Source organism: Peromyscus californicus, unplaced genomic scaffold (assembly GCF_007827085.1).
Source record: "Peromyscus californicus insignis strain IS unplaced genomic scaffold, ASM782708v3 Scaffold_22__1_contigs__length_63687245, whole genome shotgun sequence".
In the NCBI taxonomy this organism is placed as follows: Eukaryota; Metazoa; Chordata; class Mammalia; order Rodentia; family Cricetidae; genus Peromyscus; species Peromyscus californicus.
In genome coordinates, this window is record NW_026294525.1 from 36,234,706 (window position 1) to 36,363,156 (window position 128,451).

Genomic DNA, 128,451 nt, shown 5'->3' on the forward strand with positions numbered 1-128,451 from the left:
CTTGGAATTCTAGGAGTTGTAGTTTTTTGTTTTGTTTTGTTTTGTTTTTGTTTGTTTGTTTTTAAGATTTATTTATTTCTTATGTATACAGCACGTATGACTGCAGGCCAGAAGAGGGCACCAGATCTCATTACAGATGGTTGTGAGCCACCATGTGGTTGCTGGGAATTGAACTCAGGACCTACTGGAAGAGCAGTCAGTGCTCTTAACCTTTGAGCCATCTCTCCAGCCCAGAGTTGTAGTTCTTAAACACAACAACAAAGCCTCATGGGAAAGTATGGTGGCTGATGAGTTTTGTCCATATAAACCCAGACTACACTTGTCTCAGGGCCACTCAGCTGGAAATGTTCAGGGAGTGATCTTAACCAAATTCCCTTTTGGTCGGTATATAAAACCTTAATAAAAACTTGCTTGCATTTGGCGAAAATGGTAGAACTGGTTTTTCTCCAGTGAATGTCAGGATTAACACTACATGGGAACGAATTTCCCATACAAAATGCAAATTCATGCATAAAGGGACTGGAGAGGTGCCTCAGTTGGTGAAATGCTTTTTGTGCAAGCCTTAGGCCTGAGCTGGGCTCCCCATGTAATAAGGCCAGGCAGAGCAGCATACACACATAAACTAAACACTGGGGAAGCAGAGTTGAGGGGGCCCTGGAAATTACTGGTCAGCCAGATAGCCTAGCTGAATTGTCAAGATCCAAGTTTGGTAAAATGGAAAGTAACAAGGAAAATGCAGGGTGTCCACCTCTCACCTCCACATGCATGCACATACATGCACAGTCATATACATGTGCCACATATGTATGCATGGCACACACAGATTCATTCATAAACTTTTTGGAAGAGAAATTATCTCCCTTATTATCTCTTGCCTATGAATTTCATGGACTATTACAGGATGACTGTCCTGACAAAATGTGATTTAAACGAACATGAACTTTGACACACAAAACCTAGTGCTGAAAAACATAGAGTAGAAAGCCTTTTGAAAGAAGAGGCATTAATATACACAACCTATAATCATCTCTCTGGAAACGCATCCTTATGCAAGAAAACCAAGAGGATTTTCTCATTCACTATTTGGTGTGATCTAGAAGTCAGTTGTTTTCCCTTAGGACCACTCTTTGTCAACACAACAGAGGAGAAATAACTCAGAATAATCTCAATAAGTACTCATTCAGTATTTGTTTTTAGTCATCACTTCTTTGGAAGGGGACAACATATTTATATTCACAATTTTACTTTAGAAATACTGTTTCTATTAAGTGTTAAGTGTAACAGGGTAACAATTAAGTGGTTAGTGTCACTCGTACATGTACATGGTGGGAGCTGTCTTAATGAGTTATTTCTGTCATTCTTACTTCAGAGAGAATTCATATAGGGTTTGATAACAGAATTTGAAAGGATAATTTTTAGTTCAAAATGGTGACTTAATGTTTCAAGTTAAGTTGGACGACTGAACTTATTGTTTATATAAATTCTGTTCGAATTCTAAATGGCTATAGAACTTTCAAGAGAATTGAAAGATTCAGTAACCTCTGGAAGATCTGATGTTGACGAGATTAAAGTTGGTGAATAGGAGTCACCTGGATCACTAGCCCACTGGGACAGTTTTCAGGAGGTCCTGAAAGCACAATAAAGTCCCACTGAGAAAGAATCATAGGTAAGCCGGATTAAACCAGAGTAGAAGGTGAGTGAAGCAGGGAAGAGGAACTTTCCATCCTGTGTTGCCCACACCTTAGGGAACATGTGGAGCCTGGCCATCACTCCCATGATGCACTTGGTCCAGACAGCACAGCAGGGACTGAATCCAGCATCAAGCATTGGACTGAAAAGCAAATTGTTCCAATTAGGGTCATAGAGAATATTACATAAATACACAGATTACATAGGATGTGATAAGAACACTACTATTCATCATTTTTTCTAAAGTTTTAACCAAAAAAGGAAAAAGAATGAAAGGAGAAAAGAGGAAAGAAAGGAATGTAATAGAAAGAAGATAAGATATAGAGAGTATGACCATAAAAAGATAATCAAATTTGTAAGTTACAAATAATAAGACAATTTATACCCCCAAATCCAAGAGAACCAAATAAACCACTGTCAGCATGTATAAGAGAGTTGAGAAAGGCAATATATTCCTGGAGAAAAAAGTAGGAAAAAATCAAAGTTCTCCACAATTTGAGAAAAACAGAAATAAGACCAAAAAAAGAAATGTAAAATTAACAAGGCATCTGGCAAGGCAAAGACAATCCTCATCTCTCCAGCAAATAGAGTCCTACTATCAAGTTATGGTACACAGCCAACAGCAGTGGCAATAGACTTCACCTTTTGTGGGCTACTGGGCTTCTCCATGCAATAATTCATAAGCAAATAACTAATCCTGACACTGAGCTTTTCATTCAACAGCCTAATGGCTTCTCTTTCCTACTCGCACAGGGTGCCTTTGTTGAAATCATTGCTGTTGTCATATGTTTTTACAAATCTGTAAGAATCTAAGAAGTTTTCATTGCAACACCCATATAATGGAATCCATCTGCAGGGAGTACAGAGGATCTATAAAGACTCATCACTGCTCATTCCAAGAACCATCATCAAAGGGGACACTAAAGAAAACACTAATAACATCCAATACAGGATGGGAAGATTGCATCGCTAGTGTGAGTGATTTCCTAAAAGGATCAATGCTGGCTTCCTTAGTGTGGGTAAGAGGCACCACCTAAACTAACTTTGTGTAATTATGTGTCCTGCTTCCTATTCCTGAGGCACTTCCACTGGGGCTTGCCATGCATCTTTCTCCGCCTGACAGGCTCAATGGGGCTGACTCACTCCAATGGCTTGGCCAAGGTCCAAGGGGGAGTGAAGCCACACTCTTACCTCCTTCCTGCTCAGGCTGCTGAGCTCTGGGCCAGCACAGGAGCCACAGGCATTGCTAATGTCTCTTCTTCAGTCACACCTGGTTTCCATGAGACCCCTAGGCTAGGCAAACAATTCCTTCTCCAGCACATACTTCTCTACAGAAGAGAAATGTATACATATCACCCTAGAGCCACAGTTGGCTAGGCCTGAGATAAGCTTGGTCTTTCTCATCTGCATTGTTTTATCAATTATACCTTCTATGAACAGTTTTTCAGAGCTTAATTCTTCTAGAAGCTCACTAGCACAACATTTGGCCTTTGGTCAATCTTCACCCTCAGGAACTCTGCTATACACAAATCTTGTGAAGTTTCCTTTTGATTGACATAGGCATACCACTTCATCTTTCCTTTATCACCTCTAGAAACACTTAGCACTTTACAAACTGGGTTTATGTAACAGACTTACTTTACATGCTGGCTTAAGTAATCAAATCCTCCAGAGCAATTCCTACCTTTTAAATATCATGCCCAACCACAGCATTAAGTCAAGCCATTGATGCTCCATAGCAATATTCATGTCCTCACTGAATTAGCATCTTTCTTAACTCTCCAATGAACACAGTTCTATCATGTCTGATGAACTGGGCATCAGACACTGTTTCTTGCTTGTCTGTTTTTCTTCTCTTGTCCCCCCGTCCCTCATATTTATAGGGACCCCTGTCTGTTATCATAATTGTGTCTAATGGTTGGCTTAAGCCAGTCCATGAGACTTTTGTCCTTTACATTGTCTCAGACTGTGTAGCATTTGCTAAAGATGGAATGAGCAGTTACACCACACCGTTTCTCCTTTTCTCCCTCATTCAGACTGATCCCATCTGCTCATAGTCCCATAGTGTCACAAGCCAGGCTGTCTTTTATTTCACGCTTGAAAGTCCTTCTCAGCTCAAGCAGTTCAGAGCCAATCTAGTCCCTGCCAACCCTAATTTCTTGTACTGAACCATTATGAAGGCCTCCATCTTCATACTGAATAATGATTGTCCTTTCCTCTGTATTAAAAGTTGAACTTCTTGTCACTTTTGACTTACCTCTTCTTTTTTTATGAATCAGTTCTCATGGATTTCAAGTTTTGGGATCCTCAAAGAAGCTTTTTAATACAGATATAACTTGTACTCATTAATCTTGGTCTCTTTGTCCAAGGAGATGGCAAGCTAGTACCTCCATTTTATGCTCTCCTTTGTAAAACAAAACATACCTGCCAAATCAGAGGCTAATGTGGAGGATGCTAGCCATATATTCCCTTTCCTTTGTGGTTTCCCCCTCACATAAAATAAGCAAGTTTCCACTGAGCAGCTATGTTGGCCTCAGAGGCATGCCTCAGGAGGAGGGACTGTGCAACTACATCTTCCCATTAGTGCTATTCTTAGGAACTGCAATGCATTCTACTCCTTTAACTGTTTCAGGTTGGCCACAGGCTCACGTGAAACACTCTTCTCAGCAAGAATCATGCCACTCTAACTCACACAGAAGATAGCCACCCTGTGATCATCATGCCCTTGTAAGATGCTTCACTTTCTGATGGCTTAGCTATAGTTACATGCTTTACTATCTACATACTCATTCAACTGCTACTATAGTAACAAGACATGTTACCACACACCATACAGAGGAAGACAGCTGTGTTAGATTCTCATGTGGATGCTCCACCCTCAGGCAGTTCTATCTCAGTTGCATAATCCACTACCCAAACTCAGGACCATGAAATTACCAGTGCCAAACTCATATTTGCTTCTGCCATGTTCCAAAGTGCCACCCCATCATGGATGATGACCTTTTAGAAGCTGCATCATGGAATCCCACCTTCAGTTAACCCTTTGCTTCTTACATACTTAAATACATCCCCAGATCACTTCTGTTTAAGAGATAGAAGGAGAAATAGATGAAATTAGAGATGAAGGTTTTCTACCCATTCTTCCTCCATCTGCTAGAGAATGTCTGTAGCTTCATTACCATTAACATATGCCTGGTTATCACTGTATTCTGTTCCAGCTGCTATGGCTTTTGGGTTAAGTTAACAAAAACTCCAAGATGGCATTATGGTATGACTGGAAGTAAAAAAAAAAAAAAGTACCAAACAACTGCCATGGCAATCATTCCTCAATAAAAGGAAAGAACATGACTGCATTGTGTTGAATAGTCTGTTAAACAGATGGATTCAGAGTGAAAATCACTGCCTGGCTAGGGCCATGTGGTTCCATGTAACCTATCCTATCTCAGAAACTTCCAGTGCTGACCTCTGCAATGAACAAGGTCACTGTCACTACACTGACCTAATCCTGACTCTCTACTAGGCTTTATTTTATTCTGAGGACCACCTATTTGTTTTACACAGCAAAGAATCACTTACTACGTAATTTATTGAAAACCTTGACACCTGATTCATTTCATGTTGCATCTGAGAGAAGACACATATTTCTGGAAGATAAGTTGTACTAAAATTTTTAAACAGTGCGGTTATTATAACATCACCACAAATAATACCATTTAAAAAATTGATTGGGATGATCCTTTAAACGCGTATAATTTTCTTGATGGATCTTCAAATATGTAACTATGTGACTGTAAGTATTTTTACATTTTATGATGCCTTTAAAGGTCTACAGTGAGAGAATTAAAACCTCAGATAAATAGAACTAAAAATACATAAAGCTAATATTCTTTAAATCATCACTAGATGGTACTGTATAACTGATTCAGTATAGTGTAATCTTTCTTTGGTTTGTTTTTCTAGGTTTCAGGCAAGTTCTACGTTTCTGTGTAACAGCCCTGGCTGTCCTGGTAAACACTTTGTAGACCAGATTGGCCTCAAATTCACCTGCCTCCACCTCCTGAGTGCTGAGTGTTATACTAGCTTCTTTTCTTTTTTATTTAAATAATTTTTTTTGAGAATTTGATTTCCATGTCTTCTTCTCCTCCCTCCAACTCCTTCCATGTCCCCACAAATGCTCCTCTCAATTCATGAATCCTCTTCTTTAATTAGTGTTGCTGTGCCTCTCTCTGAAGAAGAGCCCCCTTCTCTCCAAAGCTGTTAATTCCTATAGCTCTTCATCTAGGAATGGAGACTTATGGGATTTCCCTAGCCACACTGACATGTCAGTTGGTATTGTCATTGTTCAGGTCTGAGCTAGGCAACCATATTTTTGAGATTTCATGGGTTCAGCTTCTCCATCACATATAGAAGACACTGTGACAGAGTTGATCTTCTGGTCGTCTGGCTCTTCAAATGTTTCTACCTCTTCTTTGATGATGTTCCCTGAGCCTTGGGTATAGGGGTTGCATTTTTGATGTATCAGTAAGACTTGGGCACCCCTATTGTTTGTTGTTCTCTTCATTTTGACCAGTTGTGGGGTTCCATAATAGTTTCCATCTGCAGCCAAAAGAAGCTTCTTTGATGAGGGGTGAGAGTCACATTTATTCATGGGTACAATGATAAGCACTTAGAATACAGCTACAAATGGTTTAGGAAAGTGGTCATCGTAGGCTCTCCTCTGGGCCCATGGCCTCACCACTTACTCATAACATGCAAAAGTTTGTGCCAGAGCCTGAGAAATGGAATTTGTAGTGTGGCTTCACTCTTCCAGAATATTACATAACACATTTGAGAATATAACAATTGAATTGAAGTATACAAAGGGTTCCAGATAATCTTCCAGTTACACAGAAGGGTTCATAGGTATGGAACTGTCACAGGGCTACAACCAAGGACAAGCCTATACTATCCTCAAGAAACTTCTACCATAAGCTGAAAGACCAATCTTCATTCTACGGCTGGGAAGGAAGGAAGAAAGGAAGGAAGGAAGGGAGGAAGGAAGGAAGGAAGGAAAGAAAGAAGGAAGAAAGGAAGGAAAGGAAAGGAAAGAAGGAAGAAATGAAGGAGGAGAGAGAGAGAGAGAGAGAGAGAGAGAGAGAGAGAGAGAGAGAGAGAGAGAGAGAGAAAAGACTAGATTGAAAGTGGAGAGGGATTGTTGTCAACCAGCCAGAAATAAATGAATGGGCCAAAAATGCAGTTCCCTGGGGACAGTGTGGGTGCCAGCACTCCAGGATGCTTTCTAAGTAGGTGCCTCTCTAGAAGCTTCCCCTACAACCTGCATATAATCAGCACTCACTCCTTTCCTTTTTTGTGTGTTTGTTCAGAAACCAGTATCAGTTGCCCTCTGTAATATAAATTGACAGCAGGTGGTTGTTTAATCTTACTTAATCTCCTTTAAGCTTTTGAGACAACATTTTTTAAAAGGTGCAAACTATTCTTTAATATTTGGGGATGTCTTGCATTACTGATAAATGTTCTTGAGGAACAGGAAATGGTGGCGGGGAGAGTCTTCCTGAAAGTTCATAAAATGTTCTCCTTTTGGAATACATGTCTTTTACAACCCGAGAAAGGAACCCATTACGTGTTCCAGAGAATTAAATGAGGCATGAATTTTAGTTGTGTGACATAAAGACAAGCAGTGGAGTGACTCCCACTCCCTGTGGACATGGCTGACCCTGGCCATGGAACGAACGCTGGAAAGGACTCAGGGCGTGCCATGATATCTAAGTTTCTTTCTGATTTAAAGCACTGCCAAAGACTGGCATCTCTGTCACTGGATGCACAGTCAGAAACCCGTGTATTGTTCCATTCTTACTAGTTGTGCTCCTGTGTGAATCAGATTTTGGTCATTTGTTCCATCGTGTAGCAAATGCTGCCGTCACTCAACCTTCCCCCGCCATAACAGAAAGGAACAGTGTCTGGGAACTGTACCCATGTCAAAGCCTTCTACAAAAGTGGGTGTTTATGTGCCATTAGCAAAGATGGGATGTTAAACTGACTCCGTTAGGCTAGTTTTCTTGTTCTAGTCATAGGAGCTTTGTGAAAAACGAGAAAAGTGGCCGACACCAGCATGCTGCTTGCTAGAGCGGCTCCTTTGTTTTATTGTGTCCTTCCCTCTTCATATTTCAGAGGATATGTGAAACAAAAACAAACAAAAAAGCAAACAAAGCAAATAACAACAACAAAACCCTTTGCGCCTCTGTCTTTCCCACCTCTCCATCTCCTCTTCATTCGTCCTGTGTATCATGCAGTAGACCCTTTTGTCCAGACAGCTTTATTTGCAAGTGTTTATTGTGTCGTGTGTTGTTGGTCGGGTTCAAGGATTCTGGCGTCTGGTACACCATTAATATTTCAATAATGGACCCTCATAGAAACCCCTCTTGGATATCCTGCTGTTGCCCTGAGTCATGGAGATCCTGTGGCTATGTGTTCCAGTAGGTCACAGATGGAGTAGATTTTGGAGCATCCCAACTCAAAGCCCTGGATGTGTGCCTGGGTGGTAGCTAAGCTGGGTTAGGGCCGCTGGTAACACCCCCCTCAGATGAGGGAGGAATCAGCTCTCTCATGCTTCTGATGAGGGGTGGGGGTCAGCTCTCCTGTGAGGGGTGGGGCCAGCTTGGCATAGCTCTCACACTTCAACACATGGTTCAACACACGGTTTGAATAGGTTGCTGTGGTAACACAGGCAGCAGACATCAACACAGACCCCACTGCAGCAGGACCACAGACCCAGATATGACCAGCAGCAGCAGCTTGGGCTTAGATGTCACTATAGGCCCGGTGGCATGGCAGTACAGGCCTCTCAAATCAGCATAGGCTCAGCAGCAGCATGGTCCCCAGACTCCAACATGGCACCAGGTGGTGGCCCAGACCCTGGGGCAGTCACATAACCTTCAAAGGTAACAGGAGTTTTGAACATCAACACAGACCCCTGGCTTCGGTAGGGTCATGGATCCAGACATGGCCTCCAGCCACAGCTTGGGCCCAGGCATCATCATGGCCCTGCAGGGGCAGTGCAGTCCACTCTGATCTGTATGGCCTTGGTGGCAGTATAACCCTTGGGCACCAACATGGCCTCAGGTGACATCCCAGATCTGGTGCATCTGCACAGCCCTTGGGAGTAACAGGATACTGTGGAATAATCCTCTTGTACACTGTGAAGATTTGTTACTTCAATTGGTTTAATAAAATACTAATTGGCCAGTAGCCATCGGGGAAGTATAGGCAGGGCAACCAAACTAAGAATGCTGGGAAGAAAAAGGGCAGAGTCAGGAGTCACCAGCCAGATGCAGAGGAAGCAAGATGAGAATACTGTATTGAGAAAAGGTACCATGTCACATGGCTAAACATAGATAAGAATTATGAGTTAATTTAGGTATAAGAGCTAGTCAGTAATAAGCCTGAGCTACCGGCTGATCATTTATAATGAATATAAGCTTCTGTGTGGTAATTTGGGAAGCAATTGCTAGGTATTTGGGAGTTGCTATCAGGACAAAAACTCCGATTCTTTTACAACAGTAGCCATGGACATCAACACATACCCCAGCTGCAGTAGGGCTACAGACCCAGACATGGCCCTTGGGAGCAGCTTAGGCCCAGATGACAAGCAGGCCTCCCACATCAACCTGTTTCTCACTGCCTTCACCTCTCCAGCTCTGCCTCTCTCTATGGGACATGAACCCTTCTGCCCCTCTCTCTATCCTGTTCCCCACCATATATTTGCTCACCGTAATGGTACCGGACCTCTGTTGCTTCTCCTCCCCACCCAGGGCAGTTGGCCCCGGGTGGGTGCATAGGTGTCCTTCACCTGCCCAGTTCTAGCGGCCCAATTTTCTAATATTTTATAACGCAAAAGAGAAAGGCCAGCAACAGAACAAATGACAACAAAAGAAGCGAATTATCCAACTGAAGGAGATTAGCGTGCATGCACACCAACTCACTCCAAATACATGTAATATAGCTACTTCAGTGGTAGAGTTGGCGAATGAAGTTAAAATAACAAATAGATGAGCAATGTGTCAGCCTGGCATGACTGTGACCCAATAGGGAACATAATCACTCAAAAGGAAGAAATGTTTATTTGGTTTCCTTGCTGCAGGGGTGTCAATCCATGACACTTGGTCCTCCTGCTTTGTGTCTGTGGCACCATATTCCATCAAGATGGGAGCACATAGTAGAGGAGACTGCTCATATGATGGTGGCTGAAAAGCAGAGATAGGAGGGACCAGAATCCCAGGAGGCCCTTCAAAGGCATGCCCCAGTGGCCAGCTTCACTAGGCCCTGCCCCTAAATGCTCTACTACCCAAGAGCCATCATCCTGGTACCAAACTTTCAACATTTAGGTTTTGTGCCAGGCATTCAAAATTCAAACTATAGCAAGCAGTTATAATTTACACATGTATTCAGATATGGCGTAGAGTTAAAAATCAACCAATAGTGGGTGATACACTAACAGTTGCTGGTATTCCAAAGATTGACAAAGGCAAGGCAAAAGGATCACATGTTCAGGACCAGCCTGGGCACTATAGTGGCATTGTTTCAAAATAAGTAAAAATGAAAGTAAAAAGCTGGGGCTAGGGTAACTCAGGGATGGAGTGCTTACATAATGCAAGGCCCTAGATTCAAACAAAAAAAATTATGCAGTAATAGTTTCTATAATTGCTAATAAAAAATAGAAAATAAAATTTAAAATATGTACTGTGTTCATTTGAAAAAAGTAGACCAAAACCTAAAGAAATGTGTAAAACTCTAATGAGCTTTCATTTCAAATTAAATGACTGTTAAATTTAAAACTGAAACATTATTAAGGAATATTTTACAAAGCAAAATCAGTCTTATGAAAAAGTGATGTACTAGGAAGACATTAGCTTTTCTGCATAAACATAAAATTCAGATAACCATAGAAAATTTTGTGAAACTCGACAAACTAATTTTAAGGTTAGCTTGAAAGAAAAAAAATGGAAATAAATATATAGGAAAAATGTAAGTAAATAAGGAAAAATATGTTCTACTAGATGTTCACATGGTGCATAACTCATGTAATTGGTTTTTATAATTGGTAGCTGAAGAAGCAGAGGACTAGATTGCTGTACAGAGTTCATAGTGCAGTAGACTGTCTTATCCATATTAATGCTGGAGTTTAGAGTATTAGTGAATTCGTGTAACAGTTCAGAGCACACATTGTGGAGCTGAGTTCCTGGCTACAAATATGATCTGAACATTGATTGAATGTATCACATTGGAAAAATAATCTCATTTAGCCTAAACTTCTGCATGTATAAAATAGGGATAATAAAATTAACAACCTATTTGTAGAATTAAATTACTAATATTTCATTTAGACGACCTTTCTAAGCTAGATACAGAGCCTAGTAGCTGTAAATATGATGAATGAAAACTGTTTCTGCATATAAATTTGCATTTTATCTACCCATTAATCCAGACAGCAGAAAAAATTCATGACTAGAATATAGAAAGATAGATTGCCTAAAGTACAACAAATTGCTAAGAATCAATAAGGAAAATTGAATCTAGCAGAAAAATAAAAGAGGCAGAGAGGTTCTTCAGCACCCCCATGTGGTGGCACAAGCCCAGATGTACTAGAAGCTTGAGAAGGAAGAAGAGAGGAGGGGAGGGGAGGGGAGGGGAGGAAGGCAGGTGGTGGTTCACTTCTGTAATCTGAGCACTCATGTGGAAACAGGATGATGAGTTTGAAGATAGCCCATGCTGCATTGCAAGAGCCCATCCAAATAAATATTTAAATAAATGAACTAGAGACAGAAATCAGCATAGAGTACTTGCTTGATATGCCCATCCCAGCATCACCAACAAAATAATAGATAAATTAAAAGATGCCTACTATCACCAATAACTGGGGAGCTGTGTATCAAATACAGTTATATAGCAATTGAACCTAAAAGTGCTGGTAAAAAGAAAAGAAAAGGAAGACAGGTTCTTACCCACACTGTGAGGGAAATGAATTAAGGATGACATTGCTGGAAGTCAAAAGGCCACTAACTGGCCATGAACATGTGGGATCCCAAACTCAGATGTGGAGGTTGAACAGGAAGTTCCAGTACAACCTGAGGCACGCAGAAAACTCTAATTTGTAAAAGATTTCCTGGTCCCCATGCCCACATTATGCCCATAGGATGCTCTGGAAAGCATCGAAACTGCTGAGAATTTGGGGCGAGAGCTAGACCTGCTCACCACAGGGGTGCAAAAATGCTTTCCAGGCTCATGAGAGTGGCCTGCCTCAGATTATCATCTTGCCGGGCTAAGGACAGAACATGTCACTGATTTCATTATTCTGTAAGAACAGCTGGCCCACCAGGTCAGGATCGTCAGGCTAACTACATATTAGAGAGAATCCATATTCTGGTCCAAGCTGTTGTCTGTGCCCGTCTAGGCTCAGAAATTCTAGTTCACAAGTTGAAACTAGTTTTCACTCTTATCATCTCTCTCTCTCTCTCTTCCTCCCCTTTTCTCCCTTTCCTCTCCTCTTTCCTCTCTCTCCCCTTTTGTTTCTCTCTCCAGGAGAGAAAGGAAAAAAATGGCAAATTTTAATAAAACTAAAAGAGCTGTGCATCAATTGTTAATTCACTTCTGAATATTTATTCCACAGAAAACCAGGGATGATAAACATGTTTGCACCAAAATTGACATTGTGAATTGTAACGAAAGGTTATAAACTATATAAATATTGAAAATATACCGGAATATTCATGTTATGGTCTATCCAAGCACAGTTAAGGTATTTAAGGTATAAAGCTAACGAGGACCATGAGAGACCAGCTCCCACGATCGGCTCAGGGTAATAAAAGGCATGCCTCAGAGTAGCGAGGGATAGGAAACTTTTATCTGAGGGTAATTAGGGAAAAGTTTTAGTCTATCTATGACTAGTGAAATAAGAAAACACACATGCTTTCTGATGTTAACTTACTTTTTTACTTCATTTTAAAAATGATCTCTGTCTCTTTCTGTCTCCACATTGCTACATATCTCCACACTGCTGCATACAGCTACATATCTTTACTTTCATACATCTTTTCACATGGCTGCACATCTTTCTCTTACATTGTTTACTCACTCACTCTTTCACCCATTCATTCCCTCACACTTCTCTCATGCTTCTTCTTCATCTCTCACTCAGTACATTACACACACACACACACACACACACACACACACACACACACACACACACTCACATTCTGCAGCAGCTCTCACATAGCTCTACACGGCCATCTTTCTCCACACCGCCACAGCTGCTGCTCTACAGTCAAACTCTGGGCAATTATAAGTTACATTTTCAGGGCCCTACCCATTCTCAAAACACAAGGTAAGTCACATAGTTTCTCTTAGGCTAGTAATGTCACATTGACTCATGCGCATAGCTCTAAGTTGGTGAAGGGTCCCAGACATTAAACAACTAGCTGAACCTTGAGTGGTTAGGATAAGTGCAGGAAGAGAGCTACTTCAAGGACTATGTCTTGATGTAAACAGCCTGGCTTTGATTTAGCAGTAAACAATACCTGGGAATTGGTTTTGCGTATATTCTTTAGGGGCAGCTTAGTCTGTTTGGGACTAGTTCTAAAGTCTTTGCAAAATGTATAAAAGGCTGTCTTTGAGACTAAGAATACTGTTACTTTCCTGTGTCAGTGAAGAAGAATATTCTAGTAATATTTTTGTTCATCAGAATTATACAACTTAAACAGAAATCCACAGCTCAATGTGTGCCCAAAGATGTAAAACACACTACCAAAGGGCTGTGGGAAGCACCCCACAGCTGTTTTTATTAGGGAGGCATAACAGTGGCACCCGGGAAAGTTGCAGACAGAAAACAACTGGTTTCTACAGCCAGTGACCCCGCAGATTGGCCAGTGGGGCCCCCCATCAGGGAGTTATACATCTGGTGGGTCGACTTGTCAAATACTAGTTGTCACCTGCTGTATACTCCCATGGCCCATTCATAGCATGCTTAAGGTATTAAGCAAAGTAATATAACTCAAGAAAATATACCCAACTCAGTTTAGCTTGAATAAAGCATAAATCGGAATTAAACATATGGCATAATGACATGTTATTTTGAATACTATATATTTTCAATACAAATTCATGAGAAAATAAACATCCTAAACTCAACAATGGTCACTTTTGTGTTGTGAAATGAAGCAAAGAAAAGTCTGAAGGTCAATTTAAAATTTTTAGTATAAATGCTTCTGCATTTTAAAATAGTTTGATAATCACATATACAGGAATTACTTTAGTACATTATCATTAATGTCTCTAAACGTTTCCCTCCAAAAAAGAACTCAACTTCCCTTTTATCCACAGTGCATAATTTTGCTCCATTTTGTTTCAAATCCAAGGCATAGAAATGTGATTACGATATGTAGCATAATCCGTTTCTTACAGGCATGACTAAAAGATGCTTCATATCCACTCAGAAGTAATCTTGGTACCAATAAAATTATGACTTTTTAAAAGATTAATCTACCTATTAAGAACTTCCCATCAGGGCTGGTAAGATGGTTCAGTGGGTAAAGGTGCTTGCTACCAAGCCTGCCCACCTGAGATGGATCCCTGGGACCCACATGGTTGAAGGAGAGAATCTGCTCTTGCAAGCTGTCTTCTGACTTACACATGCATATCTCTCTCTGTGTCTCTGTCTGTCTGTCTGTCTGTCTCTCTTTCTCTCTCTCTCTCTCTCTCTCTCTCTCTCTCTCTCTCTCTCATGCACACACACATACACATACACAAAATAAATAAATAAATAAATATCACCAAAAAACAAACATACAACAGCAAAATCTTCAGTCTACCTCCTTTCCATTTGGACTTTGATATCTCAGGATGTGATGATTTTGGCCAGAACAACAATTCTGCTGAGACAGATTGGAGGCTCCACTACTCCAGAGCATCAGGGTGGGCATTAAGCATTATTAAAACACTGTTTAAATTATCATGGATGCTAATGATAGGTCCTTCTTGTAAGCACTCCTTCAAATGTTTGGTTTTCCTATAAATATGCAAAGATGTTGGGAAATAGGGTAATTGGACTCCCTCCGCGATGTCTGAGAGTTTCTACTTGGGTGACCTCATTGCTTTGAGCAGTCAGTCAAGCAGCTAGCCAGACTACCCTTGTGACACTACCTGATGTTTTGAATGCTCTAAGAAAGTCGTAAGGAAGCCACAGGACAACAACTGCTTGATGTTACAGCAATTCCAACTCTGCAAAGTGTGGCCCCAGCTACCATTACTTTTAATGAGAGCTGAATTTTGTCTTCACACGTCTTGGTGAAATTTCGATGATGCTGGTTTCCGTTACTTTTCTATTGTAATGACAAAATACCATGACTAAGCCAACCTATAAAAGAAAGCATTTCATTGGGGCCTGGTGGTTTCAAAGGGTTAGACAGAGTCCATGACAATGGGGCAAAGGCATTGCTGCAAGAACAGCTGTGTGCTCACATCTGGAGCCACAAGCAGGAGGCAGAGGAAGACTGGAAACAGTGCAAGTCTTTTGAAACCCCAAAGCCACCTCCAGTGACACAACTCCTCCAACCAGACCACACCTCCTAATCCTTCGTAAATAGTTCCACCAACTGGGGCAAAGTATTCTAACAGAGGAGCCTATGGGAGACATTCTCATTCAAAGTACCACAACTTTGCTATCATTTCTACCCAGAAGAGAAGACGGCCAGCCAGAAGGATTGACAGGACTAGTGCAAGATGGACAATGGTATGAATGCAATCCCTCATTTTTGTAAAGATCTGTTCTGATACAAACATCCTTTTACTGACTGTGTAAACAAGGCAGTTGAGCACACTTTGTAGGCATGTACTTCTTGTGCTGTCCCTGTGATGATAGAGCAAACTGTTCCTAGTACCCGAGACTTCCAGGAGATCTGGGATAGAGGTGCCAACTGCTGCTGCTAAGAGCTGTTTGCCACTGCTGCTGGCTGCTCTCAGAAGCCAAGGGTTAGTGAGGCCTGATGATGCAGGCTTGAATGCTAACACTTCGGATTGCATGTTCAAGGTCATCCTGGACTACAATGTTAAACTCTACGAAAGATGCAGAGCATGGTTTATAAAAAGGTGCTATGTATTCATGAAATTCATGTATCGGTACTGGAAGACATTCTGCCTGCCTATCCATGACACCTACCCCAGCAGAGCAAACAGATCCCAGACAACTGATGGCGATACTGCTACCAAAAGAAGTTAAACTTTAAATTTTGAGCTATGACATTTACCATTTCTACATTGCACAACTCTAAAAACCCAGACATAAAACTATCTTGCTATACATGCAACTGTACCTGAATGAATCAGTAGTTGGGATCAAATCTCTGGGATCTAGGGTGAAATTTTGAACTTCACGTTCGGTTTCCTTCCTTCTCCCTCATTCATTCATTTGTTTCTTCCTTCCTTTCTCCCCACTCTCACTTCCTATTCCCGCTCCATGTAAACAAAAGCTGTAGAAACCCAAAAGTCTATGTTCAGACAGTCCTGGCTGTCTCACCAAGTGACAGGTGAGACACTCGCCCTCTACCTGAAAGTATTTGGGGTCTGCCTATTTACCAGTATGCCCTGTGCACTCCCTGGGCCTGGAGTGGTTGCATTAAGTCAACCTCTCTGAATCTAAACCGATAGCCCAAGTCCATCTCATAATTCACTTATGTTGCCTGAGAGCACCAAGCTGTCTGTTTTATATGATATTATAAGCCTCATAAGTAGTGAGAATTCTGGGGTCTGTTGAATTTCCCATTAGGTCTGATCTTTCTCCGTAATGATATTGTGTGAACTGTTCCCATAACTTGCTTCAACTTAAGAGTTTTCAAAGTATACTGAGAGTAACATGGGAGCATGCCATACACAGTTGTCTTTCCTTCCACATGGTAAGTTCTGGTCAGTTTTCAATTATGCATTGTAGAGATGCTCATGTTTGGCCCTTGGTTGAGAAACAGAGCTACTTTTTATTTTTATTTTATTGTTAATTTTTGGCCATGAGCTGAAGTACCTGTCTCTTGTTTGGGCATCTCAATATTACTTTCCCTTTCTTTTGGTTTCAGACCTAACTTTGCTTTGGAAAACCATCAAGTTTCCATCTTATTTGTATTGACTGGTGAGATGCTTCTTACGAATGAGCTTGAGCTAAGCCTCATCACAGATCTAGGAGTGACATTTCTACAGCCCCACAATCTGTGCAAGAGATGTATGACTTAATGTTGAATGGTGAGAGCAGTGCTTGGGATTTTAGAGGAGGTACTAAGAAATTGAATACTTTATTCCCCAAGATTTGCTAACTCTGGTCACACAAGTAGTGCCTTTAAAATCATGAAACTTCCTGAGTTAGAAGCCAACACAAATGGAAGTATATTTTGGAGGGAAAAAATAAATAGGGATATGGCTGAGGACTGAAATTCAGCCAAGTCACTTGCACCTAAAGCTTGCTCTAACCCTGAAATACCTCATTGGCTCATTAATCATAAGTCAAAACTTGGTTATATTTTTCTTATTGTTTTCTGATTTAATTCCTATGTATATATCCTTAGTAATATATTGCTTAGTTTCCCATGTGGAAATCCTTACACGCTTAAATTCTTTAGCCATTTGTTTTGTGATTTATTCATTTTGCTTAGCACTATAATCACATTGTTTATAGATATTCATTTATTTCCACTGTTCTACTGTGTTATATTGGGTGAACATATTAAAATTTTATTATTCATTTAACTTTGAGGATTTTTATATTACAAGCACATATCTGGGTAAATATGAAAGGAAATTCTATCCTTGTGATTAAAGAGAGAGTACCAGATGTAGAAACTGGTAGTTTCAATATTTCTGTATAAACTATGCTGTTTATTAAAGTGATTGCATTAGTTTATAATTCTACCAGTTACACAAAACTTCTTCTTGCTCCATTTTCATGTCAGCATTAAGTTTGACCGTACTTTTTAAATCATTTTTGAAGAACAGTAGAGGAGATGGGGAAATGCACCCTCCTGGTCCTTTTCCACTTTTAAAGTTTTACCTTCCACATGAAGCCACAACCTAGTGTTAAATAAATTTTAGGACTTGTTTGAGAGTTGTTTTAAGCTAGGTTCTAACTCTGTAGTCTAGGGTGACCTGCTTTCCCAATGAAGTTCAGGCTAGTCTTGAACTCATGGCAATCCTCGTGCCTCAAGCTTACAAGTGTTGAGATTATAGATGTTCATCTCCACCCAGCTTATGACATTATACCATGAATAAATTTCTTTCATTTTCATAAATTTATCCCATTGACTTTAGCATCATTTCGTCTTATAACATTTAATATTGAGTATATGTATATATACATATATACATATATATGTCAAGTATACACATATATACACTTGGCATATCGATTTACAGTATGATCTTAGCTAGCTTGTGTCTAGGAAAGGAAACTTATGTCATTTTATTTCAAAATATGGCAACTATAAATGCAAATCCGGTACCAAAATTTCCTAGTAAAAGATGAAGTAATTCATGATGTTACTCTTCTTGGTCTGTTGTATTCATTTTAAAGCACATTAATTATTCATGGATGCCAAAAGCTGCAAGAGAAAGCAGAGAAGGTGAGACAAGGGTCATTAAAATACTTGCACAGTGAATCTGCCAGCTGTGAATTAGTAATCTACTTACAGCAGAGGAAAAGTTAATGGTGATCGTAAATATAATATATATATATACACACATATATATATATAATTTATAAAACAGATATTGGATTTGTTGACATCTTTCACTAAGATGAAGATAGGATTGAAAATGAGGTTGACTTGAAACTAGTAATTCATCCATATTTTGGCTACAATGAATGGTTAAATATAGTGCTGAACTGTCAAAGTTAATGTTTATAAACATTTACAGAAATAATGCATTATTTGGTTACGTAAGACCCAACTGCAAGCACAGACAAGAGCAAGAGCATGAGTAATTAAGGTGTTCATGGCAATGTAGCAGTTTGTTGTCTTAATTCAAGACATGCATTAAGCTAAAAGATTAAGTCATACTGTTTAAGTTGCATCACACATGAATCCAACGTGGTGCTGCATGACTGTAATTCAGAATTTGGAATCCTGAAGCAAGAAGCTCATGAGTCAGAGTCTAACCTGGACTACATAGTGAGATTCTTCTTAACAAACAAATATACAACAAAACAAGTAACAACAAAAATACAACATTTATCTAAGTGAGGTGGTATAGCCTATAATCCTGGCACTTGGGAGTGGGGAGGCAGGAGGATCAGGACTTCAAAGTCATTTTTGACTCTAAGTAAGTAACAACAAAAGTGAGATCTTTAAGTGTGGTGGCACAGTCTATAATCCCAGCACTTGGGAGGTGGAGGCAGGAGGATCAGGACTTCAACGTCATTCTTGACTGCATATCACATTTAAGGCCAGTATGAGTCACATGAGAACCTGTCTCAAAAAGAAAGTAAAAACAAGGACAAACTGTACATTTACTCAGAGAGACTGTAGAAGAGCCTTTATTGAGATGTCCAGAGTCATGCTGAATTCCATGCATAATACAATTTGAGTAGCCTACTTAGAAGTAGAGAGATGAATCACGGTGTCTACAGCCCAAGGGCATTGTGATTCATTATCATCTAAAGTATAGTCCAGAGAACAAATTTGATGTGTTACCTCATACACATACCAGTAAAGGTTAGGACAATGACACATTTCCCAGCTAAAGTACTCTTGGAAGAAAGAGACTAAATCCCAGCACAGCAGCCTTTTTCTAGTAGGACCCTTCTAAGGAACTTGCATATACTTACCAGCTTCCAGGTATCCCACTCTTCTCTGGAGAAACTTTTACCTTAAGATATTTACCATCTTGATGGAAGATCATAAAGCACTGTACGGTACAATGTGTGCTTCTGTCTGCATAGCATTAATTCTATAGAAATTTAGGAATGGACAACTTATCTAAAAAAAAAAACATAGTAGTATTAATGGTAAAAACAACAGCTAATATCTCTTGGCAACTTACAGTGCTGTCCACACTGTAGTCACCACTTATCAATAGTTATGACTACTGATTCCATGCACCGTGTTCCATGCACTGTGAAAAGAACTTCCTGAATCATTTCACCAAACTACAGCAAGAAAGATGCTGGCCATGCAGTTATGAAAACCTGGATTCAGCCAGCAGAATTCACATAAAAGTGCCGGGGAAGTGGAAAAGAGCTAGCTGGCCAGCTAGTCATGTTATGTCCATACTGCCCAGGTTTCAATGAGATTTCTTTCAAAAACTAATTGACCTAACCTCAACCTCTCCCCTCTCCCATGCACATGCACCCAAATACACACACACACACACACACACACACACACACACACACACACACACACACACACACAAATAGTATAGCAATATATGTGGTATATATTAATATATAACTAAAATGCATTTGTAAAAAATAACTAGAGGCTCAGAAAATGTAATTAAACAGCTATATTAGTCAGGATTCTCTAGAGGAACAGAATGAATATATTTTAAAGGGGAACTTATTCAACTGGCTTACAATCTAATCTGGAATGTCCAAAAATAGCTGTCTTTACACCAGAAAGGCTAAGACTCTGGTAGCGGTTCAGTTCACAAGGTTGAATGCTACAGCAGTCTCAACCTGGCATGCAAAGCCTGGGGCATTTTTAGAGATCCACTGGACTTCAGCCCATGTTGAAAGCCCAAAGAGGCTGCGTTCTAATCCCAGCAAAGGAGTGTTAACAATGCAGCACCAGTACTGATGCCCGTGGCCTTGGCAGTGACAGCAATGGCAACAACAGAGTAGATGAACGAATAGCTGAGATTGAAGGCAAGGAGGCAGAAAGCATAAAATTTTCCTCTTAGACCTCCTTTTATCTGGGCTGCTACCAGAAGGTGCTACCCGCATTCAGGGTGGGTCATCCTCCTTCAAATAACCTGATCAAGAAAATCCCTCAGAGGTGTGTCCCATGGCTCATCCATTAGTTGATCTCAGATCCAGCCCAGGTGACATCCAAGATCAGCTATCACAACAGACTAAATACATATTACAAAAAAAATTAAATTTGAGCCAAACTTTAAAACATGAGCAAAATTGGGACAACAAAGGAGGAAGTTGATGACCACAGGGAATGACAAGAAAGAGGATACAAAAGCAGGAAGAATCTGTGCGCTATGTCTAAAAGAAACAGTGGTCCATTCTCTTGACAATCTCTTCTTCCCCACCTCCCATGCTTAAATTTATATTAAAATCTTTTTTTAATGACTTCCAACTTTGCTATGAAATTTCTTTCTATACCATGCATCAAGACCTCCGCTTCACTGGGGTAGCCTGTCTCTGGAAAGATTGTGGATGGTCAATATGTAACTGCTCGTGTTGAACTGTATCCAATTCTCTTGCTAGCATTCTTCATAGGAATCCTGTCTTGAATTCTCTGACTCAGAACTACCCAAAGGATCTCACTCTTAACTTCAAAGGTAAAGATGATGAGCACAGGCATACTACAAAGATATCTCTTGGCATTTTGACAGAAGAACAATTTGCCATTATTGAAGTGGAATGCCTTGTACACATACTTAACAACTGGCCAATGTATTCTTCAATCTTCTAAGTTTGTAAAACAAAATTGTATCTGTGCCAGAGTCTGCAGTAAAAGTGAATGACTTGGTAAAATCATGGTTATCAGGCACATCGTGGTGGAAAAATGTTCTTGATGCTAACTTCAGGGTTGGGCAGACCAAATCTGCTATATCCTAGTTTATGCAGTTTGGTGTCTAAAGTAAGGCCATATTTTCTTTGAGATTGGCATCAAATAACACCCTCCAGTCTTGAAACTAAGACCTTCTCATGTTCCCCCTTAGGAGAGACCAAGGCTTCCATCTCTGGACAGATAAGGCATAAAGTTCTGTTTAACAGTGTTGAACCTTCAGATGTTGGGACTTCTACCAACATCACCAATCCTCAAAGGCTGGCAGGATTGAAAGACCAAGAAGATAAAGGGAGTCTGTGAAAGGAAAGGAAACTCTCACTTCTGGGATCATGTTTATGTCTCATAGGTTGAGTGTCAAGAACTTTGAGGCATTTAACAACATCAACAACATTGTGAAGATTGCCTGCCCAGAAACAGTATTCTACACCTCTCCTTGTAAAAAGACAGTTTAAAAAGGACATTAAAACAACTAATGAACCATGCTAAAATGAATTTTGCTGATGGCTAAATTGCACATGATCTTTGCATTTGCCCATATTTTTTTACTCATCTGTAAACTTGTGAGTTTTTGAGAAAAATCTCACAAGCAATATTCGGAGCTATGTTCACACTCAGAAATGGTTCCCTGACCACCTCCTGGTTTGTAAATAGTAAGAATTCCTTTGACTCCTTTAAAACTATTTTTGCCTCTTCAGCCTGTACACTTAAACAATGTATTCATAAACACATATCCAGGTGAAGATACTGAGGCAGGAGAATCTCTGTAAGTTGGTGGCCAGCCTGGCCTATAATGAGTTCTAATCAATCTAGAGTATAGTGTGAGACCCTGACAAAAACAAACAAACAAACAAACAAAAAAACCCAAGAAATTTATATTCTCATTTACTAAAGAAGGTCCTTTAAATAATGATAAGTATACAATAATAGTTTCTACTTAATTAAAAGATTGGACTGGGCCCTCTGCATGGTGAGACAGTTATGAAGCTTGATCTGCTTGGGTGGCCCCCTGGCAGTAGAATCAGAATCCATCCATGGTGCATAAGGGGGCATTTTGGAGCCCACTACCTATGATGGGACACCCAGTGAAGCCTTGAGACAGGAGAAAGGGCTTGGACTTGCCTCTACTGGATGTTCCTCCCCATGGGAGGCTTTGCCTTTTGGGGGGGGGAATTAGGGGGGAAGCAAGGGGGGGTGGAAGGAAGAGGGAGATCTTTGATTAGTGTTTAAAATGAATGAAAAATTTTCTTAATTAAAAAAAAGCCAACAAAACACTACTTGTCTCTTGTCTCTCTTGAAAATCCTACTCATTCCTTACATGTACATAGCTTTCTCTGTTCTCTTCTTTTTCTCTTTCCTTCTCTTCTTCTCTTTCCATATTCATAACAGTATTAAAATAGTTTTCTTAATAAACCCCAACTTTGTAGATGAATTTCTAAACAGCCTTGTTAAATAAGAAACACAGAGCCAAATAGCCATAGAGATCAGAGCAATAGCCACCAACTAACCTTAGCTCACCACCTTGCCGCAGCTTCCCAAGAGAGCTTCTTCTTGTCTAACCTGCACCTTTATTGATTTCCTGTTCTGCCTTCTCATTGGCTCTAAGCCCAGGCACATCACTTCCTCATCACTGTCTGTCTATACAGACCTCCAGGTCTCTATGTTTGGTATTGGGATTAAAGGCATATGTCACCACGCTTGGCTGTGTCCTTGAACACACAGAGATTCTGCCTGCCATGTAATCAGATTAAGGGCGTGTGCCACCACCCCCTGACTTCTGTTTATTGCTCGCTATGACCTCTGATCTCCAGGTAAACTTTATTTATTAACATACAAATAAAATATCACATTTCAGCACAAATAAAATATCACTGCACAACTTTGTATCATTAAAGGAAGAAACTAAATTTTAGTAGAATGGGAGCATTGCTGTAACCGACTAGGAAGTACTTTTTGGTACAGATAAGGTTGATGTACTTCCTTGAAATTCAGTTTGAATATAACTATCTCTGGTGACATAAAGACCAAAATTAATAAAATGGAAATTAGAAGTATTGAGTATATCATTTTATTGCTGTTTCTTGGTGTGTGTGTGTGTGTGTGTGTGTGTGTGTGTGTGTGTAGTGTGTTTTTAAAGATAAGGTTTCACACTGCCTCCCATGATTGACTAGAAATCATTATATAGCCCAGGCTAGCTTTGAAATAATGCCATTCCTTTTTCCTCAATGGAATTACATGTGTGAACTACCATACACAGCTTGAGCATCTATAACTTACAAGAAGTATTTGTAAAAGTCTAAACAGAATTGTGAATGGCTGGAGTTTGATGGCAATTATAAAAGAAAGAATAAAGGGTAAGTACTAAGCTTTTACAAGAATAGCTGCAGATTCAGCGCATTGTAGAATTAAGGGCTGGCATGCACAAGGCCCTAATGTTGATCCCCAGAACCACACACACCAAAAAAGTATTTTGCTTTGTTTTTTGGTTTTTTTTGGTTTTCGAGGCAGGGATTCTCCGTGTAGCTTTGCGCCTTTCCTGGAACTCACTTGGTAGCCCAGGCTGGCCTCGAACTCACAGAGATCCGCCTGGCTCTGCCTCCCGAGTGCTGGGATTAAAGACCAAAAAAGTGGATATTGAAACAAAGGAAAATAACAGTGTTCATTGAGAAAATATATAAAATAGTATCTTCATTAAGATGAAAGTAAATAAAGAATATTAGATTTTTTTCTGGACTAAAAGTAGAATAGAATGGTAGGACAGAAAATTTTCACATAGAATGTAAATTAATAGCTTTGCCCACAAACATAGATAGTTTATGCATAGGTAGACAGATTGAGCTGAGATGGGGATAAATCAGCCTTAGACATGTAGATTTCTAAGTTGTGATCATTTCAAGCAGGATGTTTGAGACAAATAAGAAGCATACTTGATAATGAAAGATGGAACTTTTGAGTTCTGATTATGAAGTTGAGAAAATCATTTAACTTCTCTGGGCTATAGGTATGCTACTGTGTTATACCTGAGGAAGGCAAACTTTTCTTTGGGGGGACTTGAGTTTACAAAGTGAAAAGGTTTGACCAACTAAGGGTAAAAAATAAAGCTAGTCAGTATTAACATACGTGGGCCTCATTAAAGTCACAAAAATTGAAGATTCGTATAGTAAACTATGTTTTTAAGGGTTTCAGAGTTAAAAGGTTAACTTTCTTCCCTAGACTGAAGATCCATTATCTTGCTGTGCTATAGAAAATATGATTCATTATTACAAGTAAACAATAAAAGGTCAGTCAGTAAGTCTGCTTCTGAAACAGCAAAAATAACGACAAAGCCTTCTGAACTCTGAAGAAATCTGCATTTGCTTAATTGAAGAAGTTTAATTTTTTCAAATACCTGGTTTTTTTTTGTGTGTGTGTATGAGTATTGCCTACATACATGTATGGGTGCCATGTGTGTAGTATGATCAGAAGAGGCCATCCAATCCCCTGCCACTGTATTTACAGCCAGTTGTGAACTGCCACATGATGTGGGCATCAGGAACTAAATTTTGGTCCTCTATGAGAACAGCAAGTGACCTCAACAACTCTGTCTTCTCTCAAGCCCCATGAAGAAGTGTAATTTTCACAAAGAAATAAGGGGATAACCAAAATACAATTCTATTTAAAACCTTTTTATGTAAAGGCATGTCAATATTGTTTCTATGCATCCTATATGGCTATGGTTTTCAACACTGAGACTGTACATGCCTAATGTACAAAACGAACCTTTTGGGCACATGAACTCTGATGTAAGCATTATTGATTTTATTAGACTTTAACCAAATACAAGTTACTGGTTGCATGGAAATAAATACTGAAATGGAGATGTCTAAGCTGATCACTAGTTTTCAGACAAGCAGAACTGTGTTTTGTGTCCCTAGATTATTTTTATATCAAGGTTTTATTTATAAAGATTGACCTAAGAGGTATTTTACCCATTATTGTAGTATTCATTAAGTGGGAAATGTGGATCTTGCCATCTCTTAAGAATGTTGCCGGCCGGTCGGTGGTAGCACACACCTTTGATCTCAACAATCCAGAGCCAGGTGAATCTCTATGAGTTCGTGGCCAACCTGGTCTACAGAGTGAGATCCAAGATAGGCACCAAAACTGCACAGAGAAACCCTGTCTCGTAAAAAAAAAAAAAAAAGAAAAAAAAAAAAGAATGTTGCAATTTAGAGGGCTGGGCCTGGTGCCCCACAAGTTCAATTCCAGTGCTCAGGAGGCAGATATGTTTGAGGCCAGCCTGGTGTACATAATGAGCTCCAGGCCACCCAGGAATATATACTGAGACCTGTCTCAAAAACAAAGAAAGACACACAAAAAAGAGTACTGCAATTTATATTGGGGTACATAATGAAGAAGTGTTTAACACAAACTCAAAATAACTTATGACTCTATTTTGCTATGCAAATCAACGATTGGACGTCTCATCATAGATATCACAGGATTTGCTTTTCCAGTTTCTCCATATTCAAGAATAAGAACAGTATCTCAGTTATCTCAACTTTCTCTAATACATTTAAGCCTTCTCGGCACAGGGACGATTTCTTGACTTTCTTTACATCGCCAGCACCTTGGACAGTACTGGCCACAAACCAGTTCATAGCATCTGTTTTACAGCCTGAAATGATTTCCTTGTGATACCATATTTGATGTCATTGGAGATATAAATTACCTAGGCCTAAATATGCTTTCATTTCACTGTGACAAACTGCTCCTGTGCAAATTACTCTCCAATCATTGTCATTTCACTCTTAAGACAGGATTTATACTTACAAAGTCTCCTGCTAAATTAACACTAGGCTAGACACGTTGTAAAATATCTAAGTCTTAGCTCGCACAAAACCACCACAACGATGTAAGAGAGGTTTAACGCCTAAAAATGTCCTTTTAATACAAGATTAATATATTCTTACCTGGAAGCTTGCAAGGGGATTTTTAGGGACAGGAAGGAGGCTCTGGAGCCTGCTCTCTAAAATAAAATTAGAAGGAAAAGGAGAAAATTTCCCTCAAATTTTAAGAATACTATTACTGTGGAACAATATGGATAAACGTAAATTTGAAACACATTTTTCTTAACTCCCTGGTCAGCTGATACTTTATAAATACATTCTTCCTGACTCCTATTACTCAAGTGCACAACAGTTAAAAAAAAAAATGTGGATCCCAGAAACTCCCAGTTTGTTTTCACTGAAGAAACTGGCCTTTGGTGAGGGGAGGGCGAACGTGCTCGGTGCTACTTCACCGTCATCAGCAAACATACTCGCTTTGCACTAAATTAAACCGTTCCTTCGTATCTTTGCAAGAACCCTTTGTTTGTGGGACGGCGGGTCTGACAACCATTGTCTATTCGCGGAAATGCCATCCCAGGACTCCGCCCGAGAGCTGGGGGTGGGGAAGAAGCGCGGAGAGATCGACTGAGAATTAAAGTGAGTGAACAAAGAGAACTCCCGGCAGCCAGCGTGCGCCAGCGCCTCTCAGCTGCATCAGGAGACTCCAGAGGGTCAAGCCGAGGGTGCAGGCTGCTCCAGCGGGCCTCCCAAGGAAAAGAGCTCAAGTAAATAATTGATGGAGATTGATCGGACCCGAGACAAAGCATTGCAGGAAACCAATACATCCGATTTTAAGCGGTTTCGGAGTCTTCTGCCAAGTCCAGGAAATGGGAGTGGAGCAAGGATTTTGATGAGCCAGGCTGACAATTCTCCATCTCGGGCGTGGCTCTGGCCTTTTTGTCTACTTGCCTCCCACCCGCTACCCCGGTTCCCCATCCTCACCTTCTCTCTCTTCTTTCAGTAACCACTCCGGTTACTTCTCACCTGTCCTCCCTCCAATCCCGCCCTCTTTCCAGCCCAGTCCGGTGAGGTCAGCTCATGAATACCCCTGCACTTCCTGGGGATCGTCTGGCACGGCTTGGTACCCGGGCATTGGCCTGATGCAGTTGCAGTTCCAGCCCAGCCAAGCATCGCCAGCTAGGAACCGGCTCCCAGAGTTCCGAGTCTTTGTGGTTACCGCCTTTGTTTGGAGAACCAGAGTGGGTGTGGATCCGGTGCAAGCAAGCCTGCTCAGCAAGAAAGTCAACACTATGAAGTTGAACTCTCCCTGAAAGATAAACCCTGAGGACTCCAAAATATCAGGAAGAAAGCAGTGTTGATTTGCATCAACTTCCTGGAAGCAGCGCCTCTGCAGAGAAGTGAGAACTTCTGGATTTCTAAAGAGAAAAGGATGAGAAACGGGGTGGGTCCTGGGACAGATAGGATTTGAGATGAAAAGGCTTGATTTGGTCCTTACTGAAATTGCTTGGATGGCGATTTCCACTGATGAAAGGCTTGGGATATAGGCTGCTAGCTAGATGCCTTAGATTGTGGAGTTAGTTCCTGAAACCCAAGTTTTCTCTGAGGTTAAAGTAGTCGGGGGGTGGGGGGGTCAGGCTTCAGTTCCTGGCTTCTCAGCTCCTGTGTGGTTCTGCTTAGTTAAATATAACTTTGTGTTGCCAGTGTAATTAAGTTGGATGGCCCACATTATTCTGACCCATGGTAAAGTAGGCCAGACATTCTAGCAGTGGGTAACTTTGTTTTCCCCTCTGAAGAAGTCTTTATCATTGCATTACACAGTGAGTTGAAAAAGAGATTCCAGAGGCAGAAAAGAAGGTGGAGAAGGGGTATTGGGGTATTATTTCTTTATGAAGGGAGAGATGATTACATCCTCAATTAAGATACAACAAAAAACAACAGCAATAATCTAAGTAAGATCCTGGGGAATCATCTCTCCTAAAAGGTGTGAGTGTGTGTAAGAGAAGTTTGTGTCTAGTCATGACCTTCTTGTGCTTTACAGATAAATAATGTTCTCCTGGAAAGGGGGCCAATTGAACTAGCTGACTGGGCCACTAGGAAGGAGAACTCACAGGGCAGTAACTTGCTGTTTTCCAGCTTAAAGGGGCATGCTTATTGTGGGAAGATAACACCATGTATCTTACCACCATAAAGGAAGATGAACAGCCTTCTGGGTGCAGACTATTTTGTTCCAAAAATTTGGCTCCATAGGAGTGAGTGAGCATTTTAACATTTAATTTTATCTGTATGAGTATTTTGCCTGCATGTATGTTTATGTACCGCATATGGACCTGGTGCACAGGGAGGCCAGAAGAGAGTGTCAGATCCTTGGAACTGCAGGTATAGTTGTGAGCTACCCTGTGAGTTCTGGGAATAGAACTTGGGTCCTCTGGAAGAGAAGCCAGTGCTACTAACTACTAAGCCCGTTCTCCAGGCCCGTGAGTGGGCATTTTAAAACTTCAACTTTAGTCTATTATGTACCACCTAAGGAGATGTTTAAGAATGAAACTGTTTTCTACGTTGCACTTACAACTCACTGCTTTATAAGTAGAGAACAAGTGAGTGTAGACAAATTCATCACTACAAACTTCAGAGCCTGTAGGTAGAGCTGCTCATCAAATTTTCCAACAAGTATTTTTAAGCTACAAAAATAGTCTCTTTGGGGTTGCCAATGACTGAATCTTATAGCTAATTCCTGATGTCACTTTTTTTCTTGAGACTGGGGTTGATGTATAGTCACTCTTTATGTCTTCTTTTGTGTTCTGTTCTTAAGAATGTTGGCTATAATTATCTAAAGACAGCATTAGGGGCTGGAGCTGAATGAGGAAAGTGTCATTTATCTACAGTAAATATTCTCTAGGATCTTACATCATAGCCGTGTTTCTTTAATTGACACCTGGGAATACTAATTAAAAAAGTTTTCTCCACTAAACTGTGTTTTAAACACAGATTTGATGCTGAAGAAAGCCGTTTGATATCTATCATATGTAAACATTTCCTTTGCCTTCAGAAGTCTCTTCCGGACCTTATCCCCCGCGCCCCTCATTTCCTTTCCCATTCATTTCTTGCTGAACCTATGTCTAACCCTTTCCAAAACCTGCTACCTAAGGAATTCAAGCTTCAGCTGCCTTTGACTGAGAGGTGGAAACAGCGCCACTTTGGGCAAAGTGAGAACTAACAGCCCTGCACTCTTCCTAGTCAATGGTCCCATTAAACGCTGGGTTTCCAAATCTCCTAATCCTCTGTAGCTTCTCTTGTCCAGCAAATTCACCTTTGACACTGCAACAGTGTGTAAACATACTGTATATTTCTCTTCTTTTATTCCCGTCCCAGCTTAGAAAGGAAGGTTGGTGGCAGAAAGGAGAGAAGAGGATGATCTAGAGATGGACCGTTCCATGTCGCATCCGGTAGGTTCTTCCTAGACTGCCATGAGTCAGCCACCGTCCGGGGGCGCTGCCCCAGCCGCAACCTCAGCTTCTGCTGCCGCCGCAGCCACGGAGGGTCGCCTGCACCCGGAGGGCAGCAGCAGAAAACAGCAGCGAGCTCAGTCACCTGCTAGACCTAGGGACAATTCTTTCCGACAGACCGCCGCGGCCACGCGGTCCCCGCTTGGGGTCGGCACTAAACTCAATTCCGTTCGGCAGCAGCAGCTGCAGCAGCAGCAGCAGCAGCAGCAGCAGCAGCAACAGCAGGGTACCAAGATAACCGGTCGCGGCGCCTCTGGGGCCGGCGCTAGAGGATGCGGAGGCGGGGCGGAGAAGGCGACGCCCGCGGTACCCAAAGGGGCTGCTCCCGGAGCTGTCCAGCCCGCGCCTGGTGCTGAAGGGCCCCCCGCGGCTATCCTGGCCGCTGTGAGCGGCAGGAGGCCCGGGCCGCCCGAGGACCCACCCCGGGAGATAGAGTCGGTGCCCTCGAAAGTCGGGGAACCCCCTCCGCTCGGGGGAGGAGGGGGAGGGGGCGGGGAAGGAGGAGGAGCCGGCGGCGGCCCGGGGGACCGGGAGGGGGGCGCTCCGCAGCCGCCACCGCCCAGGGCTTGGCGAGGGAAAGGCGTCCGCGCCTCGCAGAGGGGTAGCAGCGGCGGGGAGGGGGTCTCCCCTGCGCCATCCACCGCTGCTACAAGCAGAGCCCCCGGCCCGGGCGGCAGAAACTCTGGAAGCGGCGTCGCAGGGGGCGGCAGCGGAGGTGGAGGGAGCTACTGGAAGGAGGGATGTCTGCAGTCTGAGCTCATCCAGTTCCATCTCAAGAAGGAGCGGGCGGCGGCGGCGGCGGCGGCGGCGGCCGCGGCTCAGATGCACACGAAAAACGGTGGCGGTGGCAGCCGCAGCTCCCCGGTCGCCGGCGCCCCTGCCATCTGTGAGCCCCTTGTGGTCCCCTCCTCCTCCTCCTCCTCCTCCTCCTCCCCAATGGCCGCCGCCGCCGAGGGCCCCCAGCAGAGCGCAGAGAGCAGCGGCAGCGGCGGGGCCATGCAGGCGGCGGCTCCCCCATCGTCGCAGTCCCACCCGCCGCAGCTCCAGGAGCAGGAGGAGATGCAGGAGGAGATGGAGAAGCTGCGGGAAGAGAACGAGACTCTCAAGGTGAGGAGGAGAGGGGGGTGGGGACGGAAGGGGGGAGGGGAAGTGTGGGGCCTCTAAGGATTAGGGCGTGTCCCCGCAGGGTTGGAAGGCTGCTAACCTGTTAGGGCCACCGGGAGGGAGGGGAACTTGGAAGGTTGGGGAGGTCCATGGCCCGCTCCCAATTTGAAACGGAACCTAATATTCATATCGTTGTGTTCCATTTAAATGCAAACCCAGGCCTTCATTTCTCCAGTTACCACGATATGCCCCACTTTCTCACGGGCAGAGAGAGCTAGAGTTAACAGAATGAAAGAAGGCCTAATCTGGGCCTGGTTTTCTAGTTTCTGCTTTCAGCTCCCTGTCACTCCTGTCTGGTGGAGGAGGCAGTAAAACTAGGTATTGGGAGTAGGCATGGGATGTATGCGGTGCGTGTCGGAGGGGCTAGAGGCAAGGCTGACTGTGACCCATGGCCTGTCACCGTCTCAGAACGAGATCGATGAGCTGAGGACCGAGATGGACGAGATGAGAGATACTTTCTTCGAGGAGGACGCCTGTCAGCTGCAGGAAATGCGCCATGAGCTGGAGAGAGCCAACAAAAACTGCCGGATCCTGCAGTACCGCCTCCGCAAAGCCGAGCGCAAAAGGCTCCGTTACGCGCAGACGGGGGAAATTGATGGCGAGCTGTTGCGCAGCCTGGAGCAGGACCTCAAGGTCTGCCGCTGTGGGGGAAGGGGAGCCAGGGCGCGCCGGGGTCAGCGGGTGGAGACTTTAGTGAGGGCTCTTGGCGTTGAAAGGGCCTTCCCTGATGACTGGCAAAGGGCCTTAGATTCCTAGCGTTCACCGCAAAATGTCAGCATCCCAGAAGGGGAAGGAAATGTTCACTTTAGGGTGTGTGTGTGTGTGTGGGGGGGTGTCTCTCCTGGGAGTAACTCTTCCGGAAGTATTGGGAAGAGGGTTCCTCCCTCCTAGGCTGAAAAAAGGTCATTCATGGTAAAGCACTGACTTTGAATGGCCTCGACTCTAGTGATCTGGCTTCCAATGATGTATTCCCAGGGAAGGCCAGGTGGAATCAGATATTCATGAGCAGCAATGTGGGTTACTGTGGAGCATTGACATCCACAACAGGAAAGCATTGAGAAAATAGTAAGGTCTCTTTCGGAAAGTCTAGGTTTCCACTTAGGGCCCTTGCCTATCTACACTCACCAGTTCTGTAACTCCCAGTAACCCATTTGAAAAAGGGCCTTATAACAAGCTTGGCAGTTACTCCCTCCATCCAGTCTAAAGCAGGACTGGCTCTGTCCTGAGCCTCTACATTAAATGCTCTGTATCCCTTCAAAACTCTATAGTTTCCAAGATAATCTCAAAAGTTGGGGTGAAAATATATACTAGTATTAAAAAAAAAAAAGAATCTCAAGGACTGGAATGCTTGCTAATCTTAAATACTTGGAACTAGCTAAGAGTTATAAGGGAAATAAAAGCAAGTCCCACTACCCAGTAGTTAAAAATGTATTTTCCCCCCATTTCTCATTGGGGGCAATAGTGGAATCATATAGCTCATGGTTTTACTGTAAAATTAAAGCAGATATGTTAAATCTATACGTGAACATGAAAAAAGTACATATTGCTATGATGTAGTGAAGTTAAATGAATAAAGTCGAGCCAGCCATCTGGCTATTTGTTAGCTGTACAGCCTTGAACATCTTACCTGATATTTCTCCCTCTATAAAGCAGATACAATAATAGCATCTATCCTGTGGGATTGTTGTGAGGATTAAGTGATTGATATATGAATGGCTTCTAGATCAGGTATTGGGAACACTGCCACAAAGTATGTACTATGGACATGTTGTCTCTTGATGCCTTCAATAGGAATAAAACTATATTTTATTGCTGCAAACACATTATTTTAGGTTGCAAAGGATGTATCTGTGAGACTCCACCACGAACTGGAAAATGTGGAAGAAAAAAGGACAACAACAGAAGATGAAAATGAGAAGCTGAGGCAGCAGCTTATAGAAGTTGAAATTGCAAAGCAAGCCTTACAGAATGAACTGGAAAAAATGAAGGAGGTTAGTATCTGGTTATTTCATGATGGACTGTGTACGTTCAGCTCTTTAGAACAGAATCTCAGGCATTAACATAACCGCTAAAATTTTTCCTTCTGGATTGCAATTTGCCATCCTACTCAATATAGTAAGAACTAGAAGATTTCATACTAACAGGTGGAATAGCAAAGAAAATACTCTAACCTGAACTTCTGTTTTAACTTACAATGAGCTGCAAACTGATGTTTCTGTTGCTGTTGCTGGAATGTGTGTGAATTAAATACATCAAATAACACATGACACACACGTGATATCAAGAAGTGATGAAGTGATGCCTGAGTTAGTTGAGGAGAACAGATTTATGAGATTATTGCTGTGTTCATAGAAGAATAAGCTTCTAGAATGGGCAGGATTGCAAAGCCCATTCAATCCATTCCAACCATTACTTGAGTTTTCTCTATAACAAAGTTTCCAAAATTGTTTGATGCTCCAAGTATTATCCTGAAGACCTTCCATAGCAGCCAAGTCAATCCTATCAGAGCTCTGATGAAAGATTTTCTTTATTTCCAGTTGGGATCTACCGAGTTTTGTACCTCAAAATGGTTCATCTTAATTCTATCTTCTTAATTCAAAGTTCAAAATGGTTCATCTTTGAGGGTAGAAGATTCAAAGCTCTCTTTTTCATGTTCACTCTGGGAACATCCACTCTTCCGAAAGAATAATGATCATAGGAAACAACAGAAAGTCTATCAATGAGTAATTAAAGTCACGATAAACATTTTCACTGAACTAAAATGTTTTTAAAGCTAATTTGAGTTATTGGCAGTGTAATGTATGCAAACTATGAATGAAAATTGGCAAAAGCAGAAATGGCCTCCTGAAGAATTTTCTCTGCTTGGATATACAGACTTCCAAAGAAAAATCTTAATCTTTGCAAGTCCTGAGTATTGAGCCACTCATGTCTGCCATTAACAGAAAAAATATCAGCAGTGTGATTAAGAATCCATAAATGTAAGGACTCTGAAATGCTGTTTTAGGGGAGCAAATTATTCTTTGTGACCTTTTTGTCCATTTACACTAACCTTCAACACCTTTTCATTTTATTTTTTTAATATTTCACTCATTAACTAATTTTTTGAGACAGGATCTCTTTGTGTAGGTCTGGAATTTTCTACATAGTCTAGGATGCCCTCAGGCTGGAGGTATGCCTCTGTCTCTGCCTCCCTAGGTCTGAGATTACAGATGTTTGCCACTTACACTTTATCTAAACATCTTTTTAACATGGCAAAATAAGGAAAATACTATTGTTGAAATACGCTTCTTGGCCACTAGTCCGGAGTGCCTTTGTGTTACAGTAGAAAAATTCTAAGACTGAGAATCACATGATACGCCTTCACCAGTAACTAATGGAGTAACCGTGAAAAGCCTGTAACGTCTACTTTTCTCTATTTATTATAAACTGTAAGGGTTGTTTCAAATGATTTTCAGTGTCACCTCCTAGGATATATTTTATCCTGCAGTCCAGGACACTGACATTTAGCGACCAGCTCATATTTCCCCCGCTGAAGTTGTGAAGTCAAATAATACACAGTTGGTGTATGCATACATATGTATTATCTTCAGCAATAACGCACAGTCAAAGAGTTTCAAAATCTGTGTTTCTGGGGGAGGAGGGAATGAAGCAGGTAGCTGGATTAATTTGCAAGGACTGCTATCACAAAGTACTAGATACTTTACTTTCTCACAGTCCTGGAGGCCAGAGGTCCAAGAGCAAGATTATTTCAGCAGGTTTGGTCCCTTCTGAGGGCTGTGAGAAAAGGATCGGCCCTTCCTTATCTTGTTGATGGTCACCTTCATGTTCCCAAGGCAGGCTTCCTGTAGCCACCTGCTAAGAAACTTCTATCCACCCCGCACCCCTCCCCCGCACCGTGTGTGTGTGTGTGTGTGTGTGTGTGTGTGTGTGTGTGTGTGTGTGTGTAGGGTGGAGGTCAGCCTCAGGTGGTGTTTCTCAGGATCTGTCCACTTTGTTGAGACAGGGTTTCTCACTGGCACTTGTGGCTCAAGGATTAGTCTAGGCTGGCTGGCCAGGAAGCCCCGGGGATCCATCTATCTTTACCTCCTCAGTGGAAGGCTTACAAGCATGCACCATACACCCATCCTTTTTATGTGATGATAAGAATGTAACTCCAGTACTCGGGCATGCAAGGCAGGTACCTTACTATCTGGTGTATTTCTCCAACATCCAACACTTCCTGTTTCTAAGCATACAAGTCATATTAGACGAGGGTTCTCCCTAATGGCTTTACTTTCAACTGATTACCTTTGTAAAGAAATTATTGACAAATCATTTTCTCTTACTTGGGGATTATCTCCTAACTAGAGATTAGGATTCCAACGTAAGTCAGAAGAAAAATCACTTAATGGCTTAGTGTGGAAAAACGAGAAACTCCATTGTCATTCTCATGAGGCTTCTTCCTTGTTCATATATGACTTTGGTTTTTTTTTGGGAGGGGGAGGGTCCTGGACTTTGTTTACACCATTAAAATCATTCAAGCGAAAACAAACCTTACTTGATTACCAGAGATAAAAGAGAACCACTTTGTAATTTGATGTCATGTGGATATTTCTCAAGTAAATATTCAGAAACCCGTGTTTAAGAATGGCTTAAGCGCCAGGCGGTGGTGGCGCACGCCTTTAATCCCAGCACTCGGGAGGCAGAGCCAAGCGGATCTCTGTGAGTTCGAGGCCAGCCTGGGCTACCAAGTGAGTTCCAGGAGAGGCGCAAAGCTACACAGAGAAACCCTGTCTCGAAAAACCAAAAAAAAAAAAAAAGAATGGCTTAAGCTGAGGAATTGGGAGATGGCTAAGCGCATGAAATATTAACTGAGCAAGCATGAGAGCATGAGCTTAGATCCCCAGCATGCTTGCAAGAGCCAAGCAGGCCACTACCTGCATTGTGCATCAGTAACCCTCGTGGTGCGGAGGTAGAGTGTACAAAGTCAGGCAGATTCTAAAGGCCTCACTGGCCAGTAAACCCAGCTGATATGGTGTAATCCAGGTTCAGTAAAAGGCCATGTTACCTCCCTAAAAAAGATGGATAGTGATAGAAAAAGACACCCAGCACTAACCTCCAGTCTCCACATGCTCACACACAAACACGTACATAGGTACCCACAAAGAAAGAATGACATACGTGTTTCTGATTTTTCGTCCTGTGTCCTGAAAAGAGGAAAATGCTCATAGACCCACCCACTAGCCAGACCGATAGGCTCTCACCCATCGTAAAATAAAAATCACTTCTCGGTGATGCTTTCTTTCTTAAGGGCTCTGACTCTCGATTAGGTAAATGTGGGTACCGCACCAATAAGTGAGGGGCCTGAAATATAATTCACGTTCACCGAGGATTAGTGAAAACCCCAACTCAAAACTCTGATTAAATAAGACAACCATGGAAGTCTAGGGAAATGTAGCAGCATTTATGCAAGACAACAGCTTTCTGTGTTTATTGTGTGTGGGGACCATATATTTATGTTCATGTGTATGCATGGGCATGGAGGTTGGAGGTTAGCATCAGGTATTTCCCCTTATTGATCTACACCTTAGTTTTTGGTATAGTGTCTCTCACTGAATCTGGGTGGAGCTCTCCGTTTTGGCCAGACCGTCAGAGACAAGAGGTCTTCAGGTCGCTGCCGCTCCTTCCACAGGTGCTGAGATTGCTGTTATATGCTGCCACCCCGGGCTTTTATGCAGTTGCTGGGGATTTGAACTCAAGGTATTATGCTTGTGCAGCAGGCACTTTCCTTACCGAACAAAGCCCGCAGCAAGGGACATTAGTTTTTAAAAGCAGCTTTTTACTAAGGAAAATAATATTAGAAAGTGTGTGATGGGAGGAGGGGAGAAAAGTAGGAAATTTGAGAAAGAGATGTCTGGCATATGGACATGTAAAAAGTACTAAACTCGATAAAAGAAAATGAAAAATAATCTGTCAGGCATAATCAGCTTCCCAAGGCTGACTCCATAGTGTCAGAAAACACCTGTAGGAAACATGGTTTAAAAATCAGAAGTATCCCATTCAAATAAGGTATTTGAAATGATAATGCTGTTGCTGTCTAAGAGAACAATGTTAAAACTGAGCTCAGGCTGTTGAGGTGTCTTAGGAGGTAAAGGCACTTGCTTCCAAGCCTGAAACAATCTGAGTACGATTCCCAGAACCCACATGTTAAAAGGAGATGACCAACTCCTTAAAATGGACCTCTGAGTTCCGTATGTGGGCTGTGGCATCCTTCAAATAACTAAAAATATATATATAACAATGATGAAAATAAACTGAGCCGCTGTAGTACCTATGCTACTTGGTGGGCTGGAGCTATTAACCACCAGCTTTCTCATTTGTAAAGTGCAGATATTGAAATCCTTCCTAAGAATTAACCACATGAACTAGAAGCCTCTTGTGCCATTCTACCCATGGAGAAAAACAGAACCATGTCAAATTCTGAAGAAGAAAAAAAACTAGCTACAGAGTAAAATCATGAAATATTAAATAAAGGCAGTCCTCTAATCCTATAATTTCAGCTGCGTATATGGATCCATATAGATGTTGAACAGTGCCCAGGAGACCAATAGACCATCTGCTAGAGTTTGGAACCATTTACTAAAACTTTAACTAGCTTCAAGGGTATTGACCAATTGCTCTCAGAGCTGGTGGCTGCAGAAAGTCCTATGCACCTGCGTACATCCATCTGCTTATTGTCTCCCTCCAAGAGAATGGAGTAGGCACTTGGGAGCAAGAACTGAGTAGAAGCAGGATGGGGTAATTAGTTTAGGCTTTTGCAATTTGTCCCTTATATTGAAACAGCTGATATTCTGCCAACTGCAAACAAGAGGGACCTCTTAAAATGCTGCCTTCGAATCTTAATAGCATTCTCATCCCCATTATGAAACATTGATTTGCTAGTAGCAGTATGTCTTTTTCCTGGAGTAAAATGCTTTTACCTTTCTATAACCCAGAGAAAGAAAGAGACAGTTAGCGTCATCACGGATCAGAGCAAACAGAGATTTCTGTGGAAGTCATTGTATCCAAACAAGAAGCTCTTTGGATGTCAGGATAGGTTTATGCACAAAGAAGATAAAGTCAGGGTTTTGTGGGAGGTGGCTCTGTACATATTCTCTGGGTTCAATGAGGTTTTGCCCCTGTGAAATCGGTCAGTGCTCTCCACGGGGTTCTCCAGCTGCGATAAGAGGGAGCATCATTTTTGAATGCTTCAAAGTTCCTTATGCTCATCATGCGGGAGGGGATCTTCCTAGGTCATCTTAAATGCCGACTGTTTGAAAAACAGTTCATGGTAGATACTTGAACAAAAGTCATTAAAAGAAGAAGACCAGAGAGAAAGAGAGCAGGTGGCGGGAACTATTCACGGAATCTCTTCATTTCAGAACCTCTCTTGTCTCTGTTGTTTCTTCTCTCAGCCTTCCATAAGCTTAGAGAAAATAATTTTATTAACATTTTCCAGTCTTGGCTCTAGAGGGCTCTTAACTGCCCAGCTGCAATAGCGTTATCTGCCTTGGGATTGTTATTTTCTGTGTGCTTGGTTTATATGTCCCATGGATTATAATGATATTTCATTCTAGAACACAGAAATAATTAGTACTATAAATTGTAGCGGTGGTATCACTGTTCTTTGAATACGTTGTGATCATATCAATACATCTGGTGTTTTTTTTTTACACACAGGGCATTTTAATAGATAAATGTATGCCCTTTATGTTCACAATTTTGTATGTGTTTTCTCATGTAAAATTATATACTGTTATTAACTAAATTTCGTTTTATTAGTCACGTTTATCTAAGTTATAAGGTGCAAAAAAGCTATTCTGAATGATAAATCAGTGACAGTATAGCCCACGATGCAGTTTTAACTCTTGGGAATGCTTCAACAGTGAGTATTTTACCCTGGTTCTGGTAGTTTATTAAAATGTGGAAAATGGGGACTGCAGAAATGGCCCATTGGTTGCTGCATTTGCTGCTTTTGTATTGTACCTGGGCTCAGTTCCCAGCACCCACATGATATCTCACAACTACCTATAACTCCAGTTGCAAGGGCTTCAATGTCCTCCTCTGACCTCCTTGGCCTCCTGTACATGGTGCACATACATACACTTACTCACATGCACATGTACATCAAATAAATACTTATAACAGTCAATGCTGTTGAAATGACCATTATTTTTAAGCACATAAGAATTAGTTTTCTAGACATAGCTAATATTGCTATGTAAGCACTGGGAAGCTTGCCTTCCATGAAGTTACAATTTGTGGTCAACCCATTTTTTTTTTTTTTTTTTTTTTTTTTTTTGGTTTTTCGAGACAGGGTTTCTCTGTGTAGCTTTGCGCCTCTCCTGGAACTCACTTGGTAGCCCAGGCTGGCCTCGAACTCACAGAGATCCGCCTGGCTCTGCCTCCCGAGTGCTGGGATTAAAGGCGTGCGCCACCACCGCCCGGCGGTCAACCCATTTTTATTGCACTTTTATTTATTTTGTCTTCTTATGTATGTGCACGCACAGAAGTCACAGCACCCATGTGTAGGTCAGAGGACAACTTGTGGCAGTTGATTTTCTCTTTCTACCATGGGGGTCCCAGGGATTGAACTTGGCCGCAGGTGCCTTTACCTGCTGAGACATCTCCCACACTGCTAAATACAATTACAAAAATAGTTTGAAATATAGTTTGTTTCAAACAAAAAAGTATTTGTTTGAAAATATCTGTTGGTTGAGAAATTATAAATTTTTACTGGATCTTTTAAACAAAATTACCTATGTGGTGCCATATACTCAGAAGTAATTCCCAAATTCAGTGTTAGGCCAGTGACACTTTTCCCAGATGTCAGGGGGAAGCAAAGTAGGTCTTAGATTAAAAAAAAATAATAATAAATTGGTGTATTGTTTTGTGAAACACACTGAATACTTATTGAGAACATACATGTAAAATTTATGATTGTTTACTTAAAAATACAGGTCAGTACTAACTTTCTCCCCAAAATATACACATATGGTTGATCAGATCCCAGCTCATTTCTTGGTTGTAATTTTTAACCTTATATTCAAATACCACAGAAAAGGGAAGGGAAGGAAGGGAAGGGAAGGGGAAGGAAGGGAAGGGAAAGATAATTTCATATGATTAAACACACTGTGTGAGCACCCTTCCACTTCCTATCTAAAATCCCTATCGATCTTAGTGTTTAAAACTTAATGAGCACCACCATTCAATAGTTGGGTCTGAAAGTCTGCTGAATTTGCTGATCAAACATATTCATGAGAGCTGAGTCCCCATCACTTGTCTCTGCTTTGGTCCAGTTTAATATGGTCAAAGAGCTCTGGACTGAGCTTTGAATGACCCCCCCCCCCTCCCGGCCCCAGAGGTCAAGTCAGCAGTTTACCTGTAGAAAAATCTCCATTCCAATAGCTACTGTAGTCATTGAAAGTTGTTTACCTTTCCGACTTCTGTATCCAGCTTGTTCTAAAAAGTGACTTAGATGCTTCACAATAAAACTAGTTAACAGTTGAAACACGGGTTTAAAAATCAAGTCAAGTAAAAATTCTGAAACGATAGAAGGAAGCTTCATCTAAGGGATGTGCATTGTTGTGGAATAGCTCTGAGTTTAGCAGAAATCAAAGTGGGGAAAATATTGAAAGAACTTCTTTCCCAGCCATAGCCAGACATGGAGGCAACACTCAGCTTCTAAGAAGTTTTGACTGTTTCAGACAGACTCTATAACAGCCAGCATGAATGGATGAGCGTGCTAAGCAATGCCTGCTTCTCCTCTACACAATTATTAAATTAGGAAGTTTTCAGAAAATAAAATCATATATTTTGTTATGACCCATGAACTTGAATGTGATTTATTAGAAAGCACTTACACTCTGGAGTCTGGAAACTACATGAGGCTTTAATTGTCATTTCTTATGACAAATATTTGAAATTTGTAGTGGTAAGTTTCTTTATAAGTGCATAAGTTAAACAGTGTTCTCAAAGGTCCTTATAAAAGGGGCATTTTCCATGTGGTCAGCTATCCATTGATATTCTCCTCTCCATTGGTAAAACTGAATCTAATTTCTGGATGGTTGTCTTGCTGTCTCAAAACGCCTGACAAAAACAATTTAAGGAGGAATGGTTTACTTTTAGCTCTCAGTTCAAGGAGATACAGTATGTGATGGCAGCAGGAACTCCAAGTGGCCAGTTACATTGCATCCACAATCGGAAAGAAAGGAGTAATGGCTCTCAGCGCTCATCTCATTTTTTTCCTTTCTATTCAGCCCAGGACACCAGCCACCATAGTGAAGGTGGATCTTCCCACCTCAACCTAATCTAGATAATCCCTCACAGGTGTGTCCCGAGATATGTCTTCTAGGTATTGGCAGTCTTTCTAATTGACAATCAGTATAAATAATCAAAATCACCGTAGTTTAACCTTTATAAATTACTTTTCCATGTTCTTTACTATAGTGTGATTGTAGCATGAGTCTTAACAGGTCTTATTAATAAAAACAAATCCGGAGCCAGTTATTGGGGTGAATGCTGGAAGATCAGAGAAGCAGAACAAGCCACAGCTACCTCACCTCGCCGGATCCTCAGTTGATTTTGTTTCTTCAGACTGGAAGCCTCTCTGTCCTTATCCAAATGAATCTCAGCTGAACTGCTTCTTGAAAGCCTGAAAGCTTAACCAGCCAAATGCTTCTAGTTTCTGGTCCTCACGCCTTATATACCTTTCTGCTTTCTACCACCACTCCCTGGGATTAAAGGTTCGCTTTCTGGGATTAAAGGCGTGAGTCACCAAGCTTGGCTGTATCCTTGAACACATGGATTTCTGCCTCTGGAATGCTAGGATTAAAGGCGTGTGCTACCACTGCCTATCCTCTGTTTAATATTGTGGCTATTCTGTCTCTGACCCCAGATAAGTTTATTAGGGTGCACAATATTTCAGGGAACACAACACCACCACAGTGTGATTATATAGATAAGACAGAGAAGAGAGAAGATATGGGGAAGGACATTGTATTAAAGTGTAGTTCAGAGTCTAGTTTCATGCTGTAGAAATCAGAACTGAAGATGTTATATGTAGGGCTAAGGACAAAGTACAGCCTTCCTCATAATCTGAGCTGCAGATTTCTTATGTGGCCTTAGGGATCTGCTCTAGGAAGCCACAAAAATCCATAGAATAACCAAAAAATTCACTGTCTTTTACAACAAACAAACCAGAGTATTGAATGATGATATCATAACTGAGATGGGCTCTTTTAGCAGTAAAGACCTCTAGGTTGAAATCTGTCTTTGTTAACGGCCTGATGACTGACAGTCTCTCACCACTGAGGGCATGCTTCATGACTCGATGAGAACAGGTCCTTGGTAACACATCCAAACATTTGTAATTCTCTACTACTTAATTTTAATTGATTAATCTCCCACAATTTTAACGGTTTTAATAGTTGGCTATATGTTCCCAAAGGCATAATAAAATTTTCTCATTTTTCTTGGGTTTGTATGTATGACAGCCTCCAGAGGTTGTTTTATTGTACAGGATTCTTTTGGCTATCCTGAGTTTTTTGCTTTTTCCATATGAAGTTGAGTATTATTCTTTCCAGGTCTGTGAAGAATTTTGTTGGTATTTTGATGGGGATTGCATTGAATCTGTAGATTGCTTTTGGCTGCCTATCCATGAGCATGGGAGATCTTTCCATTTTCTGACATCTTCTTCAATTTCTTTTTTCAGGGACTTAAAGTTCTTGTCATATAGGTCCTTCACTTGCTTGGTTAGTGTTACCCCAAGGTATTTTAAATCATTTGTGGCTATTGTAAAGGGTAATGTATCTCTGATTTCCTTCTCAGCCTGCTTGTCAATTGTATATAGGAGGGCTACTGATTTTTTTGAGTTGATCTTGTATCCTGCTATGCTGCTGAAGGTGTTTATGAGCTGTACCAGTTCCTCGGTGGATATAAACCTTATAAAATGAGTCCTGATTAAGAATCTCAGTCCCCATCTTTCAGAATTCCAAGTCTATAGCTGTGATCTACATAGCGTAGGTGGTGCCTTTAGATTTGGGCCAATATTATGGTTTGACTATGAATGCCCCCAGTTTCATGCCTGAATGCTTGATCCTTAACTGACAGTGCTATTTGAGGAGATTCTGGGAATTTCAGAGGTAAAGCTTAGCAGGAAGAATCAGTTCAGTGGGGTCAGCATCTTTGAAGGTGATGCTTGGTTCCCAGCCTCCTCCTCACACGTTACTTTCTGTATGCCTTAGATGAACAGCCTCCGAAGTCACATACTCCCACGGCCATGATGTTTCCCAAACACACTGGGCAAAGCAACAATGAATCAAGCACTCTAAACCCATAAGCCCAAATAAACCTTTCCCCTCTTGACCTGTTTCTCTTGGGTGTTTTGTCATAGCAACAAGAAAAGTAAGTGACAGTCAAAATTAACACTGTGATTGTCTACTGCTTGCCTCTACCATGGGCAGTCTTGGCACCAGAGAAGTGGCTTTGTCTATTACTAGAACTGTCAGAATGTAACAGAATGTATCTCTCTAGTCCTTTAGCATGTAGCTTAAAACCCATAAAAGGTTGACTTGAAGTTAACAAACATGAATTACTATTATGTTTGTGTATATATGCATAGAAATATATATTTGTAAGGGCTACCTGATATTGCCATCATAGTGATAGTCTATTCACTCAAGTTAATTATTTTATAGAATAAAATAATTGTGGAAATGACAACCTTTAATGGGCTGTGCCTTGAGAATTATTTATTACACCAAATGATTTGATGTCCATGACATCAGGAGGTTTTCATAAGAACATTCAGGCTGAGTTCTCTGAGGTATGGGCCCAGGCCTGTTTCTGTCCCTACAGATTCCTCAACACTCAGTTTGGATTCAGGATATAGACAATGTGACCATCTTTATCTGTACCATAATAACTTCTGTTTCATAGTGAGTATTTAATTTTCTTTTTGTTTTGGTTCTGTTGTTTTGAGACCATAGAGCCTAGGCTGCCTTTGAACTTACTGTGTAGCTGAGGGTGCCCTTGAGCTTCTGAGCCCCCTGCTCCCAACTCTCAAGTGTTGAAATTGCAGACATGTCCTAGCAAGCCTGCTCAGACTTAACTTGAACATATATTTTCCATGTGCTATACTCTAAGTTCCCTCAGACTTGATTGAGTCCATCTTCATCATTTCCATAGCAACCAGTGGGCAACCTGGCACAAAAACTGATGAGCAATAAGTGAGTCTGTAAAACAAAAATTTAAAATTATAGATAAGTATAGATGAAATTCTAAACGGTCTTAGTAAATAAGAAACACAGAGCCAAATACAGAGGTAAAGCCTAAGAGATCAGAGCAAGAGCCACGACTCCCTTTAGCTCACCACTCACTGCCATCCTTCCCCTGAGAGAGAGATCTTCTCCTGTGTGACCTGTCTTTTTATTGCCTTTCTGTTCTGCCTTCTCATTGGCTCTAAACCCAACCACGTGACTTCCTCGTCACTGCCTGTCTATACAGACCTCCAGGTCTCTATGGTGGGTACTGGGATTAAAAGTTCAGCTCACCTTGCTTGGCTGTGTCCTTGACCACACAGAGACTCTGCCTGCCATGTGATCAGATTAAGGGCTTGTGCTACCACTGCCAGACTTCTGCTTAATGGTTATGACCTCTGATCTCCAGGCAACTTTATTTATTAGCATACAAATAAAATCACATTTCAGCACAAATAAAGTATCACCATAAATAGGAGAGATGTTTTGTCTGAGAATTAAAAAAACAAAACAAAACACAAAACAAAACAAAAAACCACCAAAGCAGGGACTCAAAAGTAGGCTTTTTCTGTGGTGCTTAATAAACAAAATGAGGAAGGAGTAGGTGAATAAATGCCACCTCATCAGCGTCATGCTCCTGCCTCACTGCTCTGTGCATGCAGAAGAGTAGAGGAAGGCTCTATTCATCGCATGTGCTAGAACACAGGTGCGTTAGGTTGTTTTGTAGCTTTATTGACTCCACAGCTAACATCTTTGTTCTCTAAATTTAAGAACCGTATTTCTACTGAACTCGTGCATGCACACCATACATGTAAAAACTGGGGCTGAAGAGGAGGGTTTCAAGAAGAGAAGCTCGCTGCTGTAGGAGTGTCTTGTTAGCTGTTTAAATCAGAATTCATTAGTTTTCTTTGTTGTGTAACACCTGCACTGCTTTGGAATAGATAACACACAATTTCATTGCATATTAGGAAGTATTTTCTAAATTAAACATCCGGTTGTTTTGGTGATTTTTAGATTTGACTGCATTTTAATAGATATACAATTATTTATTTGATTTTTAACACAATTCCATTTTTACATTCTGTGGTCATTTATACTGATCTTTGTACAGATGGCAAATGGCATTTGAAGATGACATTTGAAGATGTCATTAAGCTTCCCTCTTGACATTTTCCATTTTACACTAACACATTTCACTTAATAGGGCCATCTATATTCAGCACAGTTCAACTTAGAAACACTTAAAATAAAAAATTTAAAGTACTCTGCATTCATCTGCTGCCTAGCTTAGTTATTTCCAATTGCTCGGTCAATTAATCATAGAGGTAAGTGCTTCATAAAATTAGCTCTGTTATCTTTTCTTTTCTTCACAAAGTTTCTTATTATCTCATTGGCCAAGAACTGAAATTATAGCATAAATAATAATTAGATGGCACAGTTGATTACTGCATTGCTAAATGTTGACAGTTAATATGGCAGTATGTAGGTATAGCATTTGCTTTCTTGTGCATGGAAGAAAAATTTCAGACCATGGTACATCCATTAAACTTAGGAAAAGCTCATGTGAAGGATTTCTCTTCCAAAGATACATATAACTATTAGATTAGTTTATCTAGTTTACTTATTTAGTTAAGTATAAATTAGAATAATTGTGTTCTATAAGGATTCCAAAGGTAATTATCCTGTTTTTAATTCTACTGTTGTAAACTCCAAGAAGTCTGGGTTTTTGTAACATATACATAATTTTAAGCTTTCCTAATTACTAAGATAAAAAAATGAAATGAGGAATTAAAAAGTCAGACCATTCAGCCCCAGAGATTAGACATCATTGATACAAAGAGGACCCCAGACTAAGCTGGTTAGTGCTAAATTATTCGTTGTTACAGTATACAGTTTCAGTTTTAAGCTGTCTTTGCTTTCATATGCCATTATGTAGCCATATAAAAATCCTATGTTTGTACTTAATGACTTTGAACCACATCCTGAACTGTATACAGTATTCTTGAGTTTATTTTCCAGAAATGTTAGTGATGTTATCTCTTCTGTATGCTGACATTTAAAAGTTGGCACTGGTCAACTTCATATAAGATTGGTGTATTGAAATTATTGATGGAAAAATATAATGTTTCTCACACTATCTATTCTGTTTTGTCTTAGCTCTGGGTTTTTGTTTGCAGTGAGCAAGTATGAGTTCAGCGGTGTAGGCAGAATTAAGAGAATTGAACAGGGCTTATGAGGCATTTGGAGAAGATGAATAATACTTGTGAACCCTCACCACTCTGATGGATGATTGGTAGATAGATAGATAGATAGATAGATAGATAGATAGATAGATAGAATGGAGATTATAGATAGATGATAGACAGATAAATAGATGATAGACAGATGATAGATAGATAGATAGATAGATAGATAGATAGATAGATAGATAGATAGATAGAAGCATTATATGTTGACCTGGTGGTGTCTGTTGACTGTTGACTGACTGAAGGGGACTTGGCTACTACTTTTTAATGTAGTGTTGAAAGGATGAAGACTTGAGAATACCCAGACCCACATCACTTGCCCCTTCTTACCTCAGCATTCCTGCCAATGCCTTTTGTTGGTCCAATCCAAGTATGAGTCAAGCAGAGACTCAGTGAACTCTCCCCTACCCTTTCTGATCGACAGTGAACAGTATTCAGATTGTCTTCCTTTAGCACAGAACAATGTAGAGAAAGGGCAAGAAAGAGTCTTGGTAGTTACAAATAGAATAACAACTCAGGGATTAATGCCTAGGCACGTCCAGGTAATAATCTTTGCTTGTAATATATCCAAACTATGTAAATCCTAAATCAAAAAGCATTTGTTCATCTAAAAAAAAGCTTTGTTGTATTATATAGGGTTGGCCGTCACATGCTCTATTTTGTTCTTGTTAGCATTTATTTCAGTAACTCTGGATAGCTAACCTCTCATCCTTTTGTATTTAATCCTTGTTCTCTGTATCCCTCAAAAATTTCTTAGGGTCTCATAATCATTGTATCAGCTCTGCCACGTTGTACTTGCTTTCTAAAGACATCATGGATATTTAACTTTTGTGTTGAATTTTAGTGTCTGAATTTTCTTATTCCCAGTAGTGACCTAGCCTTCCCAGCTCAGCCTCCTCTTCTTACCATTAGTCCATAGAGACCATCTGTGCTCATTTAAGAGCGCAGTGTCTACTAAGGCAATATTCTGTTTCTCAGAGTAAGTAGATCTCAAAAATCTTCTTGGATTACTTTCTCTTCTACTCTTGCTAATTTTTAAAATCAACCTGGCAAATTTTATTTGATGCTTGAGGTATAATTTACCAACCATAAACTCAAGTTTTAGACATATAATTTAATGGCTTTTAGTAAATATATAGCATTGTTGATCCATAACCCAATTTTGGAATATTTGAATCTTTCCATAAAGATCCCATGAGGCCATTTGTATTCATATTCTGTTCTCAACCCTATTTCTCCTAGCCTCAGTTGACTATGGTTATACCTTCTGCCTTTAAAACATGGCTTGTTCTTGATGTTTCATACAGTTGTAATCATACAACAGATTGCCTTAGGATATGGCTCTTTAATATAGCAAAAATTTGGTAGGTGGTTCATCCCTGTGGCACAGATATTAGGTTACCCTCTTTCTCTTTTCAAATGCTATCCTACTACCTATATGTCCACACTTTTGTTTTTTCATTCATTAGAAAATAAACATTGCAAATTTTTGAGACAGGCTGAACGATAACCCACTAGATAACCCAGGGTGTTCTCAGACTCATGACAGTCATGTTGTGTCAGTGTTCAGCTTGAGGCAATATACCTGGAGAATTATTGCATGATCCTAATTAGTATTAATAATAAAACCGTGAGTCAGATGTTGGGGTAAAAGTTGAAAGATTAGAGAAGCAAAGGAGCAACCACAGTCACCTCTTACCTCCAACTCCTCAGACTGAAAAGGGCCAAGCTTCTGTCTCTGATCTGCCTTACACTTCCTCTCTCTGCCCAGCCATATCACTTCCTGTCTTCTGTCTGTACAGACCTCTAGACCTCTATGGTTAACTAGTGGCTAGCTCCACCCTCTGATCTTCAGACGAGTTTTGTTTGTCAAAACACAAACAAAATATCACAACATTTCCTCCTTTTTGTCTAAAATAAAAAGAGATGGTTATAACTAACAGAAAAAATATATACAATAAATACAATAACTATATACAAATATATACAGGCAATAATTACATCAACAATGTCTAGTCTATTGACATTTGACAAATTCAGAGAAAATACTCCATTATCTATCCTATCTTGGTGAGTCCAAAGGGTTATACCTAATTTATCTTCTATTCTAATTTGCGTTACCAATCCAAAACTATCTTTTGATGTCTCTCAACCCTATACACTTTACACCTCTTTAGTGAGTTTCTTTTCTGAATTTGTCAACAAGGAAAACTATAACTATCTAGTCTTCAACTTCCTCAGAGACCCAAGAAGGAGTAATATTATTTGAGTAAGCAGGAAATGCAAGCAAGCAACTTGCAAAAAATGTGAGAAATGACAGAAACAGCTGGCTGCCTGGACAGTCACCCAAGGTTCGTCTGTAACATTGGGGCATCCATCTTCAGCCTACAAGCCTAGAATATCTGACAGACTTTTCTGTGAAGCAGAACATTCTGAAAGGCAGTCCTACCTTGTCTTGGCAAAGTTCAGCATTCACTTTCTTTTGTGTCCTGCTTGTCCAATTTGGACAGCATACTGTTGGCAGTTGAGGCAAGGGCACTTTCTTACCCAGTGGCTAACTTTTGCCACAAAGAAACTAAACTCAATATGGAGTTTCTTCGATGGCCATTATCTTCTCTGAAGTTGATTGGTGCTGCCAGAAGCAGACATATCTCATTGTCATAAAAAAAAAACTATGTTAATAAAACATCTTAAATGCTATATTCTGTAGATCTCTGAAGTGTTTAAAGATGACCTGTCTACCTAAAATATATCTGTTTGACCTTGAAAACGTACTTAACATGACTACAAGTTTAATTGTAATAGGATAGGTGACTAACAACTAACTTGCACTTCTTTATTATCCTAAATAGTTTGTAGTGAAAACTTTCAAGGACTAGCAATTTCCATTACATTGTTAAATGAACTGTATAGGTACAATATCTTGAACAAGAATATAAACCTATGTACAGTATGTTCTAACAAAAATAACCTCAAATTTGTATCAATATACAAAAATCCAAACCAATGTAAAATATTTAAAACTGCCGGGCGGTGGTGGCGCTTGCCTTTAATCCCAGCACTCAGGAGGCAGAGCCAGGTGGATCTCTGTGAGTTCGAGGCCAGCCTGGTCTACAGCACGAGATCCAGGAAAGGCGCAAAGCTACAGAGAAACCCTGTCTCGAAAAACCAAAAAAAAAAAAAAAAAAAAAAAAAAAAAAAAAAAAAAAAAACAACAAAAAAACTAGTAGTTGCTTTTTTGGTTTAAAAGTAGATTCAATAATCTACCCTTTTATTCTATCATATCTATATCCCCTCTTTTTTCTTTTCAGAGTAGATTTAATAATCTACCTTTTTATCCTATCATTTCTATATCCCCCTTTTTTCTTTTCAAAAGAAGAACCCTGAATCTAACCTCTTTTGTCCACCTTTTTTTTTCTGGCTATTACCAATAACAACTTGTAACAAACCACCCTAAACCATGACAAATTGCCAATAACAACTTGTAACCAACCACCCTAAACCATGACAATATCCATAACCCACTGAACAACTCAAAACCACCCACCCCACCTCTTGGGAATGTGGGAGTCATGTTCTTAAAATTATTTCCTGCTCTCTGGGAGCAATGGCATCTATAGGGGACTCTGAAAAAAAAAATTGGGATAATTATCAAGTCCTGGGAGTGTGAGCTATGTCATTTGTTGTCCAGTCTCTGCATAATGGAAAAATGCAGGGCTTATCTCAAGTCCTGGCTAGAGTAGTCAATGAGGCTGGGCCATCTCAGCTAGCCACCTTGACATTGTCCTGAGCAGTTTGTAGTACAGAGCTGATCTTTGGGTGGTGTTTGTCAGTTTAGTGGCATTACTGCAAATCAGGTGAAATCATCATTGTGGGGCCCTGTCATCCTTTTGGAGACTTCAAAGATCTCTCTTAGGCATGGTCTTGGTTCACTGCAGAAAACTTAAACATTTCAAGTGTCATATGCAGCAGATCTCGAAGAGAATAAAGCATCAATATTTTTTATGTACATCCAGAGTACAAAAACTTAATTCCTAATTATCTGATAGAGACTCAAAGCTGAAATCATGTACAGGAAGCTAGATGAAGCTGTTTTCTCAAATTAGTACTCTATATGACCATTAATATCATGACAAAAAAGTTTAAAATAGATATATGTATATATATATATATATATATATATATATCTTATAAATTTTGAGATAATATTTAGACCTTAAGAGAAGTGTTAAAGAGTCAAAATAAAACCAAAGGATTATGAGATTAGTGGCATAAAATAGTCCCTAAATTTTGATTTTTCTTCTGTCCCATATCAGATGGTTCTTCTGACATGAGACAGATTTTTTCATTTTCCTTTAATAAGCATGCTTGTGTTTAGAGAAGGGGAGAGCCATACTCCAACTTCAAAGCCAGCTTAAATTTTCCACTGAACTGGTTCTACAAAAAGACCATTTGCATCATTTGTCTGTAGAGAACAGCAGAAACAAACATTTGGGAAGATATATGAAATTTTATCCTTTTGGAAATGTGATATACCAACAGGCCAATTTACTCTTTTTCTTGGGACATTTTTTTTTTCTGGATGATTTATCTTTTGTTTTTCAGATGTCTCATTTGTCCAGTGTTCTTCAGAATTCTTAGCTGGATGCCCTCATTCTCATGAAATACAAAAATAAAACCCTGCCCCAACCCTAACTTTGGGGAGTTTCCCTTTTGGCAAGTTATATCTGATCAAATGAAAAGCATTTTTTCGTTGTATAAATTAATTTAGAGTGAATGGTCACACCAGTTAATGAACTATCACCTCATCTAATCTTAAGAGGTCGCTCTTGTTTGTTTCATTTTCTAAAGCTGTTTTATCATCCAGAGTGGTATTTTTTTTTTTTTTTACAATAGGCATTAGGTCTTTAATTGCTCTGTGAAGGAGCTTCCCCCATGATCACAGGAAATAACTGAACCAAATTTGATATGGGGGCCTGTGAGAGGCCCCGCAAAGCATTTCCTGATGGCAAAGGGTTACCTAGTCTGTCCCTTGCTAATCTACATTTATTGGTCCGTTGTCCACCTTTGCCATACCTTCTGCATTATTCAGATGGGAGGAGTGTTCTGTTTGGATTATTCCTAGAAAAAACATTGTTTCTAGGAGCTCCCTGTCTATAATTCCTTTTTAGGTGACCTTGTTTACCTCAATTAAAACACCTGACATTTTGATTTTTCTTCAAGCCTCTGGAAATCATTTCTCCTATCCAAGCATCATCATGGTTATGAGATTTAATGTTGACTGTATCTTGGATCCATTCCACTATGGGTGTTGATCTTGCCTTTAAAGGCCTAATTACCCTTTTGCATTGTGAGTTAGCATTTTCAAAAGCCAAAGATTCAATTATTATTTGTCTAGCTTCTGAATTTGGTATCATTCTACTTATAGCTGAAGTCAATCTTTTTAAAAAGTCAGTGAAGGTTTCTTCTGGGCCCTGTATAACTTTAGTAAATGAATCAGTTCTCTTTCCTACTTCTTCAATTCTGTCCCAAGCATTCAAAGCTGCTGCACAGCATAGAACCAGGGTATGGTCATCATATATAGACTGTCTTTGTACATTAGTATAATTGCCCTTTCCAAGAAGTTGTTCTTGGGAGATTTAATACCTCTAGCCCTACTTCATTGTTCAATGGTGCTAGCCTCATCTTTCCACCAGGTCCTCAATTGTAATTAAGCACCAGACTCCAATACTACTGTAACCAAGTCTCTCCAGTCTTCTGGGATAATCTTATTACAAGTTGACCATGAGTTTAACATCTGCTTCACAGAAGGTGAATGCATGCCATATGAGACTATCACTTCCTTAAATCTCCTCAAACCTAACATTTCCACAGGAATCCATTCAGTTCTTGCATAGCCTTAGGGATACCTGTCATTTGACATTTCCTGTAAGGTGACTGGATAAATGAAGGTTGGTTGTTTGAAAACCTTGGGCTCTTCCTCTCTAATCTTATGATGCAATGCTGAGATTGGCTGTCCTTTAAATTCCTCTGTCTGGGTCTGAATATCTCTACGATCTGTTTTAATACATTCTTCTAAAACTTGTATCTTGGTACTCATATTAACCAACATTTTTAGGGATAAAAAAGAATGATCACACAGATAACCTTTATAATTGACATTACATAAATCCCAACTAAGTTAATTATCCTCTCATTTAATTGTTCCATTTTTAAACCATCCACTGTGCAATCATTCAGAGACCTAATTCCTTCCATCATAATAGTGTTTCCCATTTTTTAACATGGGAAAAACTCTCTCTGTGTCATTTTTTTTTTTTTTTTTTTTTTTTTTTTGTTTTGTTTTTCGAGACAGGGTTTCTCTGTGTAGCTTTGCGCCTTTTCCTGGAACTCACTTGGTAGCCCAGGCTGGCCTCGAACTCATAGAGATCCGCCTGGCTCTGCCTCCCGAGTGCTGGGATTAAAGGCGTGCGCCACCACCGCCCGGCTCATTTTTTAAAAACTATTTCTTCCCTTTAAGAAATCCCAATTGTCTCACCAAATCTGCTGACAATGAGGATGAAGATGTGAGGCTGACAGCTGCTGCATAGAACAGTAGAAGCCTGAGAAGGTTTTCAACGCAGCTACCTAGTTTGTCAGCAGCCCAAGGAGGGGGCCCAGGGAAAACCAGCAACCCACTGGGAGAGGGAGCCTGCTGTCTGAAAAATGCACCCAGGGGATCATGGGGAAGGAACATGGGAGCTGCCTAAGGACACCACTGGCTGGGGGAGGGGCTAACTCCAGCAATGTTCAGAGCCCAGGAACCTGTGGAGTTTGCTGCAGAGAGGCTGCAACAGAAAAACCCCAGATTTGCTCGGAGGGCTTGAGGGGGAAAAAAGAAAAGAAAAGAAAACCTAGGCAGCAGGGTGGTGACTCCAGCAGCATGCAGCTCTGGCCTGTGCCGGTGGCTACAAAGCCACAGACCAAGGGCTTTTTCGTGAATTCTTGCCCCAAATGTTGGATGCCAGATGTTGCACGATCCTTATTAGTCTTAATAATAAAACCTGGAGTCAGATATTGGGGTAAAAGTTGAAAGATCAGAGAAGCAAAGGAGCAGCCACAGTCACCTCTGACCTCTCTGACTCAGACTGAAAAGGGCCCAGCTCCTGTCCCTGCCCTGCCTTACACTTCCCCTCTTCTCCAAACCTCTGTGGCTAACTAGTGCCTAGCTCCACTCTCTGATCTTCAGGCAAGCTTTATTTGTCAAAACGCAAACAAAATATAACAACAGAGAATTATACATATTTTCCTATTTTATGAGAACACATATTATTTGCTGAGAACACACACATTTTTGTGTAAATGTGTGTTCCCATACTTTTAAATGGAAATCCTGTGGCACACAGTGAATTTACTTCTAATTTTTAAAAAGATCTGATAGCTGTTTTCCAGAATATCTGTACCACTATCTTTCCCACAAACAATGAATGAGGACTCCAGTTCACCTAGTATTGGTTACTTATTGATTTCTTATTGTAGCACTGTTACTAATTTTAAACAAAATACCACTATTGTTTAATTGTGTTTCCTAATTATGTTGAACATAATTTTATATGTTTATTGTCCATTTACTTATTTTATGCAATTTCTATTTTTTGTCTATTTTTAGTTGCATTTTCTACATATTTTTTGAAGTTTAAGTTAGTTCCTTTTATATTTTAGGTACCAGATTTTTATCATGTGCATGATTTGAATTTTTTCTTTAATTTTATTTTTTTAATATTTATTTTATTTTTAATTATGTATGTGTCTGTCAGGGTTGGAAGTGAGCATGTGTACCTGTCTGTGAATGCCCGAGCCAGCAGAGGCCAGAGGCATCAGATTCCCCTGGAGTGGGAGTTCAGGGGATTGTGAGCTGCCTTACATGAGTCCTGGGAACTGAACTTGGGTCCTCTATAAGAGCAGTATGCATTCTTAACCACTGAGCTATGTTTCTCCAGCACCCTATGTGGTTTTTTTAAAACATTTTTATTTTTAATTGCTGTATAATGTTTATACTTATAGTCCCTTATATCATATTTTGATACATGTACACAATAAATATTATCAAATCAAGGTGATTAGTATTTTTACAGCCTCAGAAATGATCAGTTTCTGTGTGTTGGCAAGCTTGACCCTCTTCTAGTTATTTTGAAGTGTATAATAGAGGGTTGTAGACTATAGGTACAACACTGTACCATAATGTATTAGAACTAATTTATCTACCCTTTCTAGTTATCTGACCTCTGTATTCCCTCCTCCTTCCCTTTCTAACCTCCAAAGGCCATTGTTCTACTCTATATTTCTATGTGACCAGAAGTTTCAGCTTCCCAAATAAGCCAGACCATGTACTGCTTATCCTTTTGTGCCTGATTCTACTTCACATGATGCCTTCCAGTTCTGTTTCCACAGCTGGCAAAATTTCATCCTTTTGCGGATGACCATTGTTCCATTATGTGTGTGATGGTGGATATTAATGGTTAACTCGACTGGATTTAGAAATGCTCATGGGATTAGGAAAGTGAGGGTACTTCCAGGGAAGAGTACATTTCATCTAATGAATGGTTTAATCTATTAATGGATTCAAAGTTTGAATACAGGATAGGGATCTGATAGAACTGAAGGCTCATTCTTGAGCCTGATTGAGGAAAATAAGTCTTTAATGGTGTGTCCTTGGGGATTTTATCTTGCTATGGCATCTTTGTGTCTTGCCTCTCTTCTGCTTGTGCTTCTTGTCCATCTTTATATGAGCTACCCCATGCCTTTCCTCCCAGGACAGAATGAAACCTCTGAAACTGGGAACTAAAATCTTTCCTTCCTTAAGGTGCCTACATTAGTGACACAAATTTAACTAATGGAATAGGGACATAACACATGGTGTAACCATTCACTCATCTATGGACATCTTACTGATTCCATGTCTTGCTTCTCTTGCATAGCACTGCAATAAACATGGATGTTCAGGTATCTCTTTAATAGGATGACTTGTTTTCTTTTAGATCTACACCTAATAGACAGATCTCTGGCTCCAATGGTGGTTTTAGTTTCAAGAACTTCTCTACTGTTTTTCTTAGTGACTATATTAATTTAAGTTCCTAAAAGCAGTATGTGAGGGTTTTCATTTCTCTTCATTCCCACTACCATTTGTTTTTGCCTTGTGTCATCTTTTAATACTATGTATTATGTGTGTTTGACATGCATGCACACATGCCACAGTATGGGTGTGGAGGTCAGAAGTTAACTCTTAAGAATCAGTTCTCGCCTCCCACCATGTGAGTTCTGGGTACTGAACTCAGACTGATTGTGAGGCTTGGCAGCAAGAGCCTTTATGCACTGAGCCATCTCACTGACTCATTTTTTGTTACTTTAACAGCAGTCATTCTGATTTGGCTAATATGAAGTCCTGTTATAGTACTGATAGTCTTTTTTATTCTCTTAACAGTATTTTTTAAGTAGTAAAATGTTTAAATAAGATTAAAACTTTTTCTTTTATTCTTTCTTAGTCTTAATTTTAATTCTATTCTCTCTCTCTTTCTCTCTCTCTCTCTCTCTCTCTCTCTCTCACACACACACACACACACACACACACACACACACACACACACACACACAAACACACACATTATTCTTATATTTTGATACAGGGTTTTCCAATATATTTTGAGCTGGCCTTGAAGTCACGATCCTCCTGTTTCAGACTTCCAAGTCCTGAGCTTGCAAAAATGTACAACTGAGCCTGCTGCTTATACTATTGGTGTCTTATCAAATACACTTTTGTCCAATCTACAGGAAGATGAATCCCATTATTTTATCCTAGTAATTTTATTATTTTAGCTCGTCATTCAGACCTATGATCTATTTTGAGTCACTTTTTACTTTTTTTTTAATGTGCTGTGAAGCAGAGAGCTAAATTTCCGTTTTAGCATGTGGAACTACAGTTGCCCCGGAAACGCGTTAAAAACACTACTTCCCCCACACCTTAACCTGGTGTACTTAATCTCCTCTCTGTTTGTTTTTGAAAATGTCCTCATTGAATGACAAAGGAATATTAATGCAGTCGTGTTGGCTCACTGTGGAGGCTTTACCTGTCCACACAATTGTTCTTTTCCCATTTTTGCTTCAGAGACATGGAAAGCTTGATGTGTCATTTTTCCTCCAGTTTCTGAGAGCTGCTAGTAATCAATCTAATCATTTTGTATTTAAGGTAAAAAAATAAAGTCTCACTCTTAGCACTGGGTGACCCTACATTTAAGGAATACTTTTATCTCAGAAAAATTTGAAGCAAGCTTATCTTTAGTATATGCAAAACAATATCCCTTCCCCAAAGCTTTTTAAACTATGAACCAGGTAAGGAAAATTATATCTCAGGATTCATTACTCTGTTGTTTTGTTTGTTTGTTTGTTTTGTTTTATTTGTTTGTTTGTTCTTCCGAGACAGGGTTTCTCTGTGTAGTTTTGGTGCCTGTCCTGGATCTTGCTCTGTAGACCAGGCTGGCCTCGAACTCACAGAGATCCGCCTGGCTCTGCCTCCTGAGTGCTGGGATTAAAGGTGTGCGCTACCACCACCCATCCATTGCTCAGTTTATCATCTACCCTGTTCCTGCAGTGTTCCTTGTGGTATTAGAATTTTAGTGAGTAGAGAGCTAGTCTTTGCAGTTGAGATGGGTACCTTCTTCAGATGCATGGGCATGGGCAACTTGTGTGCCTTATTGGGAAGAAAAGGTAGAAGTAAGAAGTGTTTTAATACCTCAGATTCTTGTTTTAATAATCTCCAAGAACCACTCCCAGGAAATTCCTTTACTCCTTTTGAGTGTACTTCATAAATTATTGCCTATTCTGACATATAAAAGTTTTATTAAATTTCCTAAGTATGTACTAGTATAAAGATAAATTTTCAAACACTCATATAATATCCATCCCTTAGTATCCTGCCATTTTGGAATAACACTTTCAGCCATATTTGCTACAAGATTCTCAAATGGACATACCCCCATTAAGACCATTTCCTTCATGATAGGAGTTAGTTAAGACACCATGTAGTAGAGATTGGACTTCTCATTTATAAATGCTGGCCATGTTATTTTCTTTGCCTCATTGTAGAGAAAGTCCATAACAAATTGCTATCACTGCCAGACATAGTTTCCTAAATGTTTTAATTGGTGAACCAGAGTAATGGTTACTATCCAACTTAATAACCTCAGCAAATTAGATGGGATTAGGAATCTCTGCATTTGTTGGTGGATGTCAGTCACAGCGTAAAAAACACACCTTACCCATGGATGGAGTAAATAAGGAATAAAATAATTTTAATAATTATTTCATAAATTATCAACCATCGTCTCAAATTAAAAAAATACCTTTGGTGCAAAAATCCCCCAGTCTTAAATCCAACTTAATCAATAGAGTTTTCTAAAGTCTTTGGCTGGTACCTAACTAGGAATAATATAATATGAATATCAAAGAGCATCCATCATGTGCCTTTGCTTTGAGAAGTAAGATGGTCTGGCTTTCAGATCAGTTTTTATTAATAATTTGGCAAACATTCTAACTGATTATCCATACTCAAAAAGAATGTTTTCATAAAGATGAAGAAATTATTTATTTAATAAAACTATCTCACTAGTAGCTTTGAGTTCCCTGGGGGAACCCAGAGACCCTTGAGGAATCAAGTTTTCCCTATATAGCAAGAAAATTCATTATATAGTAAGAACCATACCATGAAAGACCAGCAGTCACTGGATCTACATCTGGTTTATACAAGAGACATTTTCACAAAGTTGGGTAAGCCTCAGCTATTAGTTTCCTCTTAGCTCTCCTCCTGTGTTTCTATAGCAACTGCATCCCATTGACCAAAAAAAAAAAAAAAAGCCTCTGTTTCTCTCTGATAGTCCATGGCCTTGAAGACCTCTAACTTCTCTGGAGTTAAGTTTTCAAGTTCTGACTCACTTAAGTTTTGCTATAATAATCATGGAGGGTTGGTTTTCTCACCTAAAAACATTTAAGTACTATAACCAAGTAGCATGCTAAGAAAAGCTTAGATGTGTTCTAAAGTCATTATTAGCAACAAAGAATGGCGCTAAAAGAAAAAAAAAAACTATATGTAATTTATTTGATCCTAAAGTAAGAACGCTGATTCCCATGCAGAAAAAGACTAAAGTTTTCTCGTTCATTGGTATCTCACAAGTTCATACATTATAATCTTTAATAACAGAAAATTCACATAATTCCATAGTCAATCTGACCTCTTTTATATGTATCTACTTTAGCATAGTGGGGAACAGATGGAAGAGCTTATAGTGAGAAATTTTTTCTGTGTTCCACCTGGTCCCACAGCCACTCGTTCCCAAGCAAACATACAGAGGCTTATATTAATTACAAACTGTATGGCCAATGGCTCAGGCTCATTATCAGCTAGCTCTTATAACTTAATTCAACCCATTTCTATTGATCTATGTTTTGCCACGTGGCTTTGTAGTGTTATCCATTCTCTCACATCTTGCTTCTCCTGGTGGTGGCTTTCAGGGTCAGCCTGGCTCTACCCTTCTCCCATCTCTGTCTTCAATTTGAATGTACTGCCTAACCTTATTCTGCCTCGCCATTGGCCAAACAGTTTTAATTTTCAACCAATGAGAGTGACACATATTCACAGTGTACAGAAAGGCATCCCACGACGGCAAGAGTTAAAGGAGAAAAAAGTCATTGAATTATTTTTACTAAAAAAAAAAAAAAAAAAAATTTAAAGAATGTAATCTGATCCTTGCAATTTCAATTTGGTATTGAATCAACATTTTTAAAAGATTTATGTTATTATGTGCATATATGTAGACCTGAGTGCACCATTTACATGTAGGAGCCTTGAAGACCGACCACAAGAGAACATAGAATCCCCTGGAACTGGAGTTACAGGTGGTTGTGAGTCACCATGTATGTGCTCAAAACCAAATCTAGGTCCTCTGCAAAAGCAGAACTACTCTTAACTGCTGAACTATCTCTTCAGCAACTCAATAAAAATTCTTAGGGCAGAACATTATGTTCTTGTTTGTTTTGCAGACTTTAAAATTTGTTTTTATTTAGACATTTGCTAGAAAAAAAGATAAAACAAGATTCCTGCTGCAACTCAAAAGACCAAAATAAGGTCTTTGCTTCTGCAATAGGACAAAAAGATCCAGCAAAAAAAGTTGATATATTGGGTGCAGATTTGGGGCTGCTCCCTCATAACATAAACTCATCACTCTACCTTTGACTTTTACCTTTGAGATTGAGACAGGAAAGGATCACCAGGCTTATTGAGCATAAAAATGCTACAGTGTTTCCATTTAGTATTGTGTCCTGGGAATAAATCCTAAAGTGTCAGTCAATTTCTAAGGCTGATTCTTGAAGAACATGAGTTGATGGATGCCTTTCTTTTCCTCCTTTCTCCACACTATTCATCTTTTGCTCTTGACCTTCTTAGCGCTCCATGGAGTCTTGTCAAACCTGATCCTACAGTTTCTTGGGTACAGCCCTTTTCACATTTATCTTCATGTTTCAACTCTGACTTATTAGGGAGGCTTGTGAAAATGGAAGTTATCTTTCCTTCTCTGCCTAGAACTGTAGGAGCAGAAGAAAAAGCCAAATTTGCTAAAACTTATGGAAGATTTGATGAATTTTTTCCCATACACCATATTTTTAATCATGTTTTCTCCTCCCTTAACACCTCCTGGATCCTTCACACCTCTCCAAAGGACCAACTTTATGTCTGTGTTTCAAAAGAATACACACACACACACACACACGTATATAATATATATATAGCATGTATATATAATGTATATATACATATGTGTGTATTCTTTTTGAAACATTATATATAGTGTATACATATGTGTGTATATGTATATAAATCAGATCAAACTAGCAGATCAGTAAGATACAAACATGCCAATACAAAGCAGAATGAAACAAGTCCACAAAAGCCAAAAGAAAACAAAAAAAACCCCATGGAGTTTGTTGTTGTACAGCTACTCCTGGGCGTGTGGAATTACCTAGTAACACTCCATTGGAGAAAATGGTTTTTCCCTTTGCCATTGTCTGTCAATTGCAGAGAGCTTCTTGATTAGGGTTGGGAGCCCTGTCCACTTCCCCCTCTCAGTGCTAGGACCCCCATCTGGCTTGAACCTGTGTAAGTCTTGGGCATGTTGGTATGTTTTTTGTGAGTTCATACATGCAGCAATACTGTTGTGTCTGGAAGGCAGAGTTTCTTTGGAGACATCCATCACCTCTGGCTCCTAAAAGCTTTCTGTCTTCTCTTCTCATAGATCAGTGAACCTTGAGGAGAGGGATTTGATGAAGACATCCCATTTAAGATTGAGTGGTCTGAAGTCTCTCATGCTCTTTTCCTTGTTGAGGGGTTACCAGGATTTAATTAGAAAGTTAGACCTGAGAAGGGTTTACTATAAAGATGCCCATATAACTCCTTCCTGAAAGTGAATGAAAGTGGAGTTCAAATAAAAGAAACAGTTCAAAGCTGTGTGATATTATCCAAGCCCAGTAATAGTGTGAATGCTGGATAAACTCATTCCCTCTTAACTCAGATCACATCTCCGGTGCTAGCTGAAACTTGTTGATTAAAAGATGCATTCGCGATTTAGCACTGAAAGGTGAACTTTCGAAATAATTTATAATCTATTTTCATTTAAAAATTTCTTCTTGGCCGGGTGGTGGTGGCGCACACCTTAAATCCCAGCACTCGGGAGGCAGAGGCAGGTGGATCTCTGTGAGTTCGAGTCCAGCCTGGTCTCCAAAGCGAGTACCAGGAAAGGCGCAAAGCTACACAGAGAAACCCTGTCTTGAAAAAAAAAACAAAAAATAAAAAAAAAATCTCTTCTGGAGTCAAAATATTGGCAAATGCCCAGGGGAAACACACTAATGAGAATGTTTTTAAAAGCCAGGTGTGGTGGTTCACGCCTATGATGCCAGCTCTCAGGAGGATAAGAAAGGGGATCATCATGAATCAGAAACCAGCTTTCACAGATCTCAGAGTGAGACCTTATTCAATATTCCTAGGATAAACATATTATAGAATCAAGATCTGGTAAAGTTTGCCTCTGAGTATATGCAAGGTAGAAAGCCACTGGGAGATTTGGTGTAGAATGCACTGGCCTACCCACACTGGCTTCTGCCTCTCTTGCCCACATTCTCCTTTAGATACAAGATCATGCCTTGGTATAAAGCTTGGAAACCCATCTCACCCTTTTAGGGTGAGTATGAGCAGTGTGTTCTAAGGAGAGTCTAGGTATGCTGTCTTTCTAGACTTTCTCATGTCAGTGAAGAAAGGGGTGACTTTAGGGACAAGAGACACTTTTGTGCCCTTCTAAGGCCTGGTTGTTTGTTAGGTTTTTTGTTTTGTTTTGTTTTGAGACACGGTTGTATGTCTATGCTAGTCTAAAATTTGCAATTTAGTTAGGTTGGCGATGTTGGATTCCTGATCCTATTGCCTCCTTCCTGAACAACTAGGATGAGAGATATGTGCCGCTGTGCCCAGTTTCCAAGACTTAATTGAGACAGGGTTCCTGCTTCTTGCAATTTCCCTCCAGTGTTTTGTGGTTTGTTTGTTTGTTTGTTTTTTGTTTTTTCGAGACAGGGTTTCTCTGTGTAGCTTTGCGCCTTTCCTGGAACTCACTTGGTAGCCCAGGCTGGCCTTGAACTCACAGCGACCCACCTGGCTCTGCCTCCCGAGTGCTGGGATTAAAGGCGTGTGCCATCACCGCCCGGCCAGTGTTTTGTGGTTTATCCCTGGACCTCCCTCCAATGTTGACATGACATGACAGGGACTTCAGATTCTGAGGACCAGTGTGTGTGTCACTTTCGTTGTGTATAAGATACAAAGACGCCGGGTGGTGGTGGCGCACGCCTTTAATCCCAGCACTCGGGAGGCAGGGGCAGGCGGATCTTTGTGAGTTCGAGGCCAGCCTGGTCTACAGAGCGAGATCCAGGAAAGGCGCAAAGCTACACAGAGAAACCCTGTCTCGAAAAACCAAAAAAAAAAAAAGATACAAAGACACATTACTTACGTGTAATACATGTAAAGGAGGTTCCCATGCCTGTGCAGCCATACTCTGAGAGGCATGCGTAGTTTATACTCTGTCAGCTGGGTAATTTATCCAGCTATGATGACACCATACCGTGATGTCAGACTCATAAAGCAATGGCCAGATCCAAAGAGGGGCTACACACAAAGTGTTTAGCCAAGGACATGACCATATTTATTGCTCTATAAAAATCATAGGCATTAATATAGTTAGTTCATTGATTTAATTACCATACAAATGGGTCTCATTTTATATTATGATATACATAATACATCTTTTGGTCGGATTTTAGGCACCTTCTCGGTTCTTAAACTATTGAAAAGATAAAGAGGCTACCAATTCAGAAGATCAAAGTCTGGTCTGGGGCTCAGTTGTAAATCCCAGCACTCAGGAGCTGGTGCAGGAGGATTGGGGCTAGGCAACACCAGCATGGGGAACGTGGTGAGTGCTGGGCCTGTCAGGGCTGCAGAGCAAGACTCCCTGATAAAATAACCAAAACAGCAAAACAGAAGAAGCAGAAGTAGGCCCAATTTCAAATTAAAAAAAAAAAAGCAATCTACTAGCACTTTTGGACTGTAAACACTTCATTTGTTTAATTGCTGTGCACACATAATTATTGGCAACACTCTATTTCCCGGCTCTCACGTGAGAAAAGGCATGCGGCCTCTTTTAAACAAGCTGGGGGGCTGGGAATGCAAAGAAGAAACTGAACAAGCAATATTTCCCACAAGCATCTCTGGAGAGCCATCTGAAGTGCCTGGGCTGCCGACAGAGAGGACTTGAGATGTTACTGTCACCTCCCAAAATTGATTCTAATCCACGCCCCTCCCCCCCCCCACACACACCTGTAGAAGCTTCTAGGTCAAGTGAGTGAAGGTTGGGCAGAAAAACAGAAGTGGTGGGGAGAGGTCACTGCTCCAACTCCATCTCTCAGTCTCCCTTCTTTATTTTATAGACGCCGGAAAGCTAATGAAATCATAGTGGAATATGAATAGATGATTAAACAGTTATTGAAAAATTAAATCTGATACTTACAGGTATTCTAGCCCCGTAGTCTTATTAAAAAGCAATACACCTTTATTTCAAGGGAAAGGATTTTGCACAGCACTTCTTCACTTTAGCACCTCCGCTTAAATGCTATTTAAATGCTGTTAAAACGCAAGGTAGCTCCCAGGAAAGAATGCCCTAGTTTCAGCATTTCTCTGGGACGAATTCATAGGTCTCATGTTAACATTTCCTACAGGACAAAGTGTAAAGTTCCCAGCTCTGAAAGCAGGCCCATCTTTTCAGTGTTTTCCCTCTGTCCCCCATCTTCAGGGTCTCTGTCTCATTGCTTCTCCTCTGAGGGTAATGTGGCTAGATACACTCATCTCTTTCTTCCTGCTGCTTATGCGGTTTAATTTTTCAAAAGCCTCCAAAAGTCAGGCATCCTGGATAACGTTCTAGAATTCTTCCATTCCGGAATAACAGTGTCTTCTTCCGTTATTCCCAGTCTTTCGTGTTGCCCATTTGTTGCCTTTAGATAACTCTGCTTACTGTTTTAAATCATTTCATTCTGTTCTTAATCTATACAAACAGTTTTAGAGGAAAAAATATTTTTAGTGACTGACTTTGTTAGGGTTTCTATTGCTGTGAAGAGACACCATGACCATGGCAACTCTTATAAAGAAAAACATTTCATTGAGGTGGTGGCTTACAGTTCAGAGGTTCAGTCCATTATCATCATTATGGGGAGTGTGGCAACATGCAGGCAGACATGGGGTTGGGTACGTCTTGATCAGAAGGCAACAGGAAGGGGATTGTTTATGTGCAATGAGTGTGACACTGGGTGGTATCCTGAGCATAGGAAACCTCAAAGCCCGCCCCTATTTTGTGACACACTTCCTCCAACAAGGCCATATCACTCCAACAAAGCCACACTTCTACTAGTACCACTCCCTATGAGATCATGGGGACAATTACATTCAAACTACCACAGTAACATTTGTTTACAGTATTTCTCGTTGCTGTGATAAAATACCCAGACAAAGGCAACTTAAGGGAGAAAGGGTTTATTCTAGCTCTTGGTTCCCAGTTATAGTCTGTCACTGTGGGGGAGTTAAGACAACAAAACCTTCAAGCAGCTAAAAGAGGCCCAAGAGAAGAGCAGGGAATGAGAGCATGTGGGCTTGTGCTCTGGCCCTTCTCTCCACTCATCTGGTCCAAGATTCCTTGCCTAGAGAATGGTGCCACACAAGCTGTGCAGGTTTCCAGCTCCAGCCCCGTGCCAACCTAAGTTGACAATCTATCATTGATATTCCCTTCCCTGGGTGATTCTAGACAGTTTCAAGTTGACATCTTGAAATACATCCCATAGTATATGTGCAGTGGGTGTGACACAAATAGCAAGCAATATTTTCAAAACGACAACACATTTTCCCTCCTAACTCTTGCACATCTGCCCTTCATCTTGAGGCCATTTGGACTGCCATCTGTGTGTCTTTGTGTTTCTGAACTGTTATGGTCTAATGGCACGTTTTTCTCAAAAGTTGCTATTGCTTCTAACTAAAGCAATTATTTGACATGAATGAGATAGAATCCAGACCTCTTCCACGTCTTTCCAGATCTGACTTAGGTCATCAAGAATCTCATGTCATACTACTTCTCCTTTTCGGCCACACCCGTACTGAACTTCTGTTTCTCAGACGTAGTTTTAATTATTACATAAAAGCTTTATAATTCCTTCTCCCTTCTTTTTTCTTTTTCATCTATCAGGGCCTGACTACTTATACATCAGATTCATTATGAGATGACATTCTAGAGGTCATCCCTAGCTTTCCCCATCAAGTCTAACCAGAGACTGCATTAATCCTTTCTCCTTTGTGATCTAATTGAAAAACAATTAGGGATCACAGATTTGGGCCAGAATAAGATTCTGTTACATATTAAGTTGTTACTTGTTTTTCCCCCCACATCTATTTTTCTTTCTTCCTTCCTTCTTTCCTTCCTTCCTTCCCTCCTTCATTTATTTATTTATTTATTTCTCTATTGGGAGTTACTTGTGACTGGTGCATGCCTAGCCACGCATGTAGGCATATAGAAGTAAGATGTGCCAGGAATCAGTTCTCCCCTCCCACCATGAGGGTCCTGGTAACCCAGTTCAGCTTGCCAGGCTTAAGCAATCTTACTAAAATCCCAGTAGTTCCTTTAGACTTAACAGCAGCATCACTGGCTGAGGCTAGGTGAGCTGCCTCCATCTGTAATTTGGGCCACTCAGGAAGATGAAGCAGAGGGATTGCTAGTTCTGGCTAGCTTGGACTACATAGTTGAAACTCTCTCTCTCAAGATAAAAGAAGAAAAGCCTACAGGTTTTATTAAGTTGTAGATCAGCCTCAGTGTTTCTGATTCACCGGACCTAGGATAGGTCTCAAGAAGATGCTTTTCTAACAGCTTCCTGGTGACATTAGTGATGCAGTATCGGTGACTTCACTTGGAAAAAAGCGTTTGTTTATCTACTGTGCTAAGTTCTTGGTTCAGCATCTTCAAAGTGATCAGCTGAGGTACATGTAGAGTATTGACATTAATTAGTGCACAATCAAGGCCAGTTAATCATCCTTTTTACATTATTGATGCTCTTGGGGCATTATTGAACTGGACAGTGAACTGGCCATCGCAAGCAAACTGGGAACTCATCAAAGAATGATGATTGCATTGGTTTTATTATTACTGTGGCACAGGATGAAGTGGGCCATAAGCTATTATAGAATGAGTTCTTTATAAAAATATTAATAAATATTCAATAAATATTCATTGAAAACAAACTTAGATGTTCCTTTAGATAGCTTCTATATAGAATATTCTAGATTTTCCAACTCAGTCCTCTATATTCTTGGTATTCTTGCCAACTACTAAGTCACAACCCACAGCTTCCAATTCTAAGAAGACTTCTGAGGTGGCTTAAAAGGGATGGAAGGCCTCTGACCTTAGACATGTGGGACCATGTCCATTGGCAGACAAGGTGAAGAGGCATAATTTCACCAACCTGGGTGGTTGAGATTGTCTCACACCATGAAGGTGGTTGAGAACTCCTGAGGGAAAAGATGGCTACAACCCATTATAGGGCAGAAATGACTGAACCATGTTTTCTCCCCCTGTTCTCTTTGGAGTTGCTTTGCCTTACCTCAAAGGAAGCTGGGAGGTATAGTCTTCTAGCAGGAAACTATCATTTCAAACTCTAAGGAGAGAGAAAAGTGGAGATACAGAAAAATGGGGGCATAGATTCTTTCTTCGTTGTTTCCTGCTATGGAGGGTTGTTGTTGGAGGAGCATAGTTCTGCATTTGTTGAAGAGAGGGGTCATCTGGTCACTTAGCTGGAGGGGAGTTTTAACTTGATTGGCTGTGATGGATTATGCAAGTGCCATCCTGTGTTTCTGGAAAGACTTATTGAAAAGTAACCATTAAGCAGATGATTTGGTTATAGAGTAAAACTGAGATTTCCCAGAAAGGTGGAGGGAGAGGGAGGAGAGAGGTGGGAGAGATGGAGTGGGTCGGTGAGAGGAAGTGGGCACAGAGTTGACTCACAGTGACAGTGACTAGTCCCCTTGCCAGGAGAGCTGCACCATCATGAGCTAGTAGAAGCAACAGGGAGCTACAGAGCACCAAGGGAAGGGAACAGGAGAAAAGAGAGGACCAATGTAAAGAATTGTATCTGGCCTGGGGTGAAGGTTGAAGGTCCTTTGCAGCCAGAGTCTCTATCCACAATGTCTGGAAGGGCCTTTTGCAGATGTATCAGGTCACAAACAGAACAAACAAACAGAGCTGTTGTTGGGTGAGCGCCATTGGGGGGGCTTATGTGGAACTTTTTTTTTTTTTTTTTTTTGGTTATAGGGTGAAGTGCAGGAATTAATGTATTTTAAAAGATAGGGTAAAACATAAGGAAGAAAGAAGTGATCAAGGAGAGGAGCAGAGTGGGACGGAGACAGAAGCCCATCCTTAGGAGGCCTGTGGTTGAATTTTTGTCTGTACCCTGTCTCTAGGGCCCCATCACAAACTAGGTAGGATGCACTGATGTGGAAGCAGCAGCATTTGTGGAGGAGGGCACAAATCCCACCCTCAGCAGTAGCCAGATCTAGTCCCTTTTCATTTAGAGCCCTGCAGCAACCAAGGAATCGAGCTGGTCCTAATGGATGTTAAGCTGATCTGAGGTTTCTCTAAGTATTTTTCTGAGGGCTGATGGGACCAAGGGGTTAGTTGATTCAAGGAAGCCTTCAGCCTAGAAGTTTTAATTCTGGGTTCTGAGTGACAAGAAGAGGGATAAGTGGGGTGGCTCATGAGTTGAATCCAAGTTACATATATGGTATGCTGTAACAAATTAAGATTACTTACACATAGACTTTTAACTATTAACTCCTTTTTGTGACAGATTTTAAACTGCCCTTTCCTCCTGCTTGGAATTTTACAGCCTTTTAGACCACGTGCCCAATGCTTTTCTAGATCCTGGGATAAAGTTTTCATTTCAGCAAAAGCTTCAAAGCTATCTATAACCATAAACATTTTAGTAAACACAACCAAGGAGAGGGGTCAGTATTCAGAGAACTAAAAGAACACATCCAGGGCTTGGAGGGACAGAAACAAAGGCAGGCTGAAAGCAGGAGTCCTACCCTCTCTGAGTTAGGAACTGTGAAGACACACGTTTAGAGGCCCGGCAGAGGGCACCCCACATTCCGGTCTGGGCAGAGTTGCAGACCAGGGCTATCAGAGATGAGAAAGATTAACGTGAACCGGGAGTTTTGCGGGTGAAGGGGCCTCGGACCGCTCTTAGCATTTCGTTTTATGGAGTCATCTTAAATGAGTTTAGAAATGAAGATCAAAAGTTCCAAATTCTGGGCAGCGACAGTGATCGTCCAGCGTATACTGAAGCCAGATTTGCATTGAAAGGCCAAAGAGGGTTTCAGTTCTCGCAATTGCAGCTCCTTTTAGCCAGCAAACAAGCCAGGAGAGTCTTTTAGAGCAGATAATTTGAACCCTACAGTGGGTATAGGGCCATGGTAAAAGCAGAGGTCAATATCCTGCTGTTCAGTGTGTCCCCCATGTTTTATATTGGCCAAATGTGCCTGGAACGTAGGTTGGGTGTCCCCTCAGAGCCTATGATTCCTGGTTCGAGAAACTGCACTGAAGGAAAGGTTTAAGGGTGTTCCACTGGTGGAGGGGCAGGCCAACGGAAAATTTCTGAGAGTCTCTGCCAAATTTTCACACAGCTAATGGAAAGTCCCCGGTGCCTTTGGCTGAGCGAATCAAGTCTAGACAGAGGCGGGCTCCCATGAACCCCCAGACCTAACCAGAGCACCTCTGAGTTTGATCCTATGAGTTACTTTTTTCTGGCATTTTGGGGTAGGTTGCATGCATGTTCTCGTGGAATGGTGCTTAGCCTCCCAGCTAGGTCAGACTGTGTCCAGGAAAGAGAGAGGAGAGAAGGGCGGAGATGGAGAGTGAAATGAAATGGTTGCCTGAGAGGAACAGGTGGCCTTCTCAGGCTTTCTCGGGCCTAGGGCTGGCAAACCTAGGAGAGCCAGGGAGGTTTGTCCATTGGAGGGCGTGAGCAGCTAGTGGCCTCAGACTTCTCATCCAGGGTTTTGGCATCATAAGTTAGATCTCTGAGGTGGCTTAAAAGAGATGGAAGGCAGAGAAAGAGCAGTATCTGACTTTAGACAGGTAGGACTGTGTTCACTGGCAGATAAGGCAAAGTAGCTTAATTTCACCCCCATGGGTGGTTAAGAATCCCTGAGGAAAAAAAGATAGCTATAATCCTTTGAAGGGACAGGAAGGTCTACAGCATGTTTCCTACAGTAGCCCTCCCCTTCCAGAGTTGCCTTGGCTAGCTGCAAGGGAAGCTGGGAGTTGTAGTCTTTTGGGAGTAAAGTATCATCACATAACCTAATGTAGGGCTCCAGAACACTGGTTCTCAACCTGTGGGTCGCGACTCTCACAGGGTCGTATATCAGGTATTTACATTATGATTCACAAGAGTAGCAAATTTAGAGTTATGCAGTTGCAACGAAATAATTTTCTGGTTTGAGGGGTCACCACAATGTGATCAATTGTATTAAATGGTTACAGCATTAGGATGGTTGAGAACCACTGCTCTAAAGAATTACAGGTGAATATCAACATGCACTACTGGTTGACCTGTGTAGTTGGAATCTCATTCTGAATAAAAATCTCATCCTGAATAAAAACAGTTACAACTGCCGGGCAGTGTTGGCGCATGCCTTTAATCCCAGCACTCGGGAGGCAGCCACGTGGATTTTTGTGAGTTTGAGGCCAGCCTGGTCTACAGAGTGAGATCATCCTGGAAAGGCGCAAAGCTATACAGTGAAACCCTGTCTCAAAAAACTAAAAAAAAAAAAAACAACAACAACAACAACAAAAAAAATCAGTTACAGCCATACATTTCCCCACCATCTGTGCAGACACCTTCCTTTAACCCTGGATAGTATATGAGAAGTTGACATATGAAGGATTTAATTTTCAGCTCTTTGTATTCACACGAGGCTTCCTGTTTTGAGTTGCTTCTACTGTATCACTGTATTCCTATTCTTCTCATTGGCTTTAGACCTTTGTATTTTTATGTTTACTCGTTTGTTCAGTGAATATTTTCTACCCTCTGCCAAGTGGCAGGCATTTTTGTCACGGAGGTGATGCTGCACTAAGAAAAATATCCTTGCTTCCTAGAGCCCAAAACATTGCATTTCCTACCATGCACTGTAATTACTGCCTTCCTCCCTCCCTTATCTAATTTCAGCCTCTGGTGGTATGTGTGGTATCTAGTTGCACTTTGATTCTGTAGCTCAATACCTAGTGGCATAGGATAGATAATCACACATGGGTAGTTAGTACTTACATGGTTCATTCTGATTATATTAGAGTGAGAAATGGAAGTGAGCGTCAGTGATTATAGAGTGCTGGTCCATGGCACGTGCACTTGTTAATATTCTGTGAATTAGTGTTTGCTTGAATTTTAATTCTGATCAGTTCATCAAATATGGGAGACTTTAAATAATGATCCAAACTCCAAGCTTCTCTTGGAAAAGCCCACATTCCTGAGGCTCTCAGGCCACCTACTCCTTGAGTTGGAGAACTCTTCTCATCTGACTTCCCACTTTCCACTTCCCATTTCATCACATGGGCTATTTGTTTGAAGGGGTGTGGGGTGAGAGGACGGAGTTCTGTAAATCCTACACGAGTCCACCGATGATGTCTTGGTGAGCTTGTCGCAACCCAGCCAACAATGGAAACAACTTAGTCTCGTCTTCTTTTTCTCTTAGTAATGAAGAATGCTAACAGGCCCTTGCCTGCATGTGAGCTCTCTAGCATGATGAGCCACGGATCTGTATTTTGTCTGAGTTGGTTTTCTACCTTTCACAGTAAATGGCTATTTACCAGCTACATTCTGCTGTGATTTGCATCTCTGTTTCCAGGAAAATTAAATCCGTCTGTCTCAGGAATTCTACCGTCCTTAGGAACTTTTTTTATATGTCTCTGTTTCATCATATGGGATGAGGACACTTAGAAACAACTGAGTTGAAAGCTATTAGTTTGCCAAATAATCATGTTCTTGTTTTGTTTCAGCTATCCTTAAAAAGAAGAGGAAGTAAAGATTTGCCAAAATCTGAAAAAAAGGCTCAACAGACGCCCACAGAGGTATGTCAAAATAAAACTTTAAAGTGCATATCAAGAGCCTCCAAATGGACATATTAATAAGCTACATTTATAAATAGGCCTAGTGGCTCGATAGGCTTATGTGAAACATATCAATTATGCATATCAACTATGTAGCTGTAGACACAGGTGGTAACATGTGTTTGGAGTAGTTGCTTAGAAAGCTAGCACCAACTAATATCATATGACCTTTACATGGCAAGCCCATGGCAACATGTCATTGGTGCGTTCTGCATTGCTTTATTTGAAAACTGTACCATAGCGCTAATTTCATTCATTCATGATTAATGAAGTCAGTGGAATGACTGTCCCTAAAGCATGTGCAGACTAAAGAATGCTGTGAGAAAAGATAGTAGAAGGATCAGAGAGGCGGCGGCGGCTGCTGCTGCTGCTGCTGCTGCTGATGTCATTCTTGGTCCCAGTGACGGGAGACAAAGGGAAGGAGAGAAAGCATGAAAAATAAAGCTTAAAAAATAAACGTGCCGGGCGGTGGTGGCGCACGCCTTTAATCCCAGCACTTGGGAGGCAGAGCCAGGCAGATCTCTGTGAGTTCGAGGCCAGCCTGGGCTACCAAGTGAGTTCCAGGAAAGGCGCAAAGCTACACAGAGAAACCCTGTCTCAAAAAAACCAAAAAAGTAAAAAATAAATAAACGTAACATGGTCTGAAGACTGTTGGAACCAGAGAATAATGGATGAAAGATAAACTAGCATTGATGCAGTCTCGGGGCCTTGATCAGATTCATTTTCTCTGCCAGTTAAACAATTAAAGGGCAGGAAAAATCTAGAGTGTGGCAGGTGGCCGTGGAGAGGTCTCAGTCACCACAAACGGAATCAGCAGCTGAAGAAAGATATTTATTGGAGGACTGGGGGAAACGCACACGTGCAGCAGAAAAAGACCCTCTGCAAAACAGAGGGGGCACTTGGAAAGCTGAAAAATCCAGTTTCTTCTTGGGGCCTGGAGTTTTAAAGTCCATGAAGAAATTTTCTCCCTTGACTTTAGGTTGTTGATTAGCCCAGAGCTGTTGGGTAATATGTCCTGATCTGGCTGTGATCGTATTGAGCCAGTCCATCAGTATGGGGCCTGCTGTTGGGATACAAAAGCCAACAAGGCCTTCATTTTAAGCTTTCAGACTTTTGTCTCACGTCAGGAAGGTGAGGAAGAAGCCAGCCATCTTGAAAATTCGCCACCTTTATTTCTTAGCCACTCCCCCCCCCCCACCCCCCCCCCGCCCAACCCCTGCATCCAGTCTGTCTGCCAGGGCCAGGAGGTCCATCTAATGCCTAGTATATTAGTATCACATAAAGTCTCTCATACGTGGAACACTGATTTAGTTGCATAATCATGTGACATGAAAGCAAAAGGCAAAGTATTTGGGGAGGAAGGGGGCCAGTGAGCAGGAGAAATGGAGAGAAGAGGGAATTATGGGGACCAACTATGATCAAAGCACAATGATCTATGTTATGGAAATGTCATAACAAAACTCATTATTTTGTACCCTAACTAAAAAACAATTTGAAAACATTAGAAATACATTACAGTCAAAACTGGCTCTTAGACTAGGGTGGGCTAATGTGTGTGTCAGGTTTTAAAATAGAAAAGCAAATAAATATTTGAGACAGAAGTGGCATTGTGACTCTCCCAAACACTTAGCCAAATACTAACTTTAAGCGTCCAAGTTGGAATGTAGAGTACAAGTGCATACATTTTAATAATTACTATTAAAAGCTTTCTCTTTAGGTAGCTTTAAGCAACATGATGATACTTTCATAGTCAAAATTTGATACATTATCTACAGCCTTTCCTTAAAGCATAGCATTTTAAATATATGTTTCTCCTTTTGCTATCTCTTTCCACCCTGTTTTTGGCCGGTTTTCCTCCTGATACTTACAGGAGAGCATTGCTAGAATCTCAGAGGCTCATTCTAAGGTAGTAAAACCCTTTTCTCTGACCATAAGTTCTGTCTCTGCCTGGACTTCAGCCACCTCACTCCAAATGCTCTGTGGTGGACCATTTCACATGCTGCCGGGAACACTCTTCCTTCCTGTCGTCGGCGATTAGAAGATGCTATGTGCTTCCCATCCTAAGATCACGAGTCAGCCTTAGCCAGTAATGTATTGCTCAAACCTTGCTTTTTATATATATTACACTTATTACGTTAAAGTGGACTCATTTTCTCAGCAACCCCCACCCTTTTTCCTGGCTGCATAGACCTCCTCCTTCAGGAGCATGTGGGAATCTTCCCACAGTAGACACCATAGCTTTCGTAAGTTTCTCAGGACAACCTAGTACCTTACAAAAGTCAGGATGCCCCACAGTCCACTAACTTTTGATTTCTGGATATTAATTCCCTGGAAGGTATGTAAGTGTAGTGCTGTGGTATTGCAGATACTGCTATCATTTCTAACACATTGATTTTCAGACTATAATGTATCTCATTTTTAAAATCCATCTTAGAAAGTTGATGGGGGGGAAGTGCCAGTTAAAAAATTATTCCATTTTTATAAAATTACAAAATGATTTGGTTGTTCAGATAGGTTGAAGACTATTGATCCACCTACTTATGTTACTGCAAGCATCCCATTTTTGTATCATAATTCTTATTATGAATTGATTTGCCCTATGTAGGGCATTTTTTTTTGTAAACAGGGACCATCCTATTCCACTTTGAATTATCTGTTTGTAGTGTCCAACACTTGGCATGCTCAGCACAGACTTTCAAATAATATCATATTGTTTTATTTTATATGTTGATTAGAAAATGTCAGCATACTTTTTATTTGAATCTACAATCATGGCAATGTTATCTGGCCTAATCTACTACAATCTGTATAAATTTTACATATCATTTTGTGAATCTACTTTATGGTCTTTGATCTATTCCTTGTACCTTCCCCCCAGCAGCTCTACTTAAAATGAGAAATAATATTAAGTGGAAATTGAGAGCAGTCACCTTCAAGTCAGGTTACCTATCTTGAAACCGTTGTTACATGCTGTCTACAGGACCTTTGATAAGCTACTCATTCATCCTGGGACTCTGCTTCCGTGTGTGTGTGTGTGTGTGTGTGTGTGTGTGTGTGTGTGTGTGTGTGTGTATTAGCTTCCAACATTAGCCTTTCAGATCAAAGCCAGGCTCACTTGCATCTTCATGGCCATTGGTTGTCTTTATGTTTCCTTCCTCATACATCGTTTTTTATCTTCCTGTGTATGAGTCTTTGACATGGGCAGAAATCACAACTTGTTTCCTGCCTCAGAGAATTTTGAGTTTTCTTGCCTTTTTTTTTAATACAGAAAAGTGGAGCGTATGTTTTACCACTTGGTTACTTTGGACAGAACAAATTCCTGTGGACCATTTTTTTTTTCAATAATTATGTATGGTGTTTTTATGTCCAGTTTTAAATGCAGCCTGCAAGTAGGTTATCAGATAAAGAGACAGAAAGCACATTGGCATGCAGAGTTCTTAAACTCTCAGAGTTGCGTAAGCTAGCACACTTTGTATCTTGAAAAGATACCTCCCCTTACTGCATGTTAAGACTAAGTCTTAACATGACTTAGTCACATGTAGGAAATTTCCAAGTCTTAAATATGTTTTTATTCCTTGGGGTAAGAGAGCTGATGTGCATACAAATCAGACGTGTTTCTATCTTTGGTTTGCTCGACATAGCACAGTGCAGAATTGTTCTGCTCCACTCTGTGCTTTGTATCACACCCACTGTTGTGCTAATTAGATTAAAACCACACCATATGTCAATAGAAGAAAGGTTTTTCTGTAATAGAAAATGAAGTTCCTGCCATATAGTTGACTCTACCCGGCTACCAAGTCTCATCTTGGTAGCTTTCCAATAAAACTTAGTATACGTGAAATCACATTTGATATTGACTAGTCAGATATCCTCTCTGATTGTTGACCTACTGTGTAATGAGTCTTTCTCTGTCCCACCAGCTCCCAAGTAATGACGTTGAGACTCCTTATTAATTATGAAAGCTCAGCCTATAGCTTAGGCTGGTTCCTAATTAGCTCTTATAATGTAAATTAACCCATTTCTATTAATCTACATTCTGCCACATGGCTCATGGATGTTACCTCTCCTCTTGCATGTCCTGCTTGCTCTGTGTCTCCTGGTGCCTCTGCCTTTCTTCTTCCCAGAGTCCTCTCTGTCCCTGGAAGTCCTACCTGTACCTCCTGCCTAACTATTGACCGTTCAGCTCTTTATTACACCAATCACAGCAATACATCTTCACACAGTGTACAAATATCCCACACTACTACACGACCTGCCAAATCTTTGAGCATTTCTTACCCTTGTGCCTTTCTTTTCTTCTCTTGTTTGGTGCCTTCATGACTGTTGCAATAGTCATCACATCAAGTCATCTTGTTCTGACATCCTTCGGTCAAATACAAGATTTCTCTAGGTTTCAGAGCATAAATTTTCATGATCTCAGCCCTGAGATTCCACATGCCTACTGGTAGATGTTTATATAGTCTCCATTCAACATTGTCCCATAAAGACAGCATTATAAATACCGAAATCCACATTCATCACCAGGAATTTGTTTCTCTTTGTTCTTTCTGTTCCTGACGTCATCAGTAGTATCTACCAAGACCCTAAAGTTCAGAACTTCAGGGTTATTTTTTCATCTTTGACTGCTGTGGTCTTAAACACTGTAAGGTGTCCTTGATCTCAAGAGCCTCCTGCAAGGCTGCTTCTCTCTCTTCTTCTGGAATGGACTCTTGCATGGAAGCTTTCTGTGATGTATCCTTTTAGCCTCCACTCTGTGCATTACGGGAAGCTGTTTCACCTTGGCTCACTGTGCTCATCCATGGCTTCTCAGGGAAAACAGAGAGCAGCACGTCCTAGTTCTTCAACTTTCCCTCCCTGTGCATTACGGGAAGCTGTTTCACCTTGGCTCACTGTGCTCATCCATGGCTTCTCAAGGAAAACAGAGGGCAGCACATCCTAGTTCTTCAACTTTATCCCACTGCCCTAGTTTCCTTATTTGAGCTTCTGTTCTAGAAACAGCTCAAATGATAACACTGCTGCGATCAGCATGAATATAGATTCTGCTCTGTCTGTCAACTACTAACCTGTGCTCTGCTGTGATAAGCCTTCTCATCTGTAAAGAGGTAAAGTTCCAGCTGCTCTGATGGCTGGAGTGAGGCCATAAAGGTAGAAGGAGTGTGGTGTTCAGCCTCTGCACCACTTAGCAGCTCCGCAATCCTTCGTTCTCTCATTAGTAGTTAATAGGGCAAAAGCTCTGTACCTTTTCATCATTGTTTCCAGAACCTCTCTAGCAGAAGCCCATACTCTCTAGTTCTTTATCAGACTGCATCTCAAACTTCAGTGACCCAGAAGGCCGAGTAAAGAAGGGATGCTTATTTCAATTTTTAAAAGAAGGATAAGGGATGTTGCTTGTTGGCAGAATGCTTGCATAGCATTGCCAAGCCCTGAGTTCCAGCTTATGCTGCAAAAACTATCATCTATCTATCTGTCTATCTATCTATCTATCTATCTATCTATCTATCTATCTATCTATCTATCAACCAATCACCTGCCTATCTACATCTCTGTTCATTTAAATAAGGAAACCAAAGTGAATTTTGAGAAATGATCTTTGGGAAAATATTCTTGAACATTGTATTAGTTACCATTTTATTGCTGTGATAAGTCATGACCAAGGCAACTTATACAAGAAAGCATTTAATTGAGCTTTCAGTTTTAGAAGGCTAGAGATTATAATGGCGGGGCAAAGGCATGACATCAGAAACAGCTGTGAGCTCACATCTTTCTTGATCCACAAACAGAAGACAGAGAGAGTACACTGGCAATGCCCTGAGACTTTTGAAACCCCAAAGCTCTTGGTGACACAGCTGTTCTAAGAAGGCTCTACCTCTTAATCCTTCCCAAATAGTTCTACCCTTGGTGACCAAGGATTCAGACTTGTGAGCCTATGGGCCCATTCTTCAAACCGCTTCAGACATAATAAGAACTTGTACAAAAGCTCTTAAAAGAGATTTCTATTTCTTTGTTAGCACTTCAATTTAGTTGATGATTAGGCTTCCAAGGCCTAAGTATGAATGTGTGAGAGGATCTTCACCAGGTCTATCTACTCCATTGTTTTTTCAACAGGCAGAGTCAACTCTATCCATTTGAGCAGATGGCAGTGCATCTTATTTCAGAAACCATGCAGAGTGCCTGCCAGTTTCACCTTGCATGGATCATTCTAGTGTGAGGCTTTCCGTTCTTTATGGACTTTGAAACAACTGTCCTTCAAATAATGGTGGATGGAAGATGGTTCCCTCACAAGGCTCAGGAGTCATAGCTTCAGAGAGAAGTGAAGTCATATATCACTCTTCTTCTCTCCCACTGTGTAGCCTTGAATAAGTCACCCAACACCTTTCGCCCAGGGAGTGTATAAACAAGGAATGTATAGTTGATTCCTAATTATACATTCATTCTGACTTTTAAATCAAGTAATGTTTTCTTTTGGCAAAGAGCTGAAGAGCATCTGGTTCACACTCATGCTCAATAAATGGCAGTGAGTGAGTGCAAAGTGACTACATGTTCCTTGGGGCCAACAGGGTTTATATTTAGGGCAGTTTGGAGGAGTCCAAAATAAAAAAAGAACATTGGCGAGAGAACCATGAAATGGCTGACAGCAGTAGGCACATATAATGATCCCTGAATAGTGGTGACCAAATTTCCCCCTTTTCCTATCCTCTTTTCTTTCCAGAACACACACACTACCTTAATTTTCAGTTGGTCAAAGAATGTAAGTGATGTGGAGAAAACACACAGCTCTCTTTGTGACATTAGGTAGTAATTACAAGGAAAAGAATTTTTATTTTTGCAGATGTCCTTTCTCGGTTGTTTTCTCTATTTGCATAGAAATGACCTCCTGTCCTTTCCCCCCACTTTCCCCCAATGAGGAGGACAATGAGGATTTGAAGTGCCAGCTGCAGTTCGTTAAGGAAGAAGCTGCCCTGATGAGAAAGAAAATGGCCAAAATTGATAAAGAAAAGGACAGATTTGAGCATGAACTCCAGAAGTACAGATCCTTCTATGGGGATCTGGACAGCCCTCTACCCAAAGGAGAAGCTGGGGGACCTCCTAGCACCAGGGAGGCCGAGCTCAAGCTTCGGCTGCGGCTGGTGGAGGAAGAGGCCAACATCCTGGGCAGGAAAATAGTGGAACTCGAGGTGGAGAACCGAGGCCTGAAGGCGGAACTGGACGACCTGCGGGGCGATGACTTCAATGGTTCGGCCAACCCCCTCATGAGGGAGCAGAGCGAGTCCTTGTCTGAGCTGCGGCAGCACCTGCAGCTGGTGGAGGACGAGACCGAACTGCTGCGGAGGAACGTGGCCGACCTGGAGGAGCAGAACAAACGCATCACCGCGGAGCTCAACAAATACAAGTACAAGTCCAGCGGCCACGACAGCTCGAGGCACCACGACAGCGCCAAGACCGAGGCCCTGCAGGAGGAGCTGAAGGCGGCGCGCCTGCAGATCAACGAGCTGAGCGGCAAGGTCATGCAGCTGCAGTACGAGAACCGCGTGCTCATGTCCAACATGCAGCGCTACGACCTGGCCTCACACCTGGGGATCCGCGGCAGCCCCCGCGACAGCGACGCCGAGAGCGACGCGGGCAAGAAGGAGAGCGACGATGACTCCCGGCCTCCCCATCGCAAGCGCGAAGGGCCGATTGGCGGCGAGAGCGACTCGGAGGAGGTGCGGAACATCCGCACCCTCACGCCCACCCGCTCCTTCTACCCGGCACCGGGACCCTGGCCCAAGAGCTTCTCCGATCGACAGCAGATGAAGGACATCCGCTCCGAGGCCGAGCGCCTGGGAAAGACCATCGATCGCCTCATCGCGGACACGAGCACCATCATCACCGAGGCGCGCATCTACGTGGCCAACGGGGACCTGTTCGGACTGATGGACGAGGAGGACGACGGCAGCCGCATCCGGGAGCACGAGCTGCTCTACCGCATCAACGCGCAGATGAAGGCCTTCCGCAAGGAGCTGCAGACCTTCATCGACCGCCTGGAGGTGCCCAAGTCTGCGGATGATCGCGGCGCCGAGGAGCCCATATCCGTGAGTCAGGTACAGTTCTGCCTTTTGCGAGCCATGGCGATGGCGAGGCTGGCCCATGGAGCTGCGGTCCCTCGTGGGGCGTCTCCGACCCCGACTTCCACATCCTACCTTAGGGAAGCTCCACCTCATAGCCTTGCCGGGCTTAAAAGCCCCGAAGGCGCTTGTGTTTTCACGCTGTGTTCCACCAGGCAGAGGTTCCCGAAACCCGATATAGGTCATTAACAATTATTCCTTCCTGTTCTGCAGAAGGGGAAATTCAACACTGACACAGTCAGGTTTTGTGGAATGACTGATGGATTTTTAAATGCACAATATCATTTTTAAAAGGTCAACATTTTTTTTTTTTTCAGTATTTCCCTAACAGATTGGCTGGCATGAAAGTCCTCAATGGGAACCCTCAAGTGTTTGAGGTTTGTGAGCAAGGTTCAAATTGAGTTTTAAGATGATAAAAATAACCAAATAAACCTGGGGAAGTGATGCACACCTTAATTCCCAGGACTCGGGAGAAGTAGAAGCAGATGGGTCTCTGTGATTATAGGCCCCCAGGGCTGCATAGTGAGACCCTGTCTTAAAAAATGTTTTTTCTTCCTAATTAAACAAGATTAACCAATCCTTCTGATGAATGTTCAAACTGGTAGTAAGGAGACATGATCTTGTGCCCAGAGCCCTATGGGTGAGACACATACAAGCTGCCCCTTTAGATAAATTGAGGTAACACAGTGGTTATTTCTGGTTAGAACACCATCAGTTCAATAGTGGAGATCCAGAGTGAGAAGTTTGTAGCATAGCTTTAAGGCGATACTAATTCAAAGAAATAATAATAAGTATTCCAGCACAGGGGAAAGCAGCATTTCCCTCCTGACTTGTAGAGGCATACCGGATGAATGGGACTCAGCAGCTTTGGCCAGGTATGGTGGCCACTGAAAGATCACTGCATTTTGCCCACGTTAACCACATAAAAGATCTTTATGGAACCAAGCAGGCAGTACCGTCCCTCGCAGCAGCCCGATGTCCTGTATCCATTGGAGAACCCACCGAAGTACAACAGCATGCATGGCTTTGAACACACTGGAGACACCGATCTTTAAAACCCAGTTTATGCGCAGAAGCATGACATCAGATTACTTGCCTGTTGATCTCGGCTAGAGAACTTGCAGCCCCATCGCTTACCTTGCATGTTGCCATGCTTTGCTGTGGGGCCGTGGCGGGGTGGGGGTGGGGGGTGGGGGGTGGTGGTGGTGGTGGTGGTGGTGGATTCTGATGGAACTCAATGACTTTCACAAGGTTAAATGTTACTCTTTCCTATTTGGTATGGTTTGGTACTAGTTTCTGGTTTTCATTTTGCAGGTTTTCGAATACCAAGCATGTGGTGTGTTTCAGCTATACTCTTGGGGGGAAGAGTCATTTATGTATTTATCAGAGCGAGAGAAAAATGCTGTCGATAATAAAATATTTTAAGAATTTGCAAATATGGGCCTCACTGGGGAGAGATATTATTATTATTTTAGGTTGAGTCGGTGCTTCGATAAGTTGATATGAATATAAGCTTTAAGACGACCACTAATTAGCTCTTCTCCCTGTCTCCCCATTTGCCTTCCCAGATGTTCCAGCCCATCATTTTACTCATTCTCATCCTTGTATTATTTTCTTCACTTTCTTACACAACGATATTTAAACTCGTCTTCCTTTTCACACTCTTTTTTGTACTGTAAGCCCTTCATCACTTACCATTCCTTGTAGTGTTTTCAGTTGTTTTATTTTGCCCGCCCTTCAAGACAAGACATCCAAGAAGTATCATTTCTGTAGTAGCCGAGGCTGTAAAAAAAACACTGAAGACTGCATATCTCTGTAAAAAGACACAACTCATCTCACACTGTCAAATTCAATAGGAAACCCCAACGACCCAACGATTTTCAGGTAAGGAAAAGAAAGTGTAGCAGATTTTTGTGTAAATAATATTTTGCCCCTTTCTTTTGTATATGTGTTTTGTACTTTTAATTCGTAATTGACAGGTTAACTCTAAAAAAAAAAAAATGGACTAAGTCTCGTAATCACTTCCTAGGAATGGAGCGTTAATTCAAACTTGGAAATATTTAACTTGGTCACATTTTCAAGAATCATGTAAAGGCATTAAGTATCAGTAAATGTTGATGTTTTGTAAATTATCTGATATAGATTATATAGATTTATGCACACAGTGTTACTTGTTTTAGGCCAAAAAGAAAATGTGAGTGTCTAATAAATATCTGTAAAAAAATATGATAAATGCTGAAATGTAGCTCTCTTGGAAAGTAAATAATAGGTTCTGAAGCTGATATGTTTTGTCCTCAAAGATTTGCTATGAAAACATGAGGACCCAAGTTTGAATCCCCAGGCTACCTGATGAGTCTAACTGATCTTTAATTCAATAAGAAACCAAATAGTCCCCCCTATTTGATTTACCCCCACTTTCCACCAAATCAGCTGTCTCTCCACTTATGTATCATATATGAAGCTATGTATTGCTGACCTTGTTGCGGGGAGTCCCTTCTTTTCTATGATAAACTACCACACAGGACTGCCTTCACAGCAGAAAATATGCTAGCAATATAGCATGAGCAGCAGCTTAAGAAGGGAAGTAAATACAGTATCTAGAATGTCCTTGAGTTACAATCCAAACCGAGTGGAGCTACTCTGTAAACCTAGACTTACTTTGGTGAACCCTACATCCCTGTCTTTTTGTCTATACCTAAAGTCACCTCGGTGGACTCTATGTCTCAGAGATTCTACTCTGTCCATCTTGTTGGTGGTTTACTCACTGGAATCCTGGAATACATAGAAATTCCAGCAGTGGACCCAGGTGTGGTGGCACATGCTTGTAGCCTCAATACTAGGGAAGCTAAGACAAGAGGATTGTGAGTTCAAAGTTAGTCTGAGCTATCTAGCCAGACCTCAGAAAGAAAAAGAATAAAAGATATTATACTCTTCTCAGTTCACATATTGGTCAGTGGATGTGAAACTCTGTGATAAAATGAAGTATCTTGACCACAGGAAAAAGATAATGTGGGAAAGTTTTCTAATTAAAGATGTGCAGGTAGGTAGGCCTTTGGGATCCTAGGAACTTAATCTGCAGGAGAGTGTTTTCCCTGATCCCCCTACAGCTCCACTTCTCCTTAAATATTAGATGTAGGAAAATTTTGCTAGGGTTCAGTAGGTAAGAGGATTTGCTGTGAAAATATGAGGACCCAAGTTTAAATTCCCAGAACTCATGTAAAATACTGTGCATGGGGCATGGAGATGGACCAGCAAAGAAAGTAGAGGAGGAGGGCATTCAACATCTTCCTCTGGCCTCTACCTGTGCATGTAGTTACTCGCATGCAGTAACTACACACTCACACTCATACATACATACACACACACCACCACCACCACCACCACCACCACCACCACCACCACCACCACCACCATAACCACCACCACACACACCTCATAACTTACACACGTCCTATACATACATATACACAACATCCCCATCTGACCCCCATAAGTGCATGTACATGCACAGTCTCTTACATACAGTACCTGTACACACACTGCATAACACACACATACACACACAAACACACACACACACACCACATCCCCAATACACTACACATGCACATACATAGCACACAACATATACATTCACACAAACACACAGCACACACACACACACACACACACACACACACACACACACACACACACCTAAATTTAGAAAAACTTGCAGTAGTTGAAAAGTTCAATTTAACTGCTCTTACTGTCCATTATCTTTGTCTTTGCTTGGGATTTTTTTGTACCTTGATTACTTTGTTATAATTGTTTCTGAAGGAGGGAAATAAGTGTTGTCTGATGAGTGGTTTACCAGCAATTGGAATCAGTCAATAGATAGATTTTTGTTTGATTTCGTGTTTCCCTTTGGTTTTCCAGTGTTAGTAGGTGGAAACCAGGGTCTTCTGTATGGCAGGCAAATACTCTACCATAGCATTACATGACCAGCCACATTTGGCTTTTAATCTTTCAAAAGGCTAAGGATTAGGTAGGTTTTCATAAGAAAATAAGAAAGAAAGGAGAAAAGTTTTATGTTTGGTCCAATTAGTGGCACACACTTGCGTCATAGCATTGGGAGACGGAGGCAGGGAACCATGGCAAAGTTGACATCAGCTTGGTTTACAATTTGAGAGTCTAACTCAAAACCAACAAGTCATATAACAACAACAGCAGCAGCAGAAGCAGCAGCAACAACAACAACACACCTCAAAAACCCCAATCTGTCTGCTAGATTTTTGGTAATTTTCTGAGCCACAACCTCAATGGAACTGAACATAAAAGTGTTGAAAATGAAATTTGCCTGAAATGTCACTTGGAGTCAGAGACCCCACAGCCAAGCAGTGGTTCTTAGCTAACTGTGGAGCCTCTGGAAATCCATGAGAATGCTTCAAGATGTCCCAATGACTGAGCAGTTCTCTACAGTGCTGGTACCATTTTTAAAAGATGGGGCTGAGGAGAAGACTTATAGCACTCAGTGCTCTTGCAGAGAACCCAGGTTCTGTCTCCATCACCCAAATGTCATCTCACAACTGTTTATCTACAACTCGAGCTCCGGGGACCCAATGCCCTCTCTCTGACCTCGGTCAGCACCACACGCATGTGATGCATGTACAGACATGCAGACAAACAATCATACACACAAATACACATTAAAAAATAAGAGTAAATCTTCAGAAAGAAAGAAAAACTCTCTTCACTAATGCAATTTCTCAAAACTAACAAAATCAAAGAAGACACAGAAATACTAATGTAGAGAAGGAGAAACAAGAAGAAAAGAATGTTGAGTACAGAGTCAGGCACACTCACAGATATCTAGATGTGCACAGTAAGTCAGACCCTCACAATGATCCAATATGCTGTAACAACAAAAGCCATAGGATTTCTTAAAGTTACTGGAAATATCGGTGGTGGTAGTGAAAGAACCTCAGCAATGACTTGTGCTGACTGAACTAGACAAATAGCATCATCTTTAGATATTTTTTGGCGGTCATGTTTATCCTGGCCACAGCAACATTGATATGAACTCATAAGACTGATTTTTATACAAGAATTTTATGTGAATGTTACTTCCCAGCCACGCCTTCCATAGATAGAACTCTCCTAACATGCCAGGAAGGGGATAGCAGACTGAACCAGGACTGTTAGGACTACCATTGCATATCCCGGGGGCTTTGGATTCCCTCTGACAACATCTGTAAACTTTAGGATGCAAATTTACTGCCCCAGTGAATTTCTAAGAAAGCTATTTCTAACTTTGGCCTATCAGCTGTCCAGCCAGGTTTCTACTGGTGCTTCAACATGTACACACATTTATGATGGCCATTCTGAAAGTTTGTAGAGCTATAGACACAAATGATTCCTGCTATGTTCCTATGACACACACACACACACACACAGAGCGGACCTGATGTGGTCTGTAATAAGTGCATTGGAGTCAGATAGTCAGAATTCTGTGTGTCAAAGAGAGACTGTGCTGGTGAGCGAGAGAGAGAAAGGTGGTCTCAGAAAACTACCAATGAAGTGACCTTTCTCCGATCTTCTTATAACAAGGCTCTTCTGTAGGACCCTAGTACCTAGAGTTGGGAAGAAAAGTTAAGAAAGATGGTGCCCAAGACCTGTGAGGAGTCCCTAGTTCCCCGATGTAGTGGGTAGCCATTCCAGCTTTGATCTGGAAGTTCCAACCCCCATTGAGACTTCGGCAACTGTCACGCCTACAAGGCGGGGCCAAGGGAGGCGCCTGGGGACCCGAGATCTGGATCGGCGGGTGCTCTCTCTGTTCAGGGACCCTGGATAGTGGAGGTGGACCGAGCAGAGCTCCAGAGAACACCGCTGGACTGTGATACACCTTCCCCAGACTCCTCGACCTACCTATCCCTTCATTTGTAAGTTATGCCATTAAATAAATCTCCCTTTAACTACGTGGAGTGGCCTTAATAATTTCACCAATACCCTTCTTTCCATCAGCATCTCCCTCCACCACCACCACAAATACTCCCCCCGCCAGGGTCTTTGATCTCATTGTGGTATTATTTTTGTTGCTTTGTTCAGCGAACAGTTATTTTATTTTTGCTAGTTTTAAATGATCAAGCTCACGAAATCTCCCAGTTGTTGAGACAAAGAATCTTCTATTCTCATGTGTTCAAAGCTAAGTTATTTAAATGCCATGCTGGAAATCATTTTGTAAAGTAAAAATTACTGTAGAGAATTCCCTTCTATGGCACATTCTTGGACACAGGAACAAGAGTCTGTTAATTTAGCCTAGGTTTTAGAAAAAACAGGAATCTGCTTGGTTATTTTTAAATAAAAATAACTGAAACTCATTAAACAAAGGGAAGTTTGGTGCCAAACAAGGAATGTGCAGTTTATGCGGTAGGCTGGGATGTGGCTGTTTAATTATCTGCCATTGAAGTTTGGAATGTCAGCCTGGCAGCTCAGCCTTAACTCCAAAAGTCTATGCAATGTTTTAGCTATGTTCTCATAGAGCTATGACCCAGTCTCACCTGGTAGAATCTGGTGCCCTAACTGACTGTAGGGAATGAACAGGAAGTGGCAGAGGTTTAAATTAAAATGTGAGAGAAGTTAACTGTTCATTAAAATAATGGAATTCAGCACAATTAAAAAACAGTATCCATAAAGGCATATCTTCTAAAGCCCTCTTTACAAGCCAGAAGGTACAGTGAGATAAGCAGTTTTGAATCTGTAATCTGCTTTGGGGTAGGTGAGGTGGTTACAAACACAATTTGATGAAAATAACACTTTATGAATGTGTCCAAATGGTCTCACTTGGATATTAGTGAAATTATTAAGGCCACTCCACATAGTCAAAAGGGAGCTTTATTTTGTGGTGTATCTTACAAGTGAAGGGATAGGTAACAGGGTCTGGGAAAGGTGTGACGCAGTCCGGAGGTATTCTCTGGAGAACTCTGCTCAGTCTACCTCCAGCGTCCAGGGTCCAGGAACCAAGAGAGCCTGCACATCCGGATCTCGGTCCTCTCTTGGACCCACCTTGTAGGCGTGACAGTTACCGAAGCCTTAATGGGGGTTGGAACTTCCAGATCAAAGCTGGAATGGCTACCCACTACACTTGTAAGATTTCAGACAGAAATAACAGAAGAACTCATCGTGGCCCATATGCACTGTGATGAATGCAGTAGCATCCAACATGTTTCTAAATAGTGCTTTTGTATTGCTAGTTAGGAGGGAGGAAGAAATGATGGCTCCTTTTTATGATGGCCATTCTGAAAGTTTGTAGAGTCATAGACACAAAAGATTCCTTGCTATGTTCCTTATACATTCCATCCATGCCTTCTCTGCTTGAAATTCTATCTATCTATCTATCTATCTATCTATCTATCTATCTATCTATCTATCTACACACATATATATGTACATATTATGGTCTTTGTATATCAATCCAAAAACTCAGTCTGCATATAGTTTGCCATTCTTTTTCATGTTTTTCATGTCATAGTTTTTGTTGTTATATTTTTTAAACACCTGCCATTTCATGTAGTATTAACTCCTGAACAGAAAAAAAAAAACCACACTTTTAAATTTATCTGTTATTTAGAATTTCCAAAGTAGAGCTTTTACATGACATAGTACCCAAACTAATTTACTCTGGAGTTCAGTTGCTCCCTTGGAATCTTAGCACCTTCATTTGGAGGTTTGTCACCTCCTGGGGTCAGGCTACCACATGGAGGGCCTTCCTATTGTTCTCACATGCTCGGACTCCTTGAAGAGAAAGCCACAGGGAAGCAGGCCAAGGAGAGAGTTGGAGAGAAGCGAGCATCTCCACAGTCCTGGACATGACAGAATTGATGTGAGAACACACTCAGGAGATAAACTCACGTCTCTGATCATAACCTGACTTTAGAAGGAATGAAACGGATTCCAAAGTATCTCCTTGTTTGAAATTACTGACTTTTTAGGAAACAAGTAGATTCAAAATATTAGAGTGGGTTAGGAATATGATTGTGCAAATTATTTCAAAGGCACCGAGACTCACAATATACTATAAGGGTCAGACATGGACTCTTTAGCTGGTATACTAAGTGCCTACTGTATACAGACACTAAAGTATCTCTCCATTAAATACTACAACTTTTTAATCTCTCTTCATGGACATATGAGATGCTTGCAGACAAGCTTTCCTTCGGAGTATTATGTTTACAGGCTCACATGGACTCGCTGAGATGCCTTCACATTGCGGGATGAGTCTGGCAGTTGTAGAAGTCTTCTGGTTACATTAGGTTCATAGGTTACACTGAAGAGTGTGACCTCAGGCTTCTCATCATTATGACTTTCTGGCCTCAAAAATCAAGCTCCCACCCCTGCCTCTTCCATTCCAGTCACTGTTCCTTTTTCTCACTCGTGACCTGTAAATCAAAGAGGTGACCAGCCCAAGCTCCCATCAATGCTTTGGCTTGTTTGTTCCTTCCTGTCTTTTCTGTATGTCACGGGTTCTCCTTTTCTGTGCCCTCTGTGAAGAACCAGCAAGCGTCTTCCTGTGTCACTACCATTTTAGCAGACAGCTTTTGGAAATGTAATGCTACTGCCCAACAGTGGTAACTGTAACACTTTTAGTAGAGACCTTTGGGCTGTGCACTTTTTAGAACACTATAGATTAATTCCTGTTCCTCCAAACCACACTCCCTAAATGGCCTATCTGAACCAGGCTTGGCCTCCAAACTTACTAACAAAGAGAAGCGACTCAGGGTGGCCCTCTTGTGGTGAACACTGACTAGATACCCTTAGCAGAGTCCCTTCGTTATTTTGATTCTATGGTCGTTATCAGTAAATCAAAGATCTGTAAATAATATAAAGAGATGCTAAACACAAATTTTAAAACTTAAAGAAAGGCCTCTTTCTAATTTTTAATTACACATATTTCTCAAATGTTTCTTTTTTTTTACTCAGAATTTGCACCAGCACTTAAGAATAAAATCTGATAGTTAAAGGTGCTTCTTTGGACTATTTCTTACATGTGGAAGTGCCTCTATATAAGCTCCATGACAGATCTGCTTGACAAAAATATCTATCGACATGTCACCAGATCCGAAAATAGAAGAAGGAGCCAGCATTCCATGATTCTAGGGGAAAATATCCAACACTGGAAAAGTAGTGCACTAGATGAGATGTAGTATTCTAAGTATGTAACTTCTAAGGAAAAAGCATTCTTTGTGCAGCTATCCCAACTTCTACCCAGACTCAGAGCCTCATATGCATCTAAGTCATTTTTATTCTGTTAACACACACTTAAAACTCTGCTCTTCTAGGATGCAGAGAAGGTAAGGTTACACTTGACAGGGGGGAAAAAAGCCTAGATCTCCACATTGGATGATCTGATTGAAAAAAATTCAAAACAGGGGAATGTTCCAGCTTTTATATGTAGTTGAATATAAATCTCTGAGCAGTAAGAGCGATGGCCGGCTGCAACACTAAACTGAGTCCTGGGTGGAACGCTATACTTAACTACCAGAAAAGGCTCCCACATCTATTTGTTGGTTCATTCCATGGATGTGAAGGTCATGCTGCAGAGCCCATTTCTGGGACTCTTCTAGAGTTGACAGCTTTTTGACATATATGGGATTGTCTTATTCTTCAAATCCCCACAGTCTGAGCTGGGACATTGTTGTTTCTCGTCAGTGTTTTTTTTTTTTAGTGAAAATTTAACTGAAATATCCCAGATCTCTTTTCCTTATGAACTAGAAAGAAAATTTAAGGTTGTAGAGCTTTTCTGAACAACTGAGGCCGTGTACATTAAGAAATTGTACAAGACAGACATTCTTCTGGAAGGAATGACTACCTGAAACACATTACTTGTAGTGTGGCCTCCGACATTAGCATGAAAAGAATGATCTCATTTTTTCCCCCAAAGTTATCTGTGCCCCAGTCCATTTTCATGTAATTTCTAAAGAGAAAAGAAACACAGTGCCCTTTTTATTATTAAATATGACTGAATGGTAAAGAAGGGAGAAAAAAAAAGTATACAAACATGAAGACACTCTCCAGCCCTATAACAGCCTGAATTGTCCTGGTTCAAAGAGAGTAAACATATAATTATTTTGGGGTGCTTAAAGATCACCCAGCAGGCAGAAAACTATAGAGTGTGTCATGTCACGCGTAAAGCCATACTGCTGTGTTTACGCCCAGATTTTTTTTTTTCAGCTACTGAGCTAGAATTCTTATGTCTTTGTATTTTGGTCCAGAATTGTTTTTTTTATAGCTAAGGACACAAGCCTCTTTAACATTTTATTAACTAATTGTTTCATGTGCTCCCCCCGCCATGTGTGTGTGCCTGAGTGTGTGTGTGTGTGTGTGTGTGTGTGTGTGTGTGTGTAGAAGCACTTGAATAGAGGGCAGAGTACAGCTTTGAGGAGTCGGTTCTCACATCCCACCTTGTTGCCATGGGGTATCTGGTTTCGGCTGCTATGCCGAATATTACTAGCTTCAGGACAATTCTCCTAACTCTGCCTCCCATCTCTCCGTGGGAGTGCTAGGGTTACAGATGCACACCAGCTCATCCAGGTTTTCACACTGTTTTCAGGGATTGAACTAGGGATATTAGGCTTACGTAACTAACGCTTTTACCCATGGAGTCATTTTCCTAGACTCCAAGCCTTGATTACCAAAATAAGCACTCAGCTATATGACTTTCATGTCATACTTGATGGAGAGACTATCACCTCCCTTGATTCAACATAGAAAAAAACAGAATTTGACAAAGCCAGAAACCATCAACATACTCTCCAGTCACAGTCAACGTCCTTATCCCTAACCTTGGCTTTTGTCTTTTGAATTGGTTAGAATTTTGAATTTCAAGGCGCTGCACTGGGAGTGAGAGGTCCTGGATTCTATTTTTGTCTTCATTAGTATTGTGACCTTGAGCAGACGACTTCACGTCAGGGCCTCTTCCTTCACTGTAAAACGAGAAGGTTAGACAGATGACTTCAGAGGCTCTTTTCGGCTCTAAATTCTGTTAACTCTGGAAACACCTGCTGGTGTCATTTATATGTTCAATATCCCTCTTTCACTTTTCCAAAATGTTCTAGTTTGTGGATAATGTTATCATTAGTACAAATGCTTTTAAATCCTTTTTTAATAATTTGCTGTATTATTTCTTAATAGCAGCTGGTGCTTCTCCATTTCCTTTTATCAAGATATTTGTGTATACTCAGTTACACTTAGAAATTGGATTAGCAGGCATTCAATCGTGAGTGTATAATTCTTTCTAAAATGAGGGCAATCACTTGGGTGGGTTTCTTATTTTAAGGTGAAATCAAGTGCTCAAATGGCTTACAGATAATCATATGGCATTACACAATAAATCACATGTTTTCCATAAAAAATGTTCCATTATTCTAACACCTACTTTAAAATGTCAAATGGCTTAGTAAGTAAAAAATATTGCCATTACGGTGGGACCGAGTCCACCATCATCATTCTTTTCAGTTCATGTATTTTGTGCACATAACAATAGCTACTCTTCTTTTAAATGGAATTGTTTGGAAACCCTTGAAAGCTGTTTTGAACAGTTGTTGCTTTTGTGTCCTATCAGTTAATTTTCATACCCATGCCAGAGAGAAAGAGGCAAAGACAGGGAGAGACATAGAGATAGAGAGAGATTAAGAATATATATAGTATACATATTATATATACAAATATATACATATACATATATATAATTATTCAATAGCTATGGCTACTAGGTATTCATATGAATGTTCATCTTGAAGTAAGTCCTTGCTCACAGTCTACATACAATACAATTACCTGACCTGAAGCTAATAAAAAGGACTATAGATCTTTTTTACCAATAAAAAAAAAAACTACTGCCCATAACCCTTTTTTATTAGCACAGGAAAAGGGACTATATGACAGTCAGCACTGGGGGAGACTGAAGTCCATAGCACAACATAACTTCAAGTCAGCCAGATGCTAGCCGGTAGAATTTTGGGACGAGTCCTTTTTCTTTCTTCTCTATGGTTTTTGTTTGTGAGTTTATGTCTGTTTATTTGGAGAACAGGATCATATGGAGCCTAGGCTGATATTGGCTTTCAATTCCTAATCCTCCTGCCTTCATCTTTGATGTTCTGGGACTCCAGGATCATGCCGATGTAGAGTCTTAAATTGACTTACAAAGAATGCACAGAAACTGAGTGGTTTGGAATGAGAGTCCACGGAAGCAATGTTTGACAGTTCCAGTTGATGGTTCTGAGCAAACTCCCTCCTTCCCCCTCCTGTTTGCATTAGTAGCAAGGCAAGCAGGAGCAATGTGTATATAATGTTAGTTTAAGGCAGAGACAGAGGATGTAGGCTCACACAGTTAAATGATGGCAGAAGAATTGAAACCTAGATCCCCGTGACAAAATTCCAAGCTCCGCAATTAGGGAAACTGGTTCCAAGTCTTACTCCGCCTCACAGAGGCGTTTCTTGAGCCCTGTCAAGATGCTTTAGCTCTCTAAGCCACGTATGTAAGAAAGATCAGGCCGGGCGGTGGTGGCGCACGCCTTTAATCCCAGCACTCGGGAGGCAGAGCCAGGTGGATCTCTGTGAGTTCGAGGCCAGCCTGGGCTACCAAGTGAGTCCCAGGAAAGGCGCAAAGCTACACAGAGAAACCCTGTCTCGAAAAACCAAAAAAAAAAAAAAAAAAAAAAAAAAAAAAAAAAAAAAAAAAAAAAAAAAAGAAAGATCAGGTTAATAATAACTGCAGAGACAGTTGCTAAGGGGGGTAAACTAACAAAAAGATCCACTTGAAGTCCTTACCACAGAGCCTTGTATAAAACTGCTCACAATGAAACACTGCTGTTACTGCTGTAACTATTATGGTTGGTGTTGCTGTTGGAATTAGGAAGCCTGGCTCTCTAAGCATAGGCAAGCCTTTCTTTCAGTTATTCTGTATATATTAAAGTCCTACTATGGAGAAAAGAAGTCGAAGCTGAGCTTGGTGGCTTTTGACCGTAACTCTGGGACTTGAAAGGCTGAAGCAGGAGGATTGTACTAAGTTGAGACCAATCTGGGCTACAGTAGTGAGCGTCAGGCTAGCCAGTGCTACAAAGTAAAACTTATATTGCATAAATTAATTAATTAATTAGTGATAAAATTAAATACATTTCATTTATTTCTGCCATGAGAAGTTTACCATTATTAAACATTTTAGTTACCTATGAGAGAGTACCTGGAAGCAGGCAAAATATATATATATATATATATATATATATATATATATATATATATATATATGTATGTATTTATATCATGCTTCAAATACCATGATATACAAGTGGGAAACTTCAACTTGAAGACAAGATCTTGTTACTTAAAGTTTAGTGTAGGATATTTGCTGAGTTAGCCTCAAAATTATCCTAGAGATATTACTGGCTGAATTAAACCATCAGATGCCTGGATATATAAGACCAAATACACATGTACACACACACACACACACACACACACACACACACACACACACACACACACGCCAAAAATGAACAAACAAACAAACAAAAAATCATAGGTAACTGTGGGGAGACAAAGTTGTCTTACATCTCCAAAACAGGTCTATTTGATCTGGTCTAGAGAACTTAGACTACTCTTATTTTTCCCCCCTATTTGGACTGTAGCATACCTCAGCTGGGATCAAGTATTTGGGCATCTCACTGTTGATATTTTCCCTGCCCTCCCTTAGTAAGAAATATCACCCTTTACTCTGGGTTCTAGTTCCTCTATGTAAAAACATCACTATACTACAGATACAAGCATTGCGCTTTCATAGAATCACAGACGTGCCAGGCTGCTCTTTATATATGCCCCATTTCTATTTTGTGTAAAGGCAGACATTCAATATATTTTCACATAATTGTTTGACTCATGCTCGTTGGTGTGTGTGTATAGTTCAGATTTTTCTTTTCTCACTCTATGTGATATGTTTTTCCACTTCATCCCAGGCCAAACTTACAAAGGCACCGAGGACTGCATCCTGTTAACTTGCTAAAGGGAGAGAGGGAAAGAGAGAGGCTGGAGAAAGAGGATATAGCTAGTTCTTGCTCCTGAGAAATGAGTTTACTTTCAAAATAAAAAAAAAAAAATCTAAATATGGCCATTATCATCATGTGCCGTTAACAAAGCAGCTCTCTCTTGGCAAGTTTGAAAATGCTGGGCTCCATTATAAAAGTTAAAAATGTCCTGGACTTGGAGTTGTTTACCCAGAGTGCGAACTGCTCTAAAGTTACAGAGCTCTGGTTGGAAGCACTGGCCCGAAGGCCGCCTCCTATTCCCTGACGTCACAGTAGCCCCAGCTGCTGTTATGACACTGAGCTGAGTGGCCCTTTGATGGTGAAGTTTGCAAAGGGGCTTGTCAGAACTGCTGTGGGAATGGACAGACTTCGTTTTCAAAAGGAGTCCTTGAGACTGTTCTTAAAGACTACTAGCTCTCTGCCCCGCTTCTTCCGCTGCTAGACTGAGCACACAGAGACTGACCTGCTGCAGGATTGCCCCCAAGTACAAGAAGGTATGTTTCTTTCTGGCAAATTTGAAAGCAAGACACTGATTCTGGCAGGATTCAGATGGGGCTGCAGCTGCTGCATTTTAGACAATGGATGAGGTTTAAGTAATGTGGAATTTCAGCATCTACTGTACTGATTGATGCCTATGTCTGGGATTTAGGACAGTGGGCGGGGTATGTAACGGATTCAACTGACTTGGAGAAGAAGCTGTTCAGCTGCTGTGGGAGGTGGGGGGGGGGGGGGGAGTCCCAAGCCTGGACTAACACTGCTATCCTCACTCGAGAATGAGTTTCTCACTAATACTCAGTACTTCACAAAAACTTCGTACAATTTGTGGCAGGATGAAGTTATGTTTAATATCTGCAAAATAAAATTCACAACCCCTGAGTCTGCTGTTATTTGAAATTCACAACAACAACAGAAATGTAATTTCATCCAAGATGACTATTAGACTCCAGGATAAGTGTTCTGTAATGTGAGCTCAGAGGCACTGGAGTCTTTGAGAAATTGCAGCAGTATACCCTCTGCTCAAGGTTATTACTCTGAGCTCTTTGCTTTCCCAAGCCAAAAATTGCTGGTTTTAGTCAAAGCCTGTATTTTATCAGTTAAGGAAACTAAAATTGATGTGCCTATAGCTTAGATTGGAGAGCCATGTAACTGGAGAGCCAAGAGTAAAAGATGGTAACCAAATGAGAAAACAAAATTGATTTCTTTGGTATTGGATGTGCTGTATCTCTTTGATCTTGCCGGAAAATGAGGACCAGGCAGAACTAGCAATGAATAGCAATGATTTTTTTTTTGTTTTATCTTCCAACAAAGTCAAATTGGGAGGTCTCTGAATAGATGCATTTGCTGATGAACAGCACAAGAGGAATAGGATTCCTTAAGTGCCTGAAATGGTATCTATCAGTGATTGAGAATAAACTGGAAAGTGAGCTAGGGAACGTTGGAGACAAGTGATGCCATACTTTGAGGTTTAGGCATGGGGTTTCCTAATCCCTCCAAATTCATCAGGAGCAAAGCATTGTCAAGCCAAGTGATTTCTTCTAAAAATTGTGAAGCTGGCAGTGTCTGCCACCTCTGACATTCCTTCTGGAGTATGCATCCACATGTGCATGAAGAACTTGAATTATATGACAAGTGATATGCTTAGAAAAGGATAATAAGAGGGCACAAAGAAGCACTCGGAGCAGAATTCTCCTAAGACAGAAGTAGCAGTGGCGTGCCCTCTCCTAACACTGTATGGTTCACTTGGCTAAAATCCAGTTTTCAGTGGGCGTAATGGAGTTTGAAATGGTCATAACTGTGACATAGAAAGAACTGAGCATGCCTCAGGTGAAGAAGTGTGGCCATGACCACACTGAGGCCAAACTGGGCAGGTGAAATGGCAGTAGTACATCTTCTGCCCAAGGATATTACTTCTAGATCTTTGTTGTTTTTAATCAAAGCTTGTATTTTATCATTTATACTCTGTGATGCCCTTGTGCTCTTCTGAAATTTTGCTCCCTGGCAGGGCTGAACCATGAGTGGGACCATTTTGCTTCTCATCACTTGCGCAACCCGTTCTTAATTGTTTACAATCTTGGCTCCTGGCCTTGGGGAGAAGTAGGTTAGAAGGGATTACACAATGCCAGTTTAGTGTTGCTGGGGGAAGAACACGTGTGACTAGCAAATGCAGCTACCTCCGTCCTTCCACAGGCCTCTAATAAACTTTTATTCTGAATGAGATTTGGGAAAGCTAAAGTGAAACAGAGAGCAAGGAAAAAGGGGAAAGAGGATGCAGAATACAAGAATCCTTTCTTCTCTCCCACATAGATGCCAGAATCAGTGGGAGGAAAACAGTGACAGTGAGCAGAACAAAGAGAACTTTTCTATTGGCTTCAGTGGTGAGCACTAAGTTTGAGCTTTTGAATGTGCTGATCCACTTGACCCTGAAACTTCTCATCACAGAACATGCTGTCCCCACACAACTGACCCTTTAGCTCGACATCTTCAAAAACTTAATTGAGAATGACAACAAAAGCAGTTTCATATATTTATTCAACTTTTTGCTAGCACCAAATTGTTTTGCCCTACCCGCTTGACTTGGCATGCATCCTTAAGAAAATTAAAAAATACTAAGGCAAGACACGATCAAAGGGAATATCAGAGTCTGTACATTTAGACTTGCTTCCGAGGAAGTAAAATTCACAATGATCAGTTTTACTTTATGAAGTGGGTTACATGGAAATGGGTGAAGGAAAGGATGAAGGGAAAGAGGGAACATGAAAGACATGGGGGAAGAAATCATCACTTATCAAGAATTCATTGTGATTGTAGGAGATTCTTATTACACATTCTCTCATTTGCTCACTTGCTCTTCAGAATGTTTCTATGTCCCCCACTCTCCCACCTACTTTGTTTTTAGAAGACAGTGCAATATCTCCTGCTGTGTTATAGTGGATACACACACACACACACACACACACACACACACACACACACACACGTGTGTGTGTGTGTGTGTGTGTGTGTGTGTGTGTGTGTATATATGACTACAAGACTGAAATGCTAGCAAAGCTAAGGAAATACTCCCACAAAAAAATTGGCAGACTTTGCTGTACAGAAACTTTTTTTTGGTAAAGCTTTCCTTTTAATATGAAATCATTGGGTTTCAACGGTAGCCATCACCTTTCATGAATTAGATTTTACTCTAGCTCTAGAAAGGGGAGGCTTGGCCCTTTAACACTAGCTGACAAATTTGACACTCCGAAGAGAAGTTGAGGATTCAGGCCTTCGCATCTGTTGCCTGGGCTGACGTACTCCTGTTATTAGGGACAAAACTGATCTGGAGTATTTCTGGATGATCTTGTAGACAAAAATAGAAGGGCTTGAGACCTTTAAACTCTGAGGGGCCCATGGTTCTGTAGGAATTACAGTGAACGAAAAGTTGTACCCATTGTGACATGACAGTAGTCAAGTGTTGTGAGAATGATTTCTGAGTATTTTCAATTTTAAGCACTGTTGGGACAAACCATGGGACATAAAACCTCCTTTCTGACGTTCTTGTCATATCCCCACCCCCTTTGTATAACATCTTTGATTAAATTTGTCATTTCCACATGATATCTCAGACCTCTCCACTTTTCCAAAGAGTCCCAGAGGCAATTCTTTATAGCCACTGAGATGCTTCTAGCTCAGTTTGTTACAGATAGCTTTGAAACAGTCTTCCACTCTCAAAACAAACCTAGTCTGTGTTCAGTGGGTATGGGTTTCAGATGGACCTAAAATATCACCAGATCGTCAACAATAGCAAAGATTGTGTCAATCAACACAAAAACCCAAATTCTGTAAATTCTTCTCTATCTTTGTTTTGATAGATCTTCATGGTTTGGCTTTACAAGTAGGGAGAGTAGCAAAAGGCAGCCAGGAATAATGGAGAAGAAAGTGAGGTTAGAAACAGAGCATGGGTGAATGACACAGGGGTCAGGAGAGCATGTTTGTAACTAAGTTTGAAACTGTCTACAGTGAGTGCCAAGGAAATATGCAGAAACTATCAAAGTGTCATTGGCAAATGTTTTTTTGACAAACTGTAGATCTCAACATTAATAGGATTTTTGTTGTTGTTTTTGTTTTGTTTTGTTCTGTTTGTTTGTTTGTTTTTAGAAGCATAGCCTGCATAGTCATGTTTTCAATTACTTCTAGACTATAATAATGCAATCCGATCTTGACTGGAGAGGCCTGACAAAAAATAACATTATCTTTCATGGTCATCTAATATATGAAGTGTGAAATAGGCATCTGTCTTTGGTGAATGAAATATTGTTCTTGCTACATAATCATACAGACTTAATTCTGTCAGAAACACCACAACATTGACTATTGGCAGATTCTTGCACAAGTAACAGAAAGGTTAGAGCATTGTGGCCATGGATTAGTAAGCTGAAGAATCAGGGTTTGGGTTTTTGTTTGGGTTTTGTTTTCTTCTCTTTCTAGTGTGTGTGTGTGTGTGTGTGTGTGTGTGTGTGTGTGTGTGTGTGTATGCACATACACACATGCTTGCACACATATATGTACTGGAGATCGTCCCAGGGACTTGACAAGCTAAGCATGTGAGCCTGATGAGTTACACATAATGCTCTGTTACTTAGTGGCATAATTATTTTAAAGAAAATCATTCATTTTAATAAGCTTTTCTATTCACTGCAAAGATCCATGATTTTATTAATAAAAACATCCTTCAGATAAAGCAAGATTTTTGAAGTTCAAAGTCATTGTTTTAATTTCTCAAATTACTGTACATTTATTATAGTATCTGAAGTTAATAATAATGCTGTGAATATCCTCACTTTAATGTAAATAAAATATCAAAGCTTATAAGAGAATTATATATCTGGTCTTTTAAGATTAATTTTTAACTTTGTGTATATGTGGGGATGGGCTATATGCATGTGTCCATGTAAGTGCCCACAGAATGCAGAAAAAGCTGTTGGATCCCCTGAAGCTGGAGTTACAGATGGTTGTAAGTCACCCTATAAGGGGGCTGAGAACCAAACTTGGGTCCTCTGTAAAAGCAGTATGCAACATTAAGGTCTGAACCGTTCTTTATAGCCCCTATATCTGGTATTTTAAATTGTCTCATCAAACCGTAATTTATTCATATCCTGAATGTTAGAAATCAGGTCATTTTGGTAACTACTTAGTGTAACATAAGAAAGCTTTTCTTCAGTTTTCTATAGTTATTATTCTAAACATGTCCAGACCATGAATAAGTTGTAAAATGTGTCTCATAGAATAATGATACTTTAGATTTTATATGAGGAAGTAAAATAATGACCTTTTTTCACTTTTAAGATTGGTATGGTTTCTTGCTAAGACATGAGTCTCCCAAGGTGACTACCTGCTTTGGGACTTGGTACAGTCTTTCCACGTGATGTGGAAGATCTTGCTTCTTTCCTCTTTAGTTTTCTATAGTTTAATTATGTCATTGGGCTCTCCGCAAAATGATATTTCCAGAAAGCACATGAACTTGGGACTCTGTCTTCTTATGTTTATCTCAGGCTTTATTTTAAAGGCAAGTGAGACCACTTCAAACCAAACCCTTCCACATTTCCAAGAAACAGCTAAGAGAAGGCAGAGATGAGCAGAAACCCCTTGGCTGACACGCACTCGGTTGCCATGGCTCTGCATAAGCAGTGGGAGAACACAGAGACCAACTGGCATAAGGAGAAGATGGAACTACTGGACCAGTTTGATAATGAAAGAAAAGAATGGGAAAGTCAGTGGAAGGTCATGCAGAAGAAGATTGAAGAGGTATGACTTGATTTGGTTTTTTTTTTTTTTTTTTTTTTTTTTTTTTGGTTTTTTGAGACAGGGTTTCTCTGTGTAGCTTTGCACCTTTCCTGGAACTCACTTGGTAGTCCAGGCTGGCCTCGAACTCACAGAGATCCGCCTGGCTCTGCCTTCCAAGTGCTGGGATTAAAGGCGTGCGCCACCACCGCCCGGCGACTTGATTTGTTTTAAACATACTGTAAACTCCAAGCTAGAAATGAAAATCCTGCTGACATTCATTTTATATTACGAACTACTTTCATTTCTCTTCTTCCACCACAGAAATAAATGTCTCACGACATTTACTAGATCAAAACCGGCACAGCCTCACCTAGTGGTATCTCTGAGATTGCATTTATTTTATAGCCTTACATAAATATGAAGACCTTGAAGGGGTTCTCAACCTTGGTAAAGGTGTGACCCTTTAGTGTAGCTCCTCATCTTGTAGTGACCCCCTCCCCCAACCATAAAATTATTTTGTTGCTACTTTATAACTATAATTTTGCTGATGCTATGAATCATAATGTAAATATCTTATATATAAACTGACTTGTATGTGAGCCCAAAGGATCATGACCCACAGGTTGAGAACTGCTGCTCTACAGTGTATCAATAAATTATTCTTTGATTTCAGAATCATGGTACCAAAAGTGATGTATATATTCTGTATGACTGTTCATCTACTAGAGCCTAGGGTGAAAATGAAAGAATAAATAATTGGTGGGACATACAGTATCAAGATTATAATTTGGTACTAGAATAGAGACCATTTCTGAGATGATATATGAGTAATGTATGCCAACGAGCATCAACAGCATCAAAAGACATGTCATATGTCAAACAGAAAAGTGGTGGTGGATATCAGACTCATTCTGGCAAGGTGTTCTCCACATGCTAGAGTACTTAATAGGAAATTGGTTATTAAATGACGTGTCATGACTCTAACACAGTCAGTCATTTTATTTTCATTAATCATCCCCCAGCCATCCCCTCCTTTTGTGTGAAGTATTTCTTCAGACATTTATTTACTAAGCCTTTGAGATTTCTCCAACTGAAATTTATGTGTATTGATTTTGCTCTATTTTGTTCAATAAATAGTACTGAATTTTATGGTTTCTTCAACTTAACAAGACAGTTATTTAACAGACTGCTGGGCCCTTTTTAGCGGATAAGCAAAGTAAGTGCTTTGTATGTTTGTAGTGTAGCCATACTTCTTTCCAATTAACACAAAACAAATAGGTTTTGAATATAATACACAGTGAAAAAACTGGTAGGCTAAAAAACAGAAAATAAAGAAGGGGGGCTATTAAATCCTTCCTCTAAGGATTAATAAAGATGAGACATCTATGATTAATTATTCCAAGATAGATCTACTTTGTGTTCTTCTACTACTGTATTTTGAAAGCATGTTTTACTAGTTCCTTCACTCCCCTCTTACCCAAGGACTTCCTACCTGTGATTAAAACAGCATAGTTGAGAGTATGTTTATTAATTGTGCTACTTGTACTGCCCATAGATGATATCTCAATGCCAGCACTGTGAGTCTTCTTCTTGTTATATATATATATTCTACAGAGTACAAAGCTAGGATAAAAATGTTGAGAAAAACATAAGGAAGTATTTTCTCAGGCTATAGAGAATCAACCCTTGGTTTTAAAAGTAAAACTAGAAAACCAGTACTTGGAAATTGTATGATTATGTAAGCATAATGAAGTATTTTTGTTTAACAAATATATTGTTTAAAAAATACAGTATGTTTGTTTAAAGTTACTTGGTTCTAGTATTAAATTTCTGCAAGATATTGAGCCATGTGCTAGAGATGTGCAGACTCCCGGGTGTGCGTCTGTAACATCAGTGGTGTTAAATAATAATATCACCGAGTGAAAGCACCCAGCATCCGCATGAAGATGCTTGTGTATCTCTGCTGAGTCTCAGTCCACATTCATTGCAATTGCTATTGAAAATCCAAGATATACATAGTCAGACCATTTGAAACTTGGTATGATCCACATATGAACTATGATTATGGATACACTGAGTTGATAGAAATCTTGAATTTTTTTTTTTTTTTGTTCCCTTTGCAATCTTTTCTGCTTGTGTCCTTTGGCAGAACGGTCATTCACGGGCTGAGTATCAGGTAGGACAAATTCTCTATACCAAACAAAAAGTTCTCCACTCATTAGAGTGTACTATTTTTTTTGGGGGGGGTGGGGGGAGGTGTTGTTTTAGTTTCTCAGTAAGTTGAAAAGTTATGGGAAGCTATGATGGCATAAAATTACACAGAAAGTAAATCATACCAAAACAAAACTTGAAGGATGAGATGAATACAGGAGGAGGGATTCCGTATAACACATAAGAGGGTCTTTCTATGACCCAGTGTAGTTAGCATGCAAGATGAAAAGCCATGGGTCACGAATAGCACAATTTCCCCTGGGTTTGAAAACACAGCAATTTTATTTTTACTCAGGAAATTTTTTTGTTTCGTTTTGTTTTTTGAGACAGAGTTTCTTTGTGCAACAGCCCTGGCTTTCCTGAAACTCGCTCCGTAGACCAGGCTGGCCGGGAACTCACAGAGATCCTCCTGCCTCTGCCTCCCGAGTGCTGGGATTAAAGGTAAGTGGCACCACAACCAGCCTATTCAGGAATTCTTAAAAGAGGACAACATTACCAATAACATCTTTAAATTTAACATGGTCCTTTTGGGGATTGTTTCTTATGTCACTCATGTTGAATGGCAGTTCAGTACAGATTATTTTGTAGACATCAAAACAATCAACTCATTGCCGTAGTTTGGTGACAACCTTACTTCAGTCAATGAGATGAGTGACCAAAATTTTTTTAATTAATATTGGATAACTGAAAGCATCATGTATCGTTAATGTATTAGTTACATATATTCTCTCAACCGGAGTCATGCTTAAATATTGAGTAAGTATGTTGCTATCACATTCATTGTGTTTGTTAAATATAACGGTGTTGGCTTTAAAGTTATTTGATGGTCTATTTTGAAAAATGATATGCTTTTGCAAGACACAAGCCTCAGGAGAATGCCCCGCTTCCTTCTTCACTTTAGCGGAGAGCTGACAGAGTAACTGCTGATTTCATTAAGACAGGCAGGCTCCTTAGGAAATAATTTGGGATTGTCTTTAACAGGCGATAAGATGGTTCAGGCTTCTGAGCTCTGTTTTATCATGTAGAACATTGATTCATCCATTTTAATTTGCATGAAAAGCAACTCTTTAAAAGAATGTGTATTATTGTGGTATTAAAAATATCATCAGTATAACATCTACCCCTCAGTAATGTAATTGACCAACTAAGGGGAATAATTAATAAGGGCTTATTAGAGAAAAAATATGTTGATTGATTATATGATATTGTCAGCTATTTAGACAGTTATTATCGCCATATAAGATTGTATGTTTAAAATATTTGACTTTATTAAAGTTAAATTCTTGTTGTATCAGAAAGCAGTTGGAGAGAATAGCCAGTAATTGATTCGGGTCAGTGTAATTTCGTTACTGTGCTTCTGCATTCTGTATAGATCCAGACTTATTTTATTTTTCTATGGGTTAATTTCTCATCAGAAAAACAGAATATGGTATCCATGCATTGCCCTTCTAAAACTAGTCTTTATGGTTCACCAAAACTTTTCTAGCTCATCCTTGCTTTAGAGGCATTGTCTATCTGCACAAGCATTAATACCCATGGTAGTAAATAGTAATATTGCAAAGAAAACTCAAAATGATTTGCTTAGTATCAAGAATATTGATCAAAGCTAGGCATAGTGGCACATATCTTTATTTCCTCTACTCAGAGGCAGAGGCAGGTAGATATTGGGGAGTTTGAGGCCATTGTGATTTTCAGAATGAGTTCCAGGTCAGGGCTACATAGAGAGACTCTGCTTTTTAAAAAACATATTGATGAAAGAAAGAAAGGAAGGAAGAAAGAAAGAAAGAAAGAAGAAAGAGAAAGAAAGAAAGAAAGAAAGAAAGAAAGAAAGAAAGAAAGAAAGAAAGAAAGAAAGAAAGAAAAAGAAAAGATATACTGATCAAATAAATTAGGAAAAGTAAACTTTTAATTTTTATTAATTTAATTTTCTTACAGCTTTGCCAGGAAGTAAAGCTGAGGAGGAAAATGAACATGAATGAACATTCTAAGGTCATTGATCTTGACCATGATCAAGATAAGATGGCATTTCCTCCAACTCACCCCCATTCAAGACAATGTGAATTCAGAGTGACGAATCACCGAGATGATCTGGAAAAGGAAAGCAAAGAAGAGAAGGACTTCCTCAGGGAAGGAAATCAAGTGTATGAAAAACAAAATAGACCCACCGAAAGCAAAGGCGGCCTTCTGAATCCTATGGCCACAGAAGAGAAGTCATGTGAGAAATGGGCTGGCGCGAGGTCTTCTAAGGAGGAGAGTAAAGATTGTTCTGTTGCCCTTAACACAGTAAGTAAGATAGGAAATGCCCGGAACTGTTTCTAAAGAAATATTTACACTTCAGAGTTCTAACTACGGCTCTCTTTTATGTGTTATGTGTATGAAGGCTCTTGAAGAACTTGCGAAAGTTAGTGAAGAATTATGTACCTTTCAAGAGGAAATCCGAAAACGCTCTAACCACAGAAGGTAGGCTGGCACACTGGGAAATCAAAAAGAATTCTGTTTATAGTCAGTGAATATAAACTGCCTCACCATGTATATTTTACTTCATGAATTCTTTTTTTTTTTTTTGTGGTTTTTCGAGTACTTCATGAATTCTTAAAAGCAATCTTCTAATACATTTCATAGCTTAAGTATTAGGAATGCAGTATTCTTTTGGGTGTTTAGTTAAAGTAGACTGTTTGTAATAAATGGATATGTATCCTCTACTGTAGTTCTTTCTCATTCTGAGTGTTTGACCAGGGGGGAAATATGCAAATGGACAAATCCAGTTAAATCAGTTTTTAAACTATGACAAATATAACAAGGTGGTGTTTGAACAATATAAGATGTTCTATTTAAATATTTTATGCCTGGGTCATTTTTCCTAACAGTTATGTATATAATAAAGGAATGTGTACTTTCCAAAGTAACACATTATACGTTTGTATGGCACCAGTTCTTGTTTTAGGTCAGAATCACAATGTAATTTTAAGACTAAGTTGTAGCTAAGTTTAAAAAATAACAATTTGGAGTTCTGTGCATAGTAAGAACAGATCATTCTGTATCAATATTTAGCTCATTGAGGGATCTGAGATTCTCTTAGGTGCTACAACAATGAGCTTCCTTATTATTATTCAGCTCTCAGGAAACTGAGAAGTTTCATGCTGACTTGCTATAGGGTTTGTAAGTCACTGTGCACTGCCCTCCATTTGCCCATTGAGTTTTCCTTATGGCAGAAGAAAAACTGTAGGAATGGGAATGTCAAGAGCAAAAACTCCAGAGACTACATTGTCTAGTTTGAATCTAGTATGAGGTTTCATGTTAGGGAAAACGAGGAATAACTCTGACTAAAAGTTGAGTTAGATCCACAAATGTAACACTGAAGACTTTATCCTACAATAAAGCAATAAAGAGGACTTGTAATAAGTGGATTTAGGATATATATGTATATATATCACACATATATAATCACATTACTTATATGTCACACTATTTATATGTACGTACACACATATATAACTACTACACACACATTTTAGCAATTTTTTTCTTAGAGCAGAAATGTATTTTTTAAAATGTGACTTCTTTTAAAAGCTCATTTAAACACTTGTCATTAATATACCTTGATTTGTAATCATTTAGGATGAAGTCAGATTCTGTTCTCCAGGAAATGCAAAATGCAATCAGTGTACCTCAGGGGAAGCATGTGATCAGTAATGGCCAGGGCATTCTTCCAACCAATGTGGAGAAAGAAAAACAGAAAAAGAGTCTGAGCTGTGCCAATGGACTCCAAAACAATTCTATGAAAAATGCTGGAATTGGTAAAATTGATTCACAAAAAAGTGAAACTCCACCAATTCCTCCTCCACGAAGTACCTCTAGAAATTTCCCCAGCTCATATTCTGAACAAGCCCAAGAAAGACTGAAAGAAACTTTATACCACAGGTGGGTGGTCCATGAGAGTCAAGACAGAAGGAATAGCAATCTTCACTTCCTTTTGAGGCAGTCTCCATTGTTTTCACAAGACAGAAGTTTGAAAGATAGTACCATGCTTTCCTCTTTGACACCAGAAGTCAAAATAGATAGCAAGCCTCTGGGTAATGACAACATTGGACTTAATATGTGGTCATGTGACGCTGTGATAGGTACAATGGAGCACTCTTCTGTGCAGTCTCAAAAAACTGGCTTTACCCCCAAGAACGCAAAATTTGAAACGGTGATTCCAGATAACCCTACTAAATCTCATCTTGATCTTCATGTGAAAAATGACTTTCTTTCCTCAGCGACACAGAGAGACCCACTTAGAAGTTACAACTGCAATTTCGAACAGACTCCAAGGAATGAAAAGCTGGCTGCAAAGATTGATGAATTTAACAGAACTGTGTTTAGAACAGACAGAAATCGTCAAGCAATAGAGCGAGGTCAAAGCTATTCAGAATCACCTGATAATCTCAATCTCTGTGATATTTCTACTGCTCATAGCGGTGACATGTCAGAAAGTGGTAGTGGAACTAGTGGCTTTAAAGCCAGTGACCACATGTCTGTCCCCATGGAAAATGTGTTCAGTAATTCTACAAAAGTCTCTACAACAGGCATGGTCAAACAAATGCAGGCATGTGTGAGTCCCAGCAGCTATCAGCTCATGTTCCATGAGCATGATTGGAGACCAAGCAATTTTTCTAGTCGGCCAAGGTCAGCTGATCCCAGATCAAATTACGGTGTTGTGGAAAAGCTGCTGAAAACCTATGAGACAGAGACGGGGTCTGCACAGCAAAATTCAAAATGCTTCAGGGATAACTGGACCAAATGTGGTTCTGATGTAAGTGGTGGTGTTATATAGAGTCAATGTTTAGAAGTGCGTCAAATGGAACATTTGCTTTGTGTGTGTATCAGCAAGTGGGGCAAGGAGTAGATTCAAACTAAGATAACACAGTTGAGAAATCAGGGACTACATCCATCTTTAGCAATAGCTCTGAAATCAGTTCAGTTGTTAGAATATCTAAGTAGAATATAGACATATTTTGGCATCTTCTTCGCTTCTTGGACCTCTGTGAGGCAATAACTTAATATGAATTGAGGGTATAGTTTTAAAAACTAAAAAAAGGACATTATTTAAAAATAAGTAATATTAAGGACACAGTGGGGACTACTCATGCCTTTAATTTCAACACTTAGGAGGCTCTATGAGTTTGAGACTGGAGTGATTTTCAAAGTGAGTTCCGGACCATTTTGGGACTATGTAGTGAGACTCTGCCTCAAAAATAAATAAATAATAAATAAGTAACATCAACATAAGATGCTTTGAAGAACCTGGGGAAAGTTATTTGTTTCCTTTCTTTAAAAAAAATCAGAATACATATCTGTTGACCTGCAGAGTTTTACTCTAAAGGTTTATTATTTCAGCATATACAGCATTTTTAATAACTTCCATTTTCTCAGTTATTATTGATTCAGACTTTCTCATTGAATGACTTGTGTCCTCATAGGGTTAGTCACAAGAATGTATATGAAGGTAAAACAACCATTTAAAACGGTGTTTCATTTTAAATGTTGACTTTTTTTGACGTTTAAAACATCAAAAACAAACTCTTTTGTTTGTGACACTAAAAGACGTCTACAAAACACATCTAGTCATAGATATTTTTTGCATGAAAATTAACAAAAAATGTGTATTTAAATAAACTTTTCTTCTTTTTTTGTCCATTTAAAAAAGTATGGTCTTCACTAATTGTAAAGGGAGAGGTCAAGCAAATTGGTATGTACTATGAAGACTTATACAAAATACCCTTTTGTATATGTAATTTAAATAATATGACTTATTATCATTAGCCAGAATTCCAAATAATTCCCTGGCTTTTGTACTTCCCTTCATTTTAGCTGAAACCATAAATCCGTAGGTCCTCTGACCAGAGACACACAAGCATGTATGTTAACCAACAAATTTCTCATGAACTAAGAATAGATGCTGAATGTTTCCTCTTTTTGTCAATTAGGGATTTGGGAGACATTGCTCTACTGTGGATCCTTAGGAACACATTGTATTGCTTTGTTTCATTTTTTTTAACCCCTGTGAATTGAATTTAAATATCCAAAGGGACAATAAAAAATGAGGTTATTGATTGGCTGTGAGAGAAATAGTAACACCCAAGTCTGTCCTCACTGCCTGCTTCAGACGCAAGAATATCAGCTTTATTAAGAAGGTCATAGGCTGGGCGGTGGTGGCGCACGCCTTTAATCCCAGCACTCGGGAGGCAGAGCCAGGCAGATCTCTGTGAGTTCAAGGCCAGCCTGGTCTCCAAAGCGAGTTCCAGGAAAGGCGCAAAGCTACACAGAGAAACCCTGTCTCAAAAAACCAAAAAAAAAAAAAGAAAAAAAAAAAAAAGAAGGTCATTTGCAGGAACTGGAGAGATGGATTGCAGTTAAGAGCACTTTCTGCCCTTCCAGAGGCCCTGAGTTCAGTCCCTAGTTCCCACATGGCATCTTATAACCATCTGTAACTTTAGTTTTAGGGAATCTGATGACCTCTTCTGACCTTTATGGGTACCAGGCACACACATAGTGCACATACATACATGCATACATGCATATAGGCAATATATATATATATATATTTATAAATGTAAAAAAATTATTGAAAGAAGGACAGTTGGGACCATGAGTACAAAATCTCATAAACACTTATATTGTTATGATGACAATAGTGGAGGTGATGATGATCCTTTTGATGTATTTCTTGGATAAAGGTGGCATGTGTAAGGAGATCATGGCCTCTATTTGCGTTGTAGGAATCCATAGCTGTGAAAGCCTCGAATGGAAAAGGATTTTCTCGACCTGCTAGACCAGCCAGTCGCCGGCTCCCATCCAGATGGGCATCCAGATCGCCATCCGCACCCCCAGCCTTACGAAGGACTGCCCACAGCTTTAAAGTCTCTCTGCAAACCGAAGCCCAGATGGTCTAGATCTCTAGCCTGGCTTGCTGGATTACAAAAGTTCTCATCCCTTTTGCCAAATGGAATATTCAGAATGTTTACAAACAATCCTGTTCTCTTCTGCATCTTTCAAGATCACTGGGACAAACAATCTAAACCCTAACTTTCCATCAGTCTTCAGTGTTTTTAATCTATGGGATAATTATCTCCTTGTACTTTAATTTCTTAGATTAGACTTTTTTATTTCCATCCTCATTGACTTTCCAAAATGATTTAAGTTGACACAATGTACAATAATTGTATATTCTGACTTTCTTGCAAATGCAGAAAACAAGGTTATGTGCATGGCCATGTGTTTGTAGGTGCATGTATTGTCATAGGAATGTATTTAGGTAAAAAATTATGTGCTAGTGTTGACTTTAAATTATAACATGTAGACCTATATATTCTTTGTGTTTATTTTAAAGTTTTGAAAATATACAATCCTATTTATATTTTGCATACCTTTTAATAGGTATCTACCTAAGGCATTTATGTTCATATATTATTTAACCACTTCCTTGGCCACCAACTGCAATGAAAAGTAAGATTTATACACAGACCAAACATTAGTGGTTTTCCAGAAATCAATCTTAAATATCATTTTAACCCATATGAAGATAACTGATACTATTGATTTCTTGTTTTAATAAAAGCATCACAGGTTTAACAGATCAGTCTTCTAAAGCAAGCATAAGATGCTCATTCGTGCTTTTATATATCATCTGGTAGTCTCACATGGCTTTAACTGCATACTTGATTCTCAGAGCCAATATCATAAGACTGCCTTAATAATGACAGGACAAAGTAATGAATTTATTTTGTTGATCTTAGTAGCAAACATTCCTTAAGTGAAATACAAAAAGGAATTAAATTGTGCTGAATTTTACTTTTTGTTAAAATTGTGGTAAGTTCTTAGTTTAGCTGCTTTATCTGGAGTTCTGTCTCTGTAGAGGTAAGTCACTTGTTTTGACTTTTCCTTTTTCTAATTGTTTCCCAAAAATTAGTAGATAAAAGATGAATTCACTTTTTTTATAAAGAGGATGATCAGGAACAATATTTCATTGACAGCTAAATTATCTGTATTTCTTATACTGTGTAAAAAGGCCTTAAATTTGGGCATTGATAGTTACATAAGAAACCATGATATATATCTTGGCGACAATTTGCTCACACCAGATTCATGAAATCTCTACTAATAAGTGGCACTGGAAAGTAGGAAAATTGAGATACTTAGATTCCTACATGGATGATCTTAAAAGCAACTTTGTTGTACATTGTTGCCATATACAAGCAATTATGTTATATGATTAGTTAAATATTAATTCTCCTTCACCCAAAAAGAAATTCTCATGCCAAACAAATTCCGTGGGTTTTCTCCTTATGATACTCTAGCCACTAAGGGGAATCCACCTTATTATACCATTCCCTGAAGTAAAGTAAATAATTTGTAAATCACAGATTGCCTTAAAAGGCTTGAGACTGTAGCATGGTGATGGCTAGATTCGTGGTTTACAGTAAGAGGACTTCCAGGGCTTAAGTGGAATTAAGTGTCTAGAATGTGAGTTTGGCACAAATAGTGAAGGTTATAGATCTACTCTCTCATTCTTGCTCCCTTCAGAGACTTTTCCTACCACAGGAGAGTAGCCAAGATGCCAGGTGTTAATTGCTTTCTACTTTTCCCCTAGAGGAGAGAAAACACAGGAAAAGTGGTTCCTTGGGGCAGGAAATCATGAACTAAAAATATTACTGTGGTCATGTCTGCTCCTCTGCACCTCTGTAGCCCAGGCAGTCTCGGGGAGACCTGTAGCCCCTGTCTTCATGTTCAAACCAGAATGTTGAGATCGCCTTTAAAAATGGGAAGTCCCGATCTCATCCCAAAAACAATAAAGAAAGATTTCCAGTGGTGAGGCCTGGGATTCTTAGAGTCTGTAATAAAGCAAAGCAATGGAATATATTTGATGGCCAGGCTGATTTGGAAACAGGGGTACTGTCTAGAACCTGAGTAGGTTTGAACTTTGGATAGTGTCTTTCATCACTTAGTACTTTTCTTTGTTATCAACAAACAAAAAAATTACATTGCCAGGCTTCATAAGTTTAAGCTGCCTTTTCTATTACCATTTGGATAAACCAATGGGACCATTTTACTACCTTATATTAACTTGAATCATAGAATATTAGAGCTGAAAAAAATAGCATTTAGTCCAACTCCTTCATTAGAAAACTGAAGAAACTAAAACACATTGATTAGTCTATGTTCTCTTTTAAAGCAATTTATAACTTTTATGGAAAAACTTACCAGATAAATTGAAATTATAATTGAAAATTTTTTTAAATTATTGTGATTTATAACTGGTACTTTTTCTAGTCTAAGTAGACATTCTCTTCCCTGAAGCATAACCTTTCATTATGCCATCCTTAGGGTTAAGGACATTTAAACATTTACAGGAATATTTCATTAGAAATATCTATTTAGAGATGTTTTCCCTAGTAGCTTTTGAAAAAAAAAAAGTCTTTTTTTCACAAGGGATTATTGAAACTTCTAGCTGATCTAGCAGAGTACTTGAGTCTCTCTCTCTCTCTCTCTCTCTCTCTCTCTCTCTCCTCTGTGTGTGTGTTTGCACTTTTCATGTACATTTTCAATATTGCCTTATATCCCCAAACCAAATATTAAAATATAAGTGATAATTTGTATTATTCAGCACTTCAAACATGACCCATAGCTTTCATGTGTACTTCTAGGAAAATGAAGACAATGTTTCACTTTGCTAACATTTCCCCAAAGCATGATTTACTTCTACACAAATGATTTAACTAGGCACCACAAAGTCCCAAAAAACAAAACATCCAAAACATCTGGTCCCATAAAGAGTATTAAATTCCCTAAAAACATCTTTAAACTTATTTTAGATACATTTTCTGATAAAAAATATTATTTGATATGGAAATCTTCAGCCATTGGAAGCTATTAAATAAAATAAGTTTGGAAACACCTACTGTTGTAGACACAAGAATGTCTTTATTTTCTTCCTTTCAATACTGAACTCCAGTGGAGCTTGGAGTCCAAACTCAAAAACATACATTGCTTAATACAGCTGCCCTCAGAGTGACCATAGAGTTCTATCAATAACCTGTTGATAGCCACACATAACCCCATGTAGTTTTGTATGCACATTCATTGTTCCTGTCTAAATGGAATTAAGTCTGAAGAAAGTTTTCTTCGAAGAGAGTGTTCACCACTGAAATTTGCATTTACATGATGAAGTTAAATTGTTTTTAGGTAGATACAAATTTCTAGTAGAGTATTCTATTACTTCAAATGTTACATGTTTTTCTTAATTAAATTTTTGAGTGAGAAATATACTTCTTTTTTTTTTTTTTTTTTTTTTTTTTGGTTTTTCGAGACAGGGTTTCTCTGTGTAGCTTTGCGCCTTTCCTGGGACTCACTTGGTAGCCCAGGCTGGCCTCGAACTCACAGCGATCCGCCTGGCTCTGCCTCCCGAGTGCTGGGATTAAAGGCGTGCGCCACTACCGCCCGGCGAAATATACTTCTTTTTAAAAAATGAACATCATAAGGCAAAGGAAAAAAAAGGAAAGTCATCCTTTGGAAAACTTCAGAGATGACTGCTCCTGAATTGCTTTTTTTGTCATAGGAAGTCATTTTTATATTAGTAAAGCAATATTAGTAAAATATATCACAAGACCTAAAATGGAGTCCATTTTGGTGATCTTATGAATCCAATAGACAAGATTGGAGGAACCTGTTAAATTAGGAAAAAGTCCAAATTTGGAAGTGTTTTAAAAGTCATCATTTTAGAGGAAAAGAGCACTCAAGATGAATATATACTAAGAGGGGATATTGTTTGGCATGATGCACTCTGGGTAGTCCTACAATGGCTGGCCACATTCTGGAGAGGCTAAGAGCCTGGTCACTGCTCAGTCCATGAGGCTGGACCCCTCAGCAGTCCAAATCTGGTACAGAAGGCCTGGAGGACCCTTGCACACCCTGGTCTTCAGCTCACATGGGAAGGCTGAAGTAACTGAGTGCTGATGTCAGAAGAGGACACTGGGAGAGACAGCAACAGAAAGTATACTCGCAGTCACGGGAATAAGGTGTGCAGGCACACAGCAATATAGCTTTTCCCTTGAACTCTATACTCAGGCAACTATTGGAAGGTGCTGCTCACACTTTGAGGAAGTGCCTTTCCCTTTGACGTAATAGGAAATTTCCCCCTCCAGACCTGTCCGGTGCCATATCTCTTAGTTGATACCAGATCTAATCATTTTGGCAACCAAGATCAACCATCATGATCACTGACAAAAATCTTTAGAACCTGTGAAACCTCTGACAGCTAGACATGGCACAGGAATAGAGGCCAAGCCTCACACCCTGACTACTCAAAATTTGATTCCTCTATAAATTGTTCCATGTGTGACTTACAGTTGGCAACATGTGTTCAAAGTCTATGACTTGTTTCCAGGTCATAGCAAATTTCAGGACAGATTTTTTTTTTCCAATTTCTAATTACAGAAGGGAATCATGTATAATAATAACTGGAATCAATGTTTCTCAAAATAGTGGTTGGAAATGGGGACAGCTCCTGATTAAGCCTCCTCAACCCTGTCTGCCTATAAAAAAGGGGGAGGGGGAAGAGGAAAGAAGAGAGTGAACAGTGTTCTCATAGAGAGTTTGACTGAGCCTTTCAGTGACGGACTGTGGTGCTCACTCCTGGTGTATATGAGTTTAACAGCTTCAAGATGTTGCGACCAACACTCATTTTAGAGAACTACTTTCTACTCTCTGATTTTATATGAATTTTGAATGGGGAGTATGAGAAGGGAAAATACATAGTCAATCAGTAGCTACAGTACGAACTGAATCCTAGTCTTTCCCTGTGTTCCAATGAATCAGGAAAGTTTCAAGTTCAATGTATCCCAGAATAAATAAGGGCACTTTACCCGGAGCACTGTCTTAACCCATCTGTCCTATTGTAACAAAATCCCCCAAAGCGGGTAATTTATAAGGAACAGAAATGTAGTTTTATGATCCTGGAAGGTGTTGCTAGCCAACCAGATGACTGGTGAGAACAGTCCTTACATCTAAAACGGGATCTAGTTGCTGTGCCTTACCTAGCATGTGAGTGGTATCTTTCCAAAGCAGAAACCCAAAAGGTTCCAACAGTAAATAAAGCTCAAGTTTCTTTAAGAAGGTTACAAATGTGTCCATTCATGAGAAGGCCTCATGATGCCGTAAGTGGAAGGGTCCCACCTCTTAACAGTGTTGCCATGAGATTAAGTTTCAATGTGAATTTTGGAGGAGCACATTCAGAGCATAGCAATTAAGTAGTTGCTTCCAATTTAAATCTCACTTAAATTTGTTCTCTGAGGTTTTCGAAGCCTGTTTTTCAGTCTGGACTTGGGGACAGAACTACCTATGGGAAACCAGAGCTACAGTGCTCAGGGATCAGACAGGTGGTCATCATCTCAATTTCTTCATAGAGCAGCTCTGGATTCTTCTTTGTCCAGAAACCAAGTAGAGCAGAGGAGTTCCAGGAAAGAAATTGGCAGATACAAGGTCTGTAACCAAGAAGTCCAGACCTAGAAACAAGAACTAGGAAGTGAAGCCCCTTTTGTAGGCAATTAGAACAATACTCACACAATGCTGAAATAAATGGAAAATCGGTACACCTTGGACTTTAATATGGGACAGCTTTAGAAGCTGGAAATGGCAGGATGCCATCTGAGGATCTCAATGGGAAGCACCAGGAAGGACAAGAGGGGAATGAGATGGTACAGCCCTTCTTTCTCTCTCTTCTACTGATATTTTTTTGATTCCTAGAATGTAAATGTTTCCTGAGACTGCACTAAATAAAGTAGTCCATCCATATCTTCATATAACAGATAAAAGAAAATCAGATAACCCAGAGACTACAAGTTTGTATCTAATATGCATAAGCAGACGACTTTAATAAGAACAGATTTCAATCCCAAGAACAAATGCGATGTGGTGACATGTGAAGAAGGCAAGTCCCTGTCTGAGTAGAGGGGAACTGGGATTCCAGGAACCTGCACAGAATGATGTCAAATGCAAGAATGTTCTATGTTGATCCACTGTTGTCCAGTGGGAAAGGACAGGGGGCTGGAAACAGACACTTTCTAATTATAAGATTAATCTATGTGGAACCAGGAAGCTTCCTGAGGCAGATCTGAGCCACAAATATCACTGGATGTCACCCAAGTCCAAGTTACTTACTCCAAGTTCACCCAGGAGGTCTCTGACTCTTTCCCTCTCACTGCACACCATGGCATCATTCCCAAGGTTTTTGCTTCAGGACTCTATAAAATGGAGCGAGTGGGAGGCTGGAAAGATGGCTCATCCATCAGTCAACAGTGTTTACTGTTCCTGCCTTGGGTTTGCATCTTTTCTGGGGTTTTATCATGCCAGCAGAAAAAGCAACTGAGATGCCCTACTATCATGCCCAGAACAAACCAGTTGTCACTGAAATAATATCACTTTAGTCATCAAGCACGGAAGTATAAAGCTTTCTCAGAAACCACACATAAAAATGTTTTGCATTCTGGGGCTGAACGAATGAAACAAAAATATTCTCCAGCAACGAAAAAGTAATCAAAGTTTTAAATGTTCATTAAGTTGGCACATACCAACACGTCTTGACAAAACGTTAGCATGAATTGACAAGAGGCTTATAGAAGTTTGGAAGCCAAATTAAAAAAACCCGAAAAACAAACAAACAAACAAAAAATAAAAAAATAAAAACAAGCATGACTCATTCGGCAGCTTCTATTTGTGGGATGTGGGATTAGTTACTGTTCTCACTGCAGAGACAGAACCCAGGAAAAAAAGCAACTTAAGAGAGTAGAAGGCTTACAGTTCTAATTTTAGTCCATCATGATAGAAAAACCACATCAGGGTCCATGGTGGCAGCAAGGTGCAGCTCAGGTTCCTTATGTGGCAGAGAACCTGGAAGCAGAAGCCATGGCGGGAAGCAAGGTCAAGCTATTACCCGCAGGGTCCACCACTACTGTGCATTTTCATTCCGGTTTTCTCCTCCCCCGCCCCACCTTTTTTTTTTTTAATCCTTATACTGTCGCTGAGATGCATTTTAGAAATCTGCTTTTGTTTATCCTTATGGTTTAAAAAAAAAAAATCTCTAAAGGTCCAGCCTTGCATCCCTGGAAAATTCATGTCATTTTTTTCATTTCTTCATAGGATATGTGACTGTGTGTGTGTGTATGTGTGTGTGTGTGTGTGTGTGTGTGTGTGTGTGTGTGTGTGTGTGTGTGTAAATTCGGTTTACTAGTGTTTTACTGTGAACGTTGGTGTGTAAATTTATGAGAGATCTTTCCCCCTTTTTGTACTACCTTTGAGGTTTTAGCATTAAGATCTTACTGTGCTCAGGCTTTGAAATTTTTCTCTTTTTCTATTTTCTAGAAGATATTATTGTATAAAGTTTAACGACAATTATTGGGGTAAGACTCTCCAGTAAAATCAACCTGAGGCTGACGATTTTTTTTCAAGACTTTAAACTATGGATTCACTCTCTCTTAGATTTATTGGCTAAATCAAACCATCCAGTTCAGATCTGTGGTTTTGAAAGGCTTCGATCCATTTCATCTAAGTTTGTTTCATGCAATGTTCCTTTCGTGTGATCATTAAAACGACTGAAGGATCTATAGAAATTTGCCCATTATATTATTTTATTGCTGAGTAGTTGTCCCCCTCCGCCTCTTCCTCTTCCTCCCACTGCCGTCTTTTGTAGTGCTGGAGACTGTACCCATGACCTCACACATGCTAGGCAAGCACTCTGCCACTGAACTGTATTCCTGATCTTTCTTCCTCTTCTAAATCTGTCATTCTGATTACGAGCTTGCCCATTTAAACTGTCTTTCCAGATGATAACCCTCTCATCCTTACTCGGCTTCTGCCGCTGTTTTCACTTACACCTGCTCTGGCCTCCACTGCTCTCTTGTGTTTGTTCTGCATCTATTTTTGTAATTTTTTCCCCCCGGTTTCTTCAATTGGGAGCTCAGACAACGAATTTGATAATTCTGTCCTTTTCTAACAAAAGTGTTTAAAGTTTCAAACATGCCTGTGAGCACTACTTTAATGGCCTTGCACAGATTTCCATATGTTGATTTCCACTTAACTCAGTTCTACTTTTGAAAAATATTTCCCATACCACTTCCTCTTTTTTTGGTAGATTGACTATCTCAGGACTCTTCATGCTCATACTTGAGTGATGTTTTACCATGATATGGAGTGGGATTTTGCCAGATTTATTTTCGTATCTATTTAGATAATAGAACAACTGTCCCATAACATTTCCCACTTAGGCAGGATGTGAAACCATTTTTACAGTTGCTGACTTTAGTTTGCTAGCATTCTGTTGAGAATTTTGAACATATATCCACAGAGAGGATATAGGTTTCTTTTTTCTGATGTTTTTGCTTGGTGGGGGGGTAACACTTGCTGCATAGAATAAATGTGAAGTGTTCCCTCTTCTTATTTTTCCAAAGACTTATGAAGGCTTATTAGGAAATTTTTAAGATATCTGGTAAAATTTGCTAGTAAAATAGCAGGTCAATTTTTATATTTTATATTTAAATTTTTTATTAGATCTGATGTATCATATATATACATATATATATATGTGTATATATATATATATACATATATATATATGTGTATATATATATATACATATATATATGGAGAAGCTTGTGTTGGTACATACATGCTGTAGCATGCCTATGAAAGTCAGAGGGTATCCTGCAGGTTTCAGTTTTTAACTTCTAACAAGTAGGTCCTGGAACCTAAACTCAGATCATCAGCTAGGTGGCCAGAGCCTTTACCAGCTGAGTCACCTCAGAGGCCCAATGCAATGATTTTTAAGTAATAAGAAAATCATTTTAAATACAAATCTTCAAGTAAAGTTTACATTCTGGAAAGCTATGTTGAGTTTCTACATAGTGTACTGCACATGTCTCCATTTCAGAATCATGAGTATAATTCTTTGCTTATGTGGAATATGACTTTGCTTCACAAGGAGAATAGATTTTGAAGGTCCTTTTTATTTTGTGTCTAAGACTTGAGTTCTACTTGTAACATGTGAGTTTTAGCGGTTTCTTATTAGTATGTGTCAGAACAGTAATAACACTAGGAGTTTCAACACAGAACAGAAACTGGTAGAAAAGATGTTGGACTGTCTTGAAGGACAGAATGATGATGGGAACTGGAGAACAAAAGGGAAGATGGAGTGGGTGGGGGGAACAGAAGCAGCTACTATACCTGCCTTGGGGTAGGAACCTGCTGCTTCACTTCCCACTAATGCTGAAATAATCCAGAATGGAAAGTTATGCTTCCATCTGGATTGGAGCATCCATTGCCTGTATGGCCAATGCCAGATCAGCAACTAGACACCAAGTCTGAGCGGGATGCCAGAGGCTGACCGTGTCCTGTACTTTTTCTAGTAGCAGTTGAGCCTGGGGAAGTAACTTTGCAGTCTCCACTCCTGGCATCAATCAGTAAATATACAAAGGCAAAGGGCAGGGACCAAAATGTTTTTGAAGAACTTACTCTAAAATTAAACATTTGGTTTTAAAATGCCTCCAACAACAAGAAAAAATGATACTTCGTGTTATCAGTTACAAGATTTTCTGTTTGTTCCAGTGTTTTAAATGTACCAGGATTTTTCAGTTGGAGTTCATCATTATCAACAATGAGGAATTACAGTTTAACTTGGGACAGAGCACTACAGAAAGTGTGAAACTGCCTGAGAAGTGAACAAGGAGGATTATTTGAGGGATTTTGCTTTGTTTTGTGCACAGAATACTAACTTGTGCATATAAATGAGAAGAGTAAGGAATAAAGCCTCTATTACAAAAGAACATTGTAAAAGTGGAGAGGATTTGTAAACTATTGAAGACAAGTCTTCAAGCCTTACTTCATGTGTGACCTCTAATTCAAATCATTCTAATTTTTTTATAAAACCACAACTACATTTATTTATTCAAGATATATTTTCTAATTTTGTAACTTAAAAAGTTTTAGTATAAATATTGTATTTATTTATTTACTTACCTATCTCTGTCTCAATAATTGATTCATAACATCTTTGTTGACTTATTACCCAATAGCAACTACCCTAAGCCAGATAATGCCCATCCCAGATTTTTTTTATTTGGTGTGCAGTCTATTCTAGTTTCCTCTCAAAGCTTCCAAATGTAAATATTTAAGTATGGTTGCCATAAGACAAATATGCACTATTTTTTGAAGCTAAAATTTATATTCATGGCATATACTCATGGTATAACTATGACTTTATGATCACACTCTGTTGAGAAGAGAAATGTTCTAAAGAGATACTCTGCCCCTGCTTTCAGCTATCACTTTATCACCTTTTTCTCACTTGCAAAATTAGTGTCTTTGACAGACATACAAGAGACAGACCTTGAAGACCCCCAAATGAAAGATGTATAATAGGCTTCCTATTGTTACCAGAATTTTACTTCTGTCCCTATAAACCCTGTTGAAATAATTCAGATGAGACACACAGAGCATAGTATAGAATATAGAGCTTATCACTGAATAAAGTGGTACCCCATCAAGGGATGAGAGTGGGCCATGGTCACAGGACCAGTGTGGAGAGAAACAATCTCAAGGGGTGAGAATTGACAATGGTCAGAGAGACCATTATACAAGGAACACTGTTGAAGAATGAAAATAGACAATGGGCAAAGGGATCATTGTATTCAGCTACAATTTTATGTGTATGAATGCTTTGCATTCACTTATGTATGTGTACCACATGCATGCCTTGGTACTTTCAGAGGCCAACAGATGCCAGATGCTCCTAATGCAGAGGGCTGTGAGCCATCATGTGGGTGCTGCAAACAGAACCTGGGTCTTCTGCAAGAAGCTCTTAACCACTGAACCATCTCTCCAGCCTCTTTATACTATTTCCTAAAGGTTCTGGGACGAACAACTTTCCTGAGCAGGGTTTCCTATCTATGTGATTGACAGGTTCATTTACATTAACTCTTAAGGGAAAGGACAACTCTGTTAGCAAGCCTCTGGCTTGATAATAACCTTATGACCATCTGAGTAGTTTGGAAAGTGATGTCTTTACCCAGGGACAGAGATGCAATTCAGTTTCCATTTTTCTGATTGTTTATCAATGCCCTACAGTATCAATTTTTGGTGGGTTTTTTTTTGAGTTGCTGATTATGAGGAGGGGTCTATTCTCATTGACTTCCATACCTGCCAATACCTCACTAACCACCTAACATTTCTATATCTGTCAAAGGGGTGGAACTGGAAAAAAAGAACCCTGCAAGGCCTACAATAGGTAGGACTCGCGGACCTCACGAAACTCTTGATTCTTTCTTTAAAAACCAAGAATTTATAACATCCCATTTTCCTCAACTATACTTAAGTAAAACTGTTACTGTAACAATGGAGGCAACCTCAGACCAAGGTCCCCTTCCTTCAGGAAAACATGGGTGTCTTAGTTATTTTTCTATTGTGACCAAACAACTTATAAAAATCAAGCATTTAATTTGTAACTCACAGTTCTAAAAGGTTAGGGTCTATGATCATCAGGACAGGGAACATGGCTGCAGGCAAGCAGACATGGCACTAGACTAATAGCTGGGAGTTTACATCTGGCACACAAGAATGAGATAGAGAAAGAGATACACTGAGTTTCTTGGACTTTTGAAACCTGAAAGCTCATACCCAGTGACACATCTCCTTCAACAAAGCCATGCATCCTAATCCTTCCCAAACAGTTCCACCAACTGGAGGCCAAGTATTCAAATATATGAGACTATGGAGGCTATGCTGGATAATTTTATGGCAACTTGATGCAAACTAGTCATTTGAGAGGAGGGAGCCTCAATTAAGAAAATTCTTCCATGAGACTGGGTTGTGGGCGAGCTTGTAGGACATTTTCTTAATTAGTGATTGATGGGGTGGAGGCCCAGCCCATCGGAGGTGGTGCTGTAACTGGGCTGGTGGTCCTGAGTTCTATAAGAAAGCAGGTTGAGCAAGCCATAGGGAACAAACGGAAAACATCACTTTTCTGTGGCCTCTACATCAGCTCCTGCCTCCAGGTTCCTTGTCCTGCTTCAGTTCTTGTCTTGACTTCTTCTTCTTCTTCTTCTTTTTTTTCTTTTTTGGTTTTTCAATACAGGTAGCTTTGCGCCTTTTCTGGAACTCACTTGGTAGCCCAGGCTGGCCTCGAACTCACAGAGATCCACCTGCCTCTGCCTCCCGAGTGCTGGGATTAAAGGCGTGCGCTACCACCACCCAGCCCTGTCTTGACTTCTTTGATGATGAATGGTGGTTTGCAAATATAAGCTGAAATAAACCTTTTCCTCTCCAAATTTGTTTGGTCATGGTATCTTACCATAACAATAGCAACCCAAACTAAGACAGAGGCTATTCCCCTTCAAACCATCACATTGAGCTAACTTGTCTTAGAGCTAAATTAACATAGGTTCTATCCTTTTTCTCATAGTCTTTTATAAGTTATGATCACTGGGAAGATACATCTGTGCATGGGGTGGGGGATTTGGGCTTAGACTTTTTAACCCCACACACTGCACTCCATTTACTGAACTATAGATACCACACTATTTTTCTTTGTAAGTTTATGTTTTTTTTTTTTCAGAATATAGAGAAACTAGGGAGAGGAGTTTACATACCTAGATGGCCAATAACATTGGCAGTCTTAATTTTTCTTTTTCTTTTCTTTTTTTTCTGAAAACTGCATATACCCAGTCTTATCTAGGAGAATTCTGATTGGAGAATGACTTCTTCTTAGTAATTACTAATTCCACTTTTCACTCTCAAAGTAACTGGTTTGAATAATAAAGTATATGTCACTTCTGTAAGCATCCAAAACTCCCAGAGGACTATCTGTAGATAGAAGAAAGAAAACGAAGTATTTTAAAAGCCACAAAGAGGAAATCAAAGGACGTCAAGAGTAATGATGCAAGTTGTTTTGAGAGTGGACAGGAGTCTAGGGACTGTCCCGGTGGTCACATGTGATAGTGATGTGCTTCTCGGGTCTAAAATCCTACCACCTGCACGTCAGAAGAAAACGGACCAGCACACAAATCTAAATATCTTAGAGCAATGAGGGAAGAGCTGGTTGCTTTAAGAAGGAATAAATAAATAAATAAATAGTCAATAAAATGACTGCTAAATGATTTCAAGCCAAAATATAAAGAAACTATAAGTCAGGCGGTGGTGGCACAGGTCTTTAATCCCAGCACATGGGAGACAGAGGAAGTCGGATTTCTGTGTTCAAGGCCAGCCTGTTTTACAGAGTGAGTTCCAGGACAGCCAAGGCTACACAGAGAAATTCTGTCTCGAAAAACAAACAATTTGTGACTCCATAGATAAATAGATAGTAGTCATTATGCAGATTTCTACTAAATAATTAAGCTCATTATATAACCCTGAAAGTATTGTCTGATAATTATAATTAAAGTCAAAATCTTCTCCCGACCCAGAAATCCTCTGCACAAAGGTGATAGAGAGGAAGTGCTTGATTATGGATCAACATTGAGCTAGGATGTAATATTAGATAATCCACTGACCAATTCCAAAGAAAGAGAGGAGATTCATGCCCTATAATTATAAAGCACACACAAGCCAATGTAGATATTTCAAAATGAACCATTACTCAGGAAAAGGAATATGACAGTGCCACTTGTCACACACAGTTCATCCTAACTCTGTCTGGTAATTGAGTGTTATCCCTTCTGCCAGATGACCTTATTTGGGGAGCAGGGAATTTCATATTTCGAGGATAGCAGGCAGTTTTGAAGCTTAGAGGCAAATTTACACTGAGATTAGCTGCCTATTCTCCCCCAGGACCTGGGGGTGGGGTGGGCACCAACCAGTCTAGTGTTTGTATTTCCAAGAGATTGTTCCTGGGATCTGGAAGAGACATTCCACAGCAGAAAGACCTGTTTACTTTTCAAAAGATTTACGTGAATCTGTAAAGACAGGAGAAAGCAGTTACAATTATCAGCCTTCTAAAGTAAACTGTTCAGATAAGAAGAAAGACCTTTCCATTAATTTCAACAGGAATAATTAAGTCTTTAATTTTTATTTTATTTTATTTTATTTGTTCTTACAAAATCCACAGAAAAGTTGAGAGGACTTGCTACTGTCTTTCCTCAGTGCCCTGTTTGTATTTTGTTTTGTTTCTTTATATGCCACATTTCATCTCTTTCTTTTTTTGTTTTTAGCTTTTCCAGTGCATCCCAACTGTATCTGGCTTTTGTCAACCCATATTATAAACACATTCTGTAATGGCAGAGTTTGAATTGTAGCATTATATCTCATTTTCCACATATCCTAATAAGTGATTTATCTCCTATGTTTACTTTTAAGAAATCACCAGGACTAGGCATTTTGAACAAACTCAGAAAGAGCGATTTAAAGCTCTTCCTGGATATCATGAATCCCTATGCCTTACTTTTGCAAATGACTTATCTTGGTTTGTCTTGTAGCTTTTCTCTCCGTATTTGCTAAGCAACTGTGTTGCCGGGATCCTGCTCTGGCTTCCCTTTAGCTCCTTGTGACCTCTGTCAAATAAATCTGGAAGAGGTATAGGTGTAGTTCATAAGACAGGCAGAGCTAATTACAGAGCAACCTGCGGTCCTCTCAAAGGTCAAAGCGGGCAGTAACTAAAGGGGGCCACTGTAGAGGAAAACACTCTCAGGGAATGAGACTGGACAATGACAGAGACCATTGCGTCAATCAACACGCTTAGTTAGGCTATGGATTATCTCTTAAAGTTTGTGAGTCAGCTTTCTTTAGAGTTCTTCATCCTGTCCCCTGCACCTGTCCAAGTGACTGATGCACCCATGTGGATTGCTTCTTAGGGGAGAAAACACTGGCATTTATAGAAAATCTCCATGTTTCTACCTAGGACAAGAGATATCAAGAGATATGACTCAGATCTCTCTCTCTCTCTCTCTCTCTCTCTCTCTCTCTCTCTCTCTCTCTCTCTCCCTCCCTTCCTCCCTCTCTCCCCCTCCCTCCCTTCCTCCCTCTCTCCCCCTCCCTCCCTCCCTCCCTCCTTCCCTCCCTCCCCCTCTCTCTTTCCTTTATCTCTCTCTTTCTCTGTAAGTCCTACAGTATTGATTTCTTGTATAAAACTGCTGGTTATGAGGAGGGATCCAGCCTCAATTACCTTCAAGATCGCTAATATATCTGACTAGCTACCTAATACTTGCACAATTTCTATGGTTTTTAAAGTCCTTTTAGAAAGTCTCTTCTTATTTCAATGACATACCCTAAAACAGTCTAAAGCATAGAGAGGAATAACTGCACTGCTTATTGTCCCCTTTCTATAACACATCCCTCTGTCCTCTTCGGGAGCAAAAATAACCATCATTAGTAACTACACAGAGGTTATCATCAACCAGAGCAGGGATACATGGTGAAGGTCAAGTTGCCCTCAATTGCTTTGAGAAGCCTTAATGAATACCTATGAAAATTTGCTGCTTATAAAAGACAGATTTCTCAGTCACATGTGAATAAGAGAATGGCTTTTGAAACAGTCTAGCTGTTTATCTTACATATTTTCCCTATTTTGTTTTAGACCAACAGTTTTCCCCTAGATTCCTACTAAAGTACCCCGGGAGACTTCTGCCTCAAGTCCCTGAAACAGTTCCGTGAACAATAGATAAAAAGCAGGGTTCTAAAGCTAAGTGCCTTACTTCTTTCCACACTCCATCTCCATGTTTTCTACCTTTGGATCTGTTAGTAAGTTCCAGTTAAAGCCACTGTGTTTTAATACTAGCTCCCAGTAAGCAGGTTGAGCTGGTCATTCTGCAATTAGAAATCTGAGCCATATTCTAAAGTGCTGACCCAGTGTAGCATTGTCAGCTAGGAGAACGATGAAAGGAAATAGTATACATTTTTTTCCTTTAAAAATCATTTTATTTATTTAGAGTGTGTGTGTGTGTGTGTGTGTGTGTGTGTGTGTGTGTGTGTGTGTGTGTGTGTGTGTGTGTGTGCGGGCACACACATACACATAGATGCACTGCAGGACATATGAGTAGACGCACCACAGGACTCAGCTCTCTTCTTCCACCATTTGAATCCTGTAGATCAAACTCAGTTCACTAGTTTTGACTTCACCTTTATATGTTGAGCCATCTCATTGCCCTGTCCTTTTTTAATCTGTAGAAAAAAATCATTCCTCTTAGTCGTGATGCCTCTGTTTTAAAAGATTGTTCCTCAAAATTGACAGCAATGATAAGGAGAATTAGGCACAGTCTTCATGGATGACTCACCAATGAACATGATGTCAAACATGCAATAATCTAGAAATACTCAGAAGACTGAAAAGTGTCCTCTGGAGTCATTGAAATCAATCGTTTTTAAAAAGGGTTTTAATTGAAATAGGATTATATCACTTCCCCATTCCCTTTCCTCCCTCCTGCTCATCCCAGTCACCCTCCTTTGAGCTCCTCCAAATTGACAGGCCCTGTTTCTTTGATTGACTTGTTACATACTCATGTACACATATGTATGTACGCATTCACAAATATATACAAATAGAATCTGCTGAGTCCATTTTTTTTACGCTTGTGTGTATACGGTTTCAAGATGGAACACTCTGTCTTGAATAGCCAATTAGGGAGTTCAGCCTTGGGAGAGGCTAATTCTCCTTCTTCCAGCAAATAATAGTTGCCTGTAGTTCTTTCTATAAAGGTGAGACTCCATGAAAATTTTCCCCTTCCACATTAGCATGTCCATTGATATTGCTATTGTTCTGATCTTGAAGGGAGGGCAGAAAAAGTGTAAGAAACAGAATATCAGAAAGTCGCTGTGAAACAGTTTCTCCAAGAAATGGCTAAAGTCAGTAGTTTGGTTTTTTTTCCCCCAACAAACCAAAGGATTCAAATAAGTATTGTTCTCAGTTATTGGAAAATTCAAAATTTCATTTATTTAATTCAGCAAGTATTTGTTGAGCAATTTCATATGCCAGACAGTGTTTTTAGGTCTTAGTAGATTCAACTATGGGCCAAATAGACAAAATCCCTTCCTTTGATTCTTACATTCTAGTGAAAAAAGAGAATGAAAAAAGATATATAAATAAAAAATATAGTGAGAACACCTAGAAATAGAGGCTAGGGAGCCTGAGCCATCCATCTTCTGTAACTAGGCAAGGCTCCCAGTGATGGGACTGGGACACCAACCGTGGTGGTTTGAAAGAAAATGGTCTCCAAAGGGAGTGGCACTATTAGGAGGTGTGGGCTTGTTGGAGTGTGGTGGTATTGTGTTCCCCAAAATATTGTGCACACTAATAAACTTATCTGGGGTCAGAGAACAGGACAGCCACAATATTAAACATAGAGGACAGGCAGTGGTAGCACACGCCTTTAATCCTAGTATTCCAAAGGTAGAAATCCCTCTGGATCTTTGTGAGTTCAAGGCCACATTGGAAACGGCCAGGCATGGTGACACACGCCTTTAATCCCAAGAAGTGAGCCTTTAATCCCAGGGAGTGATGGCAGAAGGCAGAAAGATATATAAGGCGTGAAGACCAGAAACTAGCAGCATTTGGCTTGTTAAGCTTTTAGGCTTCTAGCAGCAGTTCAGCTGAGATCCATTCGGATATGAGGACTCAGAGGTTTTCAGTCTGAGGAAACAGGATCAGCTGAGGAACTGGTGAGGTGAGGTAGCTGTGGCTTGTTCTGCTTCTCTGATCTTCCAGCATTCACCCCAATACCTAGCTCCAGGTTTGATTTTATTAATAAGACTCTTTAAGATTCATGCGACATTGGTGGAAGTGTGTCACTGGGTGTGTGTGGCAGGGGATGGGTGGGTGGGGTGCTTTGAGGTCTCTTTTGCTCAAGCTTCCCTCAGTGTGACTGTCAGTCAACTTCCTGTTGCCTGAAAGATTTAAGACTCCCAGCTATTCCTTTAGCACCACATCTACCTGCATGCTGCCATGCTCCCTGTCATGATGATAATGGACTGAACCTTTGAGACTGTAAGTGAGCCCCCTCAATTAAATGTTTCATTTATAAGAGTTGCCATGGTCATGGTGTCTGTTCACAGCAATAGAAAACCCTAAGACAGCAACTCAGCCACAAAACCTTTGACCCACAACCTGTCCTGCCTGCAAGATACACTGGGAAAATTGGTGGTTCAGAACTTGTGGGAGTGGCCAACCAGTGGCTGGCCCCAGCTATGAGAGGGAGTCCATGCCCAACACTGCCTGGATGACCAGGAATCAGGAGCTGGATGGCTCAGAGACATAGGATAGAACCAAACATGACTGAACCCCACCAAAGAAATGAAGAAATGATTCCTAACGATATTCTGCCATACTCATAAATCAGTGCCTAACCCAGTACTCATCAGAGAGACTTCCTCTGGTAACCGAGGGGAGCAGATGCAGAGACTCACAACAAACATTAGGCAGAGCTTGGGGAACCTTGCTGAAATTGATGAGGAAGGATTGTAGGAGCCAGAAGAGACAGGGACACCAGGAGAACAGGGCCCACAGAGTCAACTAAGCAGGGCTCACAGGGACTCACAAAGAATGAAGCAGCAATCACAGAGCCTGTATGGGTCTATGCTAGGCCCTCTGCATACATGCTGTGGGTGTCTAACTTAGAGTTTTTGTGGGACTCCTAACAGTGGGAATGGGGCTGTCTCTGACTCCTTTCCCTGTTTGGGGGACCCTTTTCTTCCTACTGGGTTGCCTCGTCCAGCCTTGATATGAGGATTTGTGCCTAGTCTTACCGAATCTTGTCATGCCATGTTCAGTTGATATCACTGGGAAGCCTGCCTTTTTCTGAAGGGAAACAGAGGATCACTGGATCTGGGGGAGAAGGGAGGTGGAGGAAGGGCTGGGAGGAGTAGAGGGAGGGGAGGCTAAGGTCTGATGTATTGTATGAGAAAAAATAAATAAAAAGAAAAAATATATAGCTAGGCAGGCAGAGACAGGCAGATCTCTAGGGACTTACAGGCCAGCCACCCTAGCTTACTTGGTGAGTGTCAGGCAGAAAAAAAAAATTACTTTGGTGAGAAATTGCCAAACAAGAAGAAGAAGAAGAATCAGAAGAAGAAGAAGAAGAAGAAGAAGAAGAAGAAGAAGAAGAAGAAGAAGAAGAAGAAGAAGAAGAAGAAGAAGAAGAAAAGGAAGGAAGGAAGGAAGGAAGGAAGGAAGGAAGAAAGAAAGAAAGAAAGAAAGAAAGAAAGAAAGAAAGAAAGAAAGAAAGAAAGAAAGAAAGAAAGAAAGAAAGAAATTAGAAAACAAAGAAAAGGAGGAAAGACAGTACCTAAGGATTGACAGTCAAGGTTATCCTGGTCTCTACACACACATGTATGTATACATCATGTATACATGTGAAGGTGTGCATACAAACACACATCTGCAAAACACACACACTATAGATATTATGCAATATATATCACACATGCACACATGAACACACACATGCAAATGGTTATATAGTTAGAAATCAACATGAAAGAGAATGGTGTATGCTGTCTTGGAGAGTCTTTTAAACAGAGTGACGAGAGTAGTTTCATTGAAAAGAGAATTAATAAGTAAAGATTAGAAAGAGGTGAGAGAGTGAACTTAATAGGTATCTACAGAAACAGTGTTTTAGACAGAAGAGCTGGCAAGTGCAAATGTCCTGAGATAGCCCCATGATGAGTGTGGTAGAGGTGCAGTACAGATGCTGGTGTAATTAAAGAACAGTAAGAATGATATTGAAATAAAAAGACCCAGAAAGGTGTGCTGTCTAATTTTATGTCAATTTGACACACGCTAAAGTCATCAGAGAAGGGAACTTCAATTGAAAAAAAAAATGCCCCTATGAAATCAGACTGCAGATAAATCTGTAGGACATTTTCTTAATTAGTGATTGGTGGGGGAGGGACCAGCCCATTGTGGATGGTGCCATCCCTGGGCTGGTGGTCCTGAGTTCTATAAGAAAGCAAGCTGAGCAAGCCGCAGGGAGCAAGTTAGTAAGAAGCACCCCTCTGTTGACTCTCATCAGCTCTTACCTCCAGGT

The 128,451-nt window shown here is 40.3% G+C and overlaps 2 protein-coding genes and 1 long non-coding RNA gene across 4 annotated transcripts; 2 read left to right on the forward strand and 1 right to left on the reverse strand.

The window, feature by feature from the left end:
• Positions 1 to 25,740: 25,740 nt before the first annotated feature.
• Soga3 (SOGA family member 3) lies at positions 25,741 to 81,084 on the forward strand. 2 transcript variants are annotated; one of them, XM_052751269.1, is made up of 7 exons: positions 25,741 to 27,687; positions 29,660 to 30,900; positions 31,366 to 31,590; positions 32,790 to 32,948; positions 71,176 to 71,247; positions 78,192 to 79,367; positions 80,960 to 81,084. In XM_052751269.1, exons 2-7 carry the CDS (start codon positions 29,755 to 29,757, stop codon positions 81,068 to 81,070), a joined length of 2,889 nt encoding a protein of 962 aa, XP_052607229.1. In that variant the 5' UTR covers positions 25,741 to 27,687; positions 29,660 to 29,754; the 3' UTR covers positions 81,071 to 81,084. The 2 variants fall into 2 exon arrangements, with proteins under 2 accessions (XP_052607229.1, XP_052607228.1); XM_052751268.1 differs by having other exon boundaries at positions 27,617 to 27,731.
• Positions 25,820 to 29,748, reverse strand: LOC128118535 (uncharacterized). Its single transcript, XR_008221250.1, has 2 exons — positions 27,786 to 29,748; positions 25,820 to 27,705 (listed from the first exon to the last, which is right to left on the reverse strand). It is a non-coding gene; the product is annotated as an uncharacterized LOC128118535 (long non-coding RNA).
• A 76-nt stretch (positions 81,085 to 81,160) lies between the features above and the next one.
• On the forward strand, positions 81,161 to 111,357 carry Kiaa0408 (KIAA0408 ortholog). Its single transcript, XM_052751270.1, has 6 exons — positions 81,161 to 81,275; positions 98,977 to 99,229; positions 103,355 to 103,702; positions 103,800 to 103,879; positions 105,038 to 106,214; positions 108,181 to 111,357. The coding sequence occupies exons 2-6, from the start codon at positions 99,056 to 99,058 to the stop codon at positions 108,352 to 108,354; spliced, it is 1,953 nt and encodes a 650-aa protein (XP_052607230.1). The 5' UTR covers positions 81,161 to 81,275; positions 98,977 to 99,055; the 3' UTR covers positions 108,355 to 111,357.
• The last annotated feature ends 17,094 nt before the right edge of the window (positions 111,358 to 128,451 follow it).

Bases quoted from the DNA above. Each gene is read 5' to 3' on its own strand.
- Soga3 (XM_052751269.1), top strand. From the start codon at position 29,755: ATGAGTCAGCCACCGTCCGGGGGCGCTGCCCCAGCCGCAACCTCAGCT. The intron at 30,901-31,365 runs GTGAGGAGGAGA...TCACCGTCTCAG, and splicing joins AAGAGAACGAGACTCTCAAG to AACGAGATCGATGAGCTGAG. The intron at 32,949-71,175 runs GTTAGTATCTGG...GTTTTGTTTCAG, and splicing joins AACTGGAAAAAATGAAGGAG to CTATCCTTAAAAAGAAGAGG.
- Kiaa0408 (XM_052751270.1), top strand. From the start codon at position 99,056: ATGAGCAGAAACCCCTTGGCTGACACGCACTCGGTTGCCATGGCTCTG. The intron at 99,230-103,354 runs GTATGACTTGAT...ATTTTCTTACAG, and splicing joins TGCAGAAGAAGATTGAAGAG to CTTTGCCAGGAAGTAAAGCT. The intron at 106,215-108,180 runs GTAAGTGGTGGT...TTTGCGTTGTAG, and splicing joins GGACCAAATGTGGTTCTGAT to GAATCCATAGCTGTGAAAGC.